This window comes from Sabethes cyaneus, chromosome 3 (assembly GCF_943734655.1).
Source record: "Sabethes cyaneus chromosome 3, idSabCyanKW18_F2, whole genome shotgun sequence".
Classification (NCBI taxonomy): domain Eukaryota; kingdom Metazoa; phylum Arthropoda; class Insecta; order Diptera; family Culicidae; genus Sabethes; species Sabethes cyaneus.
This window is the reverse complement of record NC_071355.1, coordinates 6,933,375-7,058,333: the sequence shown is the minus strand read 5'-3', so window position 1 is coordinate 7,058,333 and position 124,959 is coordinate 6,933,375. Positions and strand designations below refer to the sequence as shown.

The window sequence follows — 124,959 nt, the reverse complement described above, 5'->3', positions numbered from 1 at the left end:
GGACTCCGTAAGTAATAATAATAACTCTAATCGGAACAATTGGCAAAGACCCAGGCGACGAAAACGGACTAACGATTGGAAATTAGGAACATGTCGGTCCACGTGCTTTCTAAAGAAGTGAAGAGCCGCAAGTTCGACATCGTAGCGCTGCAGAAGGTATGCTGGAAAGGAACGATGGTACGTACGTATAGAGATGGTCATACCATCTATCAGAGCTGCGGCAATACGCACGAGCTGGGCACAGCTTTTATAGTGATGGGCGAGACGCAGAAGCGGGTGATCGGGTGGTGGCCGATCAACCTCCGAATGTGAAGATTAAGAATCAAGGGCCGATTCTTTAATATTAGCATAATTAACATGCACAGCCCCCAACTCGGAAGTACCGATGATGACAAAGACGAATCCTACGCGCAGTTGGAGCGTGAATAAGACCGCTGCCCAAGATATGATGTCAAAATTATCATCGGGGACTGTAATGTTCAGGTTGGTCAGGAGGGGGAATTCAAACCGGTGATTGGACGGTTCAACGCTCACCCGCAAACGAACGAAAACGGCCTAAGACTTGTCGACTTCGCCGCCTCCAAGAGCATGGCCATACGTTGTACCTTCTTCCAGCATAACCTCTACCATCGGTACACCTGGAGATCACCCAATCAGACAGAATCACAAATCGACCACGTTCTGATAGATGGTCGGCTCTTTTTAGACATTATCGACGTCAGAACCTATCCGGGCGATAACATTGATTCAGATCACTACCTAGTGATGGTAAAGATACTTAAAAAACTATCTGTTGTGAACAACAGACTTTTCGCTCTTACCGAAGCTATTGCTCGTGTTGATTGGCGTTGCCTTGAGCGGTTTACGGATGTTAATGATGCTGTTATTTATTTATTTATTTATTATCATTATGCTAGTAACATAAGACATTGTCTTTTAAACCGTTACTCCTAATTGAATGAGCAAAATGGTGGTAGTAGTAACATAACAATATAAACATTACTTAAATTATTTTCATTTAAATTTTAATTAAGTTGAACTAAATTGAATTAAAGTGCTCAATACTTTTCCTTTTAAATACCGATGATGATTGAATGAGAGTTAGATTATTTAGCAGCGAATTCCAGGAAGCTGTACCCCTAACGAAAAAGGAATTGCTATATTTTGCAGTAAAGTGTCGTGGCAATAAAAATTTATAATATCGGTTACTTTGAGATGAAATTAATTTTTCGTATAAATAACCAGGCTATTTAGTCTTCGCAAGTTTGAATAAAAATAAACAACATCTCGATTTGGCAAAATTATTAAAAGGACAACCAATCAATTGATATTGCAAATGCGAAACTGGTGAAAAGCGGTTTAAATTAAAAACGTACCGTACACATGAGTTTAGGGCAATTCTAAGCTTGGAGTTGGCAAAGAAAGAAACATCGAACAGAAGAAAGTCACATGCTATGAAGTGAGGAAGTATCAGGCTTTTAAACAATTTTTGTTTGGTATTAACGGATAGAAATGCCGCAGCTGTGTAAAGCGTTCTTAAGGAAGAATATATTTTACCGCATTGTAATAAAATATATTTATCACAATTGAAATTTGATTGTATTGTTATTCCAAGACTTTGAGCGCTCTCTACAAAATCAATAATATTATCATCTAAAACCAAGGTGGGTTTCTTGGAAACGTTTCTACTATTATTGTTAATGAAGAGGGCGTGCGTTTTGTTTACGTTTAAAGATAGTTTGTTTCTAACAGACCATCGAGATATACTTTTTATATCTAAATTAATTTTATTTGAAATTCTCTCAGCCGAGTCATCTACACAATCGTAATAAACTTGGACGTCATCAGCAAAAATGTGGATTCTGCAATACTTGAGGATGCTGGGCAGGTCATTTATGTACATCGAGAATAAAATTGGACCAAGTATAGAACCCTGAGGCACTCCGGATGTGATAGGGAGGAAAGAGGAAAGAATGTTATTGCTAAAGACTGCTTGTGAACGTCCAGTTAGGTACGACTCTATTAAGCTAGTGGCATGTATGGAAAATCTGAAGTTTGTTATTAATTTCTTGCACAAAATTTTATGGGAAATGGTATCAAAGGCTTTTGAGCAGTCCAGGAGTATAAGAACAACGGGTCGTCCTTGATCTAAAACAATTCCGATGTCGTCAAATACCTTCAGCATTGCAGTCTTAGTGCTGTGTTTAGCTCTATAGTCTGACTGAAACTTGCTAAAAAGATTGTTTCTTTCTATAAAATATTCCATCTGCTTTTTAACTATTCGCTCAAATACTTTTGAGAGTGCACTGAGAATACTGATCGGACGCATGTTTTGTAGAGAGTTTCCAGGTTTTTTCTTAATTGAAATAATTATGGATCTTTTCCATAGACTAGGGAAGCTCGCACTACTAATTATTGCATTAAAAATATGTGTTATTGGTTTAGCTTTAAAAATGTAATCGGGAGATAATCCAAGCCAACTGCATTTGATTTGATTTTTGTGGTAGAGTGCGTTTATAACTTCGATTTCATCAATTGGACTAAAATAAAAAGCATTCTGGTGGACCTCATTTTGTAAATCGTCTCTAGGATCACTGCAAGAGCTTGAGAAATTATTAACAAAATTTATGTTGATTTCGTTGGAACTGAAATTGGAAGGAGATTGCATCTTGGTCTTACCGATCCCTAGAGATTTTACTGTTTTCCATAATTCTTTTGAAGATAAATTAGGATTTAGACGTGTTTCGTAGTATTTAGTAGCAAATTTACTCTATTGCGAAGCAACTTAAAAAGACCATAGTCATTTTCATTTTTTGTACTTTTCCACACTTTATATGCGAGGTCACGATCGACCATTGCTTTACGGATAGTATTGCTAATTTCGAAGAGGCACAAGTCATTTCACTCAAATTATGACACGTCTCATTTCTAACTGTGTGCCCACCCGCAATTCACCTCGAAACCAGCGTGGGGTGACGCTCATCTGCGGTTTTTGAAGCTTCTCAGGTCTTCTACGCCCTACGAAAATACACTAGGCACCGCTGTCCTTTTTCAAAGCAACAATTTAATATAACGTACAGTAACTACAGAGCTTACAATCGATCGCTATACAAACGATTTACCTCACGAATTCAAGCCAAGTTGCGTAAAAATCCAAAATTGTTCTGGACGATTCTAAGAAAAGCGAGATAGGGCTGCCTGTGAACATGTTTTGGGTACCTGTAGCACGAACACAGCAGGTGAAAAATATGAACTCTTTGCTGCCCATTTCAAAAATTCCTTCAACACTTTTATTGCATCGGAAGCACAAGTAACCTCTGCTGTCGAAGACACACCGCCTAATATGATCAATTTGAACACTTTCCATATAACTGATCAACTCGTTGAAACTGCAATCAAAAAGCTTAATTATTCCCTCGCTGCTGGACCAGACGGAATCCCTTCATGTGTTCTGAAAAAATGTCCCACAGCAGTTGTTCGTCCGCTAGCAATGTTATTTGGCTTTTCGCTGGTGCAGAATGTATTTCCCACATTGTGGAAAAAATCCATTATGTTTCCCGTGCATAAAAAGGAAGATAAGAGAAACATGGAAAATTACCGCGGCATCCCGTCGCGTTGTGCCTGCTCGAAAGTCTTGGAAATAATTGTACATAACGCACTTCTCAGCAGTAGCTTACATTACATATCGCTCGATCAGCACGGTTTTATCCCCAAAAGATCTGTTGCCACGAATCTTATGCAATTTGTTTCGTTCTGTTTAAATAGCCTAGAGAAAGCCGCGCATTCGACCGTGTCGACCACGAAATATTACTGAATCTGATGGAGAAACTTGGAATATCTGCTGCATTTACAAGATGGATGAGGTCTTACCTTACCGGCCGTAGTTAATGTGTCAAAATCGGTCAAGAAGAGTCGGAATTGTTATGCAATCTATCGGGAGTTCCTCAAGGAAGCAACTTAGGCCCATTGCTTTTTACTTTATTCATCAATAAATCAATCAATCAATAAATCTCTGAATTTTCAAATTTTTCAAAATTTCAAAAACTTAATTTTCAAAAACTCACGCTTCGGCTTCATTATGGAGCAAACCTAGTTTCAGGAGATACAATTTCTCAAACATAGTACCTGTTAAAATAAATACGCCCTTTTTAAAAGTGATTCTTGAGCCTAAATGGTGCCAAATCAAAATCTCATCAAAAACGTAAGTGACGTTTAAAGTAAATAGTTGAAGTTTTTCCATTTACCTCTTTCACATAAAACTGCTAAAATTTGAAAATTATAGGAATGTGTTTTGTTCCGCCTTCAGAAAAACGTGAATACCTCAGCGAGATTGAACATACGTCCATACATTCTCCGGCAAAGTTGTTCGTCATAAAATTTTCCATCTATACAGTATATACAGTTGCTCTGCGACACTGTTCGATACCCTGTTTTGACGTTTATTTAAATGAAATTTCGAAAATTGTAAATTTTTCGCGAATTCAATAAATTTTTGTAACCAAATATAACTCCAGGCATGCCACCATAACTTTTTTGTGAATGTATCAGATCCCAATGATTGTGAAAAAAATAGTTAAGTACCTTTTTTCACCTACTTTAACATTTCTAAAAATATTTTTCTGAATTTACTCCTGAAAAATGCCATTTTTTCATAAAACTCAAATGTGCGACCCCTAAATCGCCCTAAACCAATGTTGACGTCATATAAAAGTTTTGTTGTGACACCCTAAGCTATCATTTGAGGGGTAAGCCCCCGGGTTTTCTGACATAGTGCTATTTTGGGACACTCTACTGCTCAGTTGTCTGGTGCCCGTTTCAAGCTAACTGGATTGCAAGGATTGAGTCGGTGCAAAAAAAGTTTATACGTTACGCCCTTCGCATGCTGCCATGGAGTAACCCGTCGGACCTACCCCCATATGATGCTGTTGGGACTCGAAACGCTCGAAAAGAGGCGCAACATCGCCCAAGCTGTGTTCGTTGCTAAGCTCTTGAACGGACAAATTGATTGCCCAACTTTATTGGAACAGCTCAATCTCTAAGCCCCAGAACGAGGAACTTTCTCCATCTCGAAGCAAGGAGAGTCAACTACGGTCTATTTAGCCCAACAAGGTATATGGCAGCCCAGTTCAACACAGTCTACGAATTATTTGACTTCGACATCTCCATCGATACTTTTAGAAGACGACTCTCCCAAAGACAATAGTTATGTGTTTCTTCGTGTGTAGAGTAATTATATTTAAGTTTTTGTTCTACTACTATTATTATTATCATTATTTTTATTATTATTATTTTATTAGTATTCATTAAGACCGCATTGTGTCCAATGAATTTTTAAATAAATGACAAATGACAACATACGATACGATCTCTCGAAACCGCGCTGCCGGAAGAGCGTGAGCTGGATGAAGCCCCTCTTGAGGACTGTTGGAATGCAGTGAAAACAGCCATTAACAGTGTAGCGGAGAACGTCCTAGGCCGTGTGGCCCCGAATCGACGTAACGAATGGTTTGGCGAGGAATGCTTGCAGATATTGGCTGAGAAGAACGCGAGCCACCCGTCAGAATGTGGAGCGATACAAACAAAAGCCCGCAGCAGAGACAGCAAACCCGACTTTTCAAGGAGAAGAAGCGCCACCAAGAGGAGAAGGAATGCGAAGAACTCGAACAGCTGTACCGCTTTTACGACACACGGAATTTCTATCAGAGTCAACGGATCTCGCAAAGGCTTCGTGCCGCGGGCCGAAATGTGCAGAGATAAAGATGGGGGTATCTTGACTGACGACCGTGCGGTGATCGAAAGGTGGAAGCAGAACTGCGATGAACACCTGAATGGCATGCAGGCGGAAGACCATGATAGTGGAGGAATTGACCACATTGGTGCAGCAAGCAACGAGGATGTGCCACCCCCATCGATAAGGAAAATTAAAGAAGCCATCCAGCGGCTGAAGAACAACAAAGCAGCGGGAAAGGATGGCATTGGAGCGGAACTTATTAAAATGGTCCCGGACAAGTTGGCCGGCTGTCTGCATCAGCTGATTGTCAAAATTTGGGATACGGAACGACTACCGGAGGAGTGGAAAGACGGGGTTATCTGCCCTATCTACAAGAAAGGTGATAAGCTGGATTGTGAGAACTACCGAGCCATCACTATCCTGATTGCCGCCTGCAAAGTGCTGTCCCAAGTCCTCTTTCATCGACTATCGCCAATAGCCAACAGATTTGTGGGAAGTTACCAGGCCGGCTTCATGGAGGGTCGGCCTACAACGGACCAAATCTTCACCCTGCGGCAGATCCTCCAGAAGTGCCGCGAATTCCGAGTCCCCACGCACCACCTGTTCATTGATTTCAAAGCCGCATATGATAGCGTAAACCGACAAGAGCTATGGAAAATTTTGGACGAAAACGGCTTTCCGGGTAAGCTTACTAGACTTATCATGGCCACGATGGATGAGATCTAGTGCTGTGTGAGAATCATATTCTCGGGTGGATTGTCGGACCCATTCGAATCTCGCAGGGGACTTCGACAAACAGATGGTCTTTCCTGCCTGCTATTCAACATTGCGCTTGAAGGTGTTATAAGACGAGCGGCGATCGAAATGCGGGGCACGATTTTCAATAAATCCAGTCAATTTATCTGCTTTGCTTACGACGTGGATGCTGTCGGCAGAACATTTGAGGCGGTGGAAGCTCAGTACACCAGACTAAAACGCGAAGCAGAGAAGATTGGATTGAAGATAAATACGTCTAAAACAAAGTATATGCTGGCGGGCGGGACCGAGCGCGACAGGGCCCGCTTGGGCAGTACCGTGGTAATCGATGGGAATGAGTTCGAGGTAGTCGACGAGTTCGTATACCTTGGCTCACTGGCAACAGAGGACAACAATACCAGCCGTGAGATTAAAAGGCGTATTATCATCGGAGGTCGGGCCTACTGCGGACTCCACAAACACTTGCGGTCGAACAATCTGAGCCCCCGTACAAAGTGCACACTGTACAAAACGCTAATTAGACCGGTTGTCCTCTACGGGCACGAAACGTGGACATTGCTAGAAGAGGACCTACGAGCACTCGGAGTTTTCGAACGGCGGGTGCTAAGAACCATCTTTGGCGGAGTGCAAGAGAACGGTGTATGGAGGCGAAGAATGAACCACGAGCTCGCGCGTCTCTACGGCGAACCAAGTATTCAGAAAGTGGTTAAAGCTGGACGGATACGTTGGGCAGGACATGTTTCTAGAATGCCAGACAACTATCCTGCAAAAATGGTTTTCGCATCAAATCCGGTAGGAACAAGACGAAGAGGGGCATAGCGAGCGAGGTGGCAAGACCAGGTGAAGCGAGATCTGGCGAGCATTGGGTGCCCGCGGAACTGGAGACCAGCTGCCATGGACCGAAATAGATGGAGAAATTATACTACGCAGGCCTTGTCGTAAATTCACCAACAAGGCCTACTTTTAAATTCACCAACAAGATTATCTATTTGTCTTTATCTGGTTAAAAACTAGACGAAAAGATTGTGATATTAATCATAACGCCGATCAAAACTGTTCAAATAATAATGCTAATAGCTATCTTCGCCTTTATTTACAACCCTACAAACAGAAAATAAGTAGTTTCTAACTCTCGCACACACAAAAAAACAGACAGCATGAAATTGAAACAGACTAGACCAAAGAAACATCCACAAAACGGGTTCCGTACAGCTAAATGCAGATAAAATTATTCTAAAAAGATAACAATAATAAAATTTTGAACTGTAACCTAGCTCGACTTTTGAGTGGTTCATGCGATAAGTTGTGTTGGCTGTTTAAATTTACACTTATTTAGGATCCACGAGTAGGTGACACTTGAGTAAGGATGACTCTTTAAGAAGTTAGAAAATTTGTACTGCGACATCATGATGGGAAAACAAAAAAAACGAACAAATCGCCATAGGAAATGGGTAGTACGGGAAATTGCACACTTTTACGTTAGCTTCCATCGGTGTGGTGGTTAATCACCGCTTTTTTACCACCCGGTGGCACATAGCACCGCATTAATGGAACAAGCGACTCGCACCGCTAATGCCACACTTTTTCTGTCGTTTCTGGCACGAATATGTTCCGCTGGGAGTGATTCGAACGTGCCAGTTCTTTCCGGAAGTATTCGATAGTTTTTTCTAGACCTTCCTTCAGCGGGACCTACGGATTGCAACCAGAGCATAATTTAAATCCTTTAAATTTTAATCGTCAAACCTAGCTACTAAACTCACCCTCGGTTCCCAGTTGAGATAGTGTTTGGCTCTGGAAATATCAGGTTTCCGCCGCTGTGGGTCGTCCTCCACTGCGGGCAACTCAACGATCTGACTCTTACATCCCACTAGATCCCGGATGATCTCCGCAAACTCCTCGATTGTGCGCTCTACCGGATTGCCCAAATTAACGGGTTGAGTGTAGTTGGAAGCCATCAGTGCAACCAAACCATCTACCAGATCAGAAACGTACTGGAAAGACCGCGTCTGCTTACCGCTTCCATACATCTGAAATGTGCGATTTTGTCATTCAACCATCAACCGTCAGTTGGAAATTTCGCAGCTAAAATTACCGTAATTGACTGATTTTGCAATGCCTGTATAATAAAGTTGGAAACCACCCGACCGTCGTTCATGTGCATCCGCGGACCGTAAGTGTTGAAAATCCGTGCCACACGAACGTTGACGTTTTCCTGCTTCGCATAGGCATAGCTAAGCGTTTCGGCGACACGTTTGCCCTCATCATAGCACGCTCGGGGTCCGATCGGGTTCACATGACCCCAGTAGGTCTCCGGCTGCGGGTGCACATCCGGATCGCCGTACACCTCCGAAGTGCTCGCAATCAGCACCTTGGCCCCCACCCGTTTGGCCAGCCCGAGCATATTGATCGTACCCAGCGTGTTGGTTTTGATCGTCTTCACCGGATTGTACATGTAGTGCGGCGGGCTGGCCGGACTGGCAAGGTGATATATCTCGTCCACCTCGATGAACAGCGGATTGACAATGTCATGGTGGATGAGTTCGAAGTTTTCGTGACCCAACCAGTGCTCGACATTGCGCTTTCGACCGGTGAAGAAATTATCCACCACGATCAGCTCGTGTCCTTGCATCATAAGATAGTCGAGAAGGTGAGAGCCTACGAAACCGGCTCCGCCGGTGATCTACAAGACACATAGAAGAGTAAGAAAAATAGTAAGCAAGCATAAGAGTGATACATACTACACTTAAGAAATAGAAGTGGTAAGGAAAAAGATTAGGTTACTTATTATTTATCCAAAACTAGGCATAATTTATTTGACTTTACTGCGAGTCTTCAAGATACTAAATGCCAGAAGAAGAATACCCATCCAACTATATCTATTGCTTTTTAGAGTTACGTAGCACGTGCGCTGCACCAGCACATATTACAAATTTCTGGAAAATTTACATTAAACAGTTATATGTAAGGGTAAACGGGGTAACAACGCCCGCCGGGATAAAGCCGCCCACCATGGTTTTACAGGGCCTTGCTCAAATTGGTGGTAAGTGTTGATGACAGTCATATTACTGAATGCGTACGCAATATTTTACAATACCTTGTTCAGCAATATCGTATAAACTATCGGAGAAATAAATAAAAACAGATTTTTCGTTATAATCGTTTCGTTTTTTATAACTTTGTTCCCACAGAACTTAGGGTTTATTTTATTCAAAACGTTAAAACTTTTAGTAAATCCAACCCATATCGCATCTCTGATCCTGTCTTCATCCGACAGTACCTAAATTAGGTAACTGTTCATGCAGTTTTGTTGAAATAAATAGTGAAATGTGTAAATCGGTCATTTGGGGGTAAAACCGCCCACAACGAACGGCGCAAGACCGTCGTTCATAATGCTAGTCCGATAAGGAGATAGACTAATCTCAAGTTTTTAGTCTTGACCTTGAAATGTGGTCATACATATATATTGATATTTTTTGAAACGATGGTTCTACAATTAATGAAGGGACGGTAGGGAAAGAAATGAAAATTTTTTGGTGAAGGAGGGGAAGAGCGGAAAGGAAGGGGGGGGGGGGTATTGGTAGCCCCCCCCCTTCCTTTCCGCTCTTCCCCTCCTTCACCAAAAAATTTTCATTTCTTTCCCTACCGTCCCTTCATCAATTGTAGAACCATCGTTTCAAAAAATATCGATAAGGAGTTTTTTAAAATAATTGCATAGTTTGGACCAAAGAATCTCAGATTTACATAAAACAATGTAAATGTGCTTAACTTGTAGCTGGTAGACTGTTTGAAAAAATCTAATTCGCCAATTTTCCCTGCGGGCGCTATGGACATTTCTTTCTTTTCTCGGACATAGCTTTTTTCAATAGTTCCTCCCTCTTGGAACAAATATCATGGAATAAACATTTTTTTAATGAAAATATAGCAAATTTTCGTAGCAATGCAAAAATAATATGTATCTGGTTTATCAATCAGAACAATTTGAAATGTCAAAAAATGACTTACCGGATTAATTGCAGGAACTTTAATACCCATATTGTTATATTTTATCTTAGATCCTCTCTAGTCCTTAAAGATTGACTCCAGGATACCTAACTCGATACATCTTGTTGTCTAAGGAAACTACACGGTATCAATTTCAAGACTGTTGGTACCAATATTACTGATATTCTTCCAATACGAGTGGTTGCCGGACACTTTTTCGAAATTGCGAATCTCGGGGAACCATGTATTGTTTGATGGCAAACTGATTTAATTTGTTTAAATTAGATAAATTCACGAATCCAATGCAACCAGTTTCGTTCAAATCGGTTGAATATTGTTAAAGTTATACGCTATGGCGGTTTTACCCCGTTAGTGGGCGTGTTTCACCCCGCATGGAAAAAATACTCTTTTTTTTTTGGACGTGTTTTCAAATCGCAATAAAAAATAGAAAATCATTACAGATATTTATGTTTTTATTTTTTACATATAGGTAACAGATGAATTGTTCATTTAAAGCAGATAAATTAGAAATTGAGCTACAACTTTTTTTTACACAGGTGGTTTTGCTTAAGTGGGCGGTCTTGCCCCGCTTACCCTTATTGGAATTTAATGCTTTAGAAAACAGTTTTTGTACATAAAGCCAGCCTTAAGGCCCAAACAGAATGCTGCGTCAACGCACCTTTAGGTTTACCGGGATCCAAGTAAGCGATAGCCAGGCGAAATTTTTTCGCTCAGATAATTTTCAGATAAATTTTCATTTTTAATGTTTAAAAGTGGTTCCTGCTATTGTGCCATGAATTTAGTGATCTTCGTTGAAAAGTTGCAAGCAATGTTCTAGTACTGGATGCGGCAGCGGCGAGGTTGCCCCACCGAAGTCGGAATAAAAAAATTGGATTGGAGGATAAAAGTCTGAGATTAGTACTCTTTTGCTCACAAGAAATCGTTTGTTAGTTTGGGCCAAAAGAAGAGTTGGTAGCCATAGTTGGGTACTTTATTGTATCGTGACTTTATTTCTCACATACCAGATTTAAACTTGTCTCAAATTTTCACAAAATTTGATTTGTGAACGTTTGGATAAGGTATTTTTAGGTGGGCGAAAATTTTTACAGACAAACATCGTAAATCATAATTTCCCGAAAAAAACTAAAACTCATTCGTCGTCAAGTCATTAATGTTAGTTTGGTTGTCTTTCGCAGTTTCTGCTTGATTTTTATTGCTTTTACGTCATCTCAATCCTGAATCTTTTTTCTCGTGATTCGGATAAGTACGGGACTCCGTACCGATGACTTGATGACTGGAGGGGTGAAAACATGCCAGTCACGAACGGGGTGCTTTGGGCATATTGCCCCTACTATATCAAATGAGGCTCTGGTACGATGGATCTTTGTTGTCCCTTGCGTCACGTGGGAAAACATAGAAGTTCTGCCTCATTTCCCTTATGGAGATTACACCAAGTGTGTTCTGGCCAACATTATTGGCTTCCCTTACAATTTCTGTCTGATCTGTGTTGCAGATTGTTTGTGGACATACTCCGCTAGTCAAATAATAAAGAGTTCCACAAATACATCTTCAAATAAATTATTACTAAATAAGCTATGCAAGAGAGCCTGGAACAGCCTTTCAAGCAGGCCTGGAAAGTCTATGCAAAGGCTCTACAATCTTCTGCACGCACGAGCTGGCACAGGTTCTGCAGCAACGTTTCCAGTTTCGGCGAGACAAGTCGGCTTAATAGACGGATTTCACGCCAACTCGTCTATGGGGTTGGCAGCACCGTCTCAGATTTCAATGAAACTTTTTGTGTGTAACTTAGTGTACTTAGTTCTAGCGCAACTTTTCAAAAGGACCTAAGTAACAATGAGAGATTCTCTTTGGGCCTCTTCTCTTTTGATTGCCACGGCGCACAGTGGCGCCAGTCAGAACAAAACTGAGACAAAACTAATAAAATTGGTAAAGTAGTGTGGAACTTACATATTTTGTATATAACTGTGAACCAAATTGACTACTAAAACTTAAAGTTTTCAAATATTTAAAAAAATCAATAATTAGGGTGTCTCTAAAATAATTTTCTAAGAAAAGTTTTATAACTACTTGAACTATTATTTTTATTTTGTGTTTTTTCGCATTGGGATAATTAGGAGGAGTAGTAATGACCTTGTAACACTCAGGAATCCATAACATTGAGCCACATTTAAAAATAAATTTTGAATTTTAAAAATAGCTCTTTCTCCAGCCAATAACCATGTTTATTCACTAAAATTTGAATATCAAAGTGTCACTTCACTGCTCTGCTGACCTGGTACTAACCTTTAGCTGCTAAATACTCAAAGATTTTCTTTAAAAATACCTATAATAGTATTGCTAGAAGTAATTACAAAGCGGAATTGCCTAAAAACACATGGTTCTATAAAATTCAATATTTTTAGTCTTTGCGCAAATCTGCGCAAAATGCGGATATGATTTTTGGAAAGTAGACTAAATTCTACATAAAATATGAACAAATGACGGTTACCTTCCGTTCCCAAAAAAAGATGCTCAACTTTGAAAATGCGAAGTCACATGTGTGTTACTATTTTGAGATTTGAAGCAAATATATTTTAGAGTGTACTTGATTTTCGTCAATCTGCAAAATAAGGTGCTAATCTATAACAATTTCAATACCAAATTACGTTTTCTTTGAATGCAAATACCTAACAGGATACGATTAAAAACAGTTTTTCGAAACTTCCGTTGAATGAAAAATATGGGAGGTCGTCACACAAACTCCAGATTAAAAAAATTCTCCAAAAAGCTGTATCATTCCCAGTGTTCTGAAATTTTGGAACATAGTTATTTAGTCTGTCTAATTTCATAGAAAAATAATACTTCATGAAAAACTTCAACTTCATTTTGAGTGTTTTGTCCCAGTATTTTCCACTGTGCGGCGATACAAATGCACTTTAACCCTTTATAAGGCAGTGGCAACTATATTGCCACCAACAAAATTTTTTTATTTTACTTCTATAATTATATTGATGTCATTTTAGACGCAAAACAAATATTTTTCGTTAGTGGCAAAATAATTGCCACGGCCTTATAAAGGGTTAAAACATCAGGCTTGTATAAATCGGTTGTTGGTGTCATTAGCTAGCTAATCGTCAAGAAAACTTTTGTTGAAATGCATTTATGTCGTAATAATCGGAAAAGAGGGCGACCAAAGATAGTCTCTCAATGTTACTTAGGTCCTTTTGAAAAGTTACGCGAGAGTTTTTTGAAAATTGGTCTGGTCTAACTTTTGGAAAGGGCATATTTTTTTCTCTTTTTTATTATAAAAAATATAACTCAAAAATTGTAGGACCTACACAAAAATGATCTGAATTTTCATAAAAAAATACTGAAAAAAATAAAAATTAATTTCTACACTGAGAAAAAAGCATTTTAAAAACTAATAATCGATTTTCCAAAAAAGGCCATCTCAGAAATTGATGACATTTTTTTCGAAGATAGTTAATTATATAAACTACAATTCTTCCATATATCACAAAATGGGCATATTTAAGGGAAAAAAGTTTTTCTAACAAAAACTTTTTTAAGTCCTTTCCGGAAAAAAGGTATTCAAGTATTTTCGAAAATTATAGATCTACAAAAAAATGATGTATGGGTGACTTTTACAAAGTTGTCTGCATTTTCATAAAAAAATACTGAAAATAATAAAAATCATTTCTACACTGAGAAAAAAAGCATTTTAAAAACTAAAATTCGATTTTTTTAAAAAGCACATCTCGGAAATTGATGAATTTTATTTTGAAGGTAGATATTTCTATGGCCTAAACTGCCCATAAATGGAAGACAGTCACATCTGCAAAAACGTGCAACTACAAAAAACGCTGTTGAAGCTACGACAATTTTTCTTTAATATTGAATCGATTTTGGAAACAAGTCGTCCAAGTCGTCATAAAATCACTCGAATGTACATAACAGAATACTTTTACAAGTAATTTGTTCACAAGTGACCTAAAATTTGTTCCTAAACTTAAAAAAACTGTTACTGATATGCGTTTATTTGTGCTTGAATAAGCAAGAATAAACGCATAATAGTCACAGGCACAGCATGCCTTGATCCTTGCGTTGTCGGTGACTCGGTAGTATTTTCAAAACCACGTGTCGTTTTTGCTTTGATAATTCACGTGCTTGTTCAATTCACTTGTTCAAAATGTCCTTTTTGACTCAAATCTCTTCCTGGCCTTCTCTCCTTTTTATTCTAATTTGTTATCTTGAGTTTATAAAGAGGTCGCATGATGGGGTTTGTTTAACTCAGAAGCTGGTCGCTTTCCTGTGTGTCCGGAACACTCCCAGAACGTGTCCGAGTATGACCAATGTGATCCTAGACACTATATGTGACAACAAATCTCTACTATTTGACTACAGTATTGCCCCGCTAATCCGACACCCAATAATCCGACGACTCAATAGTCCAGATCTCGCTAATCCGGAAAATTCCGAATTAAAAAGTATTGTACTTAACTTCTTTTAATCGAACACTACCCTCGTTTGGCGTCTCCGTTACAATCAGTATGGTACTCTTTCTAACTAAATGGAAATGGTATCTAACTACGTTCACTTTTGCCATGGCCATAATATTTTCATTGCTTTTCCCAATTGACTGATGTGCTTGCGCTTATTTCGACACTCACTAAGAATTTCAAAGTATTTGTTGACGAAATGGAGCATTACTGAGTATAAAACATAACTATTGCGTACTTACGACAAATATTTTCAAAAATTTCCGGAGTTGTTTACGTATGGATGTAAACAGAACCACATTTCAAACTCACACTGACGTCAGTTTGATTATCGGATTATCGAGTCAAAATTCGCTAATCCGGCTATGAATTTGTCGGATTAGCGGGGCGGTACTGTATTTGAAACAAACTATTTCAAACTAGTTTTGCAATTTCGAGTACCGACTTAGAGCTGTCACATGTTGTATTTTAGTTAAATTCTGATCCCCGTAGAGGTATCTGGAACATTCACGGACATGTTGACGTCGTCTTCAACACTTTATACAACTACCAATAGTCTATATTAGCAAATCCGTGTATTTATAGGTGTCACATGATGAGTTTATTGTTATTCAAGTTATTCAAGTCCCATATATTCCGGAACTTGATTCCACTGTAACTTCGGTATCGCACATCTGATCCAAATTCTCCTGAATAGTGTTCTTCTAGGCCATTAAAGCTTCCGTTTGGTAGTTGCTGCAGTCGAATCGGACCAGGCATTTCCAAAAAACAGACTCTTATTGATATATTTTTACTACTGTGACTGTTATGCGTTTATTTGTAATATGGGACTGACATAGTTTGATATTTTTTTCAGCATCTTGGGAACAAACATAACTTTTTTGTTAGAAATATTGAAAGAACAGTTAATTTAAAGGTGATTCCCAGGTTTATCTCAAAGGTGGTGAAAAGTCAGATGGGACTGTTATGCTTTTATGGGCAGTAAAGGTCTTTCATATATTGCAAAATGGACATATTTAAGGAATAAAAGTTTTTCTAACAAAAACTTTTTCAAGTCGCTCCTGGGAAAAGAAGTATAAGTTTTTGTTAGAAAAACTTTTGGCGTAGGACTACGTCTTACGGCAAGGTTGGGCTGGATAGGGTGTCATTCCAAAAAATCTTTCTCGAAAAGTGATCAGGTTTTAAAGGCTAATAGTTTAGCGGTTTCCCGATCGATTTTCAATGTTTTTGTACCAATCGATCGCAACTTTTTCTAAGAATTGGCACAAATGAAGAACGCTATTATTTCGTAAGTGCACACTATTGAAAAACTGAAAATAATGAAGCATTGTCCAACTAGAAATCCTCGCATCCTGATTGGTCGAAGAAAAGACGTCATCATGGTTTGCACGCGGTTACATACATAAATACATATAAATACTAAATAATTGATAATTGATAATTGATGTTGAAGTAAGATTAACAGAAAGAAGTAACATTCATTCGAAAATAATTGAATATTCTCAACATGCAGTCTCAAATAACGCTATATATGCTGCAGGTAGCATGTATACATGAAGAATCGTATTATTACATGCATGGATATATGCTTCTATCGCCACAAAGAGACTTACGTAGCCCTGCGTCACCTAAATGCGGTCGTGTCTTGTACACAACCTCTCTGATTTTTACCTTAAATATGTCCATTTTGTAATAATATGGGGGTCATCATGTCAAGTGACCGACAAAAAGTACAAACTTGTAATCGACCTTCTCGGATTTTCACCAAACTCGGCCAAATTGTTCGTTTTGGGTCAAGAAGAAGAAAAAGTTTGGTGCCGATTGGACTTTCCCTCGATTTTTGGGAACCTCCCCTTTTATTAGAAAAAGCATCATGATTTTCGTCAAATTCGCTTATTTTCTAAGCGTAAGTATTCAATTTAGAAAAAAACTCAGCTCTACATTATACTTTCGTATTCTGCTAAGACGCTCAAAAAAAACTTTTGATATATTATATACTGTTTATGTGATTCCACAACAGCGCAATGTTACTTTAGATTAAACCAAATTAATTTTGCTTCTTTTGTTATTTGCTTATTACTAGGAAGTTTCATTTTGTTGACAGTTTTACATTAGAAATTGGGAATTGTTTGTTTCAAAACGCTATATCTCGAGAACGCGACGGAACACCTCGTGGTTTTGAGTGATTCTTATGTAAAAAAGTCTGAGGAATACGATGGTGTTGAAATTTTTGAGATCAAATTGTACTCATTGAGAGAAAAATACAAATTTAGTTTTCAGATCAAAAATAAAAGTATTTGGAAGCACTGCCGCAAAAAACTAATATTTTTGTCGGATTCCTCAGATGATTTCCCATGAAAATGTAGAAAAGAGTTTTTTTCTAAACTGAATATTTACGAAGATAGGTATAAGCAATAGAAAATAAGCGAATTTGACGAAAATGATGCTTTTTCTAATAAAAAGGGAGGTTCCCAAAAATCGAGGGAAAGTCCAATCGGCACCAAACTTGGGATTTTTTCTTCTTGACCCAAAACGAACAATCTGGCCTAGTTTGGTGATAATCCGAGAAGGTCGATTACGGTTGACTCGGACACTTGATGTGGAATGACCCATGGGCATTTGGGCATATGGGATGGGCATTTTTAGAAAATCGAATTTTAGTTTTTAAAATGAGTTTTTTTTTTCAATGTGAAAATGATTCTTATTTTTTTCAGTGTTTTTTTTTAATTCAGTAAATTTTGTAAAAGTCACTCATTCATCATTTTTTTGAAGGTGCTATAAGGCCATTACAAATATTTTAAAAAGTTTTTGTCCCTCCGGTGTTGGGCCACTGAAGAGGGGGAGAGGGGTTGGTAGTCGAAAAAGAACAGAAAATTTTTTAATCGACCAAAAAAACGCATTAACTCAACTCGTACACTCATTTTTCGCGTTTTGCAGGCTCAAGAGCGCACAGACAATTGATTTTATTAAAAAAATTAACTCATATCCTACAAATTATTTTTTTGCCCCCCGATTTTTCAAGCCAATTTCCAAGAGGGGAGTTGACAAAAATTTTAAAAATAATTTGCAATGGCCTAATTTTCGAAAACACTGAAATACCTTTTTTCCGGAAAAAGTTTTTGTTAGAAAAACTTTTTTCCCTTAAATTATTTTCCCTTAAAAGAATTATAGTCCATATAATCTATCTTCGAAAAAAATTTCATCAATTTCTGAGATGGCCTTTTTTGGAAAATCGATTTTTAGTTTTTAAAATGACCAAATTTGGTGACAAATACCAATAAAACTCAAATTGTTGCTAGAGTTTTAATGTAATTCATAAAGGGGTTATATACAGTTAACCTTCTGCGGCTGAGGTGGTAGTCTGACAGACACCGAAATTGGACAAATGCAAGAGATGCGTTATGCATTGCATTTTGATTCTGAAGTTTGCACTGTCTTCCCCACTCATATCTGCGATTTTATGACATTCAATAGGTTACTAAATATATGTTCTCAATTCTAAAGTAATGAAAATCTGGATATACATAATTCAATAATACGAATTCTCAAGTTAAGTTTAGGTGTCTAGCAGACTACCACGTCAGCATTATCGTTAAGATTAGGGCACCTCAACCGCAGAAGGTTAAAAGAAGAAAAGAAGAAGTAAGATAATCTGGTAAAGCTAGACTCTTCCTGGTGGATCTTCTAAACAAAAGCCATGGATGGATCTTGTAAGTCTGGGAACACCGGAGCTGAAAGATACCAATACAGTGGTTCCAATAAATGGCTGAAGGAAGCCCAGTAATTACACAAAACTGAAGTCGGAATTCTATCCAACTTTATCTAATGGTATCGGTAGGAAATTCTAAGAGGCAAAAAGCAGCAAGAACTTCGATTCTCCCAAAAATAACCAATAAAGGATATCAACGATCGAGGTACTCGCTGTTAGACATAGAAATCTTAATATTATCTTGTGCAGCGCAGTAATTTCGGTGGTTAGTGAATATTGTCGGTCAGCTGTCTCTCACAGTAGTTCGATTCTCAACGAGGTCGAGGGTTTTTACGAACTGGAAATTTTTACGAACGAGGGTTTTTGCGAACTGGAAATAATCAGCAGAGATATGAATTATTTCTTTCATTAAATATAAAGAAAACATTAAGGCAATATCTTATTAGTCAAAATTATGTCTACAGGCCGTTACTAAAACAAAATATGCCGTAAAACGAATAGAGCGAAACGACTTTGAACCTGCGTTTTTGAAACAAATAGATTTATAGTAGCAAAACACTGCACGTTCACGTGTCTAGCAACTAGTATCTACCTAATAAGAAAGCCAAAAACGAACATCTTCACTTTTTGTTACAAATTTAACCTCGCTCACGCTCTTACGTCGTCTTAAAGTAAACTTCGGAAGCTCACATCACCGTATGTATGCCGCAGCACTGAGAAGACAACGATGCCGTAACGTCATTGTTCATATACGAGTAGGATCTTGCAAGCCAAGCAATCTGCAGATCAGCGTACAGACTAGCGTACTCGATTCCAAGTTGTATGCCTTTACTAGTGTCCCCACTGGCAGTCGCGGTACGCCGAGTTTGTTCCAAATATTTGGATTACTAAACCCCAACAGCGCGCAGCTTATTTATATTGATTCACCGTGTAATAAAATCCACATCCACGTGGGGCTTTGTAAATCACCCAGCGTGAATCACGTCACTGGTCAAATAAAAATCGCACCTGCATCTCTCTCTAGTATTGATCATTAGAGAATGAAGGCGATTGATATTAAGCATTTTTAGGCAGCCAAAATACAATTTTGAACTTTGTAAGTCGTAAATTCGTGAACAGAAAGTGTTTACTCCATTAACATTGATTAAAGTAATCTAGGAATATGAGGAAACCACGTGCCATTACCTTGTTTTCGAAAATTTGTGTGTCTCTTTTTTGTCTTTCCCGGTTGGATACGTTGATGTGGAAAGAAGTGTGAGCCAATAGAGCATGATACATGTACTCAATACCTACGTTAGCATCAAAGGTTGACCCTGAAGTGGGTGATTATGGCGTATGTGTTTTTACACAAGTCGATTTTCTGTTGGATTTGAAGCAGTTATATGTTGTTCAGGAAACGCAATGCCCTTTGAACTAATATTATGTCATAACATCATATGGACCCATTCTTTAACATATCGCAAAACCTATTGAACTAGGACTGATCTTGGTTCTAAACACTTCATACATCCTTGTTTAAGGATGATTAGAAAAAAACTAACACTGAATGGTTCCGTCAGTCTTTATGCCTAAACACATCGAAAATAATGAAACAACAATATCACGACGTCAATTAGTACTAGAGCAATTGAAAGCTGTTCAAACCGGACCAACAATGCTGCTGGTTGGTGTAGACCGAAAGTAACTTGAATAAATTGCTGTTTCAATTTTTTTCTCTCTGCAAAACCCCTGTTCAAGTCGGAGGTTACATACGTACGTGCCCAACCCACACGGGAGCTGTTGTTCAATTTCCCTATGGTTCCCAGGGGTGGTATTTTTTTTGTTATAAATTCATTATCGAACCCTCTTCACGTTTTTTTTGCGCCAATCAGAGCTGTCTGCCTGCCTGCCTGTTAGTTTTAGCGAAGTGCTTTCAATCATTCCTTGCCATTAAGGGCTTCGGTTGTTACATGCGTATCATCGCAATAAGCTAGCCATTTCTGGAATTTTTTCCCCATTTGTAGAGTCAATAAATACTCATATCTTCCTGGACGGTATGGCAATCCTTATTATATTGGTGCTATACTGCCCATGGATGCATAGTCGACGTAACGACCAGCGCCATGATTGTTGAGAAAACGCATTTTTATCGTGAAAAACGTTTAAAGTCATATAATCTTTGCTATAATCTTTTTCAATCGAATAATCTGTCAATTTAGTAGAGTTTATTAATCAAAACAGGACTGATGGGGTTTTATGATTAATTCCTCATTTATTGTGTTTAAAAAATGCGAACGCCAGTTTATGCGAATAAACAGACTGTGTTTTTGAACGATTATTCACATAACTTGGCGTAAAGCTACAAAAACAAATAGGTTGCTATGCTGATTGATTATGCGGAAAAATAACGTCAACCATTAGCATTACGTGAAAACAGAGCAGAGTAACTCAATTTTCCTAAATTTCTCTAATATTTTTGAACAAACATATGTTGTTTGAGTATTGGGCATGTGAACAACATAGTTAAGAGTGCGTGGGACCGAAAAAGTACATTTTGGTCATTTTGGTTTTTACGTCAACTATGCATCCATGGGCAGTATAGCCTCACAATACTAGTCTTAGAAAGGCACATTAGTTTTACAAATTGGTTTCGTTTGATGTGGATCTACGGTTTTGTTCTACAGAGAGGTTATTCTGAAGCAACGAAAACTGTGATTGGATGGCGGATTGCGGCTCAAAGGGAATTTCAATAACATTTTCTCTAAAAACCAGAAAAAAGTCTTACAAAAAATTGGAACTGGTATTTTCATAACGGGCGCAAAACGCCGCCGTTGACTTGTTTTAATCATGGAATTTTGATTTATGTAGTTGCCTTGTTGCTCATAGTTACCAATAAACAAGTTCCAACAACACAAGATTTCGCGTGCACCCGTTGAAGTGCAAAAAAATTGATTCATAATCCATTCCATCTACTAGTTATAGGTGTCCAGTACACAGCACCAAAGCCATAATAGTAAGGATCAAACCGGAAACGGTTCTAAAAATGTCCGAACTGTTCATGGGCCAGTACGGACTGGTCGTCAGGTTCGATACCGAATGCCAAAAAACGTCAAACGAGAAGTATTTAGCTAAGACCCTTGTGCTCGCTGCAGCCACAGACAAGCTGTAAATGCACCAACATTAGAGGAGGTTGAAAATGCATCAAACGAGCTGAAAAAGGTTACTGCTTTCATTAAATGATTTAGCCATCGAACGCAGCAGAAATCGACAAGGTCAACAGAGTTACGTCGACGTACCTTGCATCGCACCTTCTATGGTCTAAATGAGCCAATCACATCAATAATTCGGACCTCCAGCGTTGTCGAAAAGTAGCTTGAGTTCGGTGAACCGATAATTCCATAGATACCTCCATATGTACCTAATATCAGCCTTATGTCGAAAAATAGCAAGTGGAGAAAATAACGATGGAGGTATTTCATCAGTTTTCAGCTTATAAGTAGATTTAAAATATAAATTTGTTTTATAAGCAACTAGCTGACCCGACAAACTTCGTATTGCCACAAATTAAACTGTTTTGTACATAAATCGTGAATCTCGGATGACCTTTGTTACAATCTTGAGTTTTGCAAGTTTCTGGGGAGTTCATGGGTGTTTTAATATACAAATTTTCCTCACAGTAAAGTAGAAAACAACTCCCCCCATTGCTTAGCCTGATAAAATAAAGCATTTAAATATTCGCCATCATTACAAACCATTTCGCCGAATACCATTTCGCGGAACACCAATTCTCGGTTGACCATAACGCGGAATATAGAATTTCGCAGACTACCATTTCGCGAAAAACCTTACGCGGGATGTACATTTTACCGGAAAATCTTTTCGTAGAAAGTACCATTTCGTAGGGGTGACCCAACTGAAGGAAAGTAATAGAGGTCAGTAGATCTAGGAAAATAAATAAACCTAGATGGAGCTGATCTCTACGGGGGGCTGCCATCCGCAGTGGCTGGCGCTTCCGACGGCAGGTCGCCGGCAACACTTGCGGCCTGTGGCCATCTCGCGCTGAATTATCTAATGTTGCTATTGATAGTTTATGGTGGTCTTGTTATTGATTAATGTTTTATGAAAGAGTCTAAAATTTCTCGAGTTCGATTAGTTTTTGAGTTACGCAAAAATTTCTCTTTTATTTGTATGATAGTCCTTATGCCCCTACCACAGGGGTGAGGGGTCTCAAACCATCATTAAAAACATCCCTGCCTCTAAAACCCTCCACATGCCAAATTTGGTTCCATTTGCTTGATTAGTTCTCGAGTTATAAGGAAATATGTATTTCATTTGTATGGGAGCCCCCTCCTTAAAAGGTAAGGGGTCTCAATTCATCATAGAAAAAATCCATGCCTCCAAAAACACCCACATGCCAAATATGGTTCCATTTGATTAATTAGTTCTCGAGTTATGAGGAAATTTGTATTTTATTTGTATAAGAGCCCCCCCCCCCCCTCCTAAAGTGGGGAGGGGTCTCAATTCACCAAATTCTTGTCTCCAAAAACACCCAAATGTAAAATTTTGTTCCATTTGCTTGATTAATTCTCGAGTTATGCAGAAATTTGTGTTTCATTTGTATGCCCCCCCCCCTCTTAGTGGGAGGAGGGGACTCTAACCATCATAAGAACCTTCCCTGGTCCCAAAAACCCCTGTATGCACATTTTCACGCCGATCGGTTCAGTAGTTTTCGATTCTAAAAGGAACATAGGGACAGACAGACAGAAATCCTTTTTTATTGGTATAGATTTCAAGTTCCCTACGATAAAACTGAACCTTGTCGTGGTGTAGGGATTTTTAACCAATCAGTAAATGAACAGCGATCACGTTTACTTCTGAATGTGGGTATATGTCAAAATACTTTTGTGATTTCAAGTGGGCCTCGGGGTAAAAATTTACCAAATGTGATTGTTGCGTTGTTCAGAAAGTGCTTTTATTCCGTTTAAGGAATAAGGCCAATATGGGGATCTCTGATAATTAACAGATGAATGTTCCTGGGATTCATTTTCCATTTCATTTCATTTATTAATTGTCCAGAAGCGTAAGATATAAATCTTTTGAAATTTGCTACCTCCGATTACCCAATAGTTACAAATTCAATTTTAACATAATAATACGACATATATTATCTGGGCTATTCTCTTGGATTTAATCATAACAAAAATATTTTAGTCTCATTCATCCCTATTTATCACAGCTGTCACAAATATCTCCGAAAAACGTCGGATTGATTGGGTCGGTCGGGGGCTTAGGGTTAGTAAGGAGATGTAAGCGGGATACTAGAACCGGTTGGATGCCAAAGGACCACTCTATAATGATTACGGATAATAACAGAAGTGCTTAGGTAGCAGATGGGAAAATCAGGTCAATTCGTGTCGTGTGTTCGAGTCTGGGCTGGGCGGTGCTGCTAGATAGTCAGTGGGATTTTTGCACTGGCCCCGTGGCTGTCCTGTGCTCTGATGGCCTCCCGCGGGGTCTGTCGACGGGAAAGGGTCGAGTCTTAGACGTTTAAGCCCACAGGTTTACTGCACTAGCTCTTTGGTCTCGAGGGTTGGAAGGCGGGTGAGTCTCTATATTTTGAAGCTTCTGTCGACTACCGCGAACATCCAGCTTATGCTGCGCTCAATTTACTTTGTATCGTGGGACAGTGCATGAATGCTAAGGGGATGAAAGATTAAATTTGCCCTGATCAGTTGATAACCACTAATCCTCCGAAAATTGTCTTGCCTATTGATTCATTTGTGGTTGTTTTTGTTGGAAAATTGAAAGCGGGCGCGCGGTTGAGGACCGGTATCAGGCGGGGCTGACAAATCCTCGACTTCTTCACTACACCACATTTTGCAACTCGAGTGGTACAAAAAGTCCAAAGGACATTTACAAATTCGATCTATCATTTTTCTTCTTATCATCAATATCATCATCATCATCATTATATTTAAAATACAACATTCCGGCCTTTGGCAGAGAGATCTTAGAGTCAGTTCGTGAAGTCCGCACAGGGCCGGAACGCCTCCGCCTGCGGGTATAGGCGTGACGGTTATGCTTGGGGCTCTACCTGTGTTTTAGTGGGCGACATTGCCTGTCTCGTCAGGTAGAACTGATGTTCAAGTTCTCCCTGACACTTTGTTGACATCACAAAAGGGCCCAGCACAGAGTTTTATACGCTATTAACCCATTTCCTCCCAGCGTTGCGAAAACGCCTCGCACTTTCATTCGATTCCAGAGAAGGCCTTGTTTAAAATATCAACTTCGACCTCGAGAAATAAAGAAAGATAGGAAAAAAATCTAATCGACCTATTTTTGCTCAATGATCAGATGTTACATGTAACATAATTACAGCTGTGACAAAACAACAGGTTTTGCTATTTTTCAGACAGTTAAGGAAAAATGCTCATAAAACTCGATTTTACCTTTATTTACGCCTGACCTATAATCAGTGTTAGAAAGAGTCGGTTGCTTACCAAAAAAACACTTTGTTTCATAATTTTGATTATTTTTGTAATTTTAAGATAGGTTTTAAGCTTTGCGTTGCGAAAACGAAACGCTAGGAAGAAACGATATTCAAAATTTGCAACGGAAACGTTTGTTTTCGTTCGTTCGCTGCAGATGTTTCATTTGATGTCGTTTTTTTTATCATGTCATTTATTTGTACAGGCTCGTATACGATAGTTTTAAGGAGCAAACTTTTTTTACGTCTGGTTTTTATGTCGTTGCTTTTTAGTAAACAAATGAATGTAAATCTTATCTTTCGCTTGTTCAACATATCCCGGAAACATTATAAAAGTTTACATAACATAGAATTCGCAGCTTCATTTTTCAAAGAATAACTTATGAATATCTCGATGAGATATGTACCTCGATATGCTATTAATAAGTTATTTACCATTTTTGTACTATACCGCCATCCGGGGTGAGATTGTGCCAAAAACCAAAAATGTTAATTTGTGAAAATTTATTATAACTATAGAAACTGGAGACCTAAATTCAAAATGATGATGAACATAACATATTTATCCATAACTTAGAATGGAACACAAATAATAGTAGCAAACTATTTGGCCTAAACAGGGTTTAAAAGTTCGCGATCAAATATACTCGGAAATAACGCTTGTAAAAAATGTCTCGCATAAACCAACTCAAACAAGAAATCGCATCAACTTGCTATTTTGAAGGTATATAAACTAATCATTTACAATGTATTGAAAGGTTATTACGCGTTGGATAAGTTTTGATTACGAAAATAATATTTTTCCAAACTTTGTACTTTTCGAGCTTCACTGGGGTGAGATTGTGCCAAGCCATAATGATCGATTCAATTTGTGGATTTCACATACACAACAAAAATACGTCAGTACACTCACATTCTTTACTATTGAGCACAATATTTTGACAGATTAGGTTGCATCATCCGTTTTGGAGCAAACAGTATTATAGATCTGCTAAATAATTTAAACTAATTTTTACTTTTTCTCTGGAAATTTCAGATACTTTGAATAAACACTCTAATATAAGATGAATATATTATACCGTGTATAAACTGCCAGTTTTAAGGAGGGGGGAGGGGAGTGGGATGGACCACATGCTTTGCGGCCGCGGGTTTTCGAAGTAATGGTTACTTTTGTTAAATGATCAAATAGGTATGCCCCTTAGGATACACCTCTTCATATATTTCCCCCTTGTTAACCCTAGAAACGCTACTGGCTACATAAAGGCTGTCCATTGACAACGAAGTCATTTCAGACCTCCCCGGGTTATTTTCGTTCATACTTTTTGTATGATGCGTTGTTTTTGGCAGACCCACTGCCCCTAATAGTCCACTTAGTTCATGGACGGCCCCATATGAACTACTTTATCTATACCTATAAATAAGGATTTCTGTCTGTCTGTCTGTCTGTCTGTCTGTCTGTCTGTCCGTATGTTCCTTATAGAATCGAAAACTACTGAACCAATCGGCATGAAAATATGCATGTAGGGGTTTTTTGGGGCCAGGAAAGGTTTTAGTGATGGTTAGAAACCCCTCCCCCCATTAAGAGGGGGGGCTCCGATACAAATGAAACACAAATTTCTCCATAACTCGACAACTAATCAAGCAAACAGAACAAAATTTGGCATGTGGGTGTTTTCGGTGACAAGAATTTATTCTATGGTAAATTGAGACCCCTCCCCTCTTTATAAGGGGAATTATAACTCCTCTCCTCTTTAAAAGGGGGGGCTTCCATACAAATTTCCTCATAACTCGAGAACTAATCACGCAAATGGAACCAAATTTGGCATGTGAAGGTTTTCGAGGGCAAGAATATTTTCTATAGTAAATTAGGACCCCTCCCCACTTTAAAAGGGGGGGCTCCTGTACCAAAGAAACACAATTTTCCTCATAACTCGAGAAGTAATTAAGCAAATGGAACCAAATTTGGCATGTGGGTGTTTTTGGAGACAAAAATTTTTTCTATGATGAATTGGGACCCCTACCCGTTTTAGGAGGGGGGGATCCTATACACATGAAATACAAATTTCCTCATAACTGAAGAACTAATCAAGCAAATGGAACAAAATTTAGCATGTGAAAAATTTCGAGGGCAAGAATATTTTCTATGGTGAATTAGGACCCCTCCCAACTTTAAGAGGGGGGGCTCCTATACAAACGAAATACAAATTACCTCATAACTCGAGAACTAATCAAGCAAATGGAACAAAATTTGGCATGTGGGTGTTTTTGGAGACAAAATTTTTTTCTATGATGAATTGAAACCCCTCCCCACTTTAAGAGGGGGGGCTCCTATACAAAGGAAATGCAAATTTCCTCACAACTCGAGAATTAATCAAGCAAATGGAACCTAATTTGGCATGTGCAAGTTTTCTAGGGCATGAATATATTCTATAGTGAATTAGAACCCCTCCCCACTTTAAGAGGGGGGGCTCCTATACAAACGAAATACAAATTTCCTCATAACTCGAGAACTAATCAAGCAAATGGAATCAAATTTGGCATGTGAAAGTTTTCGAGCGCAAGAATTTTTTCTATGGTGAATTGGGACCACTCCCAAATTTAAGAGGGTGGCTCCTATACAAACGAAATACAAATTTCCTCATAACTCGAGAACTAATCAAGCAAATGGAACCAAATTTGGCACGTGGTTGTTTTTGGAGACAAAAATTTTTTCTATGATGGATCGGGACCCCTACCCACTTTAGGAGGGGGGGCTCCTATACAAATGAAATTCAAATTTCCGCATAACTCGAGAACTAATCAAGCAAATAGAACCAAATTGGGCATGTGGAGGTTTTTGGAGGCAAAAATATTTTCTATGGTGAATTAGGACCCCTCCCAACTTTAAGAGGGGGTGCTTCTACACAAATGAAATACAAATTTCCTCATAATTCGAGAACTAATCAAGCAAATGGAACCATATTTGGCATGTGGGTGTTTTTGGAGGCAACCATTTTTTCTATGCTGAATTAGGACCCCTTACCTTTTTAAGAGGGGGGGCTCCTATACAAATGAAATTCAAATTTCCGCATAACTCTAGAACTAATCAAGCAAATGGAACCAAATTTATCATGTGGGTGTTTTTGTAGGCAAGAATATTTTCTATGGTATATTTTCTATGGATTTCCTCACTTTAAGAGGGGGGGGGCTCCTATACAAATAAAAAACAAATTTCCTCATAACTCGAGAACTAATCAAGCAAATGGAACCAAATTTGGCATGTGGGAGATTTTGGAGTCTTGAATTTATTTGACGATAGTTAGAGACCTCTCACCCCTGTGGTAGGGGGATGTGGACTCTCATACAAATAAAACAGAAATTTTTGCGAAACTCAAAAACTAATCGAACTCGAGAAATTCGAGACTCTTCCATAAAACATTTGTCAATACAAGACCACAAAAACTATCTATAGTAACACTAGATCATTCAGGACGAGACGGTCGCGAGTGTTGCCGGTGACCCGCCGTCGGAAGCGCCGCCCACTGGGGGGCTTGCAAAACTCGAGATTGTGACAAAGATCATCCGAGATTCATGATTTATGTACAACACAGGGTAATTTGTGGCAATACGAAGTTTGTCGGGTCAGCTAGTACTGATATATATGACGATATTGCTTATAAACATGCTAATGTTCACTGCTTAGGTTTTTAGCCTAACTTTATGGTTTTGGCAAAGTTCATGCACTTCCAGTAAGATTAGGTTTCATTGTAACTAAACCATCTCTACGGTAGTTGTTAATTAAAAAATTTAGTATATATTGACAGGTTTGAAATCAACTTAGTTCCCAATTTGTGTGTATACTGAGCTAAAGAACATAAACATATGCTTTTTTGGCACAATCTCGCCCCGGATAACGGTACCAAATGAATTACTGAATCAGCTATGAAGCTACAAAGAATGACTTGTAAATGCCTCATTGAGGTATAAAACCTTAATTGACGTCCCGTGTAGCAAAAACATTTGATATTATTTAGATATTATAATAACAAAACCAGTTATTATTTAAGTGTTTGTAGAACATTTTTAACTATTATTTTAGTTATTTCACCTCTTATGTCAAGCTCGTCAATACAAAAGTCAGAAATGCAGTTATTCGCCAAAAAATATCTGGATCAGGTATTCTTCAATAATTTTCTCCTGCTCGGGGAGATCTAACCGAGGCTGCGTCGGTAGCGAATGTTAATCACAACGGAGAGTCTTGGGCGCATCTCAAGCATCACTAGGTAGTGCTTCGAGTCAACATTAGCGCTTTGATAGGATCTGACGTCAATAATGTCTGAGAAGTGCCGACTGTCGATCAAAACGCGGTCGATCTGTGATTCTGTCTGATTTGGTGACCTCCAGGTGTACTTGTGATGGATTCTGTGCTGGAAAAAGGTACTACGTACGGTCATGTTCTTGGAGGCAGCAAAGTCGATAAGTCTTAAACCGAGTGTTGGGCACCGCTAATTCGCTAATTCGCTAACCGACCAATCGAGAAACGCTAGTTACACTTTATTATTTGAATCGTTTGTTTGAGCCCCTCCCTTCTTCTTCTTTTTAGCGGTACGTACTAAATTAACATCCCCAGTGATATATGGTAGCAAATTACATACTATGAACATGGAAAGGTCACAAGTTTGAATAAAAATGGCCTAAAACTACTGAAGAGCACTGTCAATTTCTCGTTTGTTTGAGAAACCCCAAATATCCATCAACTTTAAAGCCTTGTAATTTTAGCTAGAATCATTATTTTGATCAAAAGATAAGTTCACATAATGTATAAGGATTGGTTCAAAATTTTGAGAAAATCAGTTTTTTGTTGTTTTCCAACAATAGTGTCGAGTGGACTTGTGGGGTTTCTCAAACAAACGATTCATTTATACTCAGACTAGTTGAATTATTGCCGGTCCATAATTCCAAATGTAGTGCCGCTGTTTATTTTGTAGTTGATAAACCGTAAAGCGTTTTATCCATTATAATAGGTTTCGGTCTTAGTTAAATTAAGAAAAGTCGTGTAATATATATGTTGCGCCTGGGCACCCTAGCTCCCATAAATCAACTTTGGCCGATAAGGTCGATGCGCCGCGGCGTGCCGCTTGACGAGAAGCGTTGGCAGACAGTGTGTCAAACTGACAGATTATGAAACGGCTTGTCATGACAGGGGAGAACACAGAACGAAAACAATCTCTACAGTGGCTTGCCAGTCGTGAAATTCTTTAACCTACATAAAATTAGTTGAAATTGCATTAAAAACTAGTAAAAATCTTCTTAAATCTACAATTTATTAAAGTTAACTACCCTTATTTGCTATACCTGAACGAGTAAGTACTTGAATCAATAAGCTAAACTAAAACCTAAGATAAAACTAAACATGCAATGAACAGTTACAGTTATAACCTACATCTTACGGATAAATACATGCGGTTTACTCGATAGCGACACTGAAAAATTGTAAGTTAGACCTAAATTTTGTAAATGCTAAATAATGAAATCAAATTATGTTTATAGCTTAAAGCTGCTTGTATCAAAATACATACGTTGCTAAGGAAAGTCAGTGGTCGTTTTTCTTTGTTCCATAACCGCCGGAACAAAATCTTTAAGAATTTTTCACTATGGAAAAGCAAGGTCAGTCGGATATGCATACACCCGAACGCAATAAGGCCAACAACTGCGTCAACTGTGACCGTCCCGATGAGGTGGATGACATGGTCCAATGCGACGAGTGTAAAGTTTGGTGGCATATGTCCTGCGCTGGAGTGACAAAGTCTGTTGCGGATCGGCATTGGAGCTGCCGTAACTGCATGCCTCTGAGCGTTTCGTCCCGCACTACCACTTCCAGCGTTAGAGCAGCTCGCCACCGAATGAAGCTCCAGCAGCTGGAGGAGAAGCAGGCTTTGGAGACACGCCACCTTGCCGAAAAGCATAAACTGGAAGAGGAGATGACTGATTTGGATGAGGTAGCTAGTAACCGAAGCAGGATTAGTGCTCGGTCGAGCCTCAGAAGGGTACAGCAGTGGCAAGATGAATGCGCTGAGCAGACAGAAGGCGCGCCAAATCTCCAATCGGAAGAGCAAGTAGCAGCCTCACCGGTTCCACAGAACACCTCACGCGTCCCGGAGAGCACTAAGGATGATAAGTTACCGAGTCCAATCGTTCCCGACATCAACAAACAACCGTTAAATTCGACGGTCAAACCGAAACACGTCAGTGGGGATCAGCAGCAGGCAGTCGGCGCGTTCCCTTCGGCGGTTCCGGAGTCTACACTGATCGAGAGGCAACAGCAGCAGCAAACCGGCGCGTTTTCTACGACAGTTCCAGCAGTTAGAAAGGTATCTGATCCGACTAGTAATGATGATACCCAAAATCCCCCCGTAGTACAGCATGGTAAACAACCAGTATATCAAAACGAAATTCACAGTTTGCCACCAAATTATAATAACTCCTTCCATCAAATGATGAAGCAATTTGGGCACTTGATGCCATCAGCCACGGTTTCTTCTTTCAATTCATACTCGCATCCTCCCGAAACTGTTCCGCCGCTCGGAACGAATACGACTCTTCCGTATAATATTAACCCGACTTTGCCGGCAGGTAATATCCCCTTGCCACCGGGATTTCCGCCCGTTGAACAATTCACTCCTTCCCCGTCACAGTTAGCTGCACGGCAAGTAATGCCTCGCGATTTGCCTATGTTTTCGGGCAATCCCGCAGATTGGCCGATATTCATAAGCAGCTTTATGAACACAACGCTGGCTTGCGGTTACAATTGTGCCGAGAATCTCGCGCGACTTCAACGCTGTCTTAAAGGACCCGCGTACCAGTCTGTTGAAAGCAGGTTACTGCTTCCCGATTCGGTTCCCCAAGTGATTGATACCCTTCGTTTACTATATGGTAGGCCGGAATTGCTAGTCAGTGCTCTATTAGACAAAGTGCGTAGTGTTCCGGTTCCGAAAGCGGAGAAGTTGGAGACGATCATTGACTTCGGCATGGCGGTACGCAGTTTATGTGACCATCTTGAAGCGGCTGGACAGCAGGATCACCTTTCGAATCCGACTCTGTTGATGGAACTGGTAGAGAAACTTCCCACACACACCAAAATGCAGTGGGCAGATTATTTACAACAACACCCGGTGGTCAATCTGAAAACTTTCGGGGAATTTATGCTAGGAGTCATCACTGCAATTAGCAGAGTTACTATGTACACTGCGGGGAGCAGCGGTCCCGCCAAGCAGAAGCAAAAGGGATCAGTGAACACCCACATCGATGAGACGGAGCAGATGCGCGTACCAGCTCGCGAAAATGAGCGTTGGTGTGCTTGTTGCAAGAAGACGGGACATCGAGTCACGGAGTGTGCCACTTTCAGATCGTATTCCGTTGACAACCGGTGGAAGTTCGTACAGAACAATGGGCTCTGCCGTAGTTGTTTGAATGCACACGGTAGGAGAAGTTGCAGAAACGCCACGCAGTGTGTGATTGAAGAGTGTAAATACCGTCACCACCCATTACTCCATTCGAATCGTTCAAGTAGGGACCCGGACCCAGCACAGGATCCCTCGAATGCGGAAAACCACACCCACCGACTGTGCGATCAGTCACTTCTATTTCGGATAATTCCGGTCACTATCTTTGGACCTCGAGCCACCATCGAGACCTTTGCGTTCCTGGACGATGGGTCATCCCTATCGCTGGTCGAACATGAGCTGGTTGAGCAACTTGGCATTGACGGATGGACGAAGCCTTTGTGTCTGAAGTGGACAGGAAATGTAACCAGAGTGGAGTCGGAGTCGAAGCAAGTTCGGATCACAATTAGAGGTGCGACTAGTCAGAAGAAGTTCACCCTGAATGATGTTCGTACCGTAAAAGAGCTCACCCTGCCGGAACAGTGCCTTCGATACGATGAACTAGCCAATCGGTTCCGTCATCTCAAGGGTTTGCCAATCGTTGGCTACGAGAGAGCCGTACCTCGTCTGCTGATAGGCGTGAATAATTTAAGTCTCACGGTGCCGCTACAGGTGAAAGAAGGCAAGAAGAACGAGCCCGTTGCCGTAAAAACCAGATTGGGATGGTGCGTGTTTGGTGGCAGCGACAGAGGAACTACACACACGCTCCACTACCATGCGTGTGAATGTGTCAGTGACCAGGACTTAAACAGTTTAATAAGGGATTATTTCGCGTTAGATGATGTGGGAGCGAAGCCATTGCCGCAGCTAGAGTCCGAAGAAGACAAGCGGGCCAGAAGAATCATGGAAAAAACTACCTTCCGGGTTGGAGATAGATTCGAAACAGGATTACTGTGGAGATATGACCATGTTGAGTTTCCAGATAGCTACTGTATGGCAGTCAAGCGCTTCGAATGTCTGGAGCGCAGGATGGTTCGTGATCCCGAATTAGCGGCAAATCTGAGAAAGCAAATAGCCGAGTATCAAGTGAAAGGTTACGCACACCGTGCGACGGAAAGTGAACTGTCCCGAGGAGACCCAAAGCGTGTTTGGTATCTGCCGCTAGGAGTGGTAACGAACCCGCGAAAACCAGGAAAAGTTCGATTGATCTGGGACGCGGCAGCTAAAGTGGATGGAATATCCCTGAATTCCATGCTGCTTAAGGGTCCAGATCAACTTACGTCACTGCCAGCTGTGCTATCTCGTTTTCGCCAGTACAGAGTGGGAGTTTCCGCAGACATCAAAGAAATGTTCCATCAGATATCGATTCGGGAACAGGACCGTCATTCGCAACGTTTTCTGTGGCGGAACAACCCAAAGGAAACCCTGGAAACGTTCTTAATGGACGTTGCCACCTTTGGTTCTTCAAGTTCACCAGCGTCGGCACAGTTCGTGAAAAATAAAAATGCCGAGGAGTTCGCGAACCAGTTTCCACGAGCTGTCGAAGCAATCGTGAGAAACCATTATGTCGACGACTTTCTCGACAGCTTCGAAGACGACAAGCAAGCAGCGCGCGTATCTAACGAAACTAGATTCATTCACCAGCAGGGAGGCTTCCAGCTCCGAAACTGGTTATCAAACAGTGCAGATGTGTTGAGAGAGATGGAGGAGGAAGATCCGCAAGATAGCAAGAGCCTTTGCCTGAACCCTACCGAAGGGAGTGATCGAGTATTGGGGATGCTGTGGCTGACGGTGAGCGATGAGCTACAATTCGCCATGAAAATGAAAGACGAGATTCAGCAAGTGATTGATAGCGCAGGACGCCCAACCAAAAGACAACTACTGAAATGCCTGATGGGAATTTTCGACCCACTAGGTCTTCTGAGTGTTTTCCTAGTCCACGGCAAAATACTTCTTCAGGACGTTTGGCGAGCTGGACTGCAGTGGGATGAGAAAGTACCAGACGATATATTCGACAGATGGACCAAGTGGACGGAGCTCTTTCCGAAGGTCAGGGACCTGCGGATTCCTCGTTGTTACTTCGCCGGAGCGAACGCGCAAATCTACAAATTTCTTGAGCTCCACGTCTTCGTCGATGCGAGTGAAGTCGCGTTCTCCGCTGTCGCTTATTTCAGGGTGGTCAAACCTAGCGGTGAAGCAGAATGTTCGTTAGTAGCGGCTAAAACGAAAGTTGCGCCATTAAAACCGCTGTCGATCCCTCGCTTGGAGCTGCAAGCAGCGGTCTTAGGAACCCGCTTAATGTCATCGGTCGTAGAGAGCCACACCGTCGAAGTAAAGCAATGCGTTCTATGGAGTGATTCCGCAACAGTTCTAGCATGGCTACGTGCCGATCATCGCCAGTACAAGCAGTACGTGGCTTGTCGTATTGGGGAAATGCTATCCACAACGGATGTTGCACAGTGGCGATGGGTTCCTAGTAAGTTGAATCCGGCGGATGCGGCTACGAAGTGGGGAAAATGTCCGTGTCCGGCAGCGACCGACGTCTGGTTTACAGGACCTGAATATCTCTCGCAACCCGAAGAGTACTGGCCAAAGCAAAGAACATCTTTAATACCGCCAGAAGAAGAGCTACGGTCGTGCTATGTGGTCCAAGAACATCTTATTCCGGGCAGGGTTATGGAATTCAATCGCTTCTCTAAGTGGCGACGTCTTTCAAGAGCTGTAGCGTACGTACACCGTTTTATTGACAACCTAAAACGCCGACTTCGGGGGGAAGAGCCGGAAATTCTACACCTAACACAGGAAGAGTTGAAGAAAGCGAAGAACAGTCTGATGCGGATGGTACAGTGGGAAGTATATCCCGAAGAAATGATCGCGTTGTCAACGGAACGAACCGAACTGGCAAAGTCTAGCAGTCTTTTCAAGAAGTCGCCTGCTGTGGATGAATTCGGAGTGCTGCGGATTGATGGCAGAATAGGAGCTGCCCCGCATACTCAATTCGACACAAGGTATCCGGTGATTCTCCCGAGAAAACATCTGGTTACCGAACTGATCGTGGACGACTACCACCGTGCGCTTCGTCATGCTAACTCGGAAACAGTGGTGAATGAAATTCGCCAACATTTCCACATTCCTCGGCTGCGGACAGTGGTGAAGCAGGTTGCAACCGCGTGTCGTTGGTGCAAATTGATAAAAGCGACACCGAAGGTTCCGCGAATGGCCCCACTCCCACCAGCGCGATTAGCATCGTTCGTTCGGCCGTTCACTTACACTGGTATTGATTTATTTGGACCACTAGTGGTGAAAGTGGGAAGAAGCGCTGCGAAGCGTTGGATCTGCCTTTTTACCTGTTTAACTACTCGCGCAGTCCACGTTGAGGTGGCATACTCTCTCTCTACGCCCTCGAGTGTGAAGTGTATTACGCGTTTTGTTAGCCGACGCGGGTCACCTGCGGAGATATACTCGGACAACGGCACAAATTTCGTCGGGGCCGCGAGGTTGCTTAGGGAACAGGTCGAAGCTATACACGATGAATTGGCGGTAACGTTCACTAATACTGATACTAAATGGATTTTCATACCACCGGCAGCACCCCACATGGGCGGAGCGTGGGAGAGAATGGTACGGTCGATAAAAACTGCCATGGAAACTGCGTACTACAATAATAGCAAGCTGGATGATGAAGGGTTGGCAACCCTGGTCGTTGAGGCTGAAGCAATCGTCAACAAGCGGCCACTTACCTACTTGCCTTTAGATGCTGCTGAGACAGAAGCTCTGACTCCGAACCACTTCCTGTTAGGGAGTTCCAATGGCGTGCTCCAACCCGCGACAGCATTCACTGACCCTACGTTGGCGCTCAAAAGCTCCTGGCACCAAATTCAACACCAGCTTGACATCTTCTGGAAGCGATGGATCCGGGAATATCTGCCGATGCTGACAAAGCGGACAAAATGGTTCGGTGAAGTGAAACCTCTTGCGAATGGAGATCTGGTTCTCATAGTAGACGATTCCCTGAGAAACGGTTGGTTGCGTGGACGAGTCCTGGAAGCTGTGGCTGGGAAGGACGGGAGAATCCGGCAAGCAGTTGTTCAGACTACAAGAGGGATACTGCGTAGACCTGTATCAAAACTGGCTGTGTTGGAGGTACAGGCTGATGGTAAAACTGGCTCTGATGACCAGTGTTACGGGGGGGAGAATGTTGCGCCTGGGCACCCTAGCTCCCATAAATCAACTTTGGCCGATAAGGTCGATGCGCCGCGGCGTGCCGCTTGACGAGAAGCGTTGGCAGACAGTGTGTCAAACTGACAGATTATGAAACGGCTTGTCATGACAGGGGAGAACACAGAACGAAAACAATCTCTACAGTGGCTTGCCAGTCGTGAAATTCTTTAACCTACATAAAATTAGTTGAAATTGCATTAAAAACTAGTAAAAATCTTCTTAAATCTACAATTTATTAAAGTTAACTACCCTTATTTGCTATACCTGAACGAGTAAGTACTTGAATCAATAAGCTAAACTAAAACCTAAGATAAAACTAAACATGCAATGAACAGTTACAGTTATAACCTACATCTTACGGATAAATACATGCGGTTTACTCGATAGCGACACTGAAAAATTGTAAGTTAGACCTAAATTTTGTAAATGCTAAATAATGAAATCAAATTATGTTTATAGCTTAAAGCTGCTTGTATCAAAATACATACGTTGCTAAGGAAAGTCAGTGGTCGTTTTTCTTTGTTCCATAACCGCCGGAACAAAATCTTGGCTCCCCGACGGGGAATCGAACCCCGGTCTCCCGCGTGACAGGCGGGGATACTTACCACTATACTATCTGTGGCTGGGAAGGACGGGAGAATCCGGCAAGCAGTTGTTCAGACTACAAGAGGGATACTGCGTAGACCTGTATCAAAACTGGCTGTGTTGGAGGTACAGGCTGATGGTAAAACTGGCTCTGATGACCAGTGTTACGGGGGGGAGAATGTTGCGCCTGGGCACCCTAGCTCCCATAAATCAACTTTGGCCGATAAGGTCGATGCGCCGCGGCGTGCCGCTTGACGAGAAGCGTTGGCAGACAGTGTGTCAAACTGACAGATTATGAAACGGCTTGTCATGACAGGGGAGAACACAGAACGAAAACAATATACAAATTAGTAATAATTTGTACAGTGATAGATTACAATGCAAGTTGTTGCGATATGTTCAAAAATAAACAGTGACTGTTAATTTACAGTTTGCGATTAGTGATTAGCGAAACTTTCACGATTACCGAGCAAATTGTATCAGTTAGCGAATTAACGAATTAGCGATACCCAACACACTTAAGAAAAAGTACCGAGTTCGGTAAAATATCGTAAATTTTACCGAACTCTGAGCAGCAGAACGTTCGGTAAAATTTTTTTATGATGCCAAACATTACTAATGATCCGTAAACGTCGATTGGCACCATCGAATTTTACCGAACGTTCGGCTGCTCAGAGTTCGGTAAAAAAATTTAAGTATGAACACTGCTGAGGCCCATTTCATTGGTCTGCTGGTGTGCGCGAAACCTTCCATTAACCGGTTTGTATTCCTCCTCCTAGCCGACCTGAGTATTGAAATCTCCCATGACGATCTTGATATCATGTTTTGGGCAGCGGCCGTATTCACTCTCGAACTGCGCGTAGAATTCATCCTTGTCGTCATCGTTACTTCTGAGGTGAGGACTGTACACGTTGATGATGCTTATATTGAAGAATCGACCCTCGATTCTCAACCTGCACATTCGAGGATTGATTGGCCACCACCCAATCACCCGTTTCCGCATCTCGCCCATCACTATGAAAGCTGTACACAGCTATCGTGTGTATTGCCGCAGCTCTGGTAGATGGTACGTCCATCTCTGAACGTACGTACCGTTGAGCTCTTCCAGCACACCTCCTGCAGCGCTAGACGTCGAACTTGCGGCTCTTCAATACATCGGAGAGCACTCGAGTGCTCCCTTCGAAGTTGAGAGATCGGCAGTTCCACGTCCCGAGTTTCCAATCCATAGTCCTTTTTCGTCGCGTGGGTCTATTCCGATTGTTCCAGTAAGAATTTCCTTGTTCTTCATTCCGTGCTTTAGTATTTTTCGTGGTGACGGCTTGCAAAGCCTGCTACACCAACCCCTGTTTCGCCGGAGAGCCAAAGAAGCTCGAAAGAGCCCTCTTTTCCTGTCGGCATACGACCTTGCCTGCCACCGGGGATGGTTACCCGATCTCCACCAAAATTGCTCGTATCTCGGCTGGTACCACGAGGAGGTAGGAATAGGAGTTGCTGAATAAGAGGCTATGAACCACTGTAGGGTCTATTTTATGCCTACACGTGCACAAGGCACCGACGTTACGCATTATTCAGCCGTTTACCAGCCAGCAGAAAAGATTGGGTATTTTTAAAACAAAGTACATGCTTGTCAGCGGAACCGAGGCCGACCCACGCCGATTGGGCAGTAATGTAACGATCGTCGACGTCGATTTTGAATGAGAGCTCGATGAATTTGTCTACTTTGGCTCACTGCTAACCAGCCGTGAGATTCGGAGGTGTATTACAATTGGGGAGGTGCGGTCGAACAGAATAAGCCCCCGTACAAAGTACACCCTAAGTAACTAGACGCTTGTTAGACCGGTTGTTCTCTGCGGGCATGAAACGTGGACAATGCTCGAGGAGGACCTGCGAGTTTCAGCGCCGTACAGGAGAACAGAGGATGGCTAAAGTTGGACGGCTACGATAGGCAGGGCATGTTGCAAGACTGCCGGACAACTGCTTTGCAAAGTTGGTGTTCGCTTGTTCCGGTGAGAACAAGACGACCAGGAGCGCAGCAAGCAAGATGGTTAGACCAGATGAAACGACATCTGGCGGAGGAATCTTAGGACGGCAAGCCAACTAAAAATAAGAAAGTATGTCTACTGATAATCGCTAAATTTTCGATGTTTTGAAAGCTAACAATAGCAACATCAACCTAATTTCCGTGTTTGTACATCTTCCAATTAGCATTACGGTAATTGAGCACAATACTAATTGGTTTTGGAAATATTTTCTTGCATCGTGCAAACATATGGATCTGAATCGTTTCCACGATTTGAAGTGCTGCTAAAGAAACTATATGATAATGTCTGATGTGCTGATACTTGTTCAAGCGTAAGTTATTATTTTACTGTTCAACCGCAATACTTGTTCAAGCGTAACCATTATTTTGAACCTGAACCTTATTTTAGCTATCATTTCATACTAAAAGTTTAGTATGAGTAACACTTGAGGAACAATAGGATCGTATCTGTATAAATTTACGTGCACAGCTCCTCTACTAGAGAACGACACTGCAAACTGATGAATGCGACATAACGACACTTCGAAAATCGACAAACAGCCGTTTAAGTGGGTACTTTCTGAGTAAATCTTTTCCTTTATTAAAAGATAATACTGTAGAGGAACGTGACCTCAATCAATAAATTTGACGTGTAATTATCTGTAGTTTTTTTTTCTGTGCTGCCGAAGCTCAAAATGAGACATGTTATGTATAATAGCTATGGTGCCCTCCTTTTTTATGCAGCTCACAAGCTATTAGATAAGAGACTTCCTCGTACTCGTACATGACATCTGGTCGCCCCTGAAAGATCGATCATCTCTTAAGGGTGTTTGACGACTGCTAAAACTAGTACCTAACTAGTTTTAATACGGACAACAAGATGTTTTTACATCACACCGGTGTTATCTGGTTACTTCATTGATGAAACTGTTCTCCACTAATCAACTTCAGTGGCAGTCTTGATTAAAGGAAATATTGTTTTATAGCCTTGCTGCTGCAGTAAGTTTAGATTTATGCCCCTCCGATAAAACAAAACAATTTTTTCAACCATCTCTGTGTAAATATTTCACGAAACGGGTCGAAATCATGCATCGCCATCATCGCACTGGATGTGGAATGTCACTATGCACTGTCTCAAAATAATCTCGCATTCGCACACAAATATTTTTTGTTATCAGTTGAGCATGATAGGGATATAAAAAGAACTGCTTACCAGTATTCGCTTTCTACTTTTGTAGTTCAGAAATGTTACATCGGGATACTTCCGAGGTATCCGCCCTTCCAGCTCCTGAATCTTTCGCTCGAGCTCCAGAATCTGCTTCTTGGCCGAATGCAGCTCCGCCATGCGGGATTCATGCTGCGCATCGTACCCATCGGCGTCGCCGACGTTGTTATCATTGACATCCGGATGTTTCTTGAAGGCTACTATCTGAGGATCGTCTGGCGACGGCCGCTCGTGCCCCTGTTGGACATATCTCAGCTGATCCGCACCATGTTCGATTTCATTTTTATTACTCAATGCCAGAGTCAGCTTACCACCATCACCGGTCGGATTGCCCCACGATTTGTACAAACAGATCACTGCGCCGTAAATGTGAGGAAAGGGAAAAACAAATTATTAACACCTTCGATAAACATCTATCTCAACACTCGGCACATCATCATCACTTAAAACCAAGGCAAAACGTGCTCGTTCCGAAGTGCTTGCCCAATCACGTCAATACTGCTGATTTCATAACATTATTTTCATTGTCAGCATTTCGCGCCGCGCAAGCGGGGCAAAAAGCAGATAACCAGACAATGTTCCTCCTGAACGATGCACCGATAATCTATATTCATCTGACGTCAAGAACTGGGAACTTTTCACCAAATCCGGAGCTCAAACAAAAGGAAATGATAGCGATCAGCAGCCTCGCAACGAAACCTACCGAGAACTACGGCCACACCGAACGCGAACAGCTGCTTCATCTTTCGCTTCGAAAACACCATAATAACTAAACTCGGGGCCGTGCAGTTGCAATTATTTTCAGCAAACTTGAACCACCGAAAACGGGACGGGAGAGATCTCTGTCTGGCCGTTTAGCACTTTTTCCTACCACCGTCGTCGTCGTCCATAACCATTTTCAACTCAACTCATGAATGTTTGTTTTGTCACTACTTGCTCTGGCTGCTGCTCACGCAAACCGTACTCACGTACATTTTTAAATAAATGATATGAATGCTGAAGCAAGCAACAAGATGCGTTCGGAATGTTAGGAAGCGAGAAAGCAACATAAACACCAACCAACACCTGCACGCTCGCACGGCTAGAGGCCGCAGAGTGTGTGCGTGCAGTTATACACAGTTTTTGTCGTTTTGTACTCTCGTTCTTGTGTAGTGCGGCAAAAGAAAACAAGACAAATGTTGTTGCCATCATGACAGACGTATCTAGATTTTACCAGATTGTAGATTACGTACCAGGCAAATATTCCGCCAAATAACTTTTGGCAATAGCCAGTTTCAGTTTATTTTTAGTTTATTTTACTATTCCAATTGTTAGGCAAAGCGGTTATCATTTTACATATAACGTTAGTCATATTTTTCGACCCTAGCGAGTATCACTTAAAAAATGTTCTTGATGACTGTATCATTCAAACTAAGTTTTGTCAATTTTTACTTGCACAAGGGGAGAATATGGGCTTGAAAGTAGAAAAAGAAATCTTTTTGTTAACTTTTCTTAAAACAAAGATAAAAGCTTAGGTACTGTGAAATATTTAAAAAATAAAGATGAAAAACTGGATACACGTACAGAGACTATAGATTACAGTGGCACCGAGACACTCAAAAACCGCTAAATTTTGAACGAGAGCGGAGAGTTAGCTTTATTTATGATGGTACTCTCCGTTTTGTTTCAAAATTTAACGGATTTTGAGTGGCTCGGCGCCTCTGTAATCTATAGTCTCTGCAGATACACGCATATGCAAAACTTGCATACAAAACTTTGAGAAAAGACGAGAGTTTCAAACCGGTAAAATAAAAACCGGTAATAGCATTGCGCACATTGGGCCAGCCACCCATGTAACCAATAAGCATTAACGTAAGCAGTAAATCAGCCGCTTATTGGCATATCTGGCATTTTATACTGCACGTTGTTGTATATTAGCTTTTTGACTCCATAGGTGTTGTAAATTGGCATCCAAAGTTCTATTCAAATTCTTCGTGTCAGTAATCAGCTGCAAATGAGCACTGTCAGCACTATAAGAAGGTTAGCAGTAAAGTAGCCGTATATTTAGCCAAAATAGCTGTTAAGTAGCATTTAAGATGACTTAAATGCTTATTGGATTGCATTTGAATAGCATTGGAAATGTTTATTGGTTACCTGGGCAGTGTCCTCATTTAAAAGTATACTTTTATGTCATCAAATAATACCCCTAAACTCGTTTTAGATTATTTGCTTATGACGACAGGTTGTAAAAAGCTACTCTTTCAGAATTTGTAGTGAAGAGTCTATACAAATTATCAATCTTGTTGAATCTATGGATTGGCAAAGACAAAACTTTTCCTCTAATTCTACTATGTATTTACTTATTTGCAAAGATATGTAATTTGCCACTGAATTTCGACCATGCAAACACTGATGAGGTCTGTAGGTCATAACGTTCATTTTTCTCAGTATTTAATAAGGCCATTACAAATATTTTAAAAAGTTTTTGTCCCTTCGTTTTAAACCCCCCCCCCCCCTCCCTTCGGTGTTGGGCCACTGAAGGGGGGGGGGGGGGGGTAAAGGCAAAGAGAATTTTTTAATCGAGCAAAAAAAATATGGATTTTTGGCATTTTTATGTTAAGTTTGAACGTAAAAACCAAATCTATTTTTACTTTTAATATATACGTTGTTAATTTCCATGCAAAAGTCAACGAAATAAAGACAAAAACGAAAGAATTTCTTTTGGCCGATTTTCGGATATTCCGCAGTTTGAATTTCCTTTTCTATTTCATGCTAGAAGCTAATTCAACTCGTACACTCATTTTTCAAATTTAACTCATGTTCTACAAATTATTTTTTTATCCGCCGACTTTTTAAGCCAATTTCCAGGGGGGGGGGTGACAAAAACTTTTAAAATGATTTGCAATGGCCTAAATAGTATCGACAGGATTAATATTTCAAATGCCACAACTTGTTGGTTAGAATTAAATACTATTCTGATAATAGAAATGTCCCTGACTCAGGGACCCTGAGTGATTCGCGGTTAGGGCGCAACATTATGTATAAAATAAAAACAGAAATGTCATAAGATTAAAATTTTTTGCTATACTGTAAATCGAATATTTATTTCAAATACAAATGCAGCAAGAGAATCGTTAGAAGTCAATCTTAACTGTATAAAACACTTAGCGTCTTACGATTTGTCTTAAAATATTTCGATCAAATCGACATCCCGTTGCACTTCGTACTTGACAAGTTTACCGTACCTCCTTAGCAGCCTTTTCCAGTAACACTGGACATCCTTCATATCCAGGTGATTCCAAATGTGCTCGAAACCACGAGCGGCTATTTCCTGTGCCAGATGGTCATGCTCCACAAAAAATCGAATCAGTTCCTCCAGCTCATCTTGACCCGCGTTCACCTTGACCGGCACGTAGTGCACCCATGGTTTTAGGGAAGGATAGAAAAATTCCTGCCACTCGTGGCCTACATGGAACACCAAAGACTTACACAGGAAGAGATGCTTGAAGCGAAAACTAGCCGCAACTCCTCTGAAATTGAATAAAAATTTATACTGACAGTGATCCTGCAGGCGCACCTCCTTTGCTGGTTCCGCATTCAGCGTGTCTTCAGGTGATTTCCACGCTTGATTCTTCGTATACTGAGCATCAACCAGTTCCGGCTTCCGGCGGGACAGTAAAACCAGAGCGTCCCTCTCGTTTGTCGTTCTCGATCCACGGAAGAAAGCTTTTCCTTTCTTCTTATCCCACGGCCACTGTTGCTGTGCAATTTTCCCAATCGAGCTGCGATGCTGGTCCCACCGTCCCAGGCCGGTTGGGTACAGAGAAATAGCCGGACCTCCCTCCCAGAAGGCCCACGTTGGGTACATTATGTCCAGGTAGTCTTCAGTTTTACTGAACGAAAGCACGGGCAGTTTTTCCTGGTGACCCCAGTGTTGGTTGACTTGTGGCCAATCACGGCAGTTGACGATCAGTTCCATGTTGGGTAGACCGCTCAGATGGGGTTTAATGAAGTGTTCCACCCCGGAGCAGCGAGCCGGAAACATGCAATCCTTCTGCCGAAACAGCCGGCGGTCGATGATTTGATATTTGGTGCCGAATGTTGCGGCTCGCTCGACCATATGGTGGCTGATACCGGATCGGAACGGCCGCAGGTCAGCCTTGAGAACATCGGCGTGACACGAGCAGTTGGCCTTCTGGCAGGGTGCGTAATTTGCTAGGGCTTGCTCGATTAGCGATATTATTTTATTGTCAGCTTACGTTTGGAAATGAAAACGATTAGTCACTATTTATGGATTGATTCATATTATTTGCTTACCTGATTTGTACAGATGGGTGGATTGTGTTTCTTCAGATGGTTCCTTCGAGCACGACGTTTGGGGTTTGCACACATCTTCACCGGTGAATCCGGTTCGTACGGACAGCAATAATAATACTAAACTATAATAGTTGTACAGCATGATATTAAACTAAATGTTTCTACTGATTTATATCACAAAATGAATGAAATTCTAGAGATCAACAGGAATGTTTGAGCGAATAGAAAATTGTTTACAAGCGCTTTGCTTTCTTTTCTTTAGCTGGACTGGAAGCAAAACAGGTAGTTTTATGAAAGAATGCCAGATCAATGAACGCATACAACTACAGTTACAAATCTCGCAACGCCGTTTGTTGATGCTCTTGGTGTTTCTGAATAATCGCTTTTGTTTTGTCCCCGTTGTTCGCAATCATGATAGAAACGTCACGAAACGCTACACGTGAAAACGTAAATTTGTGTTTTTGGCTGTGAACGACTGCATTATATTTATAAGTGTGAATGGCCAGTCAAACAAAACCGAATTAGAGAGTTATTTCACATTTTGTGCTGAACTGAGACGCGATGACCATCACGGAATACGTCGCAGCTCTGTCGGACAACCCGTACTTCGGGGCCGGCTTCGGGCTGTTCGGTGTCGGCGCTGGAGCTGCGTTGTTACGTAAAGGACTGCAGGGTGCGCTGATTCTCTTTCGGAGGCATTACATGATTACGCTGGAGGTTCCCTGTCGGGATAAGTCCTACCAGTGGCTGCTCCAGTGGATCACCCAGAAGGGAGCCAAACATACACAGCATTTGAGTGTTGAAACGTCGTTTCTGCAGAAGGATACCGGTCACATAAAAACCAAGTACGATTTTATTCCCTCGATTGGAACGCATATCATGCGTTACGGAGGGACCTGGATTAAAGTTGATCGAGCGCGGGAACAGCATACTCTCGATCTGCACATGGGCGTTCCATGGGAGACGGTTCAATTGACTGCCTTCGGCAGAAATAAAAATCTGTACTTTAAAATTCTAGAAGAAGGTACTTGATGCGGTGTCCTCGCAGACATTCAAATCGATTTAACTATCTTGTACTTTCAGCTAGACAACTGGCTCTAAAGAATACCGAAGGCAAAACTATTATGTACACTGCCATGGGCTCCGAATGGCGTCCTTTTGGGCATCCTCGTAAGCGGCGCCCCTTAACGTCGGTTGTGTTGGACAACGGCGTATCGGATCGAATTCTGAGTGATTGCCGTGAGTTTATCCGTAATCCACAGTGGTATGCTGATCGCGGAATTCCTTACCGGCGAGGTTATCTGCTGTATGGTCCACCGGGCTGCGGAAAGTCGAGTTTTATTACCGCCCTGGCAGGCGAAATCGAATTCGGCATTTGTTTGTTGAACCTATCCGAGCGGGGTCTAACTGACGATCGTTTAAATCATCTGATGAATGTTGCCCCTCAGCAGTCGATTATTCTACTGGAAGACATCGACGCTGCGTTCGTGTCAAGAGAGGATACCAAGCAGCAGAAAGCTGCCTTCGAAGGGCTGAATCGTGTTACGTTTAGCGGGTTGCTGAACTGCCTAGATGGTGTGGCCTCTACCGAGGCCAGAATCGTCTTTATGACGACAAACTACTTGGAACGGCTAGACCCGGCACTGATACGACCCGGTCGGGTTGATGTGAAAGAATACGTCGGCTACTGCAGCAGACATCAACTGGAGCAGATGTTTATGCGTTTCTACAGCGGCGAAGACGCTGTTCGGAATGCCCAAGTCTTCGCGGATAACGTGCTGAAAGCCAACCGGGAGGCAAGCCCAGCCCAGATTCAAGGCTACTTCATGATACACAAGATGTCTGACCAACAGACGGTTGTACAGAATGTGGACTCCATCTGGGAGGGCTCGTGATGCGGTTAATGAGGACCAAACAGAAGAATGTTTAGACAAGTATTCAATAAATTTTATGGACGAAAGTTCAAACCGTTTTGTCCGATTCATTGCAAAGCACAACATAAGCACGCTATATTTCGTAGATTGATTCGATGCGAAAACCATTTTTTTCTAGCATTCTAGCAACATGTTCTGCCCTACGCATCCGTTCAGAGACGTCCGTAGAGACACGCGAGTTCGTGGTTCATTCTTCGCCTCCATACGTCGTTCTCTTGCGCGCCGCCAATGATGATTCTTAGCACCCCCCTCATTCCAAAAAATCCGAGTGCTCGTAGGTCCTCTTCTAGCAATGTCCACGCTCTTGCCCGTAAAGGACAACCGGTCTAACTAGCGTTTTGTACAGTATGAACTTTGTACGGGGGTTCAGATTGTGCAACTTCCGCTGATAATACGCCTTTTAATCTCACGGCTGGTATTGTTGTCCTCTGTTCCCAGTGAGTCAAGGTATACGAAGTCGTCGACTACCTCAAAATCATCCCCGTTGAATACCACGGTACTGCCTCGTGTAAATTGACTGTATTTATTGAAAATCGTGTCCCGCATTTCGATCACCGCTCGTCTTATAATACCTTCAACCGCAATGTTGAATAGCATGCAGACCATCTGCTTGTAGAAGTCCCCTGCAAGATTCGAATAGGTTCAACAATCCACCCGAGATTCTCGAACAATGCACTGCATCCCATTCATCGTAGCCATCGTAGGTCTGGGAAGCTGCCGGTTTGCACTATCAAACGCGGCTTTGAAATCAATGAAAAGGTGATGCGTGGGGACTAGGAATTCGCTGCACTTCTGGAGGATCAGCCGCAGTGTGAAGATTTGGTCCGTAGTATACCGACTTTCCATGAAGCCGGCCTGACAACTTCCCACAAATCTTTTGGCTATTGGCCATGGTTGATCAGATGGCTTCTATACCATCCCTTATCGATGGGGATCGCACATCTACGTTGCTTGCTGCACTGGTGCTCAGCGTAGTGCTGCATCCACCTTTCGATCACCGCACGGGCGTCAGTCAAGATACCTCTATCTTCATCTCTGCACTTTTCGGGCTGCGACACAAAGCCTTTTGCGAGATTCGTTGAGTCTCGTGTCTCGTGAAAGCAGTGCAGCTACTCGAGTTCTTCGCACTCCTTTTCCTCCTGATGGCGCTTCTTCTCCTGGAAGAGTCGGGTTTGCTATCTACGCTTCTGTTTGTATCGTTCCACATTTTGACGGGTGGTCATTCAATAGCTGCTGGCACTCGTCAAACCATTTCTTACGTCGATTCGGTGCCACGCGGCCTAGCACGTACTCCGCTACACTGGTATTGGCTATTTTCACGGCATTCCAACGGTCCTCAAGAGGGGCTTCATCCAGGCCGAGAGATAACGTGTAGCTTTCGGCACCATCCGGTCTGGTTGGGTAATCTCCAGGGGTACCGATAGTGAAGCTCTAGTTGTACTTTATCTGCGCAAAATGCGAAGTTGTACGAGAAAACAGTATGCATGCATCATTCGGAGGCAGACCAGCGGTTGAGCAGAAAATAGAAGTACTTGACACTTGTAAGAAGCAGATGTTTGGCTTTTTAAGATGAGCAAAACAAGATCTTTCGTATACTGTTCTGCAGATTGAGACCGTTAGCGGACTTTTTCTTCTACGAATACCAAGCTGTAAGTTTTCGTAAGGATCGAATAACATGTTTTTTCCTGCGTCAGTTACTAGACAAGTTCCAAGAATGCAACTTGCAAGCTCATTATCTGTTTGTGGACTTTAAGGCGGCGTACGATTCAGTGAAACAAAATGAACTGTGGAAAATAATGCTATAACACGGTTTTGCAACGAAATTAGTTAAGCTGATTCGTACGACGCTGGATGGGCACGTTGGATAGACTGAAGCAAGGGAATTCAGTCTCTAAAGGCCCAAACAGAATGCTGCGTCAACGCGTCCGTCAGCGTTATTCTGACAGTTTTCCCATGGGTTTACTGTCAAATTGACGCTGACGGATGCGGATGATCTGTTTATATCAGAAGAAATTTTTCACGGCTGCGAGGAATATCAAAGACAAGCGGAAAGAATGCGCGAGTTTCTCCGATCAATGAACATTTTAAATATTGGATGTGGAAATACGGTGGTTATCGAGAATTCAATTGATTATAATGCACTGCTGTTTTATTATACAATTTTTGACATATTTTCTCGTCATTCTCCGGTGATGACGAAACGGCAAAAATATTCACACAGTTATCCGGAATGGTTCACACCAGCGCTTATAAATTTAATGAAGGAGAAAAGAGCAGCTGTGAAACGAATGCGTCGGTCTCCTTCAAACGAAAACGTGACAAACTACAAACAAATACTGAGAATGTTTAAGGCTGCTCATCGGGAATCGTATCAGGTTTATATCGCAGACATTCAGTCTCGTTTGAAAAGAGACCCCAAATCGTTTTGGAAATTTGTGAACAGTAGAAGAAAGAGTGCTGGCGTTCCGGATTGTGTTAGTTACAAGGGTGTCACATCTGCTGATGTTCAATCATCGACTGAACTATTCGCAAAGTTTTTCGAAAGTGTTTTTACTGCAGCAACTGGCAGCGTCCCCGGATTGCCCGTTAATACTGACGATGTACCATACCAATTATCCAATACGTGTGTAGAAAACGGTATAGGACCGGATATGCTGGCTAATAGAATCCTGAAAGAGTTCCGTCTAGAATTTGCGGTGCCTCTTGTGCGCTTGTTCAATGTGTCATTAGCTACTGGCCATTTTCCGGGAATCTGGAAAATCTCGCACATCACTCCAATACATAAGAAAGGGGCCAGAGACGATGTGGAAAATTATCGTGGAGTTGCTATCCAGTCAGCTATTCCGAAGCTTTTCGAGTCGTTAGTTTACAGTCGCCTTTACGACAATGTAGTCAACCGTATTTCTCCTGTGCAACATGGATTCCTGAAGAAAAAATCAGTTGTTACAAACCTCTGTGAATTCAGCTCTACAGTTACAGATCACATTTCTAAGGGATTTCAGGTGGATTGCATATATACAGATATGAGCAAAGCATTTGATGCAGTCGACATTAATAGTATCTTGGAGGCTGTTAAAGATTTCGGCATTCGTGGCTCGTTGTACAACTGGTTAAAATCTTATCTCAAGTATAGAGTACAATTTGTAAAAATTCGTGGCTACAAATCTCGTTCGTTTACTGTGCACTCAGGAGTACCACAAGGCAGTCACTTAGGACCATTGCTATTCGTGCTTCTGATGAACAAATTGCCAGATGTTCTCTCCCATGCAACTATGCTGATTTATGCAGATGATGTGAAAATCTTGTTTCCGATCAAATCTATTGATGATTGCGTGAAATTACAGCTCGACTTAGGTCATGTAGGAACGTACTGCGAAAACCGTGGTTTGAAAGTAAACACGAGTAAGTGCTCTGTTATGACTTTCACCAGAAAAGCTAATCCTGTGATTTTTGACTACGCATACCGAGGCAATGTAGTTCCGCGAGCTGAATTTGTCCGCGACCTGGGGGTAACTTTTGATCGCTCACTCTCCTTCAATAGGCACATTGACAATGTCATCAATGAGAGTCTGAAGCTTTACGCACTTGTCCGAAGATTTGGCCGTGATCTCGATGACCCTCATGCAGCGATCTACAAAGGCCTCGTCAGAAGCAAGCTCGATTTCGCTAGCGTTATTTGGCGCCCGCTGTATATAACCCACATACACCGCATCGAAGGAATTCAAAAGAGATTTGTAAGATTCGCTCTCAGGAATCTCGGATGGAACGGAGAACAACTACCGCCTTACCACGATCTCTGTTCTTTGGTGGATATTGATACGGTCCATTCGAGGCACAAGATTGCCGATATCATATTCTTCACAAACATTCTCTCAGCACGAACAAACATCCAAGCTCTGACCAGTCGATTGATATTTAATGACAGTGCAGTCACGCTCCGACGACGTAGGATTTTTGACCCACCTTTTAGGTCTAGAAATTACTCATAGCACGAACCGACTTCCCGATTCATGAACGCCTTCAATGCATTGCAACATGTTATAACCATTGGCATGAGCTCGGATGTGATAAGACATAGACTCAGTTTATACTTTAGAGCACAATTACGATAAATCGAATACTTTTAATTTTTAAGACAATTGTAATTTTGTGCGTATTGAAATTTATTTATTTGTAAGCCTATGTTGTAGTATATATTTAAGAATGGGTAAAGGGCTTAAAGCCTATATTCGAAATACAAATCAAATCAAATCAAATCAAACGCTGCATTCTGTTTGTGCCTTAACCCGCTATTCAACATTATCTCGTAAGGTGCAATCCGAAGAGCAAACGTGGAAGGAAATGGGACTATCATCATGCCACCTCACATGCTTCATGGTTTTGCGTATGACATTGATATCATCGGAATCAACTGTATAGTAGTGAAAGAGGCCTTTAACGACAAGGTCGTCAGAGTCCATATGGCAATCACCAAGCAACATGCTCATATAGACTCGGGAAACCATCACAAAAATATAAAATTAGTTCAACTAACCTGCTAGCCGTAATAAGATCTTGCATCTCGAAGCACTAAACATTGCATTCTATAAGTTCAATTACTTTTTCAGTCATTAATTACATTAAATACTGAGATTAGTAACCAATTAATTCATGACTATATTTTCACTTTTTCACCGTCGGTTTTCCATTAATTTTTTCAGCCGTTTCAGCCGTCAAATCACTCGCGAAACTTAACTTGAGGCACAAAAAACTTTAATTTACCACCCGAACAGTTATTTAGACAGATATTATAATCATTTTGCTCAAATTGTTTACTTGAAATGATAGGAAAAACTCACTTCGTTTCGATTGCAATTCCGAATCCGCGACCGCCGTTGTACGTTGCCAAGGGAACGGACGTTTATATGGAGTGATGCCAACGTAAACATTTGAGCTTGAAATTGATCAATTATTTTCGCTATTAAATTAAAGATCGTAGTGTCGATAATATACTTATAAAATTCACTGATAATAAAATTCACCGTAAACAACATTTTAGGTGATAGAATTAGGTCGGATCTAATTTAACAGCAAAAATAGATACGCGATTCTATGTGTCATAATTGTTCATAACAGATTATCACATATTACTAGCAACTCTATTCTCAACAAAACGATAGTCGCAACAAGTAGGTACTGAAATCAGTAAAATGCAACAGGACTCTGACGACCTTCTTTTAAATTGTAAGCCGAGCTTTTTAAATTGTAAGCAGCAAGTTTGGGATTTACTACTTAGGCCGTATGAATAAAACAGTTTACTTTGCTTTTCCCTTTTAAATTTTATGGGAGCATTTCCTCTAACTCTTTTATTCATGGTTGGTATAATACATGGTTGTAAGTAGGGAACGAAGGAGTCCAAATGGTGTTGGTGCCAAGGTGGAGCTGGATGGGGGCCGATATAAAGTACTGGAGGAGCTCTAAATGTTGCAAGCTACGGCACTACTGTGTTACCTGACTCATAACGAATATACGTTATATACGGGGGAGGGTATCGTAACCCACTAACTTGGCGGTTTTTCGTTAAATTGATCATAAATTCGAATAGAGCATACAAATATTACCGTGGACGCACCATACTTGACGCGGGTCCAAAGTTGACGCACTTTTCAGAAATTTTCTATAATAACTTATCTTGACTATTAATATTTCGCAAAAGTGTACCTTTGACACTTTGTTTACACTTATGAAACGCATTCATGCCATAAAAAGCTTTTGATTGGTCATTTATAATTGTAAATAAAAAATAAACAGAAAGGGTGTTTGTCAAATGCGCCATTTTTTTCCTACCTTAGCACAAACGCTAAAGAAACACTCAACTATGTTTTATATTTTTTTACGCGTAAAAGTGCTTTTTTGTTCTAATATCTTCGAAAACTGTTAAAACTTAAGTATTATTAATATATTGTATACGTTATTCGAACTGTAAAAGCTTTTTAGCTTATTTCTGGACAAAAATGTTTTGCGTCAAATTAGGCTCTTAGTGTTCCTTATTATTTACAGAGTAAGATATAAAAAGTATGTCATCTATTCCGATACTAAATATCTCGTAAGTCACCAAGAAAGATATTGATTTAACAGTTTACCGTCTCATTAGGTGTTACAGAGGCCACAGTTCGTCGGAAAAAGCTACAGAAAACACTTTCCCAGGGCAAACATATGGTTTTAGCGTTGGAGAAGAGGTCCTATAAACTGTAAATAACTTGTTTTGCTTATAAGTAAAATCAAGTTCCCTAAACGGGTAGGGCAATCAAAAATATTGGTTTAGGTTAAATTAGGACACTTTTTTCGTTTGTCTGACTGACCCAATCCCGCAGTTATTGCAGTTTCCGGTAAGTGGCTAATTTAGTTTTTCCTACGACACCCTGAATCTTGATACTTTCCTAGCTGTCATTCAAAACAATGTACAACTGTTTTAGGAAAATCATTTCCAGAATTTTCATTGTTAAACACAAATTATGTCAGATTTTTGAATAGCCTGGTTGTGTTTGCAATATAAACATATCGGCTGTGGGCTGTCCCAATTCTACCAACGTTTTCGCAAAAACTGGGGTGAAATATATCCACACAAATAACGAAAACCTTGTGTAACTATTTAAAATAATGTGCAATTATCTAAAATACAAAATACATCGTCGTTTTTGTAAAATTATACTAATTTTTCAAGTGCGTCAAATAAGGAACATTTCACGTCAAATAAGGCACGTTGCAAAATTCATGCGTCAATTTAGGAACCCCTAGCGTCTCACAAAAACTTGACAAAATATAAAAAATTCAATGCATATTTACTCTTTGCTTATTTTTTACATATTCTTTGCTAGTCTAACTATTACTGTGCAAAACCTTGACTTTATTGGCCAAACCGTCATTTTGTAATTAATGTTTAAAATTGAAAATTTCTTAACCGCGTCAAATTTGGTGCTTCCACGGTAACTATATAACATAAGAAATTACATGTCTACTCCAAAAATAAAAGCATGAGATTTTGAATTTCGGAAATAGGGGTGCGTTATGAGTCAGGTAACACAGTAGTTTTAGCAGAAAACCGGAAAGAGGCCGTAGACTTCGGTGTCGGTGTAGACCCTTCCTCGTCAGCAAATCCACGAAAATGTTACTTTCAGACGGCAAGTTCGAGTGTGTCGAAGGTACCTACTTCAATATAGTTTCGCTTCTGTCCAGTTTACAACTTGTGGTTTATGAACACCATCGATACTTCATATAAAATATTCCGGAAAAGATGTTAAAAGCTCCAAATCAAACTAAAAATGAAAAATTTGCGGCGTGAAACTTTTCTCGCGGTCGTTTGCGCTCGTGGTTTACTTCGATCAGTTAAAATCGTTTGTGCTTTTTTTAAATTGTGTAGGTAAAGGGTTGAAACAAAAATTGCATGGACTTCGGATCTCTGAAAGTATTCATTTCCGAACTACCGACACAGCTATTATGTTAACCGATTATATTAATGGTATTGTTCAAAATTCACGGTACGTAATTTGTTATACTTAAGTCTGTAATCCTACAAGTAATGAAAAGTAAAATTATTTCATTCTTGCCAAGTAAGACTCTTCGCCCGCTGAATCACACTGAAACAACTCTGCTTTGTGTAGGCTACCATTACAACGCAAATTCTGTGTGTTTTTCAAACGAAATAATAAACTCAATTATTCTCCACCGTTTATATCTGACATGTAATGTAACACTTTTCCGGTGCGTGTATTTATTTACATTAGTATGAGAGTCGCTGGGGCACTGCAATTCAAACAATACGGAAACTATTGAACAGTACAAATTGAATGTGTTAAAGCGGTGTGTTTTTAAACATATTTCCTAATTCTACTGACTTTTCAGTAAAAAAAACGCGTTGTTTGCTATTTTTGATGCAAGCAAAATGTGAATAATAAATATTTCTAGCTTAGAACTACAAAAACAATAAAACACCTGAATTTTGCCTTGCTAGGTTACGGTATGTAGGCATGTGCTGCCAAACAAACGATACCGGAAAGAAAAATTAATGAGAACCGAACCCCGCCACAGTATATCGCCACGGTCGTAGCGAAGCTAGAACGATGCAGTGTGGCAGGCACTAAGCCGTGAACGGAGAGATCCACTTAAACTTATCCTTCGGCGGTACCTCGTGGTAATCGCCCACTCCGCCTGGGAGCTCGTGATGGTAGAAGTTGCACTCTACCTTGTTCATGCAGTGCTTCCCGAAGCGGCACATCTTCGGGTGGTAGTACGGGCACAAACCGTTTGTGCACCCTGGATAGAATTTACACAGCGCTGGCAACGGCTTCGCCGATATTGTTTTATAGTTGGACACCGGAACGACTGAGGAAGCTAGTGGAATAACAAAAAAGCGGATTATTTTAACGAACTTGTTAGATTGGCAACGTTCACTTACCCAAAGGTGGCGCCGAAGGTCCACCAACGGAGCCCATTCCATGTGCAGGCAGGGGTTTTGTGTGCATAAAGGTACAGTCCAACCTATTGCAAGTCTTGTCGAACTTGCAAAACGGATGCAGATAGAGACATTTATCGCCGAATTTGCACGCCGGAAACGCTTTGCACATCGTGCTGGGATGCAGAAACTCGCAGGAATCTCCCTGGCGGCAGAGTGGAAAATATTTGCACCGGTCCTTGATGATGCCTTTGCTCTTGGACAGCCCGTCCGAGGGAACCGACACCGAACTGAGAACTGGAGTAAAAAATCTAGTTAATATTAAAGTTTCTGGAAATTATTAAAAAAACACTGCTTATTGCAACTGTTGGGTAAACGGCTGGATAATGCGTAAATAAATCCCATAACAGTTCTTAGCCTCTTATCCAGCATGATAGGAGTTGTTCTACCTCCTCGTGGTACCAGCCAGGATACGAGCCACCTTAGTGGAGGGAAGGAGGATCATCGCCCTCGTGTCAATATGGGACGCTGAACGGGACGTGACAGTACTGTCACGATGGTCCTCCGACGACTATGAATTTGGGAAAATAGAGCTACTCTGCATAGTTGACGTAACTTCCCGCATAATCATCTAGCATAGCAACCTGCTTTTCACGGGATTTACACCAAGTTATGAGAATAAACGGTCTGCTTATCGCAAAAAAGTGGCGTATGCATTTTTTGGATACAATCAGGGTGGGCACGATCACTTTGACTCAATTCGCATTCATTTGACCGTACCGTCTCAGCCAAGCAAAATTTGACAAAGTTTTGTATGGGACATTTGTAGAATTAGTTATTATCTAGAATTTGCAGAATAAAGTTTTGCTGTATCTTTTGTAGTCACGGCGCTACAATGCTAGTAACTCTTTAATGATTAAATGAACGTTTACTTAGTCGCTGAAGAGGTACTAGCATTGTAGCACTGTAAATACAAAGGATACAGCAATACTGATTCTGCTATCCCTACGTCTTCGTGGTACAAGCTAGAATACGAGCAACCTTAGCGTGTTGTCTCAGCACTATAAGCGACGAAACAACGACGACAAATGGATACTCGGTACTTAGAACTGCAGATTGCTAAACTTCGCTGGTGACCACAGCGTGCTGCTCGAACAGCTTGAATCCCGCAATCTTGGCATCGTGGGTCTGCAGGAAATCTGTCGCGAAGGAGCAAAGGTTTGGAAGATCCACGGAGGAAAGGCCCAGTTTTACTAACGCAGTGGCACTACTAACGAATGGGAACTGGCTTTGTAGAGTTGGGTAGAGTACAGGATCGCGTGATAGATTAGAAGGCGATCAACAAGAGAATGTGTCTACTGAGGATGAAGAGCCGTTTCTTCAGTTACAGCATCATCAACGTGCACTGCCCACACGAGGGTACGCCCGAGCATGAGAAGAAAGCGTTCTACGCAGAGGTGGAGGAAACGTATGACAGCTGCTTGCCACGGGACATCAAGATCGTCATCGGGGATCGCCCAGGTTGGTAGGGAAAAAATGTATAGATCTACAAACTTCCTGCTTCCCGAGACCTGGTGACCCGAAGCACCTTTTTCTCACGCAAAGATATCCAGAAAACCACCTGGAGATTGCCTGACACCGTTCTCATATATCGCCGGTTCATTTCTAGCATCACGAAACTAAGGGGAATGTGACCATCACCTAGTAGCTGTATGTGTGCGCTCAAAACTGTCAACCGTGTACCAGACACGTCAAAGCCGTCCTTCTCGGCTGAACATCAAGCAGCTAGATAACCCGCAATTTGCTGAGAACTACGCGCCATCGCACAGTGGGACCATTCTGGAAAAAGGCGGTCAAAAGTCTTTTCTCGCTTTTCCTGACGTTTTCGAGTTTAGGCGTCTTAGGAGAAATTTCACAAAAAAGTATTCTGCATCTAATGACGTTTTCGTATAATTTGAAAAAATTGACATTTCATCAACTTTGTCGAAGATACTAAGTATCTGCATCATATGGTTTGCGAGATATAATTGACTTTCTGTCATGACCCCCTTAAAATCCGTTTTTTTAACTTTTTGTAGATAAAACCTCATCTAACAGCTCATCTAAGAGTTGTGGCCAAGCGTCTCTCCAACGCGCAACGGCGACGGCAGAAGTGGTATCGGAGCAAGGGCTACTCAAAGAACGAAGCGGAGGAACTTGTCCTTCTGCCGGCCGGCCAGCCTAGTCAGCGGGACCTTGTCGTTACTAAAAGGCAACGATCCGCTGATACGGCGTCGCCGAACATCAGCAGCAAAGGTCCCACTAAAAAGAGACCATGCAGTCGAGCCTGCGCGGGTCCTTCGGCACCAAAACCATCCTCGGGGTGCACCTACAGGGAAATGGTGGATGCATTCAGTGTAGCCATAACTACGGCTGATTATCCCGTTTCCCTGCTCACTACGGATCAGCTCCAGACTGTCCGCGCCGTTCTTCTGGATCAAATAGCTGACCAGGAGACTCCAGACATTAGACCCAAGTTCAGGAGCTGCCAGTTCAAGAACGGCTACTTGATACTGGCTTGCTCTGACCAGAACACGGTCAAATGGCTGGAGCAAACGGCATCTACTCTCGTCCTGTGGGAAGGAACACAACTACGGGCCTACGACACGAAGGACCTGCCGAAGGCTCACACCTTCATAGGGTACTTCCAGGACAGTGTCGGCACCACGGACGAGAAAATCTTGAGATTCCTCCAGAATCAGAACGACGGCTTTTCGACGCAAGCGTGGCAGATACGCCGTCGCATTGTGCGTGGAAAGACCGTGGAACTGTTAATGGAGGTTGACCAAAAGTCGGCAAGTCAAATCGCTGAGCAGCGCTTTATGATAAATTTTATGTTTGGCAAAGCACGCATGCGACAGGTTGGCAGAGGTCTGATCAACACAGGCGCAACAGTCTCTGCTGCAAAGTCGAGGAAGGTACGAGCGGAACTCCCTTCTGGGAGCGCCCCGCCACCACCAAGACAATGCAATCCTGCAACGTTGAGGGTGGAAAGTTCGGAACTTCCCTCTGGAAGTGCTCCGCCGCCACCTAAACAATGCAATCCTGCGAAGACTAGGCGAGCGACGCGAAAACCTCGCAAGAGGCGTACGCAGCAATCACCAGTCTATAGTAGACCTCAGAGGCTCAATCCGCCGTCAAGTGCGGGTCGGACATCTGTAGCCTGTCGCCTGCGGCAACCGAAGCCTGCTGGTGTGAGCGACCCAGCCGCTCAACTCAGCGAAAATGCTGCTGGTACCCGTTCGCCAAGGCTCGATCCAGTATTGGATCAAGCTGAAAACGGCAATCCTGCCTCAAAATGAGCAGCTTTCGCTGCATTCAGGTGAACCTCCACCATGCCAAGGGCGCGTCTAGTGTCCTATGCCGGAGGTTCACCAAAGAGCAGCTGAGTGCTGCTCTGATCCAGGAGCCATGGATCAACAAAAAATACCACGATCCTCGCTCTATCCGCCGCTAATGGTAAGTTGATCTATTGTAATACACAGTCCAAGCCTAGGACTGCCATTCTGTTAAATAAGAGAATAACATTTTCTCCAATTACAGAATTCATCCAACGCGACGTCGTTGCCATTACGGTGGTAGTCCCGACGACTAGAGGGAAGCAGGAGATAGTCGTTGCGTCCGCCTACTTTCCAGGGGACAAGGACGAAATACCACCGCCCGAGGTTGCTGAACTTGTGCGGTACTGCAGAGCAGTCAACAAGCCGTACGTGATAGGCTGCGACGCAAATGCGCACCACACGATATGGGGCAGCTCGGACACAAATAACAGGGGTGAGTACCTACTTGAATATCTTACTTCTAACGATGTCAATGTAATCAATGTAGTCAAAGTCAAAAATTTGCAGGTCTCTGATGAACCAAGTTTATCAGACCACAGACATATCATTTTCGACATCGAGGCTAATCCTCTAAAGAGAGAACAATTCAGGAATCCGAGGAAAACCAATTGGAGTTCCTTTAGGGATCTTCTGACTGCCTCACGTAATTCCTGTCACAATAATATACGAACTCCAGTTGAGCTGGATATCGCCGCTAGTGACCTGCAATGTAGGATCACAGACGCGTATAACACAAACTGTCCCGTAAACACGCGAACAGTTTGCCGTGATGTGCCCTGGTGGAATGAAACGCTTAGCAATCTCCGTCGGAAGGCAAGGCGTCTGTTTAACAGGGCCAAAATCACGTCTGACTGGGAAGACTACAGAGCTTCCCTCACCAAATACAACGCTGAGCTACGCAAAGCCAAAAGGAAATCACGAGTCAAATTTTGCGAAAGCATTCAAACTCTGCCAGAGGCTACGCGTCTGCAGAAAGCGATGTCCAAGGACCATTGCAATGGTCTAGAGCAATTGAAAAAAGAGGATGGGAGTCTCACTGTTACCACCAGGGAAACTCTGGAAGTTCTGATGAACACGCACTTCCCTGGGTCGACAGTGACCACTGGACAAAACATAGGCGGGCAACAGGGGAATGGGTCATTACATTGTTTACGGAGGCTTCGATCAGCTCTTTTGAACCAATGAAATCTCCAGGTCCGGATGGTATTCTACCAATTTTCTTACAAAAAACGAACGGTGTTATAATGTCCGAGCTCATTAACCTGTTTCGAGCCAGTTTCACCATGGGGTATATCCCAGAGAATTTGCGGAAAGTAAGGGTGGTGTTCATACCTAAGGCTGGCAAAAAAGACAAAACCATGCCTAAGGCTTTCAAACCGATAAGTCTGACTTCAACGCTTCTTAAGCTGATGGAGAAAATCACGGATAACTATATCCGCAATGAGTTTTAAAAAAACTCTCAACATGCATACCAACACGGTAAATCTACGGAAACCGCACTGCACTGCTTAGTGACGTTAACTGAGAAATCGCTCAAATATCAAGAGACGGCACTTTGTGCTTTTCTTGATATTGCAGGCGCTTTCGATAACACGTCCTTCGCGTCAATTAATACGGCTCTCTGTCAAAAGAGAATCGACCACACTACAATGAGCTGGATTTAAGCAATGCTCTCGAGCAGACAAATTACAGCATCTTGGGAGATACGTCGGTCACGATTTCGGTGATCAAGGGATGTCCAAAGGGAGGAGTTCTCTCCCCCCTGCTCTGGTCACTGGTGGCTGACGCACTCCTTCACAAGCTATCACAGCTTGGTTATGAGACCATTGCTTACGCCGACGACGTTGTACTTATCGTCAGAGGAAAGTTTGACGCAGTACATATTGTCAAGTCGCTTACAAGGAGCTCTAAACGCCACCATGTACCGAATTGGGGCACAGGATTACAACTATTCCGCTCAACTCCAACAATGGGTATGAGCGATCTGTAAACTGTGTACAGCAATTGGGGCCTGCCACAAAAGACGATCATTAAGACTGTAGCAGTGGCCTTTTAACCCAATGCCCTTCTGGCATACAAAAAAAAGGATGTCGGACGATAGTGCAACGAAAACAGTTCTCTTCAACCCCACCCAACCAGCACCAAGAACATGGGGGCTCAACGTGCAAGATGTCTCGAAAGTGAAGTCGAAAGTGATTTGCGACTTCTGCCGAGACGACTGGCAAATTGGTGGCCCCAGATCGTGTTAAATGGAGACGACTACTTGAAACAGCACGAACCATCCCGGGTCTAGGCTGCTAACGACTCTGCTGATACGTTCCTCCTCCCCCCTGTTGACTTCCCCTCAGTTAGTTCGTCCTTTTATCGCGCAGCCTGCTTATTTCGGAGACTTCCTATTCTTTGTAAACCCCTCTGACGCTGATTCCCTCATATCAAGGAACATGTTTGCCAAGTTTGGTTAAGACATTTTGGATTTATGGCTGGACATACAAAAATATATACTCACGTTAATTTTTATATATTTAGATAGTTTGTTAAATTTAGCTTTGCATTACCATTATTTAATTGTGAAATTTAGCTTCATAAATATCTTGCAACCGCCTAATATTACGGGTGTAATATTAAGCATTTTCCAATTGTTCGATAATATCAGGAATTTGTACCGACGGATCGTAATTTAGTTGGATTTATCTCGAACGCGTCACTTCGCCCATTTAATTTTGCTGGCGCAATGGAGAATACTATCCACTTTCGTTCGACAAACCGATGCATCGCAATAAAGAATAAGACTGAGGAATAGAACATCGATTTTTGACCTCGAAGCGTAGATTTTTAAACTCCCACCCTTAACACCGTAAACCCTAACACACCCTAACACCGTAAACACAAAATCTAAAATACCAAAAAAAACATGTTCTACTTACGCTGCGGTATATCGTCGAACTTGCGGCTGGATTCCAACTTCTTAATTTTCTTAGCCGGTGATTTAGGTTCCGCGCCGGTTGTGGTTGCATTTCCACTGCTCGAACCGCCGCCGGCGGCACCAGCACCGGCACTGTTGCCGCTGCTTTTCCGCCGATCGTCGTCGTTACTCCTTCGCCGTTCAATCTCACGCTCCTTTCGCTGATCCTGATGGCGACTGCCGACGCTATCCTCATCGCCGCTTGCCATACCGGTGGCCGCCGGGCGTTCCACCGATTTCCTCTCCCGGTGCTCCCGTTCGCGATGGTGATTGTACTCCCCGTCGCTGTCATCCGCTTCGTCATCCGTCAGCGAGAACTGAATCGGTGAAACGCGCTTTCGTTTTCGTGATGACGAATTCGGTTCGATTTTTTCGTAATCAGTTTTGGACATGTAAATGGGTGACGATGAGACACTGTCGTCCACCAGCAGTTCCTTGGTCCGTTGCAACAGCAATTCATTGAGATCTCGGCTCGAAGAGGGAGACGATTTGCGATGAGAGTTGGAAGAGCGCGATGATTTCTCCGTCCGTTTTTGGGGACTAGATTTCTTCGCCGAAGATGATGACGCTTTTGAGCGCTTCTGTGGCTGTGGCGGTGACCTGGAAGCGGAGTTCCGTTTACTGTTACGCTCCTTCGATGGAGTCGTTTTAATGCTGAACCGTTCTTTTCGCCGTTTGAGCGTTTCTTGGTGGACACGATCGTCGTCATCGTCTCGACTCGTCGGGGGTGTTTTATTTTTGTCCTCTGACGAAACCTTTACACCGATTCGATCTTTGATTGATAGCTTCGATTTTGACGTTGTCGCTGGCTTCGCTACTGGAGGAGGCGGTGGCGTGTGGCTCGGCGAAACACGGCTACCTTTTTTGTAAGCACCATCTAGAGTGACCACAAATTTAGGATTTTCTGCAGGGTCCTTTGGGTCGTATTCTTCGGGTGTGAGAAGCTCGGGTGCCTTTTGTTCGGATGTCAGCTTTTTGGAAGGAACATAAACGTAACCATCGCTATCGGTATCCGAACGACCAGAGACAGACACGGCTACTGGTTCTGGTATGTACTCGTCGTTATCGTTGAGAATCTGCTGCAGCTCGTCGTCATCGTCGTCCATCCCTAGAACATGATTCACAATGTCCACCTCTTCCTCGTCGTCTTCTTCATAGGTAACATTCACTGAGGGTGTCGGTTCAATCTTCGCACCCGGAATCTCTATCAACATTCTATGATGCCTCCGGGGTGCTTCCTCCCTATTACTTATAGTTTTAGTGAGATTAGCTGCCGTAGAACGCTGCGCTTCAGCCATCGCTTTCAGCAGGAGATTTTTACTGGGCTGCTTATTTTTAGGAACCTGCGGACGAGGCTGCACTTTCACTACGCTGAGTATGGGAACTTCCAGCTCATCTTCTTCTACGTATTCTGGCTTGGGCGGAAGAACAAACACTCGAGAACCAATCCGAGATCGAATTTCGGTTCCATTACTAACTTTATCCGCCGCATAACGATCTCGTTCCCGTTTATGCTCCCGATCAACTTCTCGGCCACGATCACGTTCTCGATCTCGATCACGGCCACGTTCGCTACTTCGGGTTCGATTAAGTTCCCTCTCCTTCTCACGTTCGCGCCTACTGCGAGACCGGTCGCGACTGTTATCTCTTCGGTTAGATCTGCTTCGCACCGGTGACCGTCTCCTATCCCGTTCCCGACTTCGACTGCGGTTGGCTCTATCAGTAGTTCTAGCTTGTCTAGCTTTCGCTTGCTCTTCCATTTCTTTACGACGGAACACCGGAACGTAAAGCTCGCGCTCTTCTCTTCGATGAGCTGAGAGGCTAATAATATTCGCTTTATTTGCAACCGTTTCCGCGTTTGAGTCGGCACTAGGGACTTTCGGATCCGGTCTAGATCCCAAACGTTCCATTATAGATTTTTTCTTAGTCGCCGGAGGGACAGACGGAATCGGTGGAGGTGGCGTATCACTACGTTTTTCCTTTTCCCGTTCTTTGTTAATATCCAACGTACAATCTTTCGGTTTTTCTTTCCTTTTTACGAAGGTTCCTTCTTCGATATTCTCCAAGTCATCATCGTTAGCTTTAATGTTTAAAAAATCTTCATCTTCCGACTCATCCGAGCCCATTGCTTTCAACTGCTTTTTGGCTTGCTTAATCCTTTGCTGAATTTCTTCAAGCTCAGATAATTCCTTCTGGTGCTTCTGCAGGGCAGTTTGACCAGCGATTTCCGATATGGTTGGAATATCAAACTCGTTTTCCGTACGCGTATTGGAAGCCTCCCGCAACGGAGGTGTAATATCTCGAGTAACTTTCTTCGGAGCGGTAGCTTCTATTTCCATAGTTTTCTTTGCATTCTGAATCAGCTGATTAGCAAATACTTCCTGAATCGAACTACCTCCAAGCGGTGCCGGATGTGGTGGAGTCAGTATTTCCTCCACAACCTCTGGACTTTTCTCCTTCTGCTTCTTCGCTTTCTTATCTTTCTTTTTGTCCTTCTTTTCTTTCTGATCACTAGCCTTACGTTTTCCACCTTCCTTAGGATTTTTACCTGCACCGCCGCTTGTTCCAGCGGAAGCAGCAGCCGTCACTGGCAATGTAACTTCTTCCAACTTTTGCAGCACCTGATGAAGCCAACTTACGAATACTTCGGTTTGGCTGCCTAGAAACAGCTGTAAATCATCCACCATCTGCTGCCGGGAGCGCTTATTGGCCACCATAATCATCACATAATCCGGCAGCTCGTCGTCTATGTAACCCGAGGCAGAACCAGTACCCAACTCGATGAGCTTGGCCTTTACAGCGCTCTGTAATATTTATATTTAGTACAATGGAAAGTTAGAAACACAATTGATTTTACTTACCCTCATCTTCTGACCGATTTCCGACCCGAGTGAGTCCATTATTACAACCTATCGAACCGATTCGAAACTAAACCCACAGTGGGAAGGAAAAATGAAGCAATTTCAACAAATCGCTTTGAAACACGGATTTATATTACATCGATTGCTTTTATAACCATTTGAGTGAAAAACTTTTCCCTGCTGTCGATTTTGTTCGCAGAATTTTGACGTTTAATACTTTCACTTTCACTGCACGAATAAAAGTAGCCGAAAAAGTCGAAGAAGGTGAGGGTGATTCCATACGAAAAGTTACACGCAGGTTACGACAAGGGTTACGCGCATAGGTAATCGAGTGCACGCTTATTGACAAATTTGAGGCAAAAGTGCCGCCGTGGCGGTATAAGCCTATAAGCTGAACTCAAAATATTCTGCACATAACTAATACCACAGAGAACAGATTACAGGCTCGAAGGAAGTAATCGATTTTTTGTGTGTAAAATCTGTCGGTAGCGCCCTCCAGAAATAGTTTGCCAAACGCATCAAAAAATATCCATGTACCTTTATCAATATTTCTTTGTGCTGGAGTTACATAGCAGCGACGGTAGCGACATCAAGATTTAGTTTGCCACTTACTGCTCGAGGGGTGCTCTATTGAAGGAATTATTCGTAGATTACATAAAAACCTTTTACACACTTTTTGTCAATTACCTGGCAGTCTGTTCTCTGTGCTAAAACTAAATTTCCATATGAAATTCCACACTGAGAAAACTTTTCGTATAGTTTCTATGTGTTTCACACATAGATTTTTTCCATGTGCCAAGTAAATGAACTTTATAGAGCTTTCCAGTTATGTGTGTATTGGCGTTTGAAAATGAGGCAAACAACAACAGTAAACAAAAGAGATGCATTCCTTTGTCACCAAGGTACAGAATGAATTTCGTCTTCCGCTAGCTTAAATACCGGCAAATTTTCAACATATGTGCTTGAATTTGGAACAGGACGGGAAGTTTGAGCGAAACATGTGCTCTGCAGTGCGGCCGGAGAAACACAACTAGTAATCGCTATTTTTCGGTTTGTTCCTCCAGCATCAGCTGTTCCCCAAAATGAGGTAAACATCATGTATATACACGCGCACATACTATGCACATACTATTCATATGCATATAATTTTCATGTGTACTTCTGGGCGGATTGTGTTTATATGTGGCACATAATAATCATAAGGATTTTCATATGGAAATTTTCCATTAGTTATGTGCAGATTATTTTGAGTGCATCATATGATTTTCACAGACTAACAGACGTAACACTAAAGCCTCATTCCATTCGCAAAAAAAACATCATTTCAATTGTTCACTTAAGCCAAGACTCAAACAACAGTCGCTTCGCGAGAACGCCGCTCGCTTGCGCTGGCGCTGTACCACATAACCACAAACAGACATAACACTCGTTTTCCATTCTTCAAATTTGGGCTTAGCTGGGAATATCTCCGTTTTGGTCATATTGGCGCTTTTTGACGAAAGAAGGGGAACTCCCCAATAAAAAATACTTGCCACTTCGAGGGATACTCCTGTTGCTATTTGATATTTGGGAATGTCTATCATAGATGGTGCTGGTGTTCAGGCTAAATGTGAGGTACGACAATTTTTGTTAATTTTTCTTCCAAGAGTTATGTCTGTTTGTCTGTGAAAGGGTAAAAGTGTAAATTTATCCAGCTTTCAATGGTGAAAATGTGGTTCAATACTTTCAAGAGAAATGTATGTTCATAATTAATTTTTCTTTATTTTTTAACAACAACATAAAAGACAGCTTTTTCAATAATTTTCGAATATTTTCTCAGACTGTGAACCATTTCGCGAAATTTTTAACTTTTTGGTTAAAATTTGACTTTTTTGTTCTCCCACCATCCTTATGAACAGCGAGTGAGACGTCAAACTCGCAGTTTCCCATAAGAACACTAGAGAATAAAAGAGACGACGAATACCGTTTGTCGAACGGTGCGGTGAGTGTATGTACCGATGAACAATTTAGACAGATGGCATTTCACACATCTACCGACCAAAAATATCAAATCTATTAAGGGGACATAAACGACCAATGTTGCTATTCATCGATAAAAGTACTGATTCAGTTCGAAACATACTCAAAGGTGATTCCATAACGTCAAATTCTCTGGCAATGCTTTTCTAGCTAAGAATTATTTAATGGGAGTGAGAGAAAAGCGAATTACCACTCACTCTTTTTCATGCAATGATTTGATCGCTAGTGATGCCAATCAAAAACGAATACCTCGCATTTTGACTCATCGCAATGAGTAGCGATGATTTATCAATTTTGGAAAACAGGCAAAAGCGCTATCGGATATTGAATTATATTGTCAATTGCAAGGAAAATTGTACCATCCGAAGTGCGATATCGCTCATAAAAGTGATATTTTGCATTAAATCGTTTCGGTATCTTCGGCGCACTTATTGCTTGGAAGATAACGAAAAAGTGTGCCGAAGATACCGAAACGATTTAATGCAAAATAGCACTTTTATGAGTGATATCGCACTTTGGATGGTACAATTTTCCTTGTAATTGACAATACCGTCAAAAAAACTTGTACCTAACACTTATGTTGGTTTTTCAGTTCGACTATTAGCACCTGAGATACTTGGAATATACATTTTTGCGACATAATACATAAATGCACTTCAAAACATCAACGTTCTTCTACACCCAGAAGACTTTTAATCTCATAAAATTATTTTAACAAAAGTCAAAAGAAGGTCAAAAGAAATATTTCATATTTTTAGCTAATAACAATGCTTTTTGCTTTTCAATCATAGCAAATTTTCCAATCGTGATGTTTAAATGCACAATGCCTGATGTCCTGGAAAAACAGCACCCGACGGTTAAGTTGGATTTGGAGATGTTATAGTACTTACTTACTCACTTGATTTGTAACCTTATCCCCCTAGCCTTCGTTTTTAGTTTGGAGGAGATTGGCTTCGCCGTTCTAAGGTTTCTAGTAATGATGTCGAGGTCGTCTGCGAAGGCTAGGATTTGGCTACTCTTGCTGAAGATCGTTCCCCTCGTTTCGATGCCCACTTGCCGGATCACACCTTCAATAGCGTTATTGAAAAACATACAAAACAGTCCATCCTCTTGCCGCAATCCTCTGCGCGATTCGAAAGGACTCAAGAGTGTCCCCGAAACGCGCACGTAGCACATCACTCGCTCCAGAGATGCTATCGATGAGATGCTTTATTGCTATTATTAAGTACAAAAGTGGTCTTAACCGAAGAAATACTGCGGCACTGTAGTTCGGTAGTTGCGCGCTAGTCGTTGGTAACAGAATTTCCGGCAGTTTTTACATTATTTATCCATTTAGCCATCGCCTAATATCAATTTTATACCCAAATATACAACAGAAAGGTATACTGACGGTGTATTTTTTTCAAAATTTGGTTTACTATAGTTACTGTAGCGACGCGGTTTCACAGAGAACAGACAATTATGTTCATATAAAATTTCATGCAAATGGTGTGTAAACTTTTGAACAGGACACTAGCGACATCTCTCTTATGGTGCACCAGTTGCCCAACATCCAAGTTGCCAAATTTATTATATATTCTTGTCATAGGGCCCTATTCTGTAAGTCACGTCGAGCAGCTCGGCTCGACTCAGTCACTGTCGAGTGTCGAGTGCAAGAAGAACGGGCAGCATATCGGCTCAATGCACGACCAAAACAAAGCTAGCTCAGGCGTCACTTGCTAACCGTTTAGTCACTAGCTTTTTGGCGGTGGACTCAGTCGAGTTACTCGACAAAATCGGGTCGCGTGTGACTTACATAATACCAAAAGTCGACTAGTCGAGCAAAGTGACACTCGACGTGACTTACAGAATAGGGCCCATAAACAGCATATTCGAAATACTAGCAACTCTATTATCAGTTTCTGTAGCAACGGTTGTAGCAACGGCTCGAATTTGTTTATGTTATTTGTTAAACACGGCTAAACATGGAAAACAGAAATCGAAAGCATTTCAAATTTTTCTTTGATTTTACTTTTACTGTAAATGTGAAATAAGCATCTTATTTGGAGTTTTTTCGCGTCGGATCGTACCATTTCATGGTTTTACATAAAGTGCGGTGGTACTAGCAGTAGCCTTTTCGTCTTTTAGCACCGGAAAACCTGTACTACTTCATCGAGGTCCACCGTTAGTGCAGCGTTTGGCTTTGTTTAATCGACCTCGAAGGCGGCGGCCGCTAAAATCACAGCGTATTCTTGGTCTGTTCATGGCTCGAAACACTGAATTCGTAATCGAAATCACCTTTGTCGCCATGAACTCTGTTTTAATTTCAATTGGCCAAAGTTATGGGCAAGCCATTCTGCTACGTTAAAAAGAAATTTAATCGTTATTGTCAATTGCAAGGAAAGTTGTACCATGCAAAGTGCGATATCGCTAATAAAAGTGCTATTTTGCATTAAATCGTTTCGGTATCTTCGGCGCACTTATTGCTTGGAAGATAACGATAAAGTGCGCCGAAGATACCGAAACGATTTAATGCAAAATAGCACTTTTATGAGCGATATCGCACTTTGGATGGTACAATTTTCCTTGCAATTGACAATACTATTTTTGATAAATGTTTACTTTTATTTTAAGCGGTAAACATCGCGTTAGTTACTGTAGCAACTGTTGAATGCTTTAGTTAAAATAATGACGAGAGCTTTGATACGCGTTGACAGACATTAACAACAAAAGCTCATTCTGTCAGTGATGTGAGCGCCACGTAGTGGAAGCATTACCACATACTTACAAAATGGCGACTGAGCTTTTACACACGTGGCGAGTTCAAGATGAATGTCTGTTCTCTGTGGCGGTTTGTTGTAATGTTTTATGAACAGTCAAATCCAATCGAAGTAACCAAAGCTCCTGTCAGCGATGCGAGCGCCATGTAACGGGAGCATTACCACTTACTTTCAATATGGCGGCTTAGGTTTTTACACATCCCGCGAGATTAAGATGAATGTCTGTTCTCTGTGGTATGGGGTTGCAAGTATATGTTGACGTTTGACAAGTTATTATATGTGATACGAATAACGTTTTATATTTGAACGAGCAATATTTTTTTTTTTGTAACCCCATAAAAAGTTTGACAGATGGCATTTTACGCGTCTACCGACAAAATAGGGTGCCTAAGACATCAACCTACTAATCAACCTACATCGTTGGGTTTCGTAGGTAGGTTCATTTCGTCACCCGACTTATTGGCGAATTTAATCTGTTTTCGTAGGGTATCAATTAAATCGGTCAAAGAGTCGGTTTAGTTTGCAAGGATTAGTTTGTCAATTAAGTGCATCGATCAATCATCAAACGGGGTCGGTTTTCGTCGCCCGACCCGCCACCCAATTTATTGATGAATTTAATCTGTTTTCATAGGGTATCGATTAAATCGGTGAAAGAGTCGGTTTAGATTGCAAGGATTAGTTTGTCAATTAAGTGCACCGATCAATCATCAAACGGGGTCGGTTTTCGTCGCCCGACTCGCCACCCAATTTATTGGTGAATTTAATCTGTTTTCGTAGGGTATCAATTAAATCGGTCAAAGAGTCGGTTTAGTTTGCAAGGATTAGTTTGTCAATTAAGTGCATCGATCAATCATCAAACGGGGTCGGTTTTCGTCTCCCGACCCGCCACCCAATTTATTGATGAATTTAATCTGTTTTCATAGGGTATCGATTAAATCGGTGAAAGAGTCGGTTTAGATTGCAAGGATTAGTTTGTCAATTAAGTGCACCAAGATCAATCATTAAACGGGATCGGTTTTCGTCACCCAACCCGTAACCCGATTTATTGGCGAATTTAATCTGTTATCGTAGGGTCTCTATTAAATCGGTCGAAAAATCGATTGAGCCTGTATAGAAATACCTGTATATACCTGTTGACAAATCTGAGTATCGAGAAAATGGCGCTACGGGATGATGTTTGTGGAGTTTGCATCAATAGTTGGTAATTTTACAGTGTTCGAGTGTAATTATTTAGTCAACAATTTTAACAAAGTGTTTTCGTAGGTACGAGCGGTTTGAATTATGCTTTATTTGCAGTTGACAATCGGAGGCCATTGCATAGCAAAGGATAAAACACAGATTGCAAACTTATCAAGGAAGCAGCTGCCGAACCTGGGTCTAACCCAGGTTTAGCTGCTCTAATTCCGGTAGGGCAGTATTACCGATACAACGATCACTGGCACTTTCTTACCCAGCGGGTAATTTTCCTAGTTGCGCTTACAGTCTACTTAGAAAAGGAGGTTCTTGTGAGCAGAGATGCAGCGGAAATTTTGGGAAGTATGTTTCGGATGTGCAATAAATTCTAGAATTATATATAACATAGTTCATTGATTTCAGTGAAAACCAATCAAGTCGATGGCTTTCATTTGGATATTGAAAATTATCCTGTGGGCGTTCTTCATATGGCGCCCGAACTGGTAAAAGTTTTGTTGCTACTGAAGTGGCCGAGGAGCCATAAGGTATTACAATTACAAATTTTAACAGTGAAGCAATAATAAAGATCTGAGTTTCAGGATAAAGAAAAATCTACCTGCTAAAGCCATTACACGAGGAGATACGGCTTGAACGGAATCGCAGTGGCAAGAAAGCAGGGACTGAGAGAGCAGAGACTTCTGTAATAATTTTTTAAATAAAAGATAAAAGAACAACGAGAGTGTGATTTCCGATCGACTAGTTCTGAACGAAATGGGTTGATTAATCGGGATATAAAATTGATCAACACAGACGAAATAGGTGGATTAATAGGTGCATAATATTGTGTATCCATCAGCACTAAATTAGACTTCCGAAAAAACGACAAACGATTTTTCTTCCTTACCGCACATTAAACCTAATGTCGGAAGTAGTGCGCTGTATAGCAAATGAGACGCGCTATACAACGCACTACTTCCTAATACACTAGGATTAATGTACGGTATGAAAGAAAAATCGTTTGCCGTTTTTTCGGAAGTCCAATTTAGTGCTGGATGCACAATATTATGCACCTATTAATCCGCCTATTTCGTCTGTGTTGATCAATTTTATATCTCGATTAATCAACCTATTTCGTTTAATTCCGTAGGATGCAAAATTTTTTGCATCGATTAATCCGCCTATCAAGTTTGATTTACTTATTTCGTCATCCGATTCCTCCTCCGATTTGGTAGGGACCTCAATTGCATACACCTATTATTCCACCTATTTCGTCGGGTTGCGTAGGTTGCATAACATTGTGCCTCAATTCATCCGCCTATTTAGTTTGATTTACTTACTTCGTCATCCGATTCCTCCTCCGATTTGATCGATTTTAGTATGGAGCCCAATTGAATACATCTATTAATCCACCTATTTCGTCTAGATCCGTAGGTTGCATAACTTTCTGCCTCGATTCATTCGCCTATTTAGTTTGATTTACTTATTTCGTCTTCCAATTCCTCCCCCGATTTGGTCAGTATTAGTAGGGAGCCCAATTGCATGCACCAATCAATCCACGTATTTCGTCTGTATGGATAAATTTTATCTCCCGATTAACCAGCCGATTTCGTATGGTTCCGTAGGTCGGCTCTAATTCATCACCCTACTAAACAACCAACTTAGTCGGTTCTAGTCGATCGATTTTGTATACCTGAGAATCGGTATATTCCCCTGTAAAACTCCAATAAGCGTAGGCTGGTAAATGTTGCAAAAATCGGCCGATCCGTACACTGTAAAAAATCAACACGTTTAAGTGAAGTGGATTCCACTTAGATCTGTGCTATAAGATACACCATATCAGATTCAAATGGAATACACTTGAAAGTGAAGTAGTGTGCTACACCAGATATCTTCAAGAAGGATACTCGGTTTTAACGTGTCATCCATTTGAAAATCAAAGTGCTACATCAGACATCTTCAAGAAGGATACTCGGGTTTAACGTGTCATCCATTTGAAAATCAAAGTGCCTAACATTTGTTTTTCAATCGTATCATATGAGATGTTAAATGTTTTGTTGAATGAAATTTGAATGAATTTCATATTGGATTTGATATGACTTTGCATATTAGAATCAGATGCTGTAATATGAGGCCTACTTTAGGCAAAAAGGGGTGCGTTTCTTTCGTATGAATTAAGCATAGTTTTACATTTATAAATTTAATATATCCGTTTATTATACATACCCATTAACTTTACGAAAGTTAAAATCGAACAAAGTCACAAAAATGTTATATATAAACTCAATTGAATGCAATGAAAGCATAAAGTTCCAGTGAGAAACTCCCGATTTCTTTCTTTTCGACGACTCATACCTAGAGCATAGATTTACAGTTGCTGTGCTCCTTCATAACCTAGTAATAAAAAATTAAAAGTCAAATTACTTTACATCAAAACAATTTAGTTGCAACTTAATCTCACCTGCTGAGCGAATTCGAGTAGGTTTTCACCACGGGGTTGAAGTGCCTTGTTCCTACTTCAGTCGTCCAGCTCGGAACTCGTGCTGTTCAAAGCTTAGGTCTAGGTTATCTTTCTAGATTTACGTCAAGTTGAAACTGTAATCATACGATACTTCGGGATGCTCCATAACTTGGAAAGTTGAAATACAGATAGTGTGTGTCGGGTTAAAACAAGAACGGGTGGCTATGCTTGAAATTCTCGCACCATTCTGATATACTGCCACTGGCAGGCTAAAGTATAATCTCTTGCCGCCCGGAATAAGATTCTTGCCTTTCGATGACGTGAATATTTGACTGATGGCGCGCTTTCCGGGAAGTTATAGGACTTTCTTAATGGTGCAGTTGCTGCCGGTAGTATTGATATGTGTGCTTGAAATGGGAAAGCTGGAGAAAACAATAGAAATGCCGCACGTTAGCCATGTTTATCTAGGCACCAGGCTTCTTTAGTTTCTTGAGTATAATCACTAGTTTGGTTAAACCGGAAGTTTCTGGACAAGACTATCCAAACTGCGAATTTGGTCCTCTAGGGACTATAATATTCGAAACTACACTGCACAACTTATTTTTTGACGGACTCTGATTTGAGGCCCTGCTGCTATCGACTAAAGTATTTCCAGTGGCCATCGATTGCAGTTGCAGAAGATGGTGATGAGCCGAAATTTTACGAATTTTATCTGCGAGCGATGACAACGAAAGTTTCCAGTATACCAGGAGAGATGTCTACGATGCCGAAGATACGCTGCTTTCGTTACTAAATTTGGAATGCTCACTTATCAGACAGGCATTCTATAGCGTTTACTACTTGATGTACGTCGGCAGGATTATTATTCACGCGATGTAATGATGTACAAAATGTAATATCGTTGGCAGGCTGTTCAGTTAGATTGGTTTTGTCTCTTTAACTTAATCTGCTCCAATTGATTAGCCAGTTCATCTACTTGAGGATCAGGTTTAGTGGTGGCGTCCGATACTAGTGGAGTAGATTTGAAACTTTCGGTTGATTTCTTATACTTTATAAAAATTTCCTTTTTTTTGCCATACCTACAAATTAAAAGCTTAAAATCATCTTAAGTTTTAAAAATCTGAACATATAAAAAATAGATAAAACTAGTCTACAAACTTGTTTCATAATTATTATTTAAAATTCTTATTTCTAGTTAACGATTTTTCGATGGAGATTATTTTGAGTAATCTTTCAATAAAATTAATGTTGTTTCTTTGCCCGTAACAATAAACGAATGATTGTGGATTAAGCATAAGCATAAAAATAGGATAGTTTTTACTCCGTTATCGACCAGAACTGATGAAAATAGCAAAATGATTGTTGGAAAAAGCGTGCTTGGGACATCAGTACGCAATTCCCCATTGTGCAGCCTTATCCGATCCTTGCATGCTGATCAAAACCGAAGCCGACCATGTCTGGACGCGGGTTCTGGTGGGATGGGAAGTTCAATAGTACTAAAGACCAGGAAAACTTCTGCATCTCCACAAGCATTTTAAAAAATCTGAGGGGTTGTTCACAAGACACAAGACAGCATGAGTCCTTATTCCCCTACCACAGAGGTAAGGGGTCTCAAACCATCATAAAATAAATTTATGCCTCCAAAATCCCCACCAATGTTCGTGATCGTCGTTAGGGTAGTCCGCTTACTAACGGGACTGGCTTCTTCACGCAGTAAAATAAAACGAGATGTCCGGAGACAACCATCCGCCAGCGGCGTTGGCTACTAGTGCACTGAAGGGGTCTTAGTACACCATAGAAGAAATTCCTGCCTCCTAGAACCCCTACATGCCAAATTTGGTTCCATTTGCTTGAATATTTCTCGAGGTATGATAAAATTTGTATTTTATTTATATTGGATCTCCCTTCTTAAATGTAGGGGTCCTATAATTCAACATAGGAAAAAATCCTGCCTCCAAAACCCCCGCATGCCAAATTTGATTCCATTTGCTTGATTAATTCTCGAGTTATGAGGAAATTTGTATTTCATTTATATGGTAGCCCCTTCTTAAAGGGGAGAGAAGTCATAATTCGTCATAGAAAAATTCCTGTCTCCAAAAACCCCCACATGCCAAATTTGGTTCCATTTGCTAAATTAGTTCTCGAGTTATACAGAGATTTGTATTTCGTTTGTATGGGACCCCTACCCCCCCTCCCCCTTAGGGACTCTAACTATCATAATAATATTTCAAGGCCCCAAAACTCCTACATGCAAATTTTCACGGCGATCGGTTCAGTAGTTTCTGAGTCTATATGGAACATACGGACAGACAGAAATCTATTTTTATAGGTATAGATTTCAAACCTTTCAAAAATCTACGTTATATCGATGTAAAAGTTTTGTTATATTGAGTTACGTTACGTTGTGTCGAAGTTGCTTTAAATCGAGATTGCTTCATATCGAGGTATTGCTGTACATGCATTAATATATTTCAAAGTTATACTTGTCGTAATCGCGCCAGTCACATACTCTATACAAACTCTATAAAAAATATCATGGACACGCAAACAAAGTATATCATCTTCCAACGTTCACCCTGACTAATAGCAGCTCAGAGTTTTTAAGAATAGAACTATATTTGTTCAAAATTGAACATGATGTCTTAAAATCATGGCTGGCAAAGGGTGAACATGTGCATTCCATAACCTCTGTTCATCACCTCCTATTCCTACCTCCACGAGGTGCCGGCTGGGATACGCAACTTCGGTTGTCGTATGCTAACAGGAAAGGGGGCACAGTGGCTCCCGCCCACATTAAGATGGCAGCCCCATCAGCGGGATAAGGACCTTAGGTTAACAGCCTACTGTACCAGAACATAAAAAAGTTACTGAAAATGAAACAAGAAATCATCTCTCTGGATTATTGGCAACGACCTTTAGCATGAAAACACGGACACAAATCGGAACATGGTATATACTGACCCTTGCCCAGCAGGGCAAGCTGGCTCAACTAGCAAGGGAAGCTAGCCGCCTGAAGCTTGAAATCCTGGGGCTGAGCGAGGTCCGCTGGCCGGGTACTGGCGAACACAGGACATCATCCGGGCAAGTCTTGCTCTACTCTGGCATACGAGGTGAAAATGCTACTCGAGAAAGAGGACTTGGATTCCTACTGAGCCCAGGGGCACATGCGGCCTGATGAAGTGGGAACCGATAAATGAGCGAATAATCGTTGCCAGATTCAGAACACGGGTTAGGAACCTTACAGCAATCCAATGCTATGCGCCAACAGATGCTGCCGACCTGCAGGAGAAAGAGAGTTTTTACAGCCAGCTGAACAGCGTGGTTGAGAAAATCCCGAAGGGGGACATCCAAATTCACATGGGCGACTTCAACGCGAAGATTGGCTCAAACAACGCGGACCTTGAACGCGTCATGGGACGCCATGGCCTAGGAGAGATGAGCGAAAACGGAGAGCTGTTTACAGAATTCTGTGGTAATAACGACATGGTCATTGGTGGATCGCTCTTCCCCCATAGACCAGTACATAAAGTCACGTGGGTTTCCCGCGACGGACGAACAGAAAACCAAATCGACCACATCTGCATCAGCCGGAAATGGAGAAGGAGCCTTCTTGATGTACGCAACAAACGCAGCGCTGACATTGCATCCGACCATCATCTTGTTATCGCTGAGATACGTCTGCGCGTCGCACGTGTCCAACGACGGGAGGAAAAAGTTGGATGCCGCTACGACGTCCGCCGATTGGAGAATCCTGAGGTGAAAAGGGCCTTTGTCGAACAACTCGAATCTCGAGCCTCGGAGTTGCCGTTGCCGGAGTTGCCGGAGTTCACGACCAGTGATGAAACCCTCGGCAAAGCGCACAGCGGGCGGAGGGAGTGGATCTCGGATGAAACTTGGAGGAAGATCGACGAGCGGAGAGAGGCGAAAGCCGGCATTGAGCGAGCGCGGACCAGATTGGCTAAGACAGCTGCCCGTCAACGGTACGCCGAACTGGAGAGGGCTGTTAAACGTGCTTGTAGGCGGGACAAGAGAGCCTGGACTAACTCCCTAGCCGAACAAGGAGAAACCGCCGCTGCCAATGGTGATATCCGTTTGTTGTACGATATTTCTCACCGCCTTAGTGGTGCCAGGATGAATACAAAGATGCCGCTGAACGACAGAGCTGGTCAGCTATCGACTGACCGAACAGAACAGCTTAAGCGATGGACTGAACATTTTGAACAACTCCTCCGAGTTTCAAATGTCAGAGACCAACAAAACCAGCAGCGTATGACGCCTACAGTTCGTCGAATAAATCGCGTGATCTCGGAGGCGCCATCGCTGGATGAAATTGTAGCAGCCATCAAGAGTATGAAATCCAATAGAGCGCCAGGGATAGATCGTATTTCAGCCGAAATGCTCAAAGCTGACCCATCTTTGTCAGCCCAGATGATGCATCAGCTTTTCAGCAATATTTGGGAAACCGCAACTTTTCCGGTGGACTGGATGCAGGGCATATTGGTCAAAGTCCCTAAGAAAGGAGACCTAACGGAATGCGGTAACTGGCATGGCATCACGTTGCTCTGTATTACTCTCAAAGTACTCTGTAAGGTAATCCTCAACCGGATCCAGGAGAAGATCGACGCTACTCTCCGGCGGCAGCAAGCTGGATTCCGTGCTGGCCGATCATGTGTAGACCATATCACAACGCTCCGCATTATATTGGAGCAGATCAACGAATTCCAGGACTCTTCTGCTGGTGTTCGTTGACTTCGAAAAGGCGTTCGACCGACTCAATCACGAAAACATCTGGGGCCCACTTAGGCGTAGAGGAGTTCCAGATAAGCTAGTCCATCTCATCGAGGCTCAGTACGGTACGGTTTTGCACGACGGCGTCTTGTCCGACCCCATAAGGGTTACTGCTGGCGTGAGACAGGGCTGCATTTTATCACCGCTTCTGTTTCTCATCGTTATGGATGAGATATTAGTTGGAGCAATTGACAGTAGACCAAATCGAGGATTGCCTTGGAATCCTCTAACGATGGAGCAGCTAAATGACCTCGACCTAGCCGACGACATTGTCTTGCTCGCACAACGCCGAAACGATATGCAGAGCAAGTTAGACGACCTCTCTGAGAGCTCTCAGGCAGCAGGTCTCACAGTCAATGTAGCGAAAACTAAGTCTATGGTAGTGAACACTGACAATTCTACCAACTTCACAGTAGCGGGACAACAAGTTGAGCAGGTAGACGCCTTTCAATATCTTGGTAGCCAAACAACGCCCGATGGTGGTACCAAGACTGATATAGCCACACGGATCAGGAAGGCCAGGGGTGCCTTTGCAGGTCTGCGAAACATTTGGCGCTCAAACCAGATCACTCTACGTACGAAAACCCGAATCTTTAATTCAAACGTTAAATCCGTACTGCTGTATGCCTGCGAAACGTGGTGCGTCTCAGCGGAGACAACGCAAAAACTGCAGGTATTCATTAACCGGTGCCTGCGATACATTATTCGTGCCTGGTGGCCTGATAATTGGATATCCAATGAGGAACTCCATCGTCGGTGTCATCAACGACCGATAGCCACAGAAATTCGTGAACGTAGGTGGAAGTGGATCGGACACACCTTGAGGAAAGGAGCGAACGAGATTTACAGAGCAGCACTCGACTGGAATCCACAAGGACAGCGTAGAAGAGGCAGACCCAGAGGCTCATGGCGACGGAGCTTAGCCAACGACATCCGGGTTGTAGACGAGAACCTGTCCTGGCGACAGGTAAAAGCCATGGCGGGTAACCGTCAGCAGTGGAGATCTCTGATTTCATCCCTTTGTTCTGCCGGACAGGCGGACATGGACACATAAGTAAGTAAGTAAGTAAGTCTTAAAATCATGTCTTAAAGTCCACGAATCAACAAATACTCATAAATAGATATAGAAGACCATCAAAGGTGGGCAGGCAAAGCCAAATTTAGATATAAATATATAGATACTAGCCGACCCGACAAACTTCGTTTGCCACAAATTAAACTGTGTTGTACATAAATCGTGAATCTCGGATAACCTTTGTCACAATCTCGAGTTTTGCAAGTTTCTGGGGAGTTCATGGGTATTTTAATATACAAATTTTCCTCACAGTAAAGCAGAAAACAACTCCCCCCATTAAATAAAATGATAAAATAAAGGGGATAGCATTTAAATATTCGCCATCATTACAAACCATTTCGCCGAATACCATTTTGCGGAACACCAATTCTCGGTTGACCATAACGCGGAATATAGAGTTTCGCTGGATACCATTTCGCGAAAAACCTTACGCGGGATGTACCATTTCACAGAAAATCTTTTCGTAGAAAGTACCATTTCGCAGGGTTGACCCAACTGAAGGAAAGTAATAGAGGCAGGGCTTGAAAAGGGATCGCAAGTTGAATGTGACTGCCGTGAATGCGAACTTTCCGCATTCAAACTCCGCTTTTTGAACGATCATTTGACTGTTTTTTGAATCCAGTCAATCTCCCGCTTGCGCTGCTGCCGTCTTACAATTCATGCGGCATCTCAGCAAAAGCAACCAGTCGATCTCCCGTTTTGCTTTGCGCTTTGAGAATATAAACTGCAAACTGACTGGAAGCATACGGTGACGTATTTTTTCGTTTCTCTTTTTGTCTCCAAATCGGCTGCTCACAGTAATAGTTTGTCACCCGGACGTCGGTCCGACGCAAGCAAAATATTCGTTTGTATTGGACGGAGTCCGACCGACTTCTTCCATGCACATGTAGTGGTTGTTTTTTTGTAGTATTGAATCATACGATTGTGCGGTTGCTTTCGTTAGCGTGGTGATTGCCAATCATTTGACTGTTTTGCAGTCATTCGCTGCTCCAAACGGTAAAGGCAACTTGATCGAAACAAAAATGTCAACAAATTTTAGAGCGCGGTCGTTCTGCTGCGTGCGATCGGCGTTTGACTGAGCAAACTGCCAGTTGTGTTATACATAGCGTTCGTATTCCACCTCTAAACGGACGGTGTGAACTTGAATGCGCGTTGGTGTGACTGCGGTAGAAAACAAGGATCGGTCGAAGCCCTGAATAGAGGTCAGTAAAAATAAATAAAATAAATAAACCTATGAGGAAATTTGTATTTCATTTGGATGGGAGTCCATCCCTCCTAAAAAGGGAGAGGGGTCCTAATTCATCATAGAAAAAATACATGCCTCCAAAAACACCCACATGCTAAATATGGTTCCATTTGATTAATTAATTCTCGAGTTATGAGCAAATTTGTATTTCATGTGTATGGGAGACCCCCTCCTAAAGTAGGGAGAGGTTTCAATTCACGATAGAAAAAATTCTTGTCTCCAAAAACACCCACATGTAAAATTTTGTTCCATTTGCTTCATTAGTTCTCGAGTTATGCAGAAATTTGTGTTTCATTTGTATGGGAGCCTCCCATCCTAAAAAGGTAAGGGGTCCTAATTCATCATAGAAAAAATTCATGCCTCCAAAAACATCCACATGCCAAATATGGTTCCATTTGATTAATTAGTTCTCGAGTTATGAGGAAATTTGTATTTCATTTGTATGAGAGTCCCCCCTCCTAAAGTGAGGAGGGGTCCCAATTCATCATAGAAAAAAATTTTGTCTCCTAAAACAACCACATGCCAAATTTGGTTCCATTTGCTTGATTAGTTCTCGAGTTATGAGGAAATTTGTATTTCATTTGCATATGAGCCACCCCTTCTAAAGTGGGGAGGGGTCCCAATTCATCATAGAAAAAAAATTTGTCTCCAAAAACACCCACATGCCAAATTTGATTCCATTTGCTTGATTAGTTCTCGAGTTATGAGGAAATTTGTATTTCATTTGTATGGAAGCCCCCCCTCTTAAAAGTGAGAGGAGTCATAATTTTCCTTCTAAAGTGGGGAGGGGTCCCAATTTACCATAGCATAAATTCTTGTCACCAAAAACACCCACATGTCAAATTTTGTTCTATTTGCTTGATTAGTTCTCGAGTTATGCAGAAATTTGTATTTCATTTGTATGGGAGCCCCCCCTCTTAGTGGGGTGAGGGGTCTCTAACCATCACTAAAACCTTTCCTGGCCCCAAAAACCTCTACATGCAAATTTTCACGCCGATTGGTTCAGTAGTTTTTGATTCTATAAGGAACATACGGACAGACAGACAGACAGAAATCCTTCTTTATAGGTATAGATTTAGATGTTCTATTTCCGAAACTTGACTTTTACCAGTTGTCACAGACTGTAACAGTCGGTTCTAAACTCGGGCCTAATCCAGATTCGATCATACGATCGGAATGTTGGCCCAGTATCGTATCCCGAAGAATACTGGGAAGTGGATAGGATTTGGTTTTAATTTACTGTGAGCCCAGCGCGCATATCTACTTAAAGACATCTGCACCACAGACAACGTGCAAGCATGCCCAAGAATCCGCAGCAAATTTACTGGGCCCTCCTGGTCGCTTTAAATTGTTATACAACTTCTTGATAATAGTCAATTGATTGATGTCTACACGCAAAATAATCCACATGTCCTGTCCATGTGAAAAATCACATAAATTTCTCTACAGGGAGTTACGTGACTTTCCGTTATTATTTCAGTTATTTCAGACGTTATTGGATAATACAATAACATTTATCTGATTTCCACGTAAATGAACGCATACGAATGCAAACAACGTGGAATTCACGTAAATAGCACGGGAAAAGTTGGATGGAAAATATTCACATAGATTTTCCCGTAATTTAGACGTGAAAATTATTTTGAGTCAATAAATTATATGCTTAAAGCGAGTTTTTTAATTACAAGTTGTTGATGTGTTTGGAAACTATTCACCTATACCGTGCAAGCACCATATTCAAAATAGTGCCTAATTCTGAACAGTTGCAAATTTTTCATAAATATTAACAAAATTCCAGCTATTTGAACAATTTAATCACTACGTCTGATTATTTTCTGTTATTTAAATGGTTTAAATAGCTAGAGTTTTGTCAATATTTAAGAAAAATTTGCAACTGTTCAGAATTAGGCACTGTTTTGAATATGGTGCTTGCACGGTATATAAGAATGCAACTAAATACAAATATAATAAAATAAACTTTACAATTTTGTATCGGAGTAAGGAAACAAATAATCAAAGGCAGAATAAAATATAAAAATTACCTCGGTGCTGCCCTAATTATCCGAAAAACAGGAAACTTAGATTTTACCACGGTTGATTCCCGCGAGTCTTTGCCCAACACAATCGTTCGAGGTTCTATACTTTTGTTGCGGGTATTTTAAATAAGCAAAAAAATTGCACTCATTGCTTTAACAGATTGTAGCAATGATGGATAATAACGACGATCAACGAGTAGACGCTACTTTTTCCTCGGAATCAAGTGTTTATGCCAGAAGTGCATTAGCTAAAAATGTGATGAATGTTGCTGCTATTAGATCCAGATGATTTCGTTAATTGTCGACGTTCGTTCCCGGCCACCTTGTGGGTGTCCAAACTAAAACGTAACTCAAATTAGTCAGTAATAAATTTACGGCAATAAAAGTACCTTAAAAAACAATATCCGTAGACCAGAAATATTGCCCGCACCACATCAGTGTGAGGTATTTTTAGCACGTCCCTTCATCTCCTCCCAGCTGACTTTTGAGTTTCGGCACGGTATCGCGTAGGGAATCCTCGGTGGTTGCATTCCGTGCTCCTACCGCACCAGAGTGTCAATCGCGACAATAGCAATACCCTCAGTCCATTTTCCTTTTGGTCGAAGGCTGTCGCTAAAATACCACCAAAATCAAATTACGTTTAAATCTTAACTAAATTTACCTTTAAACCAGAAAATAAATACTCAGCGATGTTGCTACAAAATTGATGCCTTAAATATCGATGCTGACACGATGCTCTGGAAACAACATAAATCAGAATATAAATAGCAATATTCACAAATTGATCAACAGTTACCTCTCATCAGAAATCTGTAGCCAAATCTAAACTTTCCGCAGGCAGCAATACCAGACTTGTACATTTCAGCCATATTGTTTGTGATTGACTCTGACCGAAATTATTACTCACGTTCGAACAAAGTGGCTCACACTTGAATATTATGTGCATCAGCATATAGCACGAATTCAAGTGTAAACACATTTGATTGTTCGGTGCCTTGCCATATCGAAATCATAAGCACTGTCACTTGAAGTGTGTAAGTGCCAAAGCACTTGAAAGTGATGTGGATTCCATTTGGAATTTGTAGTGATTTACAAGTGAAATTGAAGTGTTCACCATTATTGACTTTCAAGTGTAGGTGGCATTTGGATCGAACGTGCTGTTTTTTTACAGTGTAGGAAGCAAAATAGGGCGATTCACCCTACGCGAACCTACTAAATAGGGGGAAAAGTAGGAGGGATTTTTTATGGGGAATTTGCCAACAAATTTGTTTGTTTACGTTTCATCGCAAAATATTGTGCTTTGCAAGAAATCTTTTCATTCTCGGAAAGTTCATAGCAAGCTGTCAAAATAATTCAGTATTGAGCGAAGCTGACGAATTTTCGTTAATTGAATATCGATATTTTTCACATATCGATACGTATACTCAGTTGAAAGCATAATCAGCAAAATTGCTCGCATCACGTGACGATCAGCATTTTACATTTATTTTATAACACTCCGTATAACGTGTTAACATTTACAGAGCTGTTGTATTTATTTATATGCATACCGAAATTAACTATATTTCGAAAAAATCTCTATCGAGATTTCGTCCACAAATGTCGATACCAGTTATATCGATACATTATCGCCCAATGCTGAGCTCGCCAAATATTGAAGGATGTGCTTTTTTCCAGAGGTGCCATACAAATAGATCAATTTCTATTGTTTAGATTATTTGCATCACCATTCCGTACTTCTTAAATTTTGTTACTATTTACACCAATTTTTGTACTTATGATTTATATAAAACAGATTTTTGAATGTAAGAGGCTAAAAGAAGTTTTTTATGGTAGTTTTAGTTGCTAAAGCATCAGTAACAATTGCACATATAAACCAAAAAATATTTGGCCACCTTTCCTTGTTCTCGTTGCGGTGATTGACGATGCGGACTACCGCCGCAACACAATGAAAATTTATGTAAATAACCGCAATACATTCTCGGTTGCACACTTAACAAAAAGCACCGAATTCGGTAAAATTTTACCGAAATCTAAACAGTTGAACGTTCGGTAAAAATTTCGATGGTGCCAATCGACGTTTACAGATCATTAGTAATGTTTGGTGCAATAAAAAATTTTACCGAAAGTTCAGCTGTTTAGATTTCGGTAAATTTTACCGAATCGTTTAAGCACAGAGAACAGACATTCATCTTGGCCTCGCAACGTGTGTAAAAGCTCAGCCACCATTTTGAATGTATGTGGTAATGCCTCCGCTACGTGGCGCTCACATCACCAATAGAAAGAGCTTTGGTTGTTAATATGTGTCAATACACATCAAAGCTATCGTCATATTTTCACCAAAGCATTTAACTTGTATTTAACAGTTGCTACAGCAACTAACGTATTGTTTACCCAAGCTGTCGAACTTGAAATAAAGGTAAACATTTAGCAACAATCCAGCTTTCCACGAGCGATAATGGCGGATATTGAGCACAAGTGGGCACAATCTTTTGACATTTATTAGAGGAGCGTCGAGTTCGCCCTGACGGAGTTACTATGGATACATTCATGATTGTTTGTTGTTCGAGTGTAAAAATGTAAACATTGTTTAATTTTGCAGATCAGCTGAAGTGACTACTACGAGATATAAATACACTGATTCCAGTAAATACAAAGACTATAAAGGGAAATTTAAGAGTACCAACAGAGAGATCGCTGGTTGGACCGATGGAGCAGATTTAGATGAGTTCAGCTTGGATGATGCCGACTACGACACCATTGCCAACAATGCCATGCGAGTGCAGAAAAGATTGCACAATGAACAAAACGTGTTTATCATTCAACCATACATAAAGTGGGGACCGAAAAAGTCTTCCAGCAAATCAGAACATCAACTTGCGGAGGCGGAAGCGTTGGTTCGTTCGATACCCAAATGGACAGTAGAGTCCCAAGTAACCAAGAGTTCGAATAATGGTGTCTAACAAGGGTTAAACAGCTTTATGTATATCAATCTATAACTTGCTAAGCAGCGCCACTTTTAAGTAATTAACCGAACTTTCAAGCTGTCTTGGGTTCACTGCATAGAACGCTAAGCAGCTTCGAAATAAACTGTCAAAAACTAAGAAAAATCAAATTTAGCAGCACTTCTATGTTCTATTTTTATACTTCTACCTAACTTCTATATTCGTTGCATTTGCCTGCTGTTGGGTTTGAACCCGGGTGCTCCGCGTTGTAAACCTATACCGATCCACTGCGTCACCTTTGTCGTATACAAGCGATGTGAATTTTGCCAATGAGTTGTTAAGTAAAAGTTCGATTTAGAACTTGCAGCAGCTTTATGCAGCGCGAGTTAATTATAGAACTTAAAGTTTGGAACCAGGCTATTAACTGTAGTAGTGAGATACCGACAGCATATGCTACACAACACAATAATGAAGAGCATTACATTCTAATTTATATTTGTAATTAGAAATGTGCGAGGATTAAATTTATTCAAGTGAAATAAAAATTAATCTCCAATAGTTTCAGGTTCTGCTGGTTTGATCACCAGAAATATAAACAAAAAAGCAACACGCAGAACTTGTTAGCAACTAAAGTTACTTCAGAACTTCATATAGCATCCTAATAGCTTTGAAGTATCTATGAAGTACTCGCAGCACTTCTTAAAGCATTTAGTTCCACATATACTTGATATACACTACTAATCAGCGTGAAAGTTCCACGGAACTGAATCTGAACTAATTATGAACTTTCGAGTTCGCGTGTCAAGTAATATTCGAACTTTTGGTTGCTTGGGGTACGCCCTGAAAGTTCCGCTGGAATCGCTAGATAAAAAGCATCTTTTTGGCGTTGGGAAACTGGAAGAAATTAAAATGTGTTTGCAAAACCTGCAAACTTCTGGAACGTTAATCACTTGTGTATTTGTCAGTAAGGGCACTTTGTCTCTGGTGCAAAACCAGATACTACAAGAACATTTTAAACTTCCCGTAATGGACCGTTATTCTGTAGTAAGCCTTTCCAATTGTTGCTGTCGTGGGCTACACCAGTGCCGGTAAAACCTCTCTGATTAAAGCCTTCACCGAGGAAAAATCTCTCGAACCGCGGAATCAGCTATTTGCCACGTTAGATGTAACGGCTCATGCTGGCTGGCTTCCATGCAAGCTGGAAGTACTCTTTATGGACACCGTCGGTTTTATGGCGGATATCCCGACGGGACTAATCGATACTTGCCGATGTCATCGTCCATGTACAGTTGCAAGAAATTGAGCGGCAAATTCTGGTCGTTACCGGTCGCCAAAAGCTTATTATACGGGTTCCTATGGGCGGCCAAGAGGTGGCTTGGCTATACAAGAATGCAGCTGTAACGGAAACGGCTGCCGATCCTCGGGATAGTCAGCGGCTGCTGGTCGGAGCGGTGATTACCGAAGCCAAACTATACAACAGTTTCGGCATCTGTTTGTTTAGAGAAGGGCTTCGTGAGCCTACGCCTAACTTCATCCATTAATACAACGAGTTGTGCAAAGTAATTAAGTCTAGTTCATGTAAATAAACACACAACTGGTTGATAGCAAGAGTGAAAAAATATTATCTTATTGAACGAAAAATTCGACTTTTTGTATTCAATAACCAGGTCCATCACGCTTTCAAAGCGCTCGAATATATGAAAACCTTGAAAGACGATTTTAATGTGCAGCCGATTGCATTTCAACATTAAAATTTACGACCACAAAAAACTTAAATCAATAATTGTTGGTGTCTAATTTTAACGAATCTAGCAATGGCTGTCATCCAAGCTGTAACATTAACCGAATTAACCGGCGAGTTGTGTCTTAAAGCTAACAAGTCGTAATTAATTTTATTTATCTATTAATCGCTGATCTGCAAAATTGAACAATGTTTACATTTTACACTCGAACAACAAACAATCATGCATGTATCCATAGTAACTCCGTTAGGGCGAACTCGACGCTCCTCCAATGAATGTCAAAAGATTGTGCCCACTTGTGCTCAATATCCGCCATTATCGCTCGTGGAAACCTGGATAGTAACTATTGTAGAATTCTTGTTTAATCCTTCGGAGAAACTGTGTTTCTGTATCGGTCACCAGCTATTGGCAATTTTGGCAAACAGGCTGAGAATAAGCCGCGATTTTATCAGCCACCACCTTCGAGAGCAATGAATCGCAGCCAAACCGGTGCACCGGCGGATATCGTTGATGTGGTGCAGGTCTTCCGGTGTTTAAAGATGAAAAGTTCACTTTAGTACCACCGCGACGGGGTCATGCTGCGTGTAACGATGAAATGGAACGATGCAATGTTGAAAAACTCCACAATACCGGCAAAATAACAGAAAATATTGAATTGCGCTGTTCAATTCCCTGTTTTCAATGTTTAGCCGTATTCAACAAATAACATAAACAAAATCGATCCGTTGCTACAACCGCTGCTAGGTTGCTACAGTAACTAACATAAGAGCTGCCAGTATTTCGAATATGTAGATTATGACAAGAATATATAATAAATTTGGCAATGCGGATATTGGGCAACTGGCGCACAGTAAGAGAGATGTCGCTAGTGTCTTGCTTAAAAGCTTACACACCATTTGCGAAATATTTTATATGAATATAATTGGGTCCTAAAGCCCTATGTCGTTTTTAGCTTGAATCGATGAGGTTAGGGTTAGGAACACATATTTTGATATTCAATTTTATATTTTTAGGCTACTGCCGTTAAAAACCTTTTTTTTTAATTTTGTGAAATTTTGAACAAAAAATAAACATTTGGGCAACCTTATATAGACAAACTATAGTTGTGCATGGTTGTGTCAAGCGGTATCTAGACAACACGAATTATAAAAAGAAACCATAGTGTGTCTTGAAATGTCACGGAAAACTTTTTGTTTACCTTCACGTTCATGTGATAGTGTGTCAAAAAGTCAAAAGTTGCAAAGTCAGGAAATGGCTTGGCAATCGCGACCTAAAACATTTTCTGAGTTTACAGCTCATTTTCCGGTTTCCGGATTTTGAGAAAGACGTTCGTTAGTTAGCATAATCTGATAAAGCCAAGAGATGACATGAACAACGTTTAAACTATTGGTTATAGCATCTCGGTTTAATTAAGGCCTTTGTCAAAATCAGCAATAAGCGTATAGTGACTGCACTTGGTCACAGCACGGATGGCTGCAGTTTTCGGATGCAACACCCGCCATCGAGATGCGACCGTGTTTGGTTAGAAACGCACAGAAATTTTTGGTCTGCCGTTCGCTGATTCACATCGGAGTAGCAGAACATACCAATCTGATTGATAATACGGTGCCAGTTTCGGTTGGCGTTTTTTTTCATACTGTTCTGCGGGGTCGATTGTACCGAGATTATACTGTTGGCCATCAGTTTGACATCGTTTAGTCATTCTTAGCGCAAACTAGATTTGGACAAAGTCTAGCACCGTGAATCGATGGATTGGAATACATTGCCCGAATCAAAACTTTTATCCGATAACTAGTACAAATTTGATGTCCCACTTCCTCACGACCAGCAAAACGCAGACAAGCACAAGAGACAACTGCGAAGCTGTAACTGTCAAAACGATCAGCTGCTCTAATGTCAAACCAGAGTTGCCAGTGAGAAAAAGTTATCATTGTTGCCAGAAACGTGTTATTTTCGTTATGTCAAGGAAGATCTCTAATGTCAAGGGAGAATAAATTACAATATTTTTGTTTTTTTAATTTTTTAGTGCTCTGCATCTTTTTAAAAAAGAAAAAACTATACTCTGGTAGTCATAATGGGAAGCTTTATCGTTCCTTCTAAAAAAATCATATTTTTATCACAAATTTTAGGACCCAATTAAAAAGTGTTCAGATTAAAAACGGTCAAACGAACGGGGGTCCACGGTATACTAATCGGCATCTGCATTAAGCTACGGGGTGAAGTGGCTGTCAAATTCATACATTTTCGATGTCCCACGCATAGGTACCAAAATGTTAATTTTGACAGGAACCAAAAAATTTGCTGGGAATTCCCCTTTACCGAGGAACATTTGAAAGTTGCTCTCTTCACTCCTACATGAGAAAGAGATAGCAACACACCATGCCCTTGGCATTAAGTGGACCTAAACGACTAAAATGTTTGAAAAGAGGAAGAAGAGAGAGAATACAAAATTTTGTGCTATTTCATTTTCGCACACATGAGATGTTGGCGACGAAAAGATGCTTGCCTGCCGATGGGATGGTTTCTATACTACAAAATTTAATGTAATTTTTTTTAGGTATTTACCTCAACAAAGTGATGATTTATGTGAAAATTACTCAAATATGGTTTTTATTATTTTTCTGTGTACGTACCGGCACTGTCATTCAACGAATATTATTGTTTATTTTATTGTTTTTTCTCTGTCTCGATCTCGACGATGCCTCTCGGTTCGGAAAGTTAGCGTTTGCATCATTGAAATATGAGATCCTATTGTTAATAATTCGAGTGACCTAGAACGTGCTAGTCATAGTTTTTCAAGCGTACTTTTAATCAGATTTTCGCACGAACAATAGAAGCTAGTTATGGTCCATTTAAGGTACGCGATTGCTTCGCTTTTGGCGGTCGCCAGTTTGTTGCAGTCATGTCGAGCGTTTTTCGATCCGATCACTATTGGGTATGTCTCTTTTGGAGTTGGCAGCGCAGCTTTAGGTTGGCTTAAACGAGGATACCTCGCGGAAATAACCTACTGCAAATTCGAAGAATGTTGTATGAAGCCATACTTGAAAAACGATGTAGAAGGTCAGTTACACATTATTATTATGCATTGTATGTTTTACAGAATAAAATTCTAAATGTCGTAGGTTTGCGTATACAGCTTCAAAGGAACTTGTTCGGCCAGCACATTGTTGAAGATGCGTTGATTGACGCACTAAGGGGTCATTTTATTAACATTGAAAGATCAAGAAAGCCTTTGGTAATGTGGTAAGCTGGAATCATTCGTAAATCGTGATAAAACATTGCCATTCAGCTTTAATTTTTTTACAGCTTTGACGGAACCACTGGTAAGTTAATTTGGCTGTAAATAAATTGTGGAAGCACTTCCCGATATATCCGGATTTTTGTCAGTTTTGTCTTGTCTTATGCTGTAGTATGAGTATCGTTTTTAGTGATTGCTAAACAGAGAGGTTGCATGTTTCAGTCCATATTTTACCACCGATTATAATTATTCATCGCAAGTGTCTCACGACTCATTGCTTAAAATCAATTCCTTTTTAGGTACAGGAAAAAATTATGTAGCAGATTTCATAATATCTTCTCTATTTGAGAAAGGTATTAACAGTAAATATGTTCACAAGTATACTGCTGACTTCTGGTTTAAATATCCTGCCAATATGGTTACGGTAAATATTCTATATACTTGTATATTTTGAGTAGACACTAATCGACATTTTATATCACTATTCGCAGAGTAAACTCATCGGTGAAATTAAGCAATCGATACGAGCTTGTCCCTATTCACTGTTTGTGTTTGATGAAACGCAACAAATGCCCAAAGGGGCACTAGATTCGTTAGTTGCACTATTGGACCACCATACTTCCTCCCCGGAGTATGACTACACTAAATCAATTTTCATTTTTCTATCTAACAACGCAGGTAATTGGCGATAAAGTACTCAAATATATATAATACAGTAATGTTATTTACTATCACAAGGCGCGGAGATAGCTAAGCAGCTAAAACGGCTTCTGGATTCTGGCAGTTATCGAGATAAAACAAAGCTAGTGGATTTTGAACGCACCATTGAGTTGGCAGTTTACAATATGGTCGGTGCACTAAAGAGCAGTAATCTTATCCAGTCCAACGTTATTGATCACTTCATTCCGTTCCTACCGCTCGAAGAACGTCATGCAAAGCAGTGCATTGAAAAAGAATTTGAATTGTTTTGTCCTGGAAGGAAGACCCAAGCAAAGATCGAGTATGTTAACAGGCGGACAACTCTGATTAATTTAATTATCTGTTTCGCTTTTTTTGCAGGGAGGTTGCGCAAATGACTATCACCTTGGATGCGGACGGATTGTTTCAGAATAGCGGCTGTAAACGTATTAGTAAAAAAGTTGAGGCGATGTGTTACAATTAGTTTAAGATGGAAACGTTTAACACATTTGGTTATGAAATTGATTCCAGTGATTTACTTTGATGCTGTGGGATATGAGGAAGGGTAATATAAATATTTTGTAAATTCGAGACAAGTTTACACTTACTTTTAAAAATATGGAAGAGAAGTTGATATGAATACAAGTGTAAAGTGGTATTCAAACGATAATAAAAAATCAAGTATAGTTTGTGTGAGCTTTTGACTTGAATGGCAATATTCCTCCTGAATGCGATAGTCAGATGGATTCAATCGATGATACGAAACACGATATCTAATATTTTTGTAAAAATACCAGAACAAAACTTACCATGAAATGCGGTTTAAACCTCTTCAATTAAACTATGTACAGTCCTATTATAATGTAAACAAGTTAAGTGGCATTCAGCCTCATTCTGTGTTCACTCATTTTATGAATTTCCTTCGAATTATTTCAAACAAGCTAGCTCGCCTAGTTGACGCCCGTTGTAGGAATGGAGATTACCTGAGAATCTGATCCATATCCCGGGCCGGGCAAATGCCCGCTGGGCCCCAGTAAAAATTTCGTTGTTACACAAAATGAGATTTTCCAAAATTTTTTTTTTTAGTTAAACTCTTTCTACGACTCACAAATGTTCAATTGCTGGGGCCCCACGATTCATGAAATCATTTAAGTTGAGCTGTTGGGGTCCTAGCTCCGAAAATATAACCAGCTTCAATTCTGAGTATTTAAAAGTAGAATTAGTATTTCATCCGCAGTTATTTGACTACGTATAAATATTTAACTGTCGGCTTAAGACTGCCACACTGTGCTATTTTCATTATAACAGCATATTTGCATTCTGAATATAGCTCGTGGTTCATGAGTCTGCGCTACACTCCATTTTGAATTTTGCCAAATTTTACGCTAAAACCCCAAGCATTCGTCGATCAGCTTCTTTTAGCGTCCATGATTCATGTCCGTGAAGGGCCACCGAGAGGATTAGTGTTCTCTAGAGCGTCAGTTTTATGCGAATTTGCAAGCTACGGGACTACAGCTACAAAATGAAATGCCTGCGTAAAGGCCAATTCGCAGCTGCAATTAGTCGTTTTATTTTGCGACTTACATAGTTGTCACATGTGACGAGCATACCAAAATATATTCAGTTCCTCTTCGACACCAACACCATTTGGATCTCCACGTCATGTACTTCGTTTTGGCGGTGTTAATGGCAAGTCCCAATTTCTCAATAAATGACCTAAAGGTTTCTTTCGCTGCTCTACTTTTGATTTCGGTGATATCGACGTCATCCGCAAAATCAAAAAGCACGTGAGGCCTTATCTGCTATTCTGACTTATAATTTTTACTCATCCAGCGTCACACGAATCAACGTAACTAGTTCTGTGGGAAAACCATGTCCTAGCGTTAACTGTCACAGCTCATTTCGTTTGACTGAATCGTATGCCGCCTTGAAATGCATAAAAATATGATGAGTCTGCAAGTTGTACTCCCGGAACTCGTCAGTTACTAGACACAGGGTACAGGAAATATCTGATCCATCGTGAAGCGACCCTCATGAAAACCAGCTTGATACTTGCCGACGAAGAACTCAGCTAACGGACTCAGTCTAAAACACAGGATAGGGAGAGCACCTTATAGGCAAAATTGAGCAACGTAATGTCTCGATAGTTTATACTCTCAAGTCGATGTCAGTTTTTAAAATTATGAGAAATGAGGCCAATCAACCACTCCTCCGATATTTATTTTCCTCCCATATTCTGTTACTGACAATGACGAATTGTTTCGTACAGCTGCTCGCTCCCCGTTTTTAGAAGTTCAGCCAGGATACCATCCTTTACAGCAACCTTACCGTTTTTCAGCTCACTGATTGCTCTTTTGACCTCCTCCTGTGTTGATGGCTCCACAGTTTGGCCGTCGCTCAAAATTCTTATCCTGTACCTGCTGATCTTCGTGTTTACTTCTCTATTCAACAGCGTCTGGAAATACTCTTCCACCTGGCTGCTACCGTCGTTTTGTCAGTAAGCAGGTTGCCAGCACTATCAATGCACATCATAGGCATGGCAAAATTCTTGCACCTGGTCGTTTTGTAGAAACTCCGTGTGTCGTTGCAGCCGAACCGCTCCTCTGGACTGGTGAGCACGTGCTCTTCGTACTGGCGTTTTTAGACCGTGGGTTCTTTTTTCCGCAGCTCTATCAGGACGAACCGAAAAGATTCGCGCAGAGTCTCGGGCACTCCTCACATTGGAATCGTGTGTAGAAATTCTACAGAGGATTCGCACAGAATATCTTGCTTATAGAAGCAGGATTCTTATAGGAGAATCCAAGAGTTTAATCCCAGGGATAGCTATAACTCGGCACAGGAATCGCCTGCACTATGAACTGTTCTGTTCTGACATGTAGACGCAGTAAGTTACTCATATATATTGAACTACTGACATCCTATCATTTATCACGGAAATCAAATCAAATATTCACGCTGCGGCAGATCCTCCAAAAAGTCCATGAATACAGAATTCAACGCACAATTATTTCATTGATTTCAAAGTTGCGTATGATACCATCGACCGTAAAATCATGACCATTCTAACCTCGCAGGGGACTTTATCAACGTGATGGACCCTCATGTGGGCTGTTCAGCATGCCGTTACAGGACGTTATGAAAGGAGCAACACACAAGCACAATCTTCAGCAAATCTAGTTAGTTCGTCTGCTTTCCCAATGAAATGGATGTTGTCGATAAAACAGCATCTGTGGTGGTGGCTGAACAAACTAAAACTCAAAGTAGTGATGATTGGGTTGAAGAAAAATGCGTCCAAACTAAAGTACCGTGAACCGCTAATATGACGCACACGCTAAAAGCTGGTAACCCGATACTCGACACTCGACAGTGCCTGAGTCGAGTCGAGTTGCACGACATGACTTACAAAATAGAGCCCATATTCATTCGATTTGCTGTCCCTGTAACGCTGATGTCTTTTGAGTAGATGTCGTTTTTTTGTGTTAATTTACTATCATGAGAATATTGCAAACTGGGGCCCCTAATCTCAAAGGTCCGGTGGGCCCTTTGGTTCCCAGTCCGCCCCTGTCCATATCGCATCACGTACGATTTCATTGTGCCTCATTGAGGACCACCCCAAACGCGGTTCTTACCGTTCTTACCGTTTAAGTATGTTTTGAACATCCCGGGTGAATAACCATGTGATACTCTTTTATGCATGCTTTCATCGTCGAACACCGGTGATATCGTAAATAGAAAAAGATATTTCTAGAATATTCTAGAGATTCTGTTTGTGTACGAATGTGTCGTAAGAATGAGTGTGAGTGATATATGTGTATGTGTGAGCTGCAGTCTTGGACACAATTTCGCTAGTTCGCTGAACCAGCTGAACGTACATCGCCCTCGACAGCGCACATCCACGGGTGCGGCGTCTGCCCCGAAGTCTATAGGTCTCTTCCTGCTCCTCTGTTGAAAATAGTTTCGTCTTTATACCACCTTTACTATCATCCCTATTTTGTATTTCGAACGAATTGTTGAATGTTGAAATTAAACGTTTAACAAAACATGCTATCCAGGATCACGTTCCAGGAATCCCGCTAACATCATATTTCGCAGAATTCTGCCAGCTTAACTGAAGGAGACGAAGGTATGGTATGGTCCTGGTTATGCCTACCAGAACGATTCTGGTCGTCGTTAGTTCGTTCAGTTTTCCCGGCACCTCAAACTCCTCATCTGACCAATGTCGCTGGTCTTCAGCTTGCGCTTCATTATCCCCCAGTATTTCAATACTGGACGAACCCTGGGATAATTTGGTGCACTCAGCTCTTTTGAGATGAACTGAAGTCCATTGTCCATTGTAGCATGCATGCTGAACTGCAGCTGAAGCTTATTCATCATCGATTCAGACACATGTATCGTATTTCGTCACCACCCGGCCGCACAGCCCACGAGACCAGATTCTAGCTCTTGTGTAGTGTTTGAGGCTTCTGTTGGGCTTCCCAATTACTCTATAACATTTGTAGCCATTTCGAGATGAATTCGCGGACAGTATTCAGTTTTTTCGCCATAGCACAATCCATGGTGCTGAGATCAGCCTTGTCTTTCCGAATGACCCTCAACCGAAGTTGACTATCGAAAGTTCAACTCCAACGTCTGGCCTGCGCCTTGCGGACAGCCCTGAGAGTTTCCTTGCACCCCTCAATTACTCACACTACAGCTCTTTTAGGATAATCCGTCGGTCCCGTCAGCTCCCGGGCAAACGTTGCTGCATTCTGCAGGTGACCGCACACAATTACTTTCATTTCTCCTCCTGCATGTGAAACCGCGTCACCTTTAAACTGCGAAAAAAATATACCGAGCAGAATTGTCTACAAATGGCACAACGCTACCAAAAGCTAGCATTCACGGCCACTGGGAACGCCGCTATCGCCAAAATGAAGTGCTCAAATTTTAAATAATCCCATCTTTACTACCGAACCGATTTAGCAAATTAGCTATTCAATATGTCCCGCATTCATCCAAAAAAAATCTGGTCACTTTATACTAAACACATTTCTAGACAGAGTAAAATCGAACACATTACAAACATCATTAAAGGAACGCAAGCGGACATTAAAACAATTATTCACACCATAATTTGTTCTGTGGATGGCCAATACCGGTGGATTCCGAAGCCGACGAGGAGGTACATTCCACGCTATCTGGTACAGGAGTTCCGGACAATCCACATTGCCTGTTATAAGCTCGAATATAAATAGACGCCGCTGTTTGACGCGCCGGACTGCGAGTGTATCCAGGCTAATCAGTTGACAACGGTCTATGTAACTGGGAAGATTGACTGGATCATTCCACGGTAGCTGACGCAAATTTTATTTTCTGAATTCGCTCAATCGCAAGGATCTGTGTTACGTGTGCAGAAGCCCAAACCGGGGAAGCATACTCCAAAATGCTGCGTACGAGAGAGCAATATAGCGTCTTGAGGCAATAAACGTCAGTGAATCCAGACGCATGGCGTCGCATAAAACCAAGCTCGGTGTATGCTTTAGCAGTGACTCTACTTATATGCTCGTCGTACCTCAATTTAGAGTTAATAGTAACGCCTAGGTCGAGAATAGAGTTAACACGTTCCAGACAATCCGGTCCCATGCTGTATTGATGAAGAAAAACGGTGTTACGGCGACTGTATGATATTACTTTACACTTATTGCTGTTAACACGCATGCCGTTGTCACTGCACCAGACTAGCAGACGATTAATATCCTCCTGTAATGCGACACAATCGGCAGGGGCACCAATCACCCGAAAGATTTTTAGATCGTCGGCAAACGATAATTTCGATGATGACAGCAGCTCGACCAGGTCATTAATATAAATTAGAAAGATGAGCGGGCCAAGCACACTGCCTTGAGGGACACCAGACGATATGTCAAATGTTCTGGAGCGCACGGAGTTTACTGTAACGAATGCTTTGCGATCGGATAAGTATGAGTATAGCCATTCGGTAAACCATGAGGGAAATCCGATGTTCAATAATGAGATTGTGCGGTACAGTATCAAAAGCTTTCGCAAAATCAAAACAGATCGTATCCACTTGCCGCTTAGCTTCTAGCTCACGTGATATCGCTGTGACGTAGCACATAAGATTTGATGTTGTCGAACGATGCTTCATAAATCCATGCTGGCTGTTAGAGATGATCGGTGCAACTGATCTGTATATAGTTGTATGGAGTAGTTTTTCGAATACCTTGCTGAGGCTGCAAAGTATGGATATGCCACGGTAATTGGTGACCGATTTGTAACTTCCGGACATATGGATCGGCACGATGGACGCCATTTTCCATGCAAATGGGAACGATCCACTGCTGATTGAGCGGTTAAAAACAGCGGTAATCGACGATGCAAGCGCAGTTTTTTGAAAATACTGGTGGTAAACTGTCTGTTCCGGGTCCTTTCGTTGAATCGAGATCTTCAAGAGCTTTCCGAACTTCGTCTATAGAAAACTGCACTAGTGGTAGATTAATATCACGGAACGGTATATGCTCGAAGCAGTTGTGTCGCTGGACGGGTGATGCTTTACCAAATACGCCCTCGAAAAACGTAGCGAAAAGATTAGCTGATTCTGAGCTCGAGTGAGAAGTTGTTCCTTCGAAGTTGACCGACGGAGGAATATTGCTGCCAGTTTTGCGTTTCTTAACAAAATTCCAGAAACAGAAGGTGTCCTGTTTAACAGCAGACTGAATCCTTTGCAAATAGTTGTCATGTTGCGACAAGGACAGCTTTATACTCATCCTCACGCTCCCGAAGTTTAGCTCTATCAGATTCGCTTTTAGTAAAGAAATATTGGTTGCGCATTTTACGGAGGTTGCTTGAAGTTGGAGACCATTGTCTAGTGATAACACCTTAAAGTGAATCATAGAGAGCAAGTAGCATCTGGCCAACTGAGTCAGTGTTAGAAAATAGATCGTCCCACTGCATGTCCGCAAAAATAGAGTTCAACAGATCATAGTCACATGCAGAGTAGTCAAATCTGATCTGATCAACTTGGTCGTCAGGCATTGTCGCGTCCATCTCGTCAAGTAATAATATGAATGGTTGACAATATGATTAATTTGTCTCAAGCCATTGGAAAACATTGCGTCTGTAAAGTGTAATTCAATTTCAGCTGAGGCGCTCGAAGGAATATATCCATTAATATCATCGTCGGCCTTCCACCTCAAGACAGGTAAATTGAAATCGCCTATTGACAAGATTATGTCCGATTCTGAAAAACAATCCAAAACACACTGTGTTACTCTTACGTGAGCTGAGTTGGGCGGTAGATATACAGCAACTATGTAGAGTGAGCGATGCTGCAACTTAACACGGACTGCAATTTGTTCGAGTTCGTCACAGTTAGGAAGAGTTATAGAGTCACAATCCAGAGAAAAAACCCTCGCCGGAAGATTTACCTGCCGAACGAGTGGTTCCAACCAACCAGTTTTTACACACTGGGATCGATCTGTGCGGACGCGGAAATGATGATAAGTAGCCCATTTTGTCCTATTCACCCCTATTTCCTTATAGTTCTAAAAGAATCATGTACAGACTCTCTCTCATTTGAGACTTTATGCTAAGGAAAGTAGAATTTTAGGAAAAAGGTATATGAAATGGTGTTCGGCGAAATGATATACAATCACGGCGAATATTTAAATGCTATCAGCCTTATTCTATCTGGCGTAGCAATGGAGGGAATTTGAAAAATTGAAAATTTGAGTATTAAACTACCCATGCTTTCGTAGTTACGTAACTGCCAAAAATCATCTAGGGTAGAACTCAGACACTTGCGAAATCCGAGATTTGCAATTAATGTACAGCACAAGTTTAATTTGTGGCAATACGAACTTGGCCGGGTTAGCTAGTATGTATATATGGACGGTGTTAACGGGAAATTAGCAGTCATTAACTTTTCGTCGGAGAGCCCAATTGCGGAAGCAGTATATTCACTGCATTCTTCTTGCCAATCTGAACACAGTGAATATATTTTCATGGACAGAATTTTTGTTTCAAACAAAAAAACTGCTTTTGAAAGTGGCAGAATCAATGACGACTAATTTCACCCTAAGTCAAACCGAATCAAGTAACAAAAATATCTAATTTCGAGAAAAATGAAGTCAAAGTTTGCTAATCTGTAGTAATCTGTATGTAGTGTAGTAATCTGATTAGAGTAAAATGTAAATTAGGAAGTTCTTAATCATTTGCTATCATTAACTTATTCTTTTTTTAGATTTTGCGACTTGGTCCGGTCTGATTTAACACCGACCATATGAAAATGAATGTCTGTCTGTCTGCATGTATGTGCCTTATAGACACTAAATCTACTGACTCGATCGGTGTGAAAATTTGTACGCAGAGGTTTTTGGGGTCGGAGAAAGTTCTTATGATGGTTGGAGAGCTCTCCCGCATACAAATGAAAACATTGTTTGCATAACGCGAGAACTGTGATACGAATTAAAGGCGTGTTATTGAATATAAAGCTAGTTGTCTCTTTCGTCAGGATTAGATTTAGGTTGAAACGGTGACCGGCCATTTGTTAAGTTAAGTAAATGCAGATCTTTTTTTAAACACCTCAATTTAGTACAAAATCAATAGACAATATTATCGCTCAATCAAACAATACGAATGGCTTTCTTTGCCATCTGATTTTAGTTTTCCTGCTTCAATGTGGTCCTGAGCTAAACATTGTCAGCATTGAGGATTGAGCTAATCATTGTCAGTCGAATCAATCGAAATAAAACTATCGTACCATCCACACCAAAACCGTGTTTAACGTGTGATAAAAGGCAGATCGGATAGAGCTTACCCAAACCCTAACACTTTGACTGACCAATTCCAAGAAAAGAAATCTATATCACCTTGTTAGAAAGACTGGGCCTTGGCCTTAGGTGTGGGAGCAACGAGCAACTTATCGCTTGCATTTTTCAACGAAAAAGCAAACAAAAGATAAGAATACTTGCGTTCAAATCACAGGGTAGGTCGGGGCAAAGGTGGCACACTTAGATGATACTAAGCTCAAGCCGTCCTGCATTTAAACATATCACTATTTTAACCGCAACGTGCATAACGTTTTAGGGTATTAAGGGGGGGACCCTACTCTGGAAGACCGAAAAATAATAGATTTTCGTAAATTTTTTTCAGATGCTAGAATTATAGTCAAGTGTAGGGGTATTTTGGTTAAGGTATATTTGAAGATATATTTTGTATTTTTTGGATACCAGAATACCGTGTGCCCCCGCTGGAATGACCTTCCTTAATCCGAACATTTTTAATCTGAACCCCGTTGGTATGGATGTGTTCACATTAAAAACTGATCAAGCGTCATACCACGTCATACACAATTGACGGTTAAGTTGACCGGGCAAATTGAAAAAAAAAGCAAAAAAACTTAATACGTTTCCTCTTGCTCAGCAGCTTTGGCAATATAGCTCATATGCAACTTATTTCTCTGCAGCACTCAAAATAGACTATTTTAGTTGATACTGTCGAACCAATTTCCAGTTCTACAATCTGGATGTTCAGAATTCGAGCATTTTCGACATGCTTTCAAAACGTTTGTTTTCGTCATTCCAAAACAACAAGGTCATAGGGTACGCGCCTTGCGCGTATGTGAAAGTGAATAGAGTTACCAAATATTCAGATTAAAAATGAATTCGCCTGATCTGAACCATCTGAACGAGGTGTTTTTCATATTAGCGGGGGTTGAGTGTAGTGATTATTATGCTGGTGCAGGTGGGCGCGTGAATGCGCTCTAGAAAATAGTTCCTTGCTGACGGTACGCGCCGGGAACCAACGGAGTATCGTAGAACGGATTTCAAGGATGATTTTGAAGCTCTAAGTTAATACCTAAATTGTTACGTAGCGGTTTTTGAAAGTTCGAAAAATTACCAAAATGGAAATTTTTCCAAAAGAGATATGTTTTTTCATCAAAAATCGCCAATTAAAAGCTCATAAAAAATTGAAAAATCGAGATAACAAAAAACGGCTACGTAACAATTTGGATAATTTATTTTTACATGCTGAAAAATATTTTCAGCTAAATCGGTCCACTAGCTTCTGAGATACACGTACCGCCAGCTAAAGAAACATGGTTTTGAAGTAGGACTACTTCTTTGATTTCTATATTGGGGTGCACTTTAGAAAAACGAAAAGGGAACATGTAACGAAAAGTGGTTATGGTTTGCACGCTTATAACTCAGTCATTCGTCAACAGATTCTAGAGGTATTGGTATCAATCGATTGGAAATTTTTCAAAAAATCCATTACAACACAGTAGATTACATGTTTCCCTAACAGACGTTTAATAATTGAGAAAATATGAGTCGAATATTTAATATTTCATTATTTGCATTTTTTTGCCTTCCCACGTCAGTGCTTCCCTAGCACGGATGACAGATATATATACGAGATGAGCTATGGGTTAAACTTCCTTTCCTTACCTTCTTCGGTCACCGGCTTTCGTTGGCGAAACATCAGCCAGTAGCAGCTAGCTTGCGACGCACCGGACTGCAAGTTTTCGAGACACATCGGTGGCAATTTTAAAGGTTGCATTTGAAACATTGTTTGCTTTGCCTCGGTGTGCGTCATCAGTCGGTCGCCGGCTTTCGTTGGAGACACATCGGCAGGCAGCTAGCTTGCGACTCATAACATCATAAACATAAAAGTCTATCTTGATTACAGATCCTACCAGTAGCGTTTGTCCCATAAACAGTATTCCCACCATTAATCCACACACCAATAACCTATCTGATGGACGAAAATAGACAATGGACACCACGAGTCAGAAATTTGAGAATTCGAGAATAACAAACGGACCTTTGCAGGTCCACTATTTAAATTAGCTGAAGAGTTGAAATTATGAATTTCTCACATGTAAGAACACAATCCTTTACCTTTCGTTACTCGCGTCAACTCCGATTTATAGGCATGCTAAAACGTAACAGAATTCTCTCGAATACTAATGCCACTTGGTGAAAAACTTATGGAACTTTTTCCACCATTTGTCTGCGGATCAACCTTACTGAAAACAGTAATTTTATTTATTGCTAGATTCCCGAGATATACCGAGATAAAGTCAACGGTTCACAGGTGTTGTACAAAATACAACAGCGCAAGTAAACCTTCCGTTACTGCGCAACTGGGGAATCTATTATATGAAATTCGTACAAAAATCACCGGTTTTGGCATTGGGAGACGAATTGCTCTACATTCGTAGTTCTACTTCAAGCCTGCGCCCATGCCACTAGGCATGGACCCTTATACTTTTGGGGAAAGCGCGTTCAAATGGACTTCCCTTGAGGTGACTCCACAATATCTGCCGTAAGTTTTCAACGAGATATTAGATATTAAAAAATCCTTTTCTGAAGGTGTAAGCGTGTCGAAAATGCAAAAAAATAAAATTCGATCCTAGTTTTGCAGTTATCCGTAAAGTATATCCAATATTTTTGACATGGTGTCGTTATTCTATGCACAGCCAGGTTACATAAAATGATCTAGATGAGACTGTATATAGATTTAAAACGTATAGAAAGCAATATTTTCTAACTTCACGTGTCAGAACTTGCAATCATTTTCAAGTAGAAACTCTTAGCTTACTGATTATTTTTTATCACCAGTTGAAAAATGTACCGTGAAGAAAGTTATTTCAGGGAGTCAGTCCCGGTGTAATGGTTAGTATTCACGCCAAGGACCCCGGTTCAAGTCCCAACCCCGCAGAAGTCTCGAATGACAAAAAACAAAAAACACAAAAAAAAGTTATTTCAAAAATGGAATAACATGTCATAAGACAGAAAATTTCACGTACACACTGTGCCCCTTCCTACCCTATATATCATAAACACATGGCTAATATTTTGAGTGATGTTGAAAGTGCTAGTCATAGTTTTTTTAAGCTTGCTGTTGGTAATTTTCTTAATCGAACTATAGAACTAAGTATGCTCCTCGTAAAATATATAAATGCTTTGCTTTTGGCAATCATTTTGCTGCAACCATGCCGAGCGGTTCCGTTTGTGATTGTCAATCCTTATACTATTGGATTTGCTGTTGGAGCTGTTACTACAGCCTTAGGTTGGATTGGACGAAGTTTGCTCAGGACAGTAAATCCTAATTGTCCACACAACGAATGCTGCATGAGCCCGTACTTAAAACATGATATAGATGGTAAGACACACATTATGCAATACAGAGCATGTCTTATAGAACAAACATTTAAATGTCCTAGGTTTGCGTATACAACTTCAAAAGAACCTGTTTGGTCAGCACATTGTTCAAGACATATTGATTGACGCACTAAGAGGTCATTTGAGTAATACCGAATCACAAAAACCCTTGGTGATGTAGTAAGTTTGGAATATTCATAATAAAACATGGCCGTTTATGTTTAATTTTTTATAGCTTCGACGGGACCACTGGTAAGATAATTTTGATGTAGAAGCATATACCGTGGACACCCGTTCGTTTGACCATTTTTAATCTGAACACTTTTTAATTTGAACCCCGCTGGTTTGCACGACATGCAAATTAAAAATGGTTCAAATGTCATTCTCAACATGACATCATTTCTTTATGCAGACAATGCACATAAACACGATTTGTTGGTACTGACCTAGCGTGTTTCATCGGTTTCACATTTCGTTTTGCTAACGATTACGATAGAAATTCGATCGGAAAATGCAATATTCGTACTTGCAACTGCCAACTAAAACAAACCACCAAAATAATAACAAAGAGCAGGGCAGCCAGTTCACACAGGTTTCAGCATATTTCGGGTTACCAGTTGTTCAAATTAAAAAGTAACCCCGTTAGTTTGCATGAGGAATCGTTCAAACGAACGGGGGTCCACTGTAGATCATTTTGCGATGACGTCATTTTGCCGTCAAATGACACCACTTGGTGGTTTGTTTACATGTTTTTTGTCACATCCAGCAGTTTCGATTTAAAATTTCGTGAAGGATTACTGCATCAGTTGCTTTAAAATGCATGTAAGGTGCTTTCTCTTAAATAAAAACTATAATTTTTTATCATTATCTGCCGGACAAAGATAGAAAACTCAATTCAAACTTTAACACCATGTAAACAAACCACCAAGTGCTGTCAAAAAAGTGTGGTTAGAAGCTCCCGTGTAATGATCTATATTGTACGTTTCATTGATTTCACCCAAGTAACCAATTTGCGCGCGGATTACGGTACCGTTGTTACCGCACTAAGCTAGCAATAGGTTGATGTCTGCTGTAATGCGACACAGCCGACAGCAGTGGCAATCATCCGAAAATTTATTAGATCGTCAGCAAAAGGAATGAAAGCAGCTTCAACAAGTTGTTAATATAGATTATAACGGTCAGTCAGACCAGAGATCCAAGCACACCACCTTGAGGTACACGAGGACCAGACAATATGTTACACTGTCAAATTTCGGACCTTCCGGATGTTTCAAAAAATGGATGCATTTGTGTTTGGGCGTTAATGAAGGGTCTGCGGACGGACAAGTATGAGCAAAGCTATTCAGTGAAGAATGATGGAAATCCGATGTGATTCATTTTGTCAATTAAGAGATTGTGTGTACAGTATCAAAGGCATTCAGCACATTAGATTTGTTGTTGTTGAGCGATGCTTCATGTAGCTGTGCTGACTGTTAAAGACGGTCAGTGCTACTGCTCTATACAAAGTTGCGTGCATCAGTTTTTTAAAATACTTTAGCAAAGCAGTACGTTCGGTACGACATCTGGACTTATAAATTATAACTATTGACGCGATTTTCCATGTAACTGGCAATAGTCTATTTTGGAGGCTTTGTGTAATACTAATATTGGTGCGGAGCGTCCAACTCGTGAAGTAATAAAATAAAATGACAATCGACAGGTACAGTGGACCCCCGTTCGTTTGAACGATTCCTCATGTACACTAACGGGGTTAGCTTTTAATTTGAACAACTGGTAACCCTAAATATGCTGGAGCTTGTGTGAACTGGCTGCCCTGTTCTTTATTATTGTTTTGGTGGTTTTATTTAGTTGGCAGTTGAAAGCAGCGGCGAATATTTCATTCTCCGATCAGATTTCTACCATAATCGTTGGGAAAACGCATTGTAAAACAGAATAAGCACGCTAGATCAGTACAAACAAATCGTGTTTATGTGCATTGTCTGCATAAGCAAATGATGTCATATTGAGAATGACATTTGAACCATTTTTAATTTGCACGTCGTGCAAACCAACGGGGTTCAAATTAAAAAGTGTTCAGATTAAAAACGGTCAAACGAACGGGGGTCCACGATAGCGAAGAAAATGGTGCGATTGTATAAAAATGCTTCGGGAGAAATGTAAGATCTAAAAGTCAACCATTTGTGTAGACAAAATGGTTGGTCTGTCCCAAGCCATTGGCAACCATCTGTAAAGTGTTGTTGAATATGTATGGTAATATCATTGTCGATGTCATCGATCAAGACAAATAAATTAAAGCCACCAATTGACAGAACTATGTTCCATCCCTGCGCCCTGTACAAGACGCTTATTAGACCGGTTGTTCTCTACGGGCATGACACATGGACAATGCTCGAGGAGAACCTGCGAGTGCTCGGAGATTTCGAACGACGAGCGCTAAGAACGAGCTTCGGCGGCGTACAGGAGAACGGAGTATGGAGGCGGAGGATGAACCGTGAACTCGCACTGCTCTATGGCGAACCCAGTATCCAGAAGCTGGCTAAAGCTGGACGGATACGATGGGCAGGACATGTTGCAAGAATGCCGGACAACTACCCTGCAAAGATGGTGTTCGCCTCAAATCCGGTAGGAACAAGACGACCAGGAGCGCAGCGAGCAAGGTGGTTAGACCAGGTGGAGCGAAATTTGCCAGAGAGTACTCGGTGTTCGAGGAATTGGAAAGCGGTAGCCCTCAACCGAGTTACATGGAGAAACTTTGTTCAACAGGCTTTGTCTTAGGACGGCAAGCCACCTAAGTAAGTAAGTAAGTAAGTAAGTAAGTATGTTCCATCCCGAGAGCTGATCCGTCGCACATCGAACAGCTCTTGCTTGAGCCGAGTATAACTCTTTGTTCAAAGTGGGCGGGAGATTATACCTACCAGTTGGTAGTATGTATGTAAATCCTGCGAGACTGCACTGCAACTTATATGGACTGCCACCAGTTCGACTCTATTACAATTAGAGATGCCAATACGGGGAGGTATTTTGAAAACCGGTTTTTCGGTATTGATGAATGCAACCCCGGTAAAACCGGTAAAAGTTAACTCTTGAAAACTATATTTAAAAATCATATGATTTGAAGAAGTTCCTTCCATAATCAACGATTCTCAATTTCTGTCGCGTAGTTAATTGACTAGTTCATTAAAAAAATAATATTTAACAATGCGAAGAGAATTTACCATGTCATCTTTTAAACGAGAACCAATTTCAATGAAAAACTTCCGGAGGCAGAGAATCTTCATTCGGTTTCCACAGAGAAAGAAAGAACAATTCCTAGTGATAAATTAGAAATGTAGCGTAGGAAAACCCTTGTTCAAGAGCTTTCAATAAGCTGCTTAGATACTGACATTTATGATAAATTATAGCTGAAGTTTCAGTTGATTTTGGTTCCTCTGCCTGCTCGGTTTCTGAGTTTATTCCATTGACTTTTAAAATAATAAAACCTTGCAGAATTTTATTATTAAAACATCCTTGATGCCTTGAAGAATATTACAAAGTCATTGCACATAGCGCGGCTAATTATAAAACGAATAAATTTAAATATACGAACTCTCTCGGAAATTCTATCAATACAGTAACTCGAACAGCAGTTGTGCGATACTTGAAAGGTGTTCCGAGAGTAGTTTTAGAGTGCGTAGTTCGTAGAGTTTGCAATTTTTCCGGTACAGTAATTCGACAGCAGCCAAGGCTGGTTTTAGCACTGTGACAATTTCTTATTTCTTCATGAATTCCTCATCGCTTAAATAAAGCGTATCCTTGTTTCTCAGCAACGAAAACAGTTCTCTTCAACGACCGCCTCGACACCAGTAACAGAGGAGCTTAACATGCAAGATGGCATGATCAGATCGATAGTGATTTGCGACTTCTGAGACGACTGAGAAATTGGCGACGAGTAGCCCAGGGATTGGAACAAGTTGAATGGAGACGACTGCTTAAAAAGCATGAGGCACTCCGGCTCTATGCTGAGAGCGGTGAGGTATTTCAGGGTTTTCCCTTTGGAAGAACTACATAATTGAGTTATTATTTGTAGAACCTTCAATCATGAATTTAAGTTTCCCCTTGCTTTAAACGTTTTACCAGCGATTCAGGCTTCTTGAGTTGTTATTTGATCATGCAAAAAAATACCGAAAATACCGGTTTTTGGTCTTGGAAAAACCGGTAATTCGGTATTGGAAAATAGCCCGGTAATACCGGTAAAACCGGTTTCGGTAAAACCGGTATAGCATCCCTAATTACAATCCATAAGAAAAATGATCTCGCATTCCATAGCGTTGATAATTGCAATTAATGCTCTTTTACCCAGCGAATGATTGCTGCTAAATTCGTTATGATTCTATCAGCCTTTGTGGCTCGGTCCGCACGTTCGTACAATTATACTTTTCCATCTTTTAATATTACTCATCTCAAATTATGACACATCATTTATAATAAACATATGTATATATCTTTTCAGGTACAGGAAAGAATTACGTGACGAATTTTGTAATAACTTCTCTGTACGAGCAAGGCAATAACAGTACCTATGTACACAAGTATGCTGCTAATTACTGGATCAGAAATTCTGCTGATCAAGTTACGGTAAATATGCTATAAATCTGTAGTCATAAACAGGTAAAAATTATGCAATTTCAAGGAAAAGTTAACGTCCATTTTTTAAATTTGATCGAAAAAAAAAACAAGTTGCGATATAAAATTGCTAGCTTGCTGGTTATCACTGTCATCTCTACAGTTAGGTAGTTATACAGTGGACACTCAGAAAAGTTTGTTTGGAAAATTTAAGCGAATATTATTATTCGTACCAGCCAGTAGCCACCGTTCTCAATGCCGCCTATAAAGTGCTGTTCCAATCATTTTCCACCGTCTATCACCAATTGCGAATAGATTTGTGGGAACTTATCAAGCCGGCTTCGTCGAAGGTCGGTCTACAACGGATCAAATATTTACACTGCGGCAAATCCTCCAAAAGGGCCGTGAATACAGAGTTCCCACGCATCATTTATTCGTTGACTTCAAAGCCGCATATGATACCATCGACCGGAAAGAGCTATGGAAAATCATGGACGAGAGCAGCTTCCCCAGGAAGCTCATCAAACTGATTAAATCTACGATGGATGGTACACAGTGCTGTGTTCGGATTTCGGATGGATTGTCAAGTTCACTCGAATCACACAGAGGGCTTCGTCAAGGACTTACTTATTACTTATGTGTCCATGTCCGCCGGTCCGGCAGAACAAAGGGATGAAATCAGAGATCTCCACTGCTGACGGTTACCCGCCATGGCTTTTAACTGTCGCCAGGACAGGTTCTCGTCTACAGCCCGGATGTCGTTGGCTAAGCTCCGTCGCCATGAGCCTCTGGGTCTGCCTCTTCTACGCTGTCCTTGTGGATTCCAGTCGAGTGCTGCTCTGCAAACCTCATTCGCTCCTTTCCTCAAGGTGTGTCCGATCCACTTCCACCTACGCTCACGAATTTCTGTGGCTATCGGCCGTTGATGACACCGACGATGGAGTTCCTCATTGGATATCCAATTATCAGGCCACCAGGCACGAATAATATATCGCAGGCACCGGTTAATGAATACCTGCAGTTTTTGCGTTGTCTTCGCTGAGACGCACCACGTTTCGCAGGCATACAGCAGTACGGATTTAACGTTTGAATTAAAGATTCGGGTTTTCGTACGTAGAGTGATCTGGTTTGAGCGCCAAATGTTTCGTAGACCTGCAAAGGCACCCCTGCCCTTCCTGATCCGTGTGGCTATATCAGTCTTGGTACCACCATCGGGCGTTGTTTGGCTACCAAGATATTGAAAGACGGCTACCTGCTCAACTTGTTGTCCCGCTACTGTAAAGTTGGTGGAATTGTCAGTGTTCACTACCATAGACTTAGTTTTCGCTACATTGACTGTGAGACCTGCTGCCTGGGAGCTCTCGGAGAGGTCGTCTAACTTGCTCTGCATATCGTTTCGGCGTTGTGCGAGCAAGACAATGTCGTCGGCTAGGTCGAGGTCATTTAGCTGCTCCATCGTTAGAGGATTCCAAGGCAATCCTCGATTTGGTCTACTGTCAATTGCTCCAACTAATATCTCATCCATAACGATGAGAAACAGAAGCGGTGATAAAATGCAGCCCTGTCTCACGCCAGCAGTAACCCTTATGGGGTCGGACAAGACGCCGTCGTGCAAAACCTTGCACGAGAACGCCTCGTACTGAGCCTCGATGAGATGGACTAGCTTATCTGGAACTCCTCTACGCCTAAGTGCGCCCCAGATGTTTTCGTGATTGAGTCGGTCGAACGCCTTTTCAAAGTCAACGAACACAAGCAGAAGAGAGTCCTGGAATTCGTTGATCTGCTCCAATATAATGCGGAGCGGTCTACATGGTCTACACATGATCGGCCAGCACGGAATCCAGCTTGCTGCCGCCGGAGAGTAGCGTCGATCTTCTCCTGAATCCGGTTGAGGATTACCTTACAGAGTACTTTGAGAGTAATACAGAGCAACGTGATGCCACGCCAGTTACCGCATTCCGTTAGGTCTCCTTTCTTAGGGACTTTGACCAATATGCCCTGCATCCAGTCCACCGGAAAAATTGCGGTTTCCCAAATATTGCTGAAAAGCTGATACATCATCTGGGCTGCCAAAAATGGGTCAGCTTTGAGCATTTCGGCTGAAATACGATCTATCTCTGGCGCTCTATTGGATTTCATACTCTTGATGGCAACTACAATTTCATCCAGCGATGGCGCCTCCGAGTTCACGCGATTTATTCGACGAACTGTAGGCGTCGTACGTTGCTGGTTTTGTTGGTCTCTGACATTTGAAACTCGGAAGAGTTGTTCAAAATGTTCAGTCCATCGCTTAAGCTGTTCTGTACGGTCAGTCAATAGCTGACCAGCTCTGTCCTTTAGCGGCATCTTTGTATTCATCCTGGCACCACTAAGGCGGCGAGAAATATCGTACAACAAACGGATATCACCATTGGCGGCGGCGGTTTCTCCTTGTTCGGCTAGGGAGTTAGTCCAGGCTCTCTTGTCCCGCCTACAAGCACGTTTAACAGCCCTCTCCAGTTCGGCGTATCGTTGACGGGCAGCTGTCTTAGCCGATCTGGTCCGCGCTCGCTCAATGCCGGCTTTCGCCTCTCTCCGCTCGTCGATCTTCCTCCAAGTTTCATCCGAAATCCACTCCCTCCGCCCACTGCGCGCTTTGCCGAGGGTTTCATCACTGGTCGTGATGAAGGCGTTCTTGATGCCGGTCCATTGCTCTTCGACGGTACCACCAGATGGCAACTCCGAGGCTCGAGATTCAAGTTGTTCAACAACTTGCGACGTGCGACACGTGCGACGCGCAGACGTATCTCAGCGATAACAAGATGATGGTCGGATGCAATGTCAGCGCTGCGTTTGTTGCGTACATCAAGAAGGCTCCTTCTCCATTTCCGGCTGATGCAGATGTGGTCGATTTGGTTTTCTGTTCGGCCGTCGCGGGAAACCCACGTGACTTTATGTGCTTCGTCAAGGAGGTATCAGATAAAGATGGAGGGATCTTGACTGACGACCATGCGATGATCGAAAGGTGGAAGCAACACTACGATGAACACCTGAATGGCGTGCAGGCGGAAAACCATGATAGCGGAGGAAGTGACCACATTGGTGCAGCAAACGACGAAGATGTGCCAGCCCCATCGATAAGGGAAGTTAAAGAAGCCATCCAGCGGCTGAAGAACAACAAAGCAGCGGGAAAGGATGGCATTGGAGCGGAACTTATTAAAATGGGCCCGGACAAGTTGTCCGGCTGTCTGCATCAACTGATTGTCAAGATTTGGGATACGGAACGACTACCGGAGGAGTGGAAAGACGGGGTTATCTGCCCTATCTACAAGAAAGGTGATAAGCTGGATTGTGAGAACTATCGAGCCATCACTATCCTGAATGCCGCCTACAAAGTGCTGTCCCAAGTCCTCTTCATCGACTATCACCAATAGCCAATAGATTTGTGGGAAGATACCAGGCCGGCTTCATGGAGGGTCGGTCTACAACGGACCAAATCTTCACCCTGCGGCAGATCCTCCAGAAGTGCCGCGAATTCCGAGTTCCCACGCACCACCTGTTCATCGATTTCAAAGCCGCATATGATAGCGTAAACCGACAAGAGCTATGGAAAATTTTGGACGAAAAAGGGCTTTCCGGGTAAGCTTACTAGACTTATCATGGCTACGATGGATGGGATCCAGTGCTGTGTGAGAATCTCGGGTGGATTGTCGGACCCATTCGAATCTCGCAGAGGACGCTGTCGGCAGAACATTTGAGGCGGTCGAAGATCAGTACACCAGACTGAAACGCGAAGCAGAGAAGATTGGATTGAAGATAAATACGTCTAAAACGAAGTATATGCTGTCGGTCGGGACCGAGCGCGACAGGGCCCGCTTGGGCAGTACCGTGGTAATCGACGGGGATGATTTCGAGGTAGTCGACGAGTTCGTATACCTTGGCTCACTGGCAACAGAGGACAACAATAGCAGTCGTGAGATTAAAAGACGTATTGTCAGCGGAAGTCGGGCCTACTACGGACTCCACAAACACTTGCGGTCGAACAATTTGAGCCCCCGTACAAAGTGCACACTGTACAAAACGCTAATTAGACCGGTTGTCCTCTACGGGCACGAAACGTGGACATTGCTAGAAGAGGACCTACGAGCACTCGGAGTTTTCGAACGGCGGGTGCTAAGAACCATCTTTGGCGGAGTGCAAGAGAACGGTGTATGGAGGCGAAGAATGAACCACGAGCTCGCGCGTCTCTACGGCGAACCAAGTATTCAGAAAGTGGTTAAAGCTGGACGGATACGTTGGGCAGGACATGTTGCTAGAATCCTGCAAAAATGGTTTTCGCATCAAATCCGGTAGGAACAAGACGAAGAGGGGCACAGCGAGCCAGGTGGCAAGACCCGGTGGAGCGAGATCTGGCGAGCTCTGGGTGCCCGCGGAACTGGAGATCAGTTGCCATGGACCGAAACAGATGGAGAAATTATACTGCGCAGGCCTTGTCGTAAGACGTTAGGCCAATTAAGTAAGTAAGTAAGCCCTCAACCGAGTTATATGGAGAAACTTTGTTCAACAGGCTTTGTCTTAGGACCGCAAGCAACCTAAGTAAGTAAGTAAGTAACCAGCCAGTTGCAACTACATTTTGATACGAGAAAAAAGTTACTTCAGTTTTTTTGATAACATGCTAAAAAAGTGCAAATTCAGATTGAATTTGAACATAAAAGAATGAATAGGAAGGGACGGAAAATGTATGCAAGCATCATAAAAATATAGACTATTAATGAACAAAAGCAAATCAATATAACAGACCACCATAAGTGCACCCAATTGTGCGCCCCGTATATTTTAATTAAAAATTGGAACATTCTTGAAATAAAAACTGCATGTACACATATTTTCCTAGATGCCTTAATTTGGATAACATCAATATTCATTACTTCCAAATTACATGTCCAATCAAAAAACAATTCAATAGGGATCTATGAGGCTATATTACCGTTTGAATGAGACTAATAGCCATGGTCATCTCTGAGAAACAGATGATCAAAACAAGGTTGTCAAGCATAACTTTTGAACTACTGGTTTTGAACTACTGGTACTGGCCTTCATTTACCACTAAGATCGTTAAAATCAGTTGTGCGGTTCCGGAGAAAATCGTGTCACGTATCACGTCACGTCACACACACACACACACACACACACACACACACACACACACACACACACACACACACACACACACACACACACACACACACACACACACACACACACACACACACACACACACACACACACACACACACACACACACACACACACACACACACACACACACACACACACACAAACCGTTTGATTTTTTAAATTTTAAAATTTTTAAAATTTTTAACACTGCTTACACTCAGAAAACTTAATATTTCGAGAAAGCTGTTGAGAATAACACTAAATGAAATTTAATATAACTATTTACAGAATAAACTCATTGATGAAATCATGACATCGATAAAAGCTTGTCCCTATTCGCTGTTTGTGTTTGATGAAACCCAACGGATGCCTACGGGGGCGCTTGATGCCCTAATTTCACTACTGGACCACCATACTTCCTCACCAGAGTATGATTACACAAAGTCCATTTTCATTTTCCTATCTAACAACGCAGGTAATCGGCAATTAAGGATTCAAATATGTAAAAATATAACACAATAATTTCATGTACTACACAAGGCGTACAGATCGCTAACCGTCTAGAAAAGCTTACGGTGAAAACTTATCGAGACCAAACAACGCTGGAGGATTATGAAGGGGAAATTGAGACGGCCGTTTACAACATGGTCGGTGCTTTTAGGCGTAGTAAAATTATTTCGTCCAACGTTATTGACCACTTCATTCCGTTCCTGCCACTAGAAGAACGTCATGTAAAGCAATGCATTGAAAGGGATTTTATGCTTCTTTGTCCTGAAAAGATGACAAAAGCAAATATTGAGTATGTAACCAGACAAAAACTTTGAATGTTTAAAGTTTAAAGCATCTTTTTCTGTTTTGCAGGAAGGTTGCGGCAATGGTTAAAAATAAGAAGGAGGAGAAGAAGGACGAGAAGGATGAGAAGAATGACGAGAAGGACGAAAAAGACATTTTTCAGCATAGTGGCTGTAAACGTGTTAATAAAAAAGTTGAGCCGATGTGCTATCGATTAGACTAAGATCAAACGTTTGTTGGTTGTGAATTAAAAATCGATGACATGGTGGTGTACTTTTGATATTGAGGAATGTTAAAACAGTAGTTTGTATACATTTGTTGAGTTTTTAAATTGAATGCTAATGCAACCATCGTATTCGATGCAAGATACAATACGGATCCGACATATGACGTGTGACCCTGTCAGCGGATGGTGAAGGCGAATAAAATAAATGCTCCCATATGTATAAAATATGTATTATTTTTCCTCTCAATTAAAAAACATTACCTTGTTCTGTCGAAAACGTTATCTTCCAAATAAATAACTATATGTAAAATAAAAGCTTATCCGGTGACTTCATTTCGCGATCGGAATCACCATTTCGAACGGGTAACCGAGCAAATCCGCCGTTGATGCTCTGCTTTTGGGATCGTACCTGAGACATCGCTGCAGCATCTCTTGCAGCATGGATGGATAGTACATTGGCAGCGATGGATACTCTATTACCGTGTTGGGATTCGTTATGAAATTGACCTTATTGTAGATGTTTTTAATGTGTGAGAAAGGTGTCTTCTTGTACAGCAACAGATACAGTATGCAGCCTAGTGACCAGATGTCTGCCTTTTTCGATATCCGAATTTTGGGCTGTGAATTTCCCGTACTCGTATTTTCTGTTGAAGTATCAATCAACGCCTCTGGACTGATGTAGTTGAAGGTTCCAGCTTGAGAGAACTTCATAATACTGGTAGAGTCAAATGCAATATTGCTGGCAATGCCAAAGTCAATTAGTTTCAGTCGACCTTTGACCATAAGGAAGTTAGCAGGCTTAAGATCTAGATGGATAACTCCATGTTCGTGTATGTAATGAACACATTGAACCATCTGATACCAAATCTGCATTAACGTATACAGTGGCATATCCTTTTGGAAAGTTTGTAACATTTTGTGCAGATCGCTGTCGCCTTTTTCCATCACTAAAAACAGTTGATTGGATTTGGGAGCGTGAAGGCTGAAAACAAGTTATGATTAATCATAATTTTACAACAGTTATTAACTCGCTTACTAATCGTAGAGCGTCACGACATTTTCATTGCCCTGTAATTTGGCCAGAAGTTTGGTTTCATTCAAATAGCCCTCAATTAGATTAGGATCGCCTTCGAGATTAACTAACTACAATTAAAGATGATTATAAATCTGACGAAATCCAATCCAATGAATTTAATAAATACCTTCAAAGCGCACTCAACGCCAGTTCCAATCTGCTTGGCTGAAAACACCGAACTTGATCCGCCCGAACCTAACTTTTTTATGATTTGATAATCCTTCCCATTAATGGTTAACGTAGGCAGCGTCTTCCCTGATTTATGCTCGCCTGTTTCACTCGACTCAGGGGTTGGTTCCTTTCGTGGCTCTACCTGTATCGCTGGTGGTTCTGGAGATGATCGTCTATCTGGAGCTAGCTTTTTCGGCGACATCTTCTGCTTAGGCATCGTCGCGATACGCGATTGCTCCACGATGGGGGACAATGGACGTTCTTTTGATTTGATCGGAGTATCAACCAGAGACAGTGAGAGACTGTCGTTCGCGCTAACCGGCGGTCGTGCCACTCCCGTTGCCAATGGTGTGGCAAACAAAATTTTCTGTGATTTAAATTCATTCTCTAGGACGCTGCGGGATCCGCGACTAGCAGTAGACGTCAACATGCGCGAAATAGTGCCTCTTGTCGGATTCAACACAGGTTTTTCGCGGGGCGTTACAAAAAGCTGCTTATTTTTTTCGTTGATTTCTGGACAATCTTTGTAGGAAGGAGAATGATTTTTCTGTTCCACGGCGTCTTGCATCTCAGCTTCTGTTATTTGTTCACCAGCGGAAAGCATGGACGATGCCGTACTGCTAATACCAGAGTCGCCTGTTCTCGTAGATTTGGAATCGGTTTGGCAGAATATAGCAAATTGTTTATCTAGCTGTGATCGATCCAGCAAAGGAATTCGCTTTGGGTTAGCTAATTGAGCGGGATTGTTCGCAGCTATTAACCTACGTTCGAGGTTTCTACGGGCAGGTTTTTCAGAAGCATTTTCTTTGTCCATTGGCGTTATCCACGTATCTTTTGTGGTGCTTTCCAAATCCTCTATTCCCTTTGAAGGGGTTAACAGAAAGGAGTCGTTCAAAATTGCACAATTCAGGCTGTAAAGAAACTAACGTTATGTCAATTTTAAAGCAAACTGAAGAGTATTACTTGTTTTCGCCGTCTGAATCCGACTCGGATTCTAACGGTGGCAGTTCCGAAACTCTTTTGGGCTGGAAGCTAAAACATATTGTTACGTATAATTTACACATCAAACAAATTTTTGAATACCTTTTTGTAGCTCGCGAATAATGTGGTGAACGTTCCTCAGAAGAACTATTTTTGGAAGTGCTTTCCTCCGTAGAAGAAGTCTGCATAAGTTCGACATCATCGCATTGTTCCTCACTGATGGCAACGGCAGGCTGTTGCTTTGAGTTTAACGCGGACATGGAAGCGTTAAAACAGTAGCCACAATTCGTAGGACAACTTTTTTCTGTTGCAGATTATTTACACTTTTAAAAAAATACAAATTATCTACGAAAATGAATAGATTAAAGCTTCATTTAATCAAAATTGAGCATTAAAATCACGGCACATCACGAAACGATCAACCATCAACGAACGTTTTTGTTGTGACAGTTCTCCTTCTTTCATCGCTTTTTAAATTGCGCAAAGCTGCCAACATAACCACGCTGCTGAATGTGCTGAATTCCCAAAATGAAAATCCAAAGAGGGTGACACATCATGACAAAAGATGAAAAAGATTTATTTAAAGATTTGAATTTTTTATAATTTATTTTAAATTCTAATTTTTGGAATTAAACTGAGCACCTAGCTGAGCACCATGGAAAAAAATGTGAACAAAAAATATTCGGTAGGCTATCCAGCTTTCCACGAGCGATAATTGCGGATATTGAGCACAAGTGGGCAAAATCTTTTGACATTCATTGGAGGAGCGTCGAGTTCGCCCTGACGGAGTTACTATGGATACATTCATGATTGTTTGTTGTTCGAGTGTAAAAATGTAAACATTGTTTAATTTTGCAGATCAGCTGAAGTGGAACATAACTAAACGGATTCAAACTTTTATAGTGGTTTGCGGCCATAATTTGCTGAAGGCACTGGCTCAGAATACTTTTTCACAATCGTGCGAATTAAACATTCGAAACATTACATATTAACGCAAACATTAACTTCATGTTGGTCGAGCCGCTGTCAAGTTTGCTCTTGAACAGCGTCTCGACTTGATAAGAAACTTTCCGTTGCATATTTGGAAATTCTCCTTGAAATTTGCGAAAACTGCAAAACCACAATCCATAAAACTTGTCCGTTCAATTATGTTCCTCTTTAGCTAATCTGCAAAATTGAACAATGATTACATTTTTACATTCGAACAACAAACAATCATGAAGGTATCCATAGTAACTCCGTCAGGGCGAACTCGACGCTCCTCCAATGAATGTCAAAAGATTGTGCCCACTTGTGCTCAATACCCGCCATTATCGCTCGTGGAATGCTGGATACGCAACGGAAAGTTTCTTATCAAGTCGAGACGCTGTTCGAGAGCAAACTTGACAACGGCTCGACCAACATGAAGTTAATGTTTGCGTTAATGTGTAATGTTTCGAAAGTTTGCCAGTGCCTTCAGCAAATTATGGCCGCAAACCACTATAAAAGTTTGAATCCACTTCAGCTGATCTGCAAAATTAAACAATGTTTACATTTTCACATTCGAACAACAAACAATCATGAATGTATCATAGTAACTCCGTCAGGGCGAACTCGACGCTCCTCCAATGAATGTCAAAAGATTGTGCTCACTTGTGCTCAATATCCGCCATTATCGCTCGTGGAAAGCTGGATACCGTGTACCCCCGCTAGAATAATTTGCAAAATTAAACAATGTTTACATTTTTACACTCGAACAACAAACAATCCTGGATGCTTCCATAGTACAGTGGACCCCCGTTCGTTTGAACGATTCCTCATGCAAACTAACGGGGTTCGTTTTTAATTTGAACAACTATTAACCCTAAATATGCTGAAACTCCTATGAACTGGCCGCCCTGCTCTCTGTTATTGTTTTGGTGGTTTGATTTAGTCTCGTTTAGTTGGTAGTTGCAAGCAGCGAATATGTTATTCTCCGATCGGATTTTTATCGTAATCGTTGGGAAACGAAATGTGAAACTGATTAATCTAGGATTAAACACGCTAGATCAGTACAAACAAATCGTGTTTATGTGCATTGTCTGCGAAGGCAATTGATGCCATGTTGAGAATGACATTTGAACCATCTTTAATTCGCACATCGTGCAAACCAGCGGGGTTCAAATTAAAAATTGTTCAGATTAAAAACGGTCAAACGAACGGGGGTCCACGGTAACTCCACAGACTAACAGACGTAACACCACAAACTATACAGACACCACGCGTAGAACAAATATCATAAAATCTCAGGGACCAGTTTCATTTGAAGTGAGTGAATCTCGTCCCTCGCATTTCTCACATATTCACATGCCACTCAAAGCTCTCAAAAGCTATCTGTTTCCTTTACTCTGCCAGAAATTTAGAAATGTATTCGGCAAGAAAACTCAGTAGCCCGATTACATGCATTTTTTCCATAAATTCATTTGTATGAAGTTTACGTCAAGTTGTTTACTGAACGACGAGGTGAGAAATCAGTACCTAATAAATTACATATTTTTTGATTTAAATTAATCATCATTTGAAATTCAGCAGTCTAGGGGCGACGTTTCTTTCGAGTGGATCGATCTTCTGCCTGGCTTTCCGGTTATCTGTGGTGTGCGGAAAGCGGAACTCCGTTGCGGTTTTTAAGCTAGTTCGAAGTGTTTTACGAACAGACCTTATAGTCCTCACACAGGTATGGAGGTCTGTTTTTTTACGGGATTTCAAGGAGCAGTTTTCGGATATATTATATCAGCGATAAAGTATCGATGTGCAACCTGTTCGAATTGGATGTCGTTCCGATAGCGATCAGCATGCTGGTGGTGGTCGCCGCTGCCCTCACGACCAATTTCTTCCTGAACAACAACGGTACGAAGGATAAATCCAACGCCAGCCAGTGTGGTACGAAGAAATCGCCCAATCGCCCATACTGCTAGATTCCCCGGAAAAACATATGTTCCCACTAGAGCGGAAAGAAAACATTTTCAATGACACTCGCTGGTTTCGGATCGCATCCTGGACCTGCCGTTCGGGCAGCATATTCATCTGTCGGCGACGATCAACGAAGAGCTGGTGATCCGGGCTTATACGACGGTTTCGTGCGATGATGACCACGGCTACGTGGCTCTGGTTATCAGGGTGTACAAAAAAGAAGTCCAACGGAAGTTCTAAGAGGGAGGAAAAATGTTCCAGCATCTGGAAAGTTTAGTCATCGGGGATAAGAGAGCGTTTCGAGGCCCCATCATAAATCGTATAAAATTATTTTTAAAATAATAATCCAGTTCTATTTCATTGATCAAAATTAAAAATTTTTTATTATTCACATTTCTCTTGAACTTGATTGATTTTGCGAAAGAACGGAACAAATGGTCTTTATTTTACTAATTTTACATGAATGAATGCAAATACATTTAATTTAAATTTCTTGTGCAACATAAAACGCGGAAAAGCTACTTAATCTCTAAATTTGGTATGCTTGAAGAAAAGAAACTGCGTGACAAATTAACGCCTTTGGGGATTTATTTTGAATTCCTAGTATACTTGATTACTTGCTGATGATAACATGTCGGGTAGTAGCCAAAAGGCTTGTTCCACTGATCCGACTTGCATTGAGTATGCGATGTAACGTAACGGCAAATAGCGATGTGCATTGAGGAACATGATGTTTCGCTCTAGCAGCGGAAAATATGGATACACCCAAACAGCATGAAGTTTTGTGGGAAGATCTAGAATAAAGTGACCAGATTTTTTTTGGATGAATGCGGGACATATTGGATGGCTTATTTGCTAAATCGATTCGGTAGTAAAGATGGGGTCATTTAGAAAATGGGCACTTCGTTTTGGCGATAGCGGCGCTCCCAGTGGTCATGGATGCTCGCTTTTGGTGGCGTAGTGTTATGTGTAAACGGTTCTGCTCGGTATTATTGTTTCGCAGTATAAAGGTAACGTGGTTTGGAGGTATTCATCTCCAGGAGGAGAAATAAACGTAATTGTGTACGGTCACCTGCAGAATCCATCAGCGTCGGCTCGGGAGCTGGTGGGACTGACGGATTATCCTAAAAGAGCTGTGGTGTGAGTAATTGAGGGGTGCATGGAAACCCAGGGCTGTCCGCAAGGTGCAGGCCAGACGTTGGAGTTGAACTCTTGATCATCAACTGCGGTTGAGGGTCACTCGGAAAGTTAAGGCTGATCTCAGCATCACGGCATAACGCTTTGGCGAAAAAAACTGAATACTGACCGCTGTACTGTACGGCGAATCCGACTCGGAATGGCTACAAGCGTTAACGAGCTAATGGGGAGCCCAACAGAAGCCTCAAACAATAAACAAAGGCTAGAATGCAGTCTCGTGGACTCTGCGGCCGGGTGGTGACGAAACGCGATGCATGTGTCTAACTGGATGATGAATAAGCTTTAGAGAAGGCCGATTTTAACCAAATCCAGGGGTGCTCTGACTCGCGGTAGGGTTTGTAGCAGATTCGAGATTGGTTTTCAGGATGGATTCGTGATAAAAGGTCCTGACTTGGCAAGGGATTTGTTTCATTGGCATCCGTGTGAAAATCAGTGTTTGGTGACGGATAGGAATTCGGAGATACACAGGGGTAGATACCTCACCAGGCGAATTTTGCCCTTCATTAAGTCCCATGATAGCCAGCCGCAGTTTCAGCATGCATGCTACAATGGACAATGGACTTCAGTTTATCCCAAAAGAGCTGAGTGCACCAGATTGTCCCCAAGTTTGTCCAGTATTGAAATACGGGGGGATAATGAAGCGAAAACTGAAGATGAAGAGAACAGTCGCCAGCGACATTGGTCAGATGAAGAATTCGAGGTGCCGGTAGGCCGGGGCCTTGACTGGGGAGGGTGTGCACTAGCTGACAAGTGTCAGCAGTAGACTTTTTCATGCAATGTAACATAATTTCCTGTTTCATCTTTAAAAATTGCTTCGATTAGAAAATTTATCAATGCGGGACACTTTCCGGGACGCTTACTAATCCGGGACAAGTCATCCGGATCCGGGACAGTCCCGCATAATCCGGGACGTCTGGTCAGCCTAATCTAGAAGCAAATCTACCAGTTTCATTTTTGAGTCCCATTCGCGTGCTAATGGCCAACAAGGTTGTAGGGGACAACCGATAAAAACGTAGCCACATAAAATATCGAATTACACGAAGAACTTCCTCCGAAGGAAGAATACAACTTTATCATTGGCTTGATCCTCGACGCCATGACTCAAACCCAGATGGAACCGATACCCGGGAAAACGTTCTATCGGCGGTCTTCCACCATTTGGTGGGACAAAAAGTGCTCGGAACTGTACGCGTCCTCGGCGTATGAGGACTTTCGAAAACACGGTTCGATAAATCTGCTCTAGAAGTACGAGGTACTGGAGAAACAGATGATGAGCTTGATGAAAGTAAAAAACGCGGAATTGGCGCCGGCTCGTGAACGAATTATCGAGAGAAACAGCGATGAGTACTCTTTGCAGCACCGCTAGTCGAATGCGACATCGTAACAATACGAACGAAGGTGCGGAGTATTCTAACCGATGGGTTGTCGACATGTCCAGGCTCAGCTTTTCGCGGCGCGTAGGAATCATCGTCGGTTCTACCGATTGCAATGGTTTCTGTTTGAAGGCTGCTCTGGATCAAGCATTGGACATGCTTTTACTAAAGCCAATCTTGGCATTCGACGTGTTGTTTATGAAATATCACCCACAAAATTGTAGCATCTAAAACAGGTTTTAGATATTTGTTTTGGAACTGCCATTATTTTAAATGAATGTGTCGCACTTGGTATCCGCAGCTAATAATTTTTTGGAGTCTCCAAAGAAGATTAGCACCATCGTGTCGCCAATTCAGTTACAAAAATAATATTACCTTCCGTTGCTATTGCCCATAGCTCTGGGTCGGCAAGGGAATGTTGTTGTGTTGCATGGTAACTAAAAATGTTTGTTTTGCGTTGCTATAAGCCCTGTTGATGAACTAACGAGTGAGAAAAATGAGTGCTTGTGAAGGGACCGTGAGTGACTTTCTCACGTCCCTCGTGGTACCTGAAAAAATCGTTCGCGTGTTGTCTGTATAGTTTGTGGTAACACTGAAGCCTCATTCCGTCGCCAATAAAAACGATCATTTCAAATGTTCACTTAAGCCAAGACTCAAACAATAGTCACTGCGCGAGAACACCGTTCGCTTGCACGAGAGCTGTTGTCAGATAAGATATTGTGAGTTTCGTTGAAAGTTATCCACCACGCTGCTCAAAAATGAAATGCTCTTTCATGATTGCTGGGTCGATTTTGATATTATTGGCAGAAATTACACAGCAGTCATAAAGTTTTAGTTACTTTTGGCAAATATACTATATTAACAATATAGTTCACTTCGCAAAATCTCATATATATCCGAAAAGATGCAAAAGTAACACCCTCTTGCGGACAAAAAGGTGACTAAAAGCTTTTTGTAACAAAAATTTTTAAGCGTGCAACCAATGCATAAGTAAAAGGTGCGGTAGATTGAATATGCTACAGTACCGCCCCGCTAATCCGACAAATTTATAGCCGGATTAGCGAATTTTGACTCGATAATCCGACAGTCAAATTGACGTCAGCGTAAGTTTGAAATGTGGTTTTGTTTACATCCATACATAAACAACTCCGGAAATTTTTGAAAATATTTGTCGTAAGTACGCAATAACTATGTTTTATACTCAGTAATGCTCAATTTCGTTAACAAAATACTCTGAAACTCTTAGTTAGTGTCAAAATAAGTGCAAGCACATCAGTCTATTGAGAATAGCAATGAAAATATTATGGCCATAGCAAACGTGAACGTAGAAGCAGCACCATGTACCATTTCCGTTTAGTTTGAAAGAGTGCCATTCTGACGCCAAACGAAGGTAGTGTTCGATTGAAAGAAGTCAAGTTCAATACTTTTTAAATCGGAATTTTTCGGATTAGCGAGATCCGGACTATTGAGTCGTCGGATTATTGGGTGTCGGATTAGCGGGGGGGTACTGTAGCATATTCAATCTACCGCACCTTTTACTTATGCATTGGTTTGCATTGCACCCTATGACGTCATTCTTCTAGATCGTAACATTGGATATAAAAATTAATTGTGAATAGTAGAAACTATCCAGCTTTTTACGAACCATAATGTCGGACGTGTATGTAATATTTGAACAACATTTTTGACATTTCAGTAGCGTGCAGTATAAACTAAAAAACAATTAATTTATAATTGTCATAATTTTTCATTCATGCTTTGTTGTAGTATGAACGTCGTTTGTTATCACGATTGAAAAAATCAGATTCATGAAAATGTAGGGAACAAATCAGACTACTTTTGCTGATTGACGGTTTGCGACAAAACTTTGCCCACGTATCAGTTTGCCTAAAGATATAATGAAATAGGAACATAACTGGAAATCGAAATATTCCAGAAATACCCAGGTAACCAATAAGCATTAAAATAAGCAGTAAATCAGTCGTTTATTAGCATCCCTGGCGTTTTATACTGCAGGTTGTTGTTTATCAGCTTTTTGACTGCATAACTGTTCCAAAATTCTATTTAAATTCTTCTTGTTGGTAACTAGCCTCAAATAAGCATTGTTAGCACTATCCAGCTTTTTACGCGCTATAATGATGGCCGCTATAAATTGTGTTCGTAATAAGCGAACAATCTTTTTGACAACTCTGCATACATCAAATCTGGCACTTTTCTCTTGCAACACTACCGTGCTCTTTCTTTCGTTTACGCCAAAAAAGGAGAGCAAAAATGTGCGAAATGTAAACAAAACTATTGCTCTCCTTCTTTTGCGTAAACGAAAGAAAGAGCAACACTGCCGTACATGAGAAGAGTGCCCAGTTTTGATGGATGCAGAGTTGTCAAAAAGATTGTTCGAATATTACGAACACAATTTATAGCGTCCGCCATTATAGCGCGTAAAAAGCTGGATAAGAGGGCTAGCAGTAAAGTAGCCGCATATTTTGCCAAAATAGCATTTAAGTAGCATTTAAGGCAACTTAAATGCTTATTGGCTTGCTTTTAAATTGCGTTGGAAATGCTTATTGGTTACCTGGGTAGTTTACCTTTTGATAGAATTAATTCGGAAAAAGGAAACACTGGAGGGACCTAGTTTCAACCATATTTATGGTTGTTTTACGCACAAACAAAAATTTCGTTTTGTTTCAAACTGAAATGTATGATTGAAATGAAAATATTTATTGTTACATCAATGTCAACTTCAAATTTGAAAATACTTTACTTTTAATTCAAAACTGTTATTTACTTGATTCAAACATCAGAATCTCGTTTGGAAACAAAAATATTTTCAGGTTGTTATAAAAATATTTTATTGAGGCTTAAAACAACAATCATTTTGTTTGAAACAAACTGGAGCTTTTTCGCTCCGTGATGTCTTCACCATGCAATAGATCATTACACGGGAGCTCCTAACCACACTTTTTTGACAACACTTGGTGGTTTGTTTATATGGTGTTTAAGTTTGAATTGAGTTTTCTATCTTTGTCCGGCAGATAATGATAAAAAATTATAGTTTTTATTTAAGAGAAAGCACCTTACATGCATTTTAAAGCACCTGATGCAGTAATCCTTCACAAAATTTCAAATCGAAACCGCTGGATGTGACAAAAAACATGTAAACAAACCACCAAGTGGTGTCATTTGACGGCAAAATGACGTCATCGCAAAATGATCTATTTAAATGGGCGGGAAGCCGAAGGAAGACAAATGAAGACATTTTTCTTGATTCGTGAAGACCAAGGGGTTTCCAGCAAAGCGTATCAGTGCGTAGTAATCAGAGATTACTTTTGTAATCATTTATGAATTAATTAGGTAATCAAAGGTAATCAGTATAGTAATCAATGATAATCTTAAGTAATCATTGGTAATCATGACTAATTTTTAGTAATCATAAGAGATTGATTACAGGTAATCAGAGGTAATCAGCAAAGTAATCAAAAGTAACTTTTTTCGAAGGTGCGTAGTAATCACTGCTGTTGGGAACCCCTTGGTGAAGACTTTTCAAAAAATCACCTGGCATCCCTGCTTACAGCAGTTTTATTGCTGATAGCAAGGAAAATTGTTCCATCCAAAGTGCGATATCGCTCATAAAAGTGTTATTTTGCATTAAATCGTTTCGGTACCTTAGGCGCACTTTTTCGTTATATTCCAATCAATAAGTGCGCCGAAGAGACCG

General features: G+C 41.4%; 8 protein-coding genes across 8 annotated transcripts; 4 read left to right on the top strand and 4 right to left on the bottom strand.

The window, feature by feature from the left end:
- Positions 1–7,566: 7,566 nt before the first annotated feature.
- Positions 7,567–41,432, bottom strand: LOC128741448 (UDP-glucuronic acid decarboxylase 1). The gene is made up of 5 exons (XM_053837271.1): positions 41,258–41,432; positions 40,543–40,910; positions 8,580–9,167; positions 8,248–8,514; positions 7,567–8,176 (listed from the first exon to the last, which is right to left on the bottom strand). Exons 1-5 carry the CDS (start codon positions 41,316–41,318, stop codon positions 8,057–8,059), a joined length of 1,404 nt encoding a protein of 467 aa, XP_053693246.1. The 5' UTR covers positions 41,319–41,432; the 3' UTR covers positions 7,567–8,056.
- A 2,201-nt stretch (positions 41,433–43,633) lies between these two features.
- Positions 43,634–45,132, bottom strand: LOC128743021 (O-glucosyltransferase rumi homolog). The gene is made up of 2 exons (XM_053839528.1): positions 44,851–45,132; positions 43,634–44,787 (listed from the first exon to the last, which is right to left on the bottom strand). Exons 1-2 carry the CDS (start codon positions 44,990–44,992, stop codon positions 43,718–43,720), a joined length of 1,212 nt encoding a protein of 403 aa, XP_053695503.1. The 5' UTR covers positions 44,993–45,132; the 3' UTR covers positions 43,634–43,717.
- Positions 45,133–45,315: 183 nt separating this feature from the next.
- On the top strand, positions 45,316–46,800 carry LOC128743137 (mitochondrial chaperone BCS1). The gene is made up of 2 exons (XM_053839660.1): positions 45,316–45,874; positions 45,934–46,800. Exons 1-2 carry the CDS (start codon positions 45,412–45,414, stop codon positions 46,743–46,745), a joined length of 1,275 nt encoding a protein of 424 aa, XP_053695635.1. The 5' UTR covers positions 45,316–45,411; the 3' UTR covers positions 46,746–46,800.
- Positions 46,801–54,274: 7,474 nt separating this feature from the next.
- Positions 54,275–64,570, bottom strand: LOC128741753 (zinc finger CCCH domain-containing protein 14). Its single transcript, XM_053837768.1, has 4 exons — positions 64,419–64,570; positions 61,520–64,361; positions 55,219–55,512; positions 54,275–55,154 (listed from the first exon to the last, which is right to left on the bottom strand). Exons 1-4 carry the CDS (start codon positions 64,455–64,457, stop codon positions 54,901–54,903), a joined length of 3,429 nt encoding a protein of 1,142 aa, XP_053693743.1. The 5' UTR covers positions 64,458–64,570; the 3' UTR covers positions 54,275–54,900.
- Positions 64,571–84,273: 19,703 nt separating this feature from the next.
- Positions 84,274–86,458, top strand: LOC128744388 (uncharacterized). The gene is made up of 5 exons (XM_053841369.1): positions 84,274–84,299; positions 84,575–84,915; positions 85,765–85,881; positions 85,967–86,172; positions 86,207–86,458. Exons 1-5 carry the CDS (start codon positions 84,274–84,276, stop codon positions 86,456–86,458), a joined length of 942 nt encoding a protein of 313 aa, XP_053697344.1.
- Positions 86,459–89,362: 2,904 nt separating this feature from the next.
- On the top strand, positions 89,363–91,366 carry LOC128743026 (torsin-like protein). Its single transcript, XM_053839533.1, has 7 exons — positions 89,363–89,719; positions 89,782–89,902; positions 89,966–89,982; positions 90,197–90,321; positions 90,389–90,575; positions 90,636–90,897; positions 90,957–91,366. Exons 1-7 carry the CDS (start codon positions 89,503–89,505, stop codon positions 91,057–91,059), a joined length of 1,032 nt encoding a protein of 343 aa, XP_053695508.1. The 5' UTR covers positions 89,363–89,502; the 3' UTR covers positions 91,060–91,366.
- Positions 91,367–96,474: 5,108 nt separating this feature from the next.
- LOC128744386 (torsin-like protein) lies at positions 96,475–113,516 on the top strand. The gene is made up of 5 exons (XM_053841366.1): positions 96,475–96,634; positions 107,232–107,356; positions 112,790–112,976; positions 113,042–113,300; positions 113,363–113,516. The coding sequence occupies exons 1-5, from the start codon at positions 96,475–96,477 to the stop codon at positions 113,514–113,516; spliced, it is 885 nt and encodes a 294-aa protein (XP_053697341.1).
- A 250-nt stretch (positions 113,517–113,766) lies between these two features.
- On the bottom strand, positions 113,767–116,076 carry LOC128743442 (dual specificity protein kinase Ttk). The gene is made up of 5 exons (XM_053840020.1): positions 115,849–116,076; positions 115,729–115,797; positions 114,722–115,676; positions 114,556–114,662; positions 113,767–114,501 (listed from the first exon to the last, which is right to left on the bottom strand). The coding sequence occupies exons 1-5, from the start codon at positions 116,004–116,006 to the stop codon at positions 113,850–113,852; spliced, it is 1,941 nt and encodes a 646-aa protein (XP_053695995.1). The 5' UTR covers positions 116,007–116,076; the 3' UTR covers positions 113,767–113,849.
- Between the last annotated feature and the right edge of the window lie 8,883 nt (positions 116,077–124,959).

Bases quoted from the DNA above. Each gene is read 5' to 3' on its own strand.
- LOC128744386 (XM_053841366.1), top strand. From the start codon at position 96,475: ATGTCAAATGTTCTGGAGCGCACGGAGTTTACTGTAACGAATGCTTTG. The intron at 107,357-112,789 runs GTAAATATGCTA...AACTATTTACAG, and splicing joins ATTCTGCTGATCAAGTTACG to AATAAACTCATTGATGAAAT. The intron at 112,977-113,041 runs GTAATCGGCAAT...GTACTACACAAG, and splicing joins TTTCCTATCTAACAACGCAG to GCGTACAGATCGCTAACCGT.
- LOC128741448 (XM_053837271.1), bottom strand. From the start codon at position 41,318: ATGGTGTTTTCGAAGCGAAAGATGAAGCAGCTGTTCGCGTTCGGTGTG. The intron at 40,911-41,257 runs GTAGGTTTCGTT...TTTACGGCGCAG, and splicing joins CGGTGTGGCCGTAGTTCTCG to TGATCTGTTTGTACAAATCG. The intron at 8,177-8,247 runs GTGAGTTTAGTA...TGCAATCCGTAG, and splicing joins ATCTCAACTGGGAACCGAGG to GTCCCGCTGAAGGAAGGTCT.
- LOC128741753 (XM_053837768.1), bottom strand. From the start codon at position 64,457: ATGGACTCACTCGGGTCGGAAATCGGTCAGAAGATGAGG. The intron at 55,513-61,519 runs GTAAGTAGAACA...TTTTTACTCCAG, and splicing joins GTTCGACGATATACCGCAGC to TTCTCAGTTCGGTGTCGGTT. The intron at 55,155-55,218 runs GTAAGTGAACGT...TTATTCCACTAG, and splicing joins ACCTTCGGCGCCACCTTTGG to CTTCCTCAGTCGTTCCGGTG.
- LOC128743442 (XM_053840020.1), bottom strand. From the start codon at position 116,006: ATGTCCGCGTTAAACTCAAAGCAACAGCCTGCCGTTGCCATCAGTGAG. The intron at 115,677-115,728 runs GTAATACTCTTC...GTTTCTTTACAG, and splicing joins GATTCAGACGGCGAAAACAA to CCTGAATTGTGCAATTTTGA. The intron at 114,663-114,721 runs GTATTTATTAAA...CTTTAATTGTAG, and splicing joins GCGTTGAGTGCGCTTTGAAG to TTAGTTAATCTCGAAGGCGA.
- LOC128743021 (XM_053839528.1), bottom strand. From the start codon at position 44,992: ATGCTGTACAACTATTATAGTTTAGTATTATTATTGCTGTCCGTACGA. The intron at 44,788-44,850 runs GTAAGCAAATAA...TCCAAACGTAAG, and splicing joins CACCCATCTGTACAAATCAG to CTGACAATAAAATAATATCG.
- LOC128743026 (XM_053839533.1), top strand. From the start codon at position 89,503: ATGGTCCATTTAAGGTACGCGATTGCTTCGCTTTTGGCGGTCGCCAGT. The intron at 89,720-89,781 runs GTCAGTTACACA...TAAATGTCGTAG, and splicing joins CTTGAAAAACGATGTAGAAG to GTTTGCGTATACAGCTTCAA. The intron at 90,576-90,635 runs GTAATTGGCGAT...TACTATCACAAG, and splicing joins TTTTCTATCTAACAACGCAG to GCGCGGAGATAGCTAAGCAG.
- LOC128744388 (XM_053841369.1), top strand. From the start codon at position 84,274: ATGTGTCAATACACATCAAAGCTATC. The intron at 84,300-84,574 runs GTCATATTTTCA...TTAATTTTGCAG, and splicing joins CAATACACATCAAAGCTATC to ATCAGCTGAAGTGACTACTA. The intron at 85,882-85,966 runs GTAAGGGCACTT...TTCTGTAGTAAG, and splicing joins AATCACTTGTGTATTTGTCA to CCTTTCCAATTGTTGCTGTC.
- LOC128743137 (XM_053839660.1), top strand. From the start codon at position 45,412: ATGACCATCACGGAATACGTCGCAGCTCTGTCGGACAACCCGTACTTC. The intron at 45,875-45,933 runs GTACTTGATGCG...TTGTACTTTCAG, and splicing joins CTTTAAAATTCTAGAAGAAG to CTAGACAACTGGCTCTAAAG.